The 136,528-nt window shown below is 50.7% G+C and overlaps 8 protein-coding genes and 2 long non-coding RNA genes across 22 annotated transcripts in view; 5 read left to right on the forward strand and 5 right to left on the reverse strand.

Moving 5' to 3' along the window:
- Positions 1-18,506: 18,506 nt before the first annotated feature.
- On the reverse strand, positions 18,507-30,099 carry TAFA3 (TAFA chemokine like family member 3). 2 transcript variants are annotated; one of them, XM_090124592.1, is made up of 6 exons: positions 29,971-30,099; positions 26,708-26,784; positions 26,401-26,516; positions 22,415-22,564; positions 21,690-21,814; positions 18,507-21,089 (listed from the first exon to the last, which is right to left on the reverse strand). In XM_090124592.1, the coding sequence occupies exons 3-6, from the start codon at positions 26,513-26,515 to the stop codon at positions 21,078-21,080; spliced, it is 402 nt and encodes a 133-aa protein (XP_089980718.1). In that variant the 5' UTR covers position 26,516; positions 26,708-26,784; positions 29,971-30,099; the 3' UTR covers positions 18,507-21,077. The 2 variants fall into 2 exon arrangements, with proteins under 2 accessions (XP_089980718.1, XP_031461813.1); XM_031605953.2 differs by having other exon boundaries at positions 18,508-21,089; positions 26,701-26,784.
- A 3,867-nt stretch (positions 30,100-33,966) lies between these two features.
- On the forward strand, positions 33,967-41,638 carry PPM1J (protein phosphatase, Mg2+/Mn2+ dependent 1J). Its single transcript, XM_031605701.2, has 10 exons — positions 33,967-34,264; positions 35,545-35,671; positions 35,783-36,082; positions 36,463-36,575; positions 37,743-37,827; positions 39,068-39,186; positions 39,304-39,367; positions 39,614-39,721; positions 39,852-40,003; positions 40,234-41,638. Exons 1-10 carry the CDS (start codon positions 33,993-33,995, stop codon positions 40,379-40,381), a joined length of 1,488 nt encoding a protein of 495 aa, XP_031461561.1. The 5' UTR covers positions 33,967-33,992; the 3' UTR covers positions 40,382-41,638.
- A 554-nt stretch (positions 41,639-42,192) lies between these two features.
- Positions 42,193-47,733, forward strand: RHOC (ras homolog family member C). Of its 2 annotated transcripts, none has more exons than XM_031605704.2 (5): positions 42,193-42,346; positions 45,967-46,124; positions 46,340-46,460; positions 46,798-46,928; positions 47,117-47,733. In XM_031605704.2, the coding sequence occupies exons 2-5, from the start codon at positions 45,969-45,971 to the stop codon at positions 47,288-47,290; spliced, it is 582 nt and encodes a 193-aa protein (XP_031461564.1). In that variant the 5' UTR covers positions 42,193-42,346; positions 45,967-45,968; the 3' UTR covers positions 47,291-47,733. The 2 variants fall into 2 exon arrangements, with proteins under 2 accessions (XP_031461564.1, XP_031461565.1); XM_031605705.2 differs by lacking the exon at positions 42,193-42,346 and adding an exon at positions 42,706-42,859.
- Positions 47,734-47,821: 88 nt separating this feature from the next.
- On the reverse strand, positions 47,822-53,720 carry MOV10 (Mov10 RNA helicase). The gene is made up of 22 exons (XM_031605700.2): positions 53,515-53,720; positions 52,678-52,774; positions 52,444-52,571; positions 52,125-52,363; positions 51,808-52,048; positions 51,527-51,649; positions 51,263-51,416; positions 51,035-51,189; positions 50,788-50,964; positions 50,561-50,708; positions 50,325-50,486; positions 50,145-50,248; positions 49,882-49,979; positions 49,682-49,801; positions 49,504-49,606; positions 49,222-49,345; positions 48,955-49,146; positions 48,792-48,866; positions 48,588-48,713; positions 48,400-48,488; positions 48,214-48,329; positions 47,822-48,141 (listed from the first exon to the last, which is right to left on the reverse strand). Exons 1-21 carry the CDS (start codon positions 53,646-53,648, stop codon positions 48,221-48,223), a joined length of 2,898 nt encoding a protein of 965 aa, XP_031461560.2. The 5' UTR covers positions 53,649-53,720; the 3' UTR covers positions 47,822-48,141; positions 48,214-48,220.
- A 13-nt stretch (positions 53,721-53,733) lies between these two features.
- LOC116236885 (uncharacterized) lies at positions 53,734-63,817 on the forward strand. Of its 4 annotated transcripts, none has more exons than XR_016459887.1 (5): positions 53,734-54,105; positions 54,534-54,644; positions 58,671-58,798; positions 61,080-61,226; positions 62,888-63,817. It is a non-coding gene; the product is annotated as an uncharacterized LOC116236885 (long non-coding RNA). The 4 variants fall into 4 exon arrangements; XR_016459886.1 differs by lacking the exon at positions 54,534-54,644 and adding an exon at positions 57,653-57,729; XR_004168638.2 differs by lacking the exon at positions 54,534-54,644.
- On the reverse strand, positions 55,908-65,377 carry CAPZA1 (capping actin protein of muscle Z-line subunit alpha 1). 2 transcript variants are annotated; one of them, XM_031605703.2, is made up of 10 exons: positions 65,273-65,376; positions 61,443-61,506; positions 61,155-61,206; positions 60,314-60,377; positions 59,675-59,881; positions 59,194-59,273; positions 58,685-58,763; positions 58,109-58,180; positions 57,434-57,496; positions 55,908-56,922 (listed from the first exon to the last, which is right to left on the reverse strand). In XM_031605703.2, the coding sequence occupies exons 1-10, from the start codon at positions 65,309-65,311 to the stop codon at positions 56,782-56,784; spliced, it is 861 nt and encodes a 286-aa protein (XP_031461563.1). In that variant the 5' UTR covers positions 65,312-65,376; the 3' UTR covers positions 55,908-56,781. The 2 variants fall into 2 exon arrangements, with proteins under 2 accessions (XP_031461563.1, XP_089980770.1); XM_090124644.1 differs by lacking the exon at positions 57,434-57,496 and having other exon boundaries at positions 65,273-65,377.
- A 50-nt stretch (positions 65,378-65,427) lies between these two features.
- On the forward strand, positions 65,428-86,668 carry ST7L (suppression of tumorigenicity 7 like). Of its 2 annotated transcripts, XR_016459884.1 has the most exons (17): positions 65,553-65,850; positions 66,335-66,417; positions 67,134-67,293; positions 68,041-68,095; positions 68,688-68,803; positions 70,444-70,522; positions 70,815-70,969; positions 71,368-71,465; positions 71,905-72,019; positions 73,638-73,710; positions 74,368-74,470; positions 77,127-77,277; positions 77,424-77,516; positions 79,617-79,756; positions 84,628-84,696; positions 84,985-85,916; positions 86,432-86,643. XR_016459884.1 is itself a non-coding variant. In XM_031605702.2 (16 exons), exons 1-15 carry the CDS (start codon positions 65,658-65,660, stop codon positions 84,679-84,681), a joined length of 1,668 nt encoding a protein of 555 aa, XP_031461562.2. In that variant the 5' UTR covers positions 65,428-65,657; the 3' UTR covers positions 84,682-84,696; positions 84,985-86,668. The 2 variants fall into 2 exon arrangements, 1 of the variants encoding a protein (XP_031461562.2); XM_031605702.2 differs by having other exon boundaries at positions 65,428-65,850; positions 84,985-86,668.
- Positions 86,669-90,022: 3,354 nt separating this feature from the next.
- On the forward strand, positions 90,023-94,304 carry LOC149915037 (uncharacterized). The gene is made up of 3 exons (XR_016459888.1): positions 90,023-90,522; positions 92,391-92,528; positions 93,829-94,304. It is a non-coding gene; the product is annotated as an uncharacterized LOC149915037 (long non-coding RNA).
- WNT2B (Wnt family member 2B) lies at positions 92,950-103,462 on the reverse strand. Of its 2 annotated transcripts, none has more exons than XM_090124643.1 (5): positions 103,299-103,462; positions 95,889-96,109; positions 94,249-94,526; positions 93,675-93,939; positions 92,950-93,211 (listed from the first exon to the last, which is right to left on the reverse strand). In XM_090124643.1, exons 1-5 carry the CDS (start codon positions 103,460-103,462, stop codon positions 92,982-92,984), a joined length of 1,158 nt encoding a protein of 385 aa, XP_089980769.1. In that variant the 3' UTR covers positions 92,950-92,981. The 2 variants fall into 2 exon arrangements, with proteins under 2 accessions (XP_089980769.1, XP_031461566.1); XM_031605706.2 differs by lacking the exon at positions 103,299-103,462 and adding an exon at positions 96,435-96,551.
- Positions 103,463-124,655: 21,193 nt separating this feature from the next.
- Positions 124,656-136,528, reverse strand: part of CTTNBP2NL (CTTNBP2 N-terminal like) — a 17,348-nt gene continuing 5,475 nt past the window's right edge. For 4 of the 5 annotated variants that reach the window (XM_031605854.2, XM_031605855.2, XM_090124533.1 and 1 more), the window contains exons 3-5: positions 131,565-131,795; positions 129,326-129,433; positions 124,656-128,612 (exon numbers count right to left, since the gene is read on the reverse strand). In XM_031605854.2, coding sequence (XP_031461714.2) covers positions 127,131-128,612; positions 129,326-129,433; positions 131,565-131,795 — 1,821 coding nt within the window. In that variant the 3' untranslated portion in view covers positions 124,656-127,130. Of the gene's footprint in view, positions 128,613-129,325; positions 129,434-131,564; positions 131,796-133,322; positions 134,332-136,528 lie in introns of those variants that run through there. The other variant, XM_090124532.1, reaches the window with a different exon arrangement.

A 136,528-nucleotide genomic window follows, 5' to 3' on the forward strand; every position in this document is an offset into this window, starting at 1 on the left:
AGGCCGCTGCCTGGCAAGGCAGCCCTCCAACCGGCCGCTTTGTTTCTGTCAGAGCAGTTTAGAAAACAGCAGTGGGAAATTATTTCGCAATAAATAGAAGCCTACAAGCACAGATGGCTCTGCAGCCTTGAGTTCTCTTTCAAGATATTCCCCTAAGCAGGAGCTGGGAATTTCAATCGGCCGGGCCAGGCTTGGAGCTGAGCAAAGGGCCATTTCACGTAGAGAACTCTCAAAAGATGACTTCTACAAATACCTCCCGTGGAGCAAACACTGTCCACCTACTTCACAGCAGTTTGGGGCTCGTGCTGCACATCCCCTTTGCATAGGGATGCAGCGCAACCCATCGTGGCTGGGGCCGAGCAGAAGCATTCATCACACTGCTCTCATTTCCAAGGAGGATATTACAGCTCCTTTCCCGCTGCAGCTGGAGCCGGGGGAATTTACAAACACATTAATCCTCCATTCGGGAGGAAATAAAGCACTGTAAAAGTCCCTCAAAATGCACTTCAAATTTTCACACCATTCAGCATTTGCCGGAGTAGCAATTAGCTGAGCTTCCCCAAATATCCGCCTCTTTCCGTTTGGAGGCTGGCAGACATTACCTCACTGTAGGATGGGTCGGATTCAGGTTTGTATACCGAAAGAATTTAAAGACAGGTTCTTTTTAATCCTCATCCTACAAAACTGCTCTGTTCCTCTGCGTGGCTCAGAGCAGCCGCTGCTCAGCGCTGCAGCTCCGCTTTGTGTGCCTACAAGTGCAAGAAGTGCACGGGAAGTCCTCAGTTATGGATGTGTCTGTATGCACGCTCTATCTCGCACCCTATATTTTCTATTTCATACGTTGGCAACTTTATACGGGAAAATATTGCACGTATAAAGAATCATTACTCCGAGTGTAAAAATGCAGGTTTCCCCGGGTGAAAAACATTATCTGCTTAACTGTGCATAGCAGCACTACAAATCCGTGCAGAACGTGAGGAGATTTGGATGCACTGCCATTTCCAGGGCAGCAGCACCCTGCATGGCAGCAGATCTGGATCCATCCCCCACCTGCAGTGCACTGCACAGCAGCATCGCCGGCTGCCAAGGGAGAGTGGCAGCACTCTGAGCAAAAAAAACGGCACACTGCAACTTTAAGGTCTTTGTAATTAATAGACACGAGTGATTGATTGGCCTCAAAACTCGGTGGCAGGAAATCTATCCCCTTGTCAATCAATCCTGAAGAGCTGCCATTTACGGAGGACTAAGACAGATGGCACCAATGAATGGCGCTGCAGTAAAACGAAGCCAGGGACATGTCAATTTTTCACTTTAATCTGCACCAAAACATCGCTGTGTTCATTATGGTGCCTGTATGCATCACCACGTACTGTATGCACGGCGGCTGCCTGTGGCAGAGGGGTGTGTGAGAGGTGGGGAACCACATTGGGCAGGGGGTGTGAAGGCAGCGTGTGGCTGCCAAGCCCTGTGCAGTGCAGAGCTGCTGGGGTGCAGAGAGCTGCACCAGTGTGCCAAGCCCAGGTTGGGTTTCCCAGTGCCACGTGGATGGGTGGTGGGAGCCTGAGCCGGATTTGCTGCTTGCCATCAACCTGCTGCCATCCAGCAGCCACCCAGCCTCAAGGACCAAAAGCGAGACTGGATACCACTGCTTTCTCTTGCATTTTCCACCCCCCACTGAAGTACTTTTGCCCATTTGTGATGTTTGCTGCCATCTGCACGGTGGTTTGGAAGCAGCTGTGCAGCTCTGTGGTGCTGTGCTAAACAACCTCACACCCCTGCACAAGAGCAGGTGATGCTGCTTCAGGTTCTCAACGCTTCCACCAAGCAAAGTCCCACTGTGCGACTCCATCCTCACCCAGCATCTGTGATACACATGGATGCTTTTTGATTAACAGCACTTTATCCCATGGAAGCAAGAAGTGCTTTGGACACACGGACAACATAATAGGAGGGGTGTGGATCAGCAATATGCTTTGCTGTGTTTCAAAGGTTTGCATTGCTGAGGATGGCTGCTTTGTAAAGAAATCTCTTCCTTCTCATTGAAGAATCTTTCTTTCGAAATGAAAGTGAGCTGCTTTAATTTATCTTGATTCAATGGAACCTCTGCTCTGTTTACACTGACTCAACATTTCCTCATTTAAACCCAAGGCATTTGTAATTTCAGGTTTATCTGCCGCTGTTAAGATCTTAATATGTTGGCCTGAATACTTTTGCAGAATTATGCTGAGCGTTATCCTCATCATAATTAGCGCTGCAAAACAATTTTTGTTCCCATCAGCTTCACCTTGAATATTTTATAACCAGCTGCGACGTAAAGCTGCAGGGCTCTGCTCTGCCATCTCAGTGCTTTGTGGATAACGGGTGCTGGGCAGTGTGGGCATCCTGAGCCCAGCCCAGTGCTGCAGTGGCACAGCAGTGATGTGCTGGGCTGTAGAATGCCCCAGTTACCGCCTGCGGTGAGGGAGCGAGATGGGATCATCAGTGCTATAAAGCTGTCATCATTACATGGCCTCGCTGAGTAAATAAAGGCATTAAGCAGGCAGGATGTTACCACGACATGTTAAGGAAGCAGAGGAGCATGGTTCAGAAAACAAAACGGGATTCTTGCAGGAGTGGGTACCTGGGATGCGCCATGCCCAGCAGCAGCCATGAGGCTTTCCAGGCTCCCTCAGCATTAGGTTCATGTTTCAGTGGAGGAATGTCAATATTTACTGCCAAAGAGAAAGCTTCATTTACAAACAGACTTCTGTTTAGCAAAACAGAACCAAACCAACCCTTCAAACACTGACAAGTGCACCATAAAGCAGCACGTGCTCGGGGAGGCTGGGTGCTGCCAGTGGCCTGAATGCCTGGTTCTGTGGGAAGGATGCTAAGGAGCTGCAGGAAGGATGTCCCACACCTATGGGAAGGAAGGATTCCCCACAACTATGGGAAGGAAGGATGCCCCACACCTATGGGAAGGATGCTCCAGCCCTACAGGGCAGGCATAGCAGTCCCCAGGGCAGCAGAGCTGTGTGCCCCAGCAAAGCCTGTTGCTTTGCCCTGTCCCTTTATGGGGAGCCCTCTGCAGGGCAGTTTCTCCTCCCTCGGAGCCAGTGTGCATTAAAGCAGATGCAAACATTTTAGGGAGAGAGGTTCTGGGTGATGGGTAATGGGAGAAACAGGAGATGAAGAGATGCAGCAGCATGCGGTGGGCACTGAATTCAATGGAACTGCTGCAATTTACAGCAGCTGAGGTCCCCCGTTGAGTCATAAACCATGACTCTGCAACAGCACGTATAATTAAAATACTCATCTCTACAGAAAGTGAGTGTGTTTAGGAAGTCCATAATTGTGGCTGAACAGAAATTCAGCAGTTCCCAGGGACAGCAGCTTCCTGCAGGTCATGGCTGCTGTGCAGTGATGCTCTCCTCCTCCCACTCCCCATAGCCCAGGCTGCCCCTGGCTGGTTGGAATTAAGCAGACAGCTGCACGTGGAGATAAATGCATTCATTAGCAGTGGGATCTGATACTGATGATCTTCATTCATTCATGGCATTTAAAACCCAAATGTAGAGTTATTGTCTGTCCTGGTAGGATCTGACTCCCATTGCTGTGATTCATACCCTTTGGAAGTAGATGTGCCCCAAAGCCCCCGGTCAGTGCCATAGCTCAGATGTCTGTGCGTGTCCCACAGCCACAGCAATCTCTGAGACTTTTTCAACATTAAAGAAGATGCTGTATGAAAATCCACGAGAATTTGCTGGGCTCTGTCCTCACGGCACCAACTCCAATATTCAGCATGAGAAATGGAATAAGCAACTCTGCTCATGGAGCAGCATCCAGGAAGGAAATCCTCAGCACCGAGAGGATGCAAAGCTGTGCACCAAGAGCTGAGCACCACCGACACAATATTCACAATACAACTGCTCTGTGGGTTGCTGTACTCCAGAATAAGAAGCGTGGCTATTTGTGCTCTTCATCAGATGCCCTCGAGAAGCAGGGGGATAAAAACCAAAGGGAGGTGAAAGGAGAAAAAGTAAGTGAAAAATGAGAGAGGTAATGGAAGAAAAGCAGAGATAAAGTGCTGTCTGGAGAAAAGTGTGCGGAAATGTGTCCCACAAAATAAATTGAGAAACACGAGGAGACGATGAGATCTCATTTATCTCCCCTGTGCTGCTCCTTCAGTGATTGAGTAATAACAGAGCAATAAAAGGGCTCTCTGCAACCCGCTCTTGTTTGGGATCCATGGGAAGAACATCCAGAGAGCTTTCGGCACAGCTGTGAATATTTTTAAAGATTTTCCTCAATAAGAAAGAAAGATAATCGGTGTCATCCGTTCTGCATTCTCTCTCATCGCTGTGCAGGGAAATGTGCTGCAGAGGGGAAGTCCTGCTGCCCTGGGACATGGGTACCACATTGCCCTGGGTCATGGGTACCAAATTGCCCTGGCACATGGGTACCAAATTGCCCTGGGACATGGGTACCACATTGCCCTGGCACATGGGTACCACATTGCCCTGGGTCATGGGTACCACATTGCCCTGGGTCGTGGGTACCACATTGCCCTGGGTCATGGGTGCTTTTCTGCCCCAGCACATGGGTGCCATGCAGGTTGCATGCAGGCATGCACAGCAGAACAGACCCAGCTGGCTGCAGGCTCAACGCACAGCCTAACTGCGCTGTATGGACAGGCAGACTCTGCAGACTCAGGTCTGAGGGCACAGTGAAGCTTGTTGGCCCCCGGCACTTTGCCCTGTGAGGCTCTGGGATGGCCATTGCCAGCTGCACTGTGAACATCTACACAGGGAACGTGCAGCACAGGGTGTCGAGGGAGCACAGAGGGGGCAGTGAGGTCAGCAGCACCTTTAAGGGGCTAACACTGAGATTGGAGAAGCAATTTGCTGCATGACTGCAGGGCAAAATGTAACAGACAGTGCCAACACAGCACAGCCTCTGCAGGTGGGGGTGAATCCCCAGCACGGGCCCTTTAGAAGCCATGGGGTGTGCAATGCTGGAGCACCTTGCTACCTGCTGTTCAGGAATTCCATGCCCATCCCCACGTCGCTGTAGTGCAGCTCCCACACTTTGCAGTTTTGCTACATTTACATGTTGTTCCCCAGGGCTGTTTGCTGAGTTTGGCAGGAAAAATCCCAGCCAAACGCCCTCACCTCCTGCTCCTCGTTAGCAGTCAGGGATGCGTCTGCAGGGTGATGTCTTCAAGGTTAAAAAATTCCGATGGCAAGGAAGATTTTGGTCTGAAGTTTTCCTTTGAAGCCTCTTTACGCTCCGCCCGGGGGGGTTCAGGAGTCACTGAGCTGAATACTGACACTGAGCTCAGCTCCTGAACCCGAGCCCAGAGATGGTGTGTGGGGAGTCCTGCTGGGGGTGGGCAGGGCTGCCATGCTAATGGGGAACAAAAGCAGAACCGTGGAGCAAAAGGAAAATGAATCATTAAGACTCATGTTTTCAAAACTGTCGTGGCTTGTCCCGTTAATATTCATGGAAGGTGACTTAATCCATAAGGTACAATAAATTAAAGCCATTATTTCAGCATCCTTCTGCTCTTCCAGGAGACTGCATGACACACATTGTGAAACCGTATGAATTGTTAGAATTCATTTCTGGGAAGGAAAGCCAGGTCACCACCCTTAACAAACCCTCCTCCCATTCCCTATTAAGCAAGCAATTCAGGAGAGGTACCAGCAATAAACAACAGCTACATCCTTTAGTGACCAGTGCTGGGAAATCAGCCCTATGCACATGAAGGACTCACTTAAGGCTGTGCCCATCTTTCTTTGGTGGGCTGGGATGACTGCATGGTGCTGCTCCCACCAGCACAGCCAAAAGAATAAGGAGAAGAATGCATCACTGCACCTCCTGCTGCTGTTTGTGAGCATCCTGGGCTGGGGAGGTCGGTGCCTGGCAAGGATTCTGATCAATTCTTTTTTCAACTGTTATTTGCTGGAATTAAGTGAGTTTTGATTGGAAAATGAGCCTAACCAACTGCTTTATTAGTCAGCGGAAATTGCTTTGGCTAATTGACAGGAAACATCAGGAGGGAAATCATGGCCTGGAAAATGTTAGTTAATAGAGATGTTCAGCTCCTCTAAATCATGGTGGTGATGGAGAACACTGGACGGTGTGAGCTCTTCTTCAAGGAGAAGCAGTAGAAAAGTTTCACAGAATCATAGAATCACTCAGGTTGGAAAAGACCTTAAAGATCATCGGGTCCAACCACAAAGCAGTGGTTTGATTTCCAAGCAGCGGCTGCTAATTGCAATAGATTAATTGAAATGAAGGTGATTTAGCCAACTCTGTGATTGGGAATGAGCTGTGGAGGGGAGAGCCAGCCCTGCCCAGCAGTGCTCAGCTCAGTGCCTGCAGATGCTGGGAAGGAAGCTGAACTCATGCTCCAGATTATTTATCCAGTAGGAGAAATGAAGTGTTAGAAATCCGTGTTTGTGCCCAATCTTGAGTTTAATCGTATTTTTCCCCTCGGAACTAATGAAGATGTTCTCCATCACGATGCAAGCTGCTAGCTTTTTGCAGCGTGCACCAATCTGTGCAGGCACAGTGTTACACCCCTGCTGCAGCTCAGGCACTGAACCCCTGGGTGGTGGGAAGCAGAGCTCAGCCCTGAGCTCCTGTTTCTATGCAGCAGTCACCTGTAACTCAGAGGGAGTTCTCTGCAGCCCTGGGTTAACATCAGCACAGCACACAGAGCTCCGAGAGGCTGATGGCCAATGTCTGTTCCTAATGAGAGAGGCATTACCACTGAGTAGCTTTGTCTAATTAGCACACTGCCTAACGCCACGAAGCTCTGTGAGTCGTGTTGAGCATCATTTCAATTCACATTGCGTGGCTTGGCCTTAAGATTCCTCTGCAGTGAGTTATTAGCTTGGTGATAAACACCTTTTGTCATTCCTTACATCATAAACATTTATTTCTAGTGCTAATTAGCACAGATTCATTGTTGCAGGAGTGATCCAGATCTCCAGGACTTGCCGCTGCTGCAGAACAGTGTGCAGCTGTGCCCCCACAAATCTGGAATCCCACAGCAGATGGAAGGTATTACTGTGCCATTAGATGGGCTTACCTGCATCATTACTGAGCTTGGAGAGATGCATTCATCCAGGGAAGAAGTGCTGGCATTGTACTGTGCTGCCTCCTGTCTCACTGTAGGGCAACCAGGGTTCTGCTGCTGGAATGAGGGAATGTCCTGAGCTGGAAGGGGGGAGAGGCTGTGATATTCCTGGCAGAGTGATGAACTCGGAGCAGTAATGGGGCCATTTCTTCTTGGGATCTCATTTGGGCCCAACATGACAAATGCCACTGCTAATTTAATTGTCTATTGAATTGCCTTTCTCAGAGCTGGCCTAAAAATCAATGCATGGGAATGTGTCAGCTGCACGTCCCTGGCATTATATATAACCCAAAATAAACCCAGGTCTGCTTTTAGTCAATCCCAAAACAGCATAAGATAATAATAAAGACTGAACACAAATGGACCAGTGGGCCGAGAGAGCTTCAATTTAAATTGTGAATGTTCCTGCTCTGCCAGAGCTGCAATGAAAGGTCGCACCTCAACTGCTATAATGCCCACCCCAAATACTGTAATGTCCACCCCAAATACTGTAATGCCCACCCCAAATACTGTAATGCCCACCCCAACTGCTGTAATGGGGGTGGGAGGTGAGGAATCCCCTCCAGGTTGTGGTGCTGGGAGTGGGAATGCCCCAATCTCATCCCAGCTCAGCAGCAGAGAGGTGGGGACTGAGGGCAGCATTGGACATCAGATGTCATTTCCCTCTGGATCATCACCTGTGTTTTTTTCTGGACTAATTATTACTTCGTTATGGTGATATGTCTACTGAGAGCACGATTTCAAAGAGTTTTCAGGAGCCCTCAAGGGCCAGATTCCTGCTTAGTTTTGCTTTGGAATTCATGCAAACCACTTCAGCATCACGGCCCCCTCTGAAAGCACAACTGCATTTCTCCCTGAGCACCACTGGCATCCCTTCAGCACTCAGCACAACAACACTGCAAGATCAGAATCATTCCCACCTCTTCTGTAAGGTGCTCTCCCATCCTCAGCTAAGCGTTGGCTCACACTGGGTGCCCCATCACAGCCAGAGAATTTTGGATCCCATTGCACACAAGCACAGGGAAGAACCCTGAGTTTGTATTGCTTTCCTATTGGGATGGATCCCCCAGGACTGAGCAGGGATGCATCCAGCCACAGAGAAGTGATGCCCAGGGATCCGTGTGGGCTCTGTGCCTCAGCCTGCCCCTATGAGCATTGGGTGGCACTCATTGCCTCCCTTATGCACTGTGTTCCGCTGAATTAGGCTTTAAGATTAAAGCAATAAGAAAATAAAATTGAGTCACGCTGATAAGAAGGCAAATAATGTCATTTGTAATTAGATCTTTTGTCTTCCCATTTCATTCTCCGCTCTTTTATTGTCTCTCCCAGCTTTTATGTCATCTCTCTTCTGAATTCTCCCAGCCCTGCTGAGCTCTGGGTTGCAGTGGCTGCTCTCATCCCCCCCTTCCAGCCCTGCAGACCCAGCAGTGGTAAGCACTGATTTCCCATTTATTCTCCATAAAGAAACAAAACCTTCTTAAAACTCCTAATAGCTTTCCTAAAGCCGTAACCCGCTTTGTCTGTTGTTTAATAGGAAATCAATACTGTTGTAATACAATGAAATTAGCATTGATTTATCTCATCTCACTGGCAGCTGAACCAGTGCAGTATCAGTCTGTGGGACGGAGGGGGTGCTGCTCTGAGATGGGAATGCCCGTGGCTGTGGCTTCCACTGGGTCTACAGCAATTCTGTTGTATTCATATCAGTACCAGGCAATCAATGTCAGTCACACGCTCACGACCCACATTTCACTCCTCAGTTGCTGTTCTGATTGGAACAGTTTCTGAGCCACAACCTCCTCACAAATCCAATGCTGTGGTGGTTTGGAGGACAATCCAATGATGACTCTCAACATATTAAGCCAATCATAGAATCACAGAATCACCAGGACAGGTGATTGGAAGGGTTGGAATGGCCAGGGTTGGAAGGGACCTCAAGGATCATGAAGCTCCAACCCCCCACCACATGCAGGGCCACCAACCTCCACATTTCATACCAGCCCAGGCTGCGCAGAGCTCCATCCAACCTGGCCTTGAACATCTCCAGGGATGGACGGGGCATCCACAGCCTCTCTGGGCAGCTGTTCCAGCACCTCACCACTCTCTTGGTAAAGAACTTCCCCCTCATATCCAACCTCAATCTTCCCTCCTTAAATTAGCCCTATGGAAATGAATCACAAGAGTACGTTTCTCACTTGGACATATCAGCAGCAGAAAAAATTTCCAGCAGCACGAGTCCCTCTGAAGAGACCTTTATAAACCCTCCAAACAGTGACTTGCAGGGGGGAAGCCCTTCTCAGCACCTGAGCTACAGCTGGAGCGCGACTGCTCACTGCAAGGAAGCAGTTCCAAATGCTGTGTATGGCCACGCAGTCATGTTATACACTTCAGTTTTGCTCCGCACTCCTTTGAGGCTGTAGTGAATAAAATCCTGACAGCGTTCTCTCCTGCATTAATCATTTGAAGCCGATCTTACAGGATACAAGGGCAAATTAAATTCTATTTGCAATTTCATGCATGGCGCGCGGCGCAAGCAAGCCCTGAGCCAGCAGTTTTTCAGTAAGACAAGCGTGTAAGTTGCAATTATGCAGCTACTTTCCCCCATGAGCCAACACTTTTATTACTGACAAATTTATAAATGAAAATGTATGAATGGTATTAAATTCACCTTCAAGGATGTCTCGAATTAAAATGAATAACCCGTAAGACCGTATTCGAAGAAAAGCACTACTTTAAGTGTTCCAGGTGATAAATGGGAGCCCTGTGCCATTCCGGGGCTGCTGCACAGACTGAGCAGCCTCAGCCCCAGCCTGAAGGCACCTCTTGTGTTTCTCATAGCAAGAGAACACTGATGCTCAGCCCCAGCCCACCTTCCCTCATCAAGTGTAGCCACGTTCTGAGCACAGCTGGCTGCAGAGGGGGAGTTCTGAGTGCTCCATCCCCCTCTGTTATGCAGTGCACGCTGATTGTGCTCCGTGCAGAAGTTCAAAGCCCTTTGCAGATGCGTTTGCAAGGAGTCCTGTGCTAATCAGGTTATCACATCACGTGCTGCTCAGTCCTCTGGAGGGAAGCTCAGGCTGATCTTCAAAGCAGAGCTCAGTGCTAACTCATAGCCCTCTGCCCCCTCAGCCATTCTCTTTCAGCCCTACCTCTCCAACTTTTGTGAAGTTACCATGTGAAGTTACCACCCACCTGACACTGTGCTTCGGTTTCTCCCAGTGCACGTGCTGCAGAAGAGCCCTGAGAGCAACAGGGAACAGAGCAGTGCAGTCACTCTGCTCAGGTCCCCCCCCCAGACATCCACTGCCTGCACCAAGAAGCCCTGGCAGATGTCACCAAGCTCTCACAGCCTGCACAGTGAGTCCCAGTACCACTGGGAATGGCACTGCAGGAGCACAGCACCGTGCAGGGGCTGCCAGAGACCAACATCAACACCTGCATCTCATCCCTCTGGGTATTCACTGCACCTCCTGCCCATTGACCTGTCTGGGAGTTGGAGCACCACAGCCCAAAATGCAGACACAACAGTGCAGCCCTTGCTTAGCCCTGGGCCCTTGAACACCTGGCCCAGGTGTGCACACAGATATGTCCCTTATGGTCACAGCTGCTTCTACAGAGTCCTGAGTGCTGGGGCTCACCTGAAGCACAGCCCTAATGACAATATTGGCATGAGGATTGGAAGCAGTAAGCTGGCACATCAGGGCACTCTCTGAGCTACGTAGCACACAGCAGACCTGCTGCCAGCAGTGAACTCCTTGGCCAGCACAGCAGTGCAGCAGTGCCATGGGGAGCTCACGGGTGCCACCTCCCCATCACTGCACCAAAGCTGCAGCTGTCGGAGTGATGCTCCAGAAAACATCAAAGCACTGTGAACCCACAGCAGAGATGGAGGCCTGGGCAGGCAGCCTGGCAGGGGTAACGCAAATCACTTCAGGGAGATCAAAAGGAAAGAAATAAGGAGATGTGCAGTACGGCTCTGCCAGCCTGAGAGATAGCAGCTAAGGGAGCTTCAAAGGCAGCGCTGCGCCTGAGACGGACGGATAAATAAGTGAAGGAGGCAGCAGCTCCAACCCCAGCTCAGAACCTGGCAGCTGGGGGGCAGGGAATGAACGGCCCCAGCAGGCAGAAGAGGCACCCAGAGCTCAGGGCATCCCTACCACCAAAATGTGAAACTCCTTGTCTGCATGCAGCCTGTCTTCCTCCCAGTGCGTGTCCCTAAGTGCGTCAAGCAATTTCTTCCATCCCACGAGCTGTGCTCCATCAGCTGTGCATTTTGGCAGAGCACCATTGATTCGATTCCTTGGGGAATGCTTTATTTGCTCTTAGCAGGTGCAGGGGGCTCAACTATGGGGTGCTTGCTCCCTTTGCTCCTGGTTGTGCAGCAGCAGTGCCATGGGCACACAGCACGGCGTTGTGCAGCGCTGGCAGCTCTGCATACCAGCTGGTGCTGCTGCAGTTCACCTTGGTTGAAGGGCCCCATTTTGGATCATTTTCTGTTTTTTGGTCTCCCTGTCAAGAGCTGAGGCAGGAAGCCCACAGTCACTGCTGAACAAAGCAGGCAGCTCTTGAATCCGAGTGGCAGATTCAGATAATAAGCAGGGAAACAGCTTGGCTTAAAAACTCCAAAGAAACTGCAAATTATTCTGTTTGAAAGGAATGAGCTCGCTCTAAAGCTTCAGTTGGACTGGAACAGACAGTGGCTGCTTCAACTCCTTCCATCTGCTTAACCATGCACCGTGCAAAGGCCATCACGTCCTGACCACAGAGCTGGAGCTGAGGGTGAGGGGGAATGCCAAGGGTGAATTTCCATTTCCACTGCTGGGTGGAAGCACTCAGCCTGGTGTGAGAGCCAGCTGGTTTGCGAGGCGTGCATTCACGTGGCAAAGGATCAGATCCAGGTGTAAATGACACACCTTGTTACAATCCCATCTCCAAAAACGAGGGGAAATTGCCACTTGGAGAAGGGATCTGTGTGATGGAGGGCTGCAGAGGGAGCAGGGCTGTGGGGCAGAGCTGAGCAGCACAGAGCAGGGAGCATCACCTGAGCTGTGCCCACCATGCCCAGCTCCAGCTGCAGGAGCAGAGCGATTCTTTGTGCCAGCACTAAAGGCAGCTTTTCTCTGTCTGTGAGCTTGAGAAGATGAAGAGTTGTTTTGCATCCTGGGAAGCCATAATCCGCAGTGTGACTTACATATTTTTGTTGTCTTCTCCAAATGTATTTAGAGGATTAGGGAAAGCCCGCATCGTACAAGGGATACAGATGTTATTAAGGGAGAAATGTGTTTTTCAGCACAGGCTCCTGAAAAGCATGCAGCCAATTGTGCTCTGAATACCCCAGTGCTGTTATTCATAGAAAACAGTTCTCTCTTCTTTTTTCCTCCCAGATATAACCGTAGTCATTATTCAGCTTTATAACTCTAATAGATGGTTGTTAGACGCCTTCCAAACAAGCCAGCACAATAAGATACAGACGGTTAACCCACATCAGCTCTCCAAGGAAATCTCATGTTGGGCACTTTAATACGTTCCTTTTGAAATTATTCAGATAAATTAGTGCATGGGGCACTGCTGCAGGGGAAAGACTGAACCTGGAACAAAGTGGAATGAGATGTGAAATAATAAAAATAAAGAAAAAACACAGGCACCAGCTTCAGGTACACCTCCAAAATTCAAATGAGCTCATTTGCAGAGCTAAAAATTTCCCAGGGACTCGAGTTGATTCAAAGAGAAATGTATTTAATTTAAAACAACTCACTTCAGGGAGCTCTGAGCTGGGATGAAACGTGTTAAATAATTGATCAGCCAGGGAGAGAGGAAGAGAGAAAGGGAAAGGGAGAGGGGAAGGGAAAGGGAAAGGAGAAAGGGAAGAGGAAGGAGAAGGGGAAAGCGGGAGGAAGGGGAAAGGGAAGGGTAACAGGAAGGAAAAGGGAAGTGGAAGAGGAAGGGAAGGGGAAGGAATAATGGAAAGGTAAGGGGAAGTGGAAGAAGAAGGAAAATAGAAGGAAAAAGCAAAAGGAAGGGGAAGAGAAAGAGGAAGAGAAAAGGAAAGGGAATAGGAAGGGGAAGTGGAAAGGGAAGGAGAGTGAGAAGGAAAAGGAAAAGGGAACGGGAAAAGAATGGGGAAGGGGAAGAAGAAAGGGAAAGGGAAAAGGGAAAGGGGAAAGGGAAGGGGAAGGGAAGAGGAAATGGAAAAGGAATGGGAAGGAAATGGAAAAGGGAAAGGGAGAAGAAGGGAAAGGGAAAGGGAAGAGAAAAGAGAAGGAGAGTGAGAAGGAAAAAGAAAAGGAAAAGAAAAAGGAAAAAGGAAAAGGGGAAGAGAAAGAAGAAGGGTAAAGGAAAGGGAATGGGAAGGGGAAGAGGAAAGGGAAAGGGGAAGGGGAAGAAAGGCAGTGAGGCACCTCAAATATACGCAGTCCTCTCCCCTCAGCCGCTCTAAGGGCAGATCAAAATGGAGCTGGAACCGAACCACACATCCTGACCATTTTTCTGCTGTGGTTCAGATTAGCATGCAATAAGAAATACATTTTTAGTCCTTGGATGTAACACTGCTGTGTGTGTAAAGGGCAATCAAAACCTGCAGCCCAGCTGCATAAGTTCACCAGCAACACAATGACTGCAGCTGAAGGAGAAAACGAAAAGAAACTGCAGCTCATTTGCATTCTCTCAGTGTAATTTTGCTCAGGCTACAGTTGTTCTGAATGCAATGTAACTCCCAGGCAGTGCTGTGCCATCCCAGGGCTGTGCTGTGCTGCTCGGGATGGAGATGGGCACAGCGCAGTGCTGGCAGTGCTCGTGGCAGCAGTGCTCCTATGGCTTCCAATAAATGAATTTAATTACCAGCATTAACATAATTGCTACCCAGCTCATGCAGCCCTGCCTGCAGCGTTCTCCTGCCTGTGACCCCGTGATGTTAATCCTGGAAATTCCCAGCAACATTCGTGGTGGTTTTATTCTGACACAAACTGCCTGCTCTGGAACACGAGCTGCACTCCATAAGAACATAAAGGCATTTTAGATTAAAGTCACAAGTACTTTGTTCTGCTTGTTTTTCTTTCCCGATCTCAAATCACCAGAACCATCCTTTCTTCTCCCTGCTGCCCCCCAGCTCTGCTCCCCACAGCCATTGGGCAGAGCACAGTGTTTGGAGATCATCCTGACAGAGCCCCTCTGCCCCAGGGACCCAGCAAATCCCTTTTAATCCTTTTCTTAAACTCTTTCTTACAAGTGCTTACAGCAGAGTTTATCTTTCAGCTTCGGGTCTAATTTTGGTTTCCAGATGAGTTTTTGTTTCACAATGACACCACAGCTGTGCTTGTTATTTCCAAACAGGGGAGGGGAGCTCAGAGCCCACACCTGCAGCAGCCTCTCCTGTGTGCTTTGTTCAGAGCCCACAGCCTGGGGCATGGGGATGGGAGAAGAGAAGGCAGTGGGGATGGGAACAGGGCTGGGAGCTGAGATGGCAGCAAGTTTGGGGACAGGGCTGGGAGCTGGGAGCTGGGATGGCAATGGGGATGGCAGCTGGGATGGGAACAGGGCTGGGAGTTGGGATGGCAGCAAGTCTGGGAACAGGGCTGGGAGCTGGGATGGCAATAGGGATGGCAGCTGGGATGGGAACAGGGCTGAGAGCTGGGATGGTAATGGGGATGGCAGCTGGGATGGCATCAGGGATGGCAGTGGGGATGGGGATGGGGCTGGGAGCTGGGCTGGCAGCTCCATGGCACTGCCAAGGCACTGATACAGAGACCAACAGACACAAATAAATCACTCACTCCTTTCTTTTAAGGCAGGGGCTCAATTGCTGCTACAAGTGATTAGATTGTTCTGCTGCCAACGTCTCCTTACATCCATACATGAGGTGGCTTTGGGGCGGCTGCAGGTTACATAAAGGCACAGCCTGACTCACACCAATTAATCCCCACATCAGCAGCACCGTTCGGGTTCTTTTCCTGCCTCTTCCACACGAGGTTCTCTCATCAGCTCAGCCTGTTCCCATAGAAACTGAGCAGCATCACCACCGAGTCGCAGCACCTCTGTTTTTAGGAGTTATCACCCAGGCTCATTTCTGCCCTAGGTGAGCATCCTTAGCTGAAGCCCTGCAGCTACCAGTGCTTGGGCTCACGGAGCAGTGCCCAGAGCAGCAGCAGCAGCATGGAGACGTGCATTGTGTTGAGCATCCTCATGTCCCCATGGCAGCCCTGGCACACTGCTGGGTTCAGGTGGCAGCATCATTTCCCCCTCTGCTGCTCCTTCATGGCTGCAAAGAGCTCCAGCAGCAACAGACCACCAACTCAAAGCCTTTTTCCCTCTTATTTCCCCCCTTGTTTTTCCATCAAGCCTCTAATGTCAATATTTGCTGGCACCTCTCCCACTCTGCTGGTGGTGCAGCTCTGTGCAGGCTGCGCTCTTGGAAAAGTTCTTTTAAAGTCTCCTTGATGTATTCAAATCATCTCCCGTGTATTCATTGGATTTGCTGGGTTTTGCAGGAGTGAAACTCCTGCACATATGGCTCTGCTGGTGCAACCAGTTGATTAGATTTTACATTTCCATGTGTGATTTATGGTAAATTGCCCACAGACTCATTAAAACTCCCCATCCTTTAAAAATGTCCCCAGTACTCTTCCATGCATTTTATACAGGACAAAAACAGGGCGGTTCTGTATTCCAGAGGGAGTCCTGCTGATAAGAACACACTGCAGTTGCAGCAGTTTAGATGTGAGATACGGAAAACGTCTCCCTCACCATGACTTCAAAATCCCCCTAAAATGCATCGCAAGGAATCAATCAGCGCCGACTCAACGCACGAGAACTGCTTTAATAAATCTGAATAGATGCGTCAGGCTCTAAGCGAACTGCACATGAAATAAAACCCAATTCTCCATTGGATGCACTGATTGTTATCAGTAAGGGTGTACTTGTTGCTGTTTCAGAGCAGGGGCCGACCAGCCCAGCATGCTCAGCACTGCCCCTCACCCATCTCATGTTTTCTTTAGCCCCACTAAGCAGCTTGAGACGGATATCCCGTAAGTAAATCTTCTCCCCAAAAGCTGTTTTCCAAGCACGGGTTCTGATGTGCGATGAGCTGTTCAGATATCTGATTTATAGGGCATATGAAGTTTCTGAGCGAAAGAAATATGACGGATCTCTCAGGTGTCTCTCTGATTTATTGGCCGTAGGGCAATTTATAAGTCATGTCAGTAACTTCATCAGTAACACAATTAATTCTGAAGTTACCCCTGAGTTCTCCCAGCTCGGTGTCACTGACGAAGACGTGATGTGCTGAGTTATGGGTTGGCTCTGAACTATGACTGACTTTGGAATAAGTCACAGAGCTGAGCCATCAGTCAGGTGATGGATGGATGTGGGCGCACAGCGGCACGTTGCCACATCAGATGCCCCGTGCTGTGCTCTGACTGCTGGGATGTCCACCTGGTGTGCTCTTTTGGGAGAGCAGGCACTGATTCACCCAGCTGGACACACAGATCACAGTCTCAGTGCTGATTTAAGGCTGCATTGGGGAGCAGAGTGCAGCCAACACCGCTGCGAGGCTGCTGGGCACTGGCATGTATCAGGGCCATTAATTAAGATGTCATTTACAGCCCTGCTGAGTGACCCTGGTTAAACTGTGTGATGGCAAACACGAATAAGAGAGATTATACCCCTGCGGGTGGGGAGTGCAGTGCATTGACCTCCTGGTGAGGAGCTTCCCTGGGTCGCAGGGGCAGCAGCATCCCTACCTGCTGCCTGCAGCCCTGCTGTCACTGCTGCTGTCAGTGCCATTGCAGAGGGGCATGGAGCAGTGCTGTGTGTTTTCTCACTGTGCACAACTCACAGCTCTTGCTGTGTATTCCTGGGAGGTGAGGAAGACGTCATGGGAGATGTGTTTACATCTGTAAACTGCAATCCAAACTCATTAAAACCAGCACAAATACTGATTAATGGAGGAGGAAAGCTGACTCCAAGTCCCACGGCTCCTCCCCACATCACGGCAGGAAGGTTGCTGCTCCCCTTTCTCTCCTGCACTCCTGCTGCTGCCAGGACATGGTAGGGCTGGGTGAGCTCCAGTGAATCCTGCTCTGGAATCAACCACTGCTTTCAGTTTGTTTCCTTACAGTGAATCCATTACCAGCCTCGCCAAATCTCTCCTTACCTGCACACGGCCAACAGCTGCATGCTGCAGACAGGGGATCCAATGCTCAACCCAGAGCTCTTTTGAAGAAAATGTAGAACTGCTGAACGAATCCCGGGCCAATCCCGTGCAAATGCCATCAGCATTTGCCTTCAGCAGCACCACTGCTGCTCACAGCTCAGCACCTCACAGCCCCACCTGACAGCAGCCCCGGGGCACCGCTCCAACCGCACATCCGTCACAGAAATTGAGCAGCAATTCATCAAAGCCAGGGCTGTGCTCAATAACCACCAGGAGATGAGTAAGTAATTACTCAATAATGGATCCCCACCTTCCCACTTCTCAGGCTGGCCGACCTCGGCTGCACAGCCCCAATGCAATGGGTCACTGTGAGCTCAGCCTCCCCCTGGGTCAGAACACAGCACTCACAGAATCACAGAATGACCAGGGTTGGAAGAGACCTGAAGGATGATGAATCTCCTGCCACATGCAGGGCCACCAACCTCCCCATTTCATACCAGCCCAGGCTGCCCAGTTTGCACACCCCATCCCATCAGAGCTTCTCATCAGTGACGCTGCCAATGCGCTCCAACTTCTCCCTTCGTGTTCTTGACACAGTGCTCCCTCCTGCAATCTGAGAATAGCCATCAGTGTAATGAAAAAAATCTCCCTGCAAGACTGCGCCGCTACTCCTCGAAAGGCCTAAAAGTGATAATTTGATTAATTAAACGGTCGGATCTACAGCCTCAAGGGGCCTTTCAACTCAGAATCAATCACTTTATGTCTATTACTCAACACCGAATTCACTGAACTGTTGAAGTCACTGCAAACTGCGTTAGCGATATTAAATAATTAGTAAGATTAATGCTATATAGCCTGGGCAGAATCCAGATTGATTAGTGCTAATTATCTTCTGCCTATTTAAATAATTTATCCCTGTTTTCCCACTTTGGAAGAGCAGGCAGTGCCCCATCCCTGCGCTCAGAGCTGGAGGGGACAGTGCCTATTTGACCCACTAACTAACTACAGAATTTCTCAGTAATCCCCAACAGATGAGCATCAAAGAGGAGACCTATGGTCCGAGCTAATCCCTTTATCATGAAGTAATGCTACAGAAATCAAATACCGGCGGTAAGTCGGGAGATTAACGACAAGCTGGGAAAGGCACAAATTAAATTGCAATCTCCCTCATTGCTTTGCACAATGCCAACGGTGCCAGCAGGAAAACAAGGTTAGGAATCACTTTATAAAAATGAAAATCTCTTTTAATCCCTGATTTGGTCAGTAAATAGTGCTTGCAGAGCGGGCTGTGCCCCATCCCTACTGCCTTCACCTGGGGAGGGCACTGTGAGATGGGCAGAGAGGAGAGCAAAGGAAAAGGCCAGTAGTGTTGCAGCAGTGGGCTGCACCCCACTTCTGCTTATATAGCTCAGAAACACCCAAATGAATAATTCATTCCCTTCCTTAGATATCCCCACAAATGCATGCTTTAATAAAACACGAGGCTGTGTGATCCTGCAGCTCTGCTTTGCTGCCCGGAGCAAACATGGGGCAGCAGCTTTGGCCACGACCCCCAGCTCAGCACCCCATACATGGCCCAGCCATCCCACTGCTCCCACCCCAGTGGTGCTCTGCGTTCCTAAATGAGGCACTGCAGCACGGTGCACCTTCCCCTTGTGGCTTCTGGAAGAGACAAACCTTTTCTTTGCTCATTGTCAAACAGCACTAAACCAAACGGGCTGACAGGAGCAAACCGAGTGACAGCAGCAGGGCGAAGGTGGCAGGGGTTACTTCTCTTATCCTGCTACAGGGGAAAGAAATCCAATTAAGCCTGAAAGGCAAAAATTTAAAGCCACTAAACCAAAAATGTCCCTCCTGCTTTAAGCCGGGCTGCGGCGCTCATCACCGTGAGGGATCACAGCAGGAGGGCATGCAGCAAAACTCAGGGATCAGAGCCAGGCTGGGGCAGTGCAGTGCCCACTGAGATGGGTTTCCCCCCGATCAGGGCTGCAGGTGATGCCCAGGGGGGCAGCCCACCCTGCAGTGCCACCCAGCTGTGCTCTGTGCCAGCAGCATCGCCCCGAGCATCTCAGCACTGCTGACAGGTAATGCTGATTTATACCGCGGAAATAAATGAGTCTGCTCTGCAATTTCACCTAATTTTGTCTCCCATTTCAATTTTCCATCTCTCAGCGTAACGCCGGATGGTTAATTATGTTTCCATCTTACTTCTCAGATAATACACCCCCTCGTACCGCACGTCGTCGCTTCTCAAAGGGTCTCATTTTACCTTTCATTTCACCACCTAGCACAGCTCTAAATTTAATCAGCTTGTAATTTTTGGATATTTTATCCATTAGGCCTTTGTTATTGTGAAGTAAAATGGAATCCTTGTCTTTTAATTCGCTCTCTAATAATTCTCCACCAAACCTTAATACAAAGGGTTTTTTTTTTTTTCTTTCTCTCTCCCTCCCCACCTCCCCAAAGACTAATTGAACGAGGTGTAATTACAATACCCAGGAGATGATATGGAAGCACCTGAACTGCAACAGCCTCCAGGGGCTGTGCCTTTTGAAGGGACCACGCTCAGTAGGGATGGGGCCACACTGCAGCTCCTGGACCCCCCTGAGAGCAGGAGGTGCAGCATCACTGCCAGGAGGAGCCAACTGCCCCTATATGTATCCTCCCATGGAGGAGGCACGCAATGGAGGGGATCAGTGCTCAGCACACACCAAGGGGATATTTGCTCCCCCAAACCATGATGTGTCCTGTATACAAACCTCTGCTGGACAATGGGATGCAGCCCACAACTTGAGGGATCCTCCGCTCGCCTTTGAGGTGTAAATCAGCCTTCCCTGAATTAAAACCCCTGCTCTGGTTCAGAACACCTCCCATTAAAGGAACTGATGGAAAGCCCAAATCCTGCGTGCTTAAAACCACAAAGGACTCGACAAATCAGCAAAGCAATTTCATGTGTAGGGGAACCAATGCACGAATGTCTCTCTCTGTAGTCCGCTGGCACTAAAAATCAGTTGTGAGCATCAGAGCCTGTGAGGGTCCCTCAGCCCCCATCACCAGCACTGCCCCTCAGCTTTGCAATGAAGAGATCTTCTGCAGAGATTAAATTGGATTTAATATTTCACAGTCTGCTATGTACATCAGTCTGCAGCAGCATTATGTACCCCAGGATGGGAGCACCTCCATGCCGGGTCCGTGGGCCCCCAATTCCCCTCCAGCTGCAGAGAGGGGACAGAGCACATTTGGGGGGGCACAGTGCCTGTTTCCTTAATGCCACATTCAGCCCAGGGCTGCAGAGCCTGCACGTGTCCAGTGCATCTTTATTCTGAAATTCGATGCAAACACGAGCAGCAATTTGGTGCCCGAGACTGGCTCTGCATTAAACTTGCTGCCTCGTTAACGTAATTACAGAGGAAGGAAGAACCAACAGTGTGCTCTGTGGAAATGTTTTGCCATCTCCGGAGCCTGAGGAGGTGTTGGACCGCCCTGGTACCACAAAGTGGGCAGCGCTGAGCTGAGTCTGCTTCCAGGTCAGGGAGAGGGAGGCAGCAAGGCTATCTGTGTGACTCCCACATCACTGACCTTCGCTGTTTTAGCTGGGAATAAAGCCCTGCTGTCTGTCTGTCTCCATCACTGTCAACAATCGGAGGATTTTATTTCAGAGGATGGGAAAACGAGCCCATTTCTTGGCTGCAGGGTGCATCACGGGGCTGTGGAGCTGTGAGGCATTGCAGCAGTGCTGGCACCATCCCATGCCATGCCATCCAGCATTGCGATGTCATCAGGGCTGACTCCAGGCTGCAGAAGCTACCGGGTGACCTGCAGGAGAGGAGATGATGAGCACCCAGCAGATGCAAACATAACCTGCTCCTTGCATCCCACAGGGAGGCTGTTTCAGGGTTATTTGTGACCTCCCTCTGTGACTGTTCCCACTTTGGGGTCTGTCTGCACTGGGAGGCTGAGGGTTCAGCTGGTGGTGGGGGGGAGAAACCAAGTAATGCACACCAAGAGCCAAAGGCAGCAATGGGTGCCCAGGGCAAAGAGACCTTCTCAGACATCCACACACACACTTGAGCAGGAAAGTCCTTTGGGTGATCCGAAATAATGGCAATAATGAAAAAAAAAAAGAAAAAAAAAAATCCCCCCAACGCTTTTTTAATACGATAATTTTACGGCAGGGGATGCGGGGTGAGAAGAGCTCCAGCACAAGGAATAATTACCCTCGACTGCATGAACAATGATTACAAAATTATGCAACTGATTAACCGTGACATATATGTAATTACTAATGTGTTTGATAAAATTTTAATTACACCTTGTTCTTCGGGGCGTTCAGCAAGCCATGAAAATAACAATCATGTGGTGCTCTGCCTCTCGTGGCCCCGGGTGGGGGGTGGGGGGGGCTTGGGGCTGACGTACCTTGGTGGTCTTCACTTTGTTGCCGCTGCTGCAACTCCAGCCTGAGAGGTCAGGCAGCACCTTGCACTCCTCCCCAGCGAGGCAGGGCTCCATCTGGCACCACCACTTCTGCAGCACGATGGAGGCTGGGGGAGAGCAGCCATCAGTGGGGGAAAGGTGCCCGCTGCTCCCAGTGCCCCCAAAGCATCCCGTCGCCTATCATTTCCCCCAGTACAAAGCACAGCATCACCCCCGTAGGGCAGGGGAGGTATCTCTGCTCTAGGCCTCACTGTTGATGCAGAGCGACTATTCTTTGCTGCCCAGCTTTGTGAGACTTGTGTAACCCATGCCAACAGGGTGGATACGTAGAGGGGGCTTCCCTATCCTTGGGAAGGACGGCACAAAAGCTGTGTGGGTCAACGAAAGCCTTTCTTGAGAATTAACCTGGGTATTTCCTGGCACTGTGCACAAATGCACTGCAGGATGAGAATCAATAATGCACCGGCAGAGGCTCCCAGCTGCTCCTGGTGGCCCTATGGTAATGGCATCTGACGTCAATCGATGAAATATATATAGGCTGAGCTGTGCTTTGTGCTCCTAAGTGCACCAGTGATGGCACTGCGTGGCCGGAGTCACGTCCCTGCCCCGGCTGCAGGCACACAGGGACCAATGCTGGGGAGCTGTGGGGTGGGTGCAGTGACCACAGGGCGTCCCCAGCACAGCTCTCCTGCCCCGCAGATACTCACCATCCACACAGGAGGGGGCTGCCCGTGTGGTGCCTGCCACCTGCCCTGGGAAGCAGGAGCACTTCACGGTCTGGGAGCGCTCCTCTATCTTGTTCTTATTGCAGCACCTGTGTGCTGCGATGACCTCGCAGGTGCCGGGCTCCACGTGTGCTGCAGGAGAGAAGGAGCTGTGTGATGTGGGGACAAAAGGAAGCTCAGCATGGGCTCCATCCAACCTGGCCTTGAACACCTCCAGGGATGGACGGGGCATCCACAGCCTCTCTGGGCAGCTGTTCCAGCACCTCACCACTCTCTCTGTAAAGAACTTCCCCCTCACATCCAACCTCAATCTTCCCTCCCTCAACTTCAAACCATTTCCCCTTGTCCTGCTGTTATCTCCCCTTTCAAAGAGTTGATTCCCCCCGTTTGCAGGCTCCCCTTAGGTACTGAAGGCTGCAATGATTCACCCCACAGCCTTCTTTTCTCCAGGCTGAACAAGCCCAGCTCCCTTAGCCTGTCTTTGTAGGGAGGTGCTGCAACCCCTGATCATCTTTGTGGCTCCTCTGGCCCCTCTCCAACAGCTCTGCCTTTCTTGTATGGGGGGCTCCAGACCTGGACGCAGTGCTGCAGATGGGGCCTCCCAAGAGCAGAGCAGAGGGGGACAATCACCTCCCTGTCCCTGCTGGCCACCCCTCTTCTGATGGGAAGCACTGGTCCTGCTCCAGACCCCCCAGCATTCAGCCCTGAAAGCTCTCACATCCATCACCGAGCACAACGAACAGCTTTTGCCACAGCAAAGCCAAGAGCCTTGCAGAAACAAATGAGCACAATGGCTAACCAGAGCTGATAGTGAGAGGTGTGCTTTGCTGCAGGAGGGGATGTTGCATCGCTCTGCCTTCAGTCCCACCACAGCAGCACCATCCCGGCCCTCAGCACTGCAGTGCAATGCAGTGCTTCCACTTCCCCTTCCTCAGGATGGAGGTTGGAAAGCTAGGAGAGTGCTCCCAGCCTGCAGAAACATCATAGGGAGCAACAGGAGCCCTGGCTGCTCTGCTGCTCCCTCTCCCAGTGCCATTAAAATATTAAGGCAGAAAGAAAACTGATGTGCTGGCTTATCACCGCTGGGATCTGGGTTCAGAAGCTGGTTAGCATCGCAAATCAATGCATTTCGCTGGGTAATGGCCCACGCAGGCACAATACAAATTAGCCAAACAGGGCTGGATAGACTTGATTCCCATGACCTGAGCACCACTGATCCCTGCAGGTCCCCTTTAATGAGCACCAGAGGAACGGGCATGGAGCTGTGTGCTGGCATCACTGCCTCGCTGGGTATGGGCTGTAGTCATGCAGCTGCTGGGCAGAGAGGGGAAGAAGGGAGCTGCGTTCCTGCAATGTGCACACAGATCCGTGCATGGGAAAGGCAGCCTGTGCCATTACTTGCTGTTATTTATTGTTATTTCATGGTCATTTTCTTTTAATGAACCATCGCTTTCATTTCTGCCCATAATAATTACACAATTACCTATCCTGGAAGTATTTTGTAATAGCATCTCTGGCCATAAATTTAATCCTTCCTTTTAAACGCCATCATAATTCAGTTTTAATGACAATCTCCACTGTTTCTGTATGCAGAAATTAAACACTTTGGTGAAAGAGAAAAAGAAAGCATCATTACAGGACAAACGTGACCACGACTCGCTTTGCTTTTATGGGATTTTCACAGGACAAGCAAGGATCCCAGGGTTTGGTTGGCTGTAAGAGGGCACCTGGGGGGCACACAGAGCCCCAGCTGCAGTGAGCAGCCTATGGAGGAGAGCAGAAAGTGAGCACAGCAAACCCTGCAAGCCTGGGGCAGCTCCAGCACTGCTGGCACACAGCTGCCTCCAGCAGAGCCCTTTTAAGAAACTCTTATCTGACGGAACCATAAAGGCACCGTGAAAGCACGAGGCTTTTGAATCCCGTGGGTAAAAAAATAAAACAAAAATACCATCCTACTCTGGCTGACCTTTAAGCGAGTGGCAGAACGGGGCTGCTGATGGCACAACCTGAAATGACAGCTTCATCTTGAGGAGGGGCAGGCAATGCCCTGCGTGCTCAGTCTAAGATCTCCGTGCACTGAAGTGCAGTGTAACCACAGGGCAATGCCAACCCCTGCAGCACCAAGCAGGGCAGGAGAACGGGGGGACCACGCTGCCCACCCAACAACAGCCATGGCTTAAATAATTCACGTCTTAAAATCACTACTGCCTCAGGTGCATGCATTATTTAAAAGGGGTTTGGAGAGAAGTGCTTCTGTTTTTATTGCTCGTTATCACCGTGCGCCGGCTGGAGCTTTTTAGTAGCTTGTCATATCAGAGCTCAGCTCATCCCGTTCCCCTCTGCAGCACGTCCACACAACTGCTCACCCAGCTCCCAGCACCTGATGCTCACGAGCAGGAAAACGAATCCAGGGATTGCATTGAGAACTGCTGATAAGGTGCTGCTGTGGAAACCCCCACTGCTGGCAGCGTGTCCCACTCAGCTGGCCAGCTCTTCCTCCTGTGCCCACTCAGCTGAGCTGTGGGTGATGGCAGAGATGGCACTGTGGCTCTCACATTTATCAGAAGGTTCTGGGGCTCCACCCAGAGCTGCTGCTCACACAGTGGGTCATTCTGCACTGAGGAGTCTCCTTCTCCATCCACGGATGACTCCATCTCTGCACAGGGTCCATGTGGCTGCTTAAATTCAATTGCACGCACCAGGATGCACTGCTCTGCTTTGACATCAGCGTTCTCCAGGTGCGAAGTGAACATGAGCAATTAGACTTTACTCCAAAGCCAGATGTTCAAATGCATTGTGTTCCTGGAAGGCCAACAGAGGATTTGCACGTTCCTTCCTTTCAAGAAATTCCTGAGTTTGCAGGCTGTGAAATCCTGTGGCTGTGTTGTCACAATTGCATCCTTCCTCCTGCAGTTTTTCATTGGTAGGTGACTAAATGCAAAAGCACTGCATGTGTCTGTCCCTCTGTGTATAAGCCATCTGTCAGCAGCAGAGGTGCAGCAATCCCAGCCCACACCTCCCGCTCAGCTCGGTGTGCAGCAGCATAACTGCAGGCTTTCCAGGGGAAAATGTCATCGCCACTGAGAACACAACCTTATAAAAGGGCATTCCCAGCATAACCTTTACTAAAAGATGCCCTAAATGAAGCAAAAGCACGGGGCAGACAAGTGGAAAATGAATGCTACGAACCACCACAAAACCGGGAAAGCAAGAAACAGTGCAAGCAGCAAAATTCCTACAGCAACCATAAAGGATGTGCTGCAAGAAACCTCGACAACACAGAGACACAGAGCAGGGTTGGACTTCTCAACTTGTGCTCCCATTATTCCCTCTTTGCAGTGGATCAGCATTTGCCTGAATAAGAAGCACAGCTCTGGTCCTCTGTGGGTAAATCCTTGCAAGTGAGAACCCCCAGCTCTGCCTGTGAGCGTAGGAACATAGCAGTGCTTCTTGCATACAGAGTGAGAGTTATGCATAACTCCCAACCCCACACACCTGCATGGGGCACCTTCCACAACTCACCGAGTCACAGCTGTGTCACCTCAGGGTCTGGCCATGCTTCAGGGCAGTGATTTTGGCTTTGCTTGGAGCCAGACCAGATCCCAGCAGCCAGGGCCAGGAGGCCATCCTTGAGGTGGTGGAGGAGGAGTGCCTTCCCCTGCACCCTCCAGGTTGGAAGGGGAAGCAGGTAGCCCTGACTAGCTGGCTGATAGAGCCCCTGGGGAAGATACGCTTCAGTTTTAAGCAATGAGGATGGGGATTATAGGATTAGAAGTGCTTTAACAGTCAGGGAAAAACGACAGAAATAGGACGGGGTTAGGTGTAGGGTCAGGCTGTTGCACTGTATTTTCAGATTAACCCTTGGCTGCCTGCTGTCCTAGAGACAGCCCCGAGGCACAGAGTGCATCCAGGTCACACCATGCCATGAGCCCCTGGTGGCACAGGGACATGAAGCATCGCTTCCCTACCTGAATGGCTTCTGTGGTGGGTGGAGGCCAGCGTCAGTCTTCCCCATAGTGTGGTAAGGCAGAGAGTGAGCACTAAAACCCATCTGCTCAAGCTCTGTACGTCCCTTTCACTCATTCTGCCAACAACGAGAAGAGAGAAGCACAGATGGAGAGGGGCTGGGGGTGTCCCAAGCATGCAGCCATGGGGTCAAGCCTTCCCCCAGGGCAGTGGGGACACGGTGGGGATGCACCCGCCTCCCCTGGGCTTCATCTGCAGCAGGACAGCAAGAAACCACAGCAGCAAAGAGGAGCACAGTTTACCTCTTACCGGGGCTTCCCGCTAACAGCCGTGCATCCACCAAGCACAGGTGTTGGGAGCTTCACAGACAGCAGACATCAGAGCATCTGAAAGGGGAGACACAGACAGCCCCATGGGCACGCTGCCGGCAGAGCAAAGCACGAGCAATCCATTCCCAGGTGTTTCCATGTGCAGTTATGTGCTCCCATCACCTCCTCAGGGGTGAGGCCATCCCCGTGCCACTGGGGTCTGGTGAGCACATCCACATAACGCCTCAGTACCAGCCCATAAGTTACTGATGGAGGTCAGGGATGAGCAGGAACAACACCAGCGCTCTCACCTGCACCCCACAGTGCTGCCCAGCACAGTGCTGGGAGGAGAGAGCTCCAATGTCCAACAGTCCTCTAAATGATGATCCTGCTCTGGGCCAGGCTGGGGCAGTGAAAGGTGCTCATCTCACGATGTGCCAGCACAGAAAACACTGACATTTTTAACAAAAACAAGGTGATGTGAGGTGGTAAAGGGCACTACTTGTTCTGAAACATTCCGAAATGAATCGGGCTGTTTTAAATTGACATTTCAGAACAGAAAGCGTTGCGTTCCAAAATGTTGATGTAAAGTGATACTTTCCGTTTTGATTTTCTGAGCTGGGGGGAAAAAAAAACAACAGAAAATGTCACCAAAAATGTTGATATTCTCCCAGAGGAAAGTGATCTCGACACAAACGTGGTTTATGCTAGAAAACAATTCAGAGGCACAAAAATATTCCTTATGAGTACGGCAAGACAGCGATGCATGCAGTGGGACAGAGTGGATGTGCAGGTGATACGGTCCCAGTGCTGGTCTGTCCCTGCAGTTCCCATGCCCACAGCCCAGCCCTGTGCCTGGAACCGCTCTGCAAGGGGACTGCACAGGCTGGGAGATGTGCACGATGCTCACACACAAAGTCCCCTTAGGATAGAAAAACACAGCTTTGCAGAAATTGCTATTTTGACAGTTGCCAGCCTCCAACACCATGAGACACCAACTGCAGATGTTCAGTCTGACAAAGTTTCTCAGCCTGGGATGTCATTGTGAAATGAAGAGTGATGTGACGGCACATCAAAGCACTTCATTTTGATGGAAAATATCGGTGTTTTCTATTCTGTTCTGTTTCGAACTTGGTTATATTTTCTGTTAAAGTTCTGTAAGCTGCTTTCTGCCCACCCAGGACCTGCAGGGCCCGACCCTCTTTGCAGGCAGCTCTCAGGCACAGCCATGGTGCCAGAAGTGAGCGTGGCTCTCCTGCACACCACGTTGCTGCTCTCCCAGCCCTTTGCACAATGATTTTAATTTTTTAGCACATTTGTTAACCCCAGCATGGAGATGTGCAGGACAAAGCGCAGGTGGACTTTGCAGCAATCCCTCACATGCAGCCTCGGGGACCTCAGCACTGATGCAGAGGGTAAGAAGTCGCAGATGTGAACCTGGAGGTTCCTCCTGCACTTGCAGAGGTGGACCTGCAGCCAGGGATGCTCCGGTGCTAGAGCACAGCCCAGTGCTTACAGTGCTAATGAGTTGTGCCAAATGATGTGCCAAGCTCTGGAAGTTGGGAGTGCTCCTTGCAAAGGTCCTCATGAGCTGAATAATTACAGCCAGCAAAATTCTACCCAGAAAAAGAAACAAAGAGACAGGGGAGGCTGGATGTGAACCAGCTGTCTGTGCTAATGAACGCTCCAACGCAGCTCCAGCATCACCAACCTTTGTGCACACCTGGCCCAAGAGATGTGCCATTTGTTTGAAAGCTATTTTAGCACTCCTGCTATTTCAGCACAGCCTGGAACTGTGCCGTTTTTGCTGGATGTAAGAAGAGAGTGCTCTGGTTCCCCAGGGCTCTGCAGTGGTGGGCAGCCCCATGCCCAGCCCCAGAGTAGGGAGGAGACCCCAGGAGAGCCCAGCAGGCACAGAAACCTCTCTGTGATCACTGCAGATGTTACACTGCCTATTGGAGGGGCAATTTGATTTTAAAGCTTCCCTGAAGCACCGAGTCAGGCATCTCAGCACACAGCACAACGGCCGCACTCTTTGTATGCACAATTTTGGGTTAATGCTGGCCAGCACCTGGCTACACCCCAGCTCCCTGAACAGCACTAATGACACTTAATTAAAGGTGAGGGTGGGGAGTCATAGCTATGAGGCTGCAGCTGCAGAGCTAGGGATGCACACAGGGAGCTCCTGTGCACACCATCAGGAGCTCTGTGCAGCAACTCCCACCCTGCATGTGGCCCCTGAGCTGCACCACTGCTCTCCAGAGCCAAACAGCAGAGCTCTGAGCTGAGCTGAGCCCTCTCATACCCTGCAGTTCAGCTCCAGCTCTGAGTGCACTTGCAGCACTGCAGCTCACAACATCCCACAACCCCAGCACGGAGGGCAGCACGAGGCATGAGCTCGGCAACCTGGCAGGGGGCATAGGAACACAGAGTGCTGCTTCCCATACAAGTGCTCTCTCCTCTGTGCTGGTTGGTTTTCAGCTCCTTCCTCACTCCTTCTGTGTCTGCAGCGTTCTCTTCCCAGCTCAACTGAGCAGGAGAGTTTTTAACTTGAATTCAGCCTGAGCACGGCCCTGATTGCTGCCCCCTCACCTCGGTGAATCCCACCTTCCTGCTGCTGCTGGCATCCTGAAGGTCAGCATTGACCTCACCCTCCCCATGTGCCAGGAGCACAGCCACACACCAGGGGTGTGAGACCCAACCACGTTCAGCAGCAGCCAAGGGAGCCTCGGCAACAGTGGGGGGGCAGCTCGAGGTCCCCCAGGAGGTGCCACATTCCCCCGCGTGGGCTCTTTATAGGATCGTGGGTCCCCTAGTGCAGATGGCATCTCGCAGAGCACGGGCACTCTGCGTTCCCACGGGCTCTCCCAGCCCCGGCGGCCCCAAGCCCCGCACCGCACGGACGGGAAGTGACTAACAGCAGCAGGGCACTGCCACTGCCTTCGGAGCCGCTTGGCTCGAGCGGATGGCAGCGCATCACCGTACGCGCTGCGCACCGGGCCCCGTTGGGACCGGCACCGACCCGGGACACCGCGGACCGAGACCCACTGCCCGCAAAGGAGGCGCTTCTCGCGCCCCGCCGGAGCGCCCCGGTTTCCCCGCAGCGCTCCCCGCACGGACAAGCCGGGCACAGAGGCTCCGCCACCGGCCCCCGCGACGGCCCCGACCCCGACGGCACCGCAACTCCGCCGCGCTCGGCTCCGGCCCGAGGTCCGCTCCCGTCCCGCCCCAACTTCGCAGCCGGCCGGGCCGGACCGCAGGTACCTGCCGGTGCCGTCCGTGCGGGCCGGGGCCGCCGCTGCCCATGGCCGCCGTCCGTGCGCTCCGCAGGGTCAGCGCCTGCTCCGCGGCCCCCTGCGGCCGTGGGCCGGCTGGCATCGCCGGGCGGCGGCGCCGGCAGCGCTGGGCTCGGTCCGCTCCGCTCGGCGGGGCTGGGCGGCGGCGGGGGCGGCGGGGCGCGGAGCCGGGCGGCCCCGGTGCCCGCGCCGGCGCGAAGGGGCGCAGCGCCGCCTGCCGCCGCCTCCCCGGTACCGGCGGAGCGCTCCCGGTCGCCCCCCGGGCTCAGCCCCGGCTCCGCGCCCCGATGGCCCCGCGCGGCTCTGCGGGAACGGCGCGGCCCCGTCCCGGTTATCCCCGCTGCTCATCACCGGGGCTGTTAGGAGTGGTCAGTCGGAGAGCGAATTGTTCTCCCCAACATATCCCCCTCCCTCCCCCCCAAAAAAAAGAACGAAGCCAAACCCGTGGGACGGCCCCGGGATTGCCCTACAGAGCGCTGGGCTGCGCTGTGCAGCCGCTCGGAACAAAATCGCAGCCCCTCAGTGCCTCCGCAGCACCGCACCTGGTCCAACACCGCAAGCTTTTTTTTTTTTTCCTAGGAAAGGCTGCAGGACGGCATCCTCACCGGGGAGCGTTTCTTTCTTCTGCATGGACCCACAGCACGAGCTCAGGCGCATCCTTCTATAATCTCGGTTTGATTTATAGCATCTCCAGTTCAGATCAGTGACAGCCCAACACAGAGGCACTGCCCAGCCCCACTGCGTCCCATCAGCTCCAGGGGCAGTGGGGATCCGGGCCTCTTCCCTGGGCCGAGAGGAATCCTGAAACCAGGGGATGACTCTCGACCTTAAACCCTTCATAAGAATAGATTCCCTCTGCTATTTCACTAAACCGAACTTTCTTGTCCCCTTTTTGAATGGGAAAAAATCACAACACCACGTTAAATTGTTAGATGTGGCTGCTCAAAAGAAAAGGGAAAAAAAAGCCCTACAAGATTAACCCAAACTCCAGTAATAAGATATTAAGGAAAATACGAGCATCGTACTCCTCAGATCAGAGAGTAATGGGGAAATTAATGGGAAAAACATTAATACAACATGAAATTAAGTCTCCTCTTTGTATTCATTAGACAGTTTGTCAGAGTCCACAAATTGCTGTGATAAGTAAATACAAACATATTACTTTCCAGATCGCAAAATTTTAATGGAAATCATCAAGCACAAATGCAATCAAAACCACCTTTCACATCAGCCAAACTCCAATTAAATTAGGCCAGATTATTCAATAAGGAAGCCTACAAAATCAAGCTCTTTATTGATGCAATGGCATAGAAATACAAACTCGCTGCTTTCCAGATCACAGCATTTCAATGCAAGGGGAGAATTAACACTTCAGCAGAACCGATTTCATTGGAATTCCGGTGAAGAGAGCAATAATTTCCTTTCTCTCCACTCCTTGGTATATTCAGTAGACTCTCTGCATTGTCCTCATTCTTGGCTCTGACTCTTCCAGGAGTCCCTTACATTGCTGTAGAGGAAGAGAAGGGGAGGAACAAAGCTGAGTGCCCGTAACAAGAAGGCAAGGAAAGGAACTGCACAAGAAAACCTTGCAGACATTACATGGAAAAAATCATTTCCCCTTCAGCTGGAGGGCTGTATTCATGTGAAGGTCCCCTGGGCAATGTGAGGAGGGGAGATGGGTTTGTAGCAGCAGAACCCAGCAGCAGACCTCCATTCACCCACAGCAGAGGAGATGGGGACAGCCCACAGCACTGCACACTGTCAAGGTGTGGGCAGAGTCACAGCTGAGCTCTGGGTGCATCTCCCTGCATAACAGCAGAGCAGAGACACAACGAAGATGTGTGGCTGCAATCAAATCACCCTTTAAAAGAAATAACAGTAAATTCTGAACTTCCCAATTACGGCGGACAGGCAAACCTTGGAAACCATTAAGAGCTGCTTCTTCTGTTGATGAATTATCCGGAGCGCACAGAGCTATTTGTGGGGCTTCACTGTATTACACTAATTATAAATTAATATATTGCTCATTACACAGTAAAGCCGTGCAGCCAACTAATGCACTGCTGCAAAGGGCTTATTTTAAAACATCCTTCAGTACTTTTATGATCTAGATGTTTAATTTGCTTACATACTGGCTTAAATGCCACCAACATGTTCTTTCACATTTTCTTAGCAGAAAGTGCATTACAGCTCATGGCAATTTCCCTGCTGTGCCCTAAGCAATCACCCTCTTGGGGGGAGCAGCAGCAATTTTGTTGTGCTGAAAGGAGTTCATTACAGCTGGGGGTTGGAGAGACCTCCAGAACAGGGAGAAGGGAGCTGGGATCATGGCAGGGATTACACAGACAGCGCTACCAAAGGGACACCCAAACTGGTTCCATGCAGGGTGAGCAAACAGTGCAGCACCCAGGCATGGCAGCCCCGGCAGGAACCCGAAGGGTGGGAAGGAAACATGAGGACGGAGTAGGTGACGTCCAGAGTGGACTCAGGGGACACAGCTGGGCTTCCCTGCGTCACTCAGCGGCATGCCCGGCACACGCACCAGCAGTGCCAGGAAAGGAGCACAGGGACAGCACGCAGGGAGGAAGCTTGCATTGAGCTTGCAGGGAGGATGAATGGGAGGAAATGTCGCTCTCTTTCTTGGAAAACGGCTATTAGCATTGCATTGTTTCGGGGAACGTTTTGCTGCGTGTTTTTATGTCAGGCTATTCTTTCTGCGCGGCGCGTAGCAGAACGGAAACACGAAGAGCACAAAACGAGGTCGGATTTGCACAGAAGTCACTCCGGACGCTGCAATTTCCCTCTTTCCAAGGAAAGCACCCTGGTGACTCAGCCGTGCTGGGCAGTGAGGGATGCCCCTAAGGACCCCCGGAGGAAACTGCGCTGGTGGGGTGGGGTCGGGGAGGGGGGCGAGGGGAGGAAAGGGGCCGCGTTTCCCAGCGCTGCGCGCAGTCTGTGCCGCCCTCTGGTGCCCGCTCCGCCTCGCTGAGAAGATCGAGATGAGCTCTAAGCGGGGAACGAAGGAATTGGAGCCGGGCAGCGGCGGGCAGAGGGCAGGAGGAGGCAGCAGCGGCCGGCAGGGACGTGAAGGCAGCTCCAAAAAACAGCCTGGAAAGGGTGCATGCGTTCAGATCTCACCGAGACGCGCTGCTGAGCGGTTTGCAACTCGGGAGAAAAAGAGAGTAATACAATATCCATAGGATGGCCTCAATAGTCTGCTTAGGGGACAAGGTTTAGCCAAGGACGTGATGAATGCACTCGGAGCTGTGCAGGGCAAGGAATGAGGGTTGTGCTTCTGCCTGACGTACAGATCTGTGCGGGAAGGATGAAAGCAGCTCCCTGGGGAGCAGAGTGCACCGGGACACGGAGATCCCAGCAGATGGACTCAGTTCTACTTTACACAGACAAATACTGTATTTTTTCAGCAGAATTTTTGTTGCCATAGGAATCCAGAGGCAGGAGGTGCTGAGCTCAGGCCCTGTGAGCTGTTCTCTCCTAACTGTCAGCTCTCCCAGCCAGCAGCGGCGCATCGCCCTGGGGCGGCTGAATCTGCATCCCGAGCAGCGCTGCCGCAGCTCCGGAGGAAGGAGGAGGTTCTCCTCCCAGTCCCGTCAGCTCCTCGTTCCTCTGCAGCACGGCTGCTTATTAATAGCTCGGCGTGACCGCGGGGGCTGGGTCTCACCGCTGAGCGTGACGAAGCACTGCCACGGGCGGCGGATGCTGGGTCGGAGCAGGAGGCTTTGCGGGAGCTGGGGAGCATCCCGCAGCCGGAGAGGATCAGGGCCGACTGAGCTTCAGATGACCGCTGCCAGGACCTCGGCTGCCATCCCTCACAGCCGAGAGGCTCAGAGTTCCATCACCGGAGCGGTCCCATCTCGCACTCGAGGACCGCCGCCGCTTTCTGTCCCGGTGCGCGTCTCACCCGGGGGGGCGGCCCCGGGGCGGGGCCGGGGGCGGGGTTCGGCGCAGCTCGGCCCGGCTCGGCCCGGCATGCTGCTGCGGGTGCGTTCGGCGGTCTCGCACCTGGTGGCGGGGCTGGGCCCCGGGCCGGGCGCGCAACCCCCGGCCGAGCCCCGGCACGGCGGTGGCGGCGGTAGCGGGACCGGGGGCGAGGAGGGGTCGCGGGCGGCGGCGTTCTGCCGGCCGGCCTTCCTGCAGCTGACGCCCGAGGAACTGCGCCGTGCCGACGACCACACGGGGCGGGCGGTGCAAAGCCCCCGCGACGGCCGCCGCCGCCTGCCCTGGAGCACGGGCTACGCCGAGTGAGCGGGGCCGGGCGGGGCGGGGGGAAGCGCCGTGCCCGTTGGGGGGGCTGCGGGGCGGGCGTTCGGGACACGCGGCTCCGTTCTGCCGCTCCCGAAAGCGGCCGCGTCCCTCCGTGCTGCTCCGCGGTTGTCACCGCACGGCGGTTTCGGCGCAGCGCTGCGGTGCGGGGCGGTGAGCGCTGCGGGGGCTCCCGGCCACGGAGAACGCGCTGCGGCCTCACCGAGCCGGGAGAAGCGGGCGGAGCGGGGCCACGAGAAACGAAAGTGGGTCGAGGCGGTGCTGAGCTGTGCGTTCCTACACGAGAGCATTGCCTACCGGCTCTCTGCCCGTCTGCCGGTGGCTCAGCTGTTTCTGCTCCGCATCCCCTCGGAGCTCTTCCATTTTCTGCACTTATTTGCCCGATGCCCGGTGCTGTACAGGGAACTGATACTGAGGGGTGAGAGGGAACCGTTCCAGTTCTCGCAGGACATGGGAGAAGGGAATTGAAGCTGCGTTGAGAACAGGACCTGACCCTGATTTCCCCTTTGGGAGCTCATTCTCTTCTTCTTTCGCTGGTTTTGAGTTCCACCCGTAGCTGAATGCAGGTGGGGAAGGTCAGGAGCTGAAGGCCACCTCTGCTGCTCTGTGCTCTGCTCCTGCAGCTTTGCACGAGCTGAGCTTCCCTGGAACCTCCTGAGCTGTGTTTCCCTCCGGAGCTGCTGAGGTAGGGGCACCCTGCACTCATTCTTGCAGGAGCAGAAACCCTGCAGATGCTGTGGGGAAAGGAAAGAAAACCACCCTGTGCTCATCAGTGGGACTTCTCCTCTCTGTCCCAGGACTTCTTTCTGCAAACCACTTGGAAAGTCCATGCCCAAATAGCTCACTCAGATGTGCACATTTATAGCTTCCCTTTGTGAGCAGGTTTTGCAGTCCAGACCTGACATCTGCTTTGTAAGCACAAGCTGCAAAAAGTTCATGTGAAACTTCTTGCAAAAGTCCTGCTGGTTCCATTTTTCATCTCCTTCTGTGAGCTGCTTACTCCCTCTGCAAGGTGCTGGTTTGGGATGGAGGCTGTCCATCCTGTGCAGTGTCCGTGTGCCCAGGCTGGGTGCCTCGAGGCTGGGGTGGGTTTGGGGCAGTGGTGGGGATGGAATTTGGTGCTGCTGGGGTCACCTCTGCCACATCGCTTCCAGCACATCTCTATGAGCTGGAGCTGGTGTTCTGCAGTGTCTCTGGGCAAGCCCTGATATTTCAAGTGCAAAATGGAGAACCCTAATGTTTTTTTCCCTCCCGACAGGGTGATAAATGCAGGGAAGAGCCAGCACAACGAGGACCAGGCGTGCTGTGAGGTGGTGTTTGTGGAGAGGAGGCCCAGCCCCAGGGGCCACCTGCCCTGCAGGGATGGCAGCGGGGAACCTGACAGGGTGAGGGCATGGTGGGAGGCTGCTCCCTTAACAGCTGTAACCCTCCCTTAACAGCTGTATGCCCACCTGCTCCCTTGCAGGCATTGCTGAGTCTCCCATTTCTCCCCACAGAGCAGGAAGGGGTTTTATTTCCACTACTGGGCCCTGTTTGATGGACACGCGGGCAGCGGTGCTGCTGTCATGGCATCCAAGAGGCTGCACCTGCACATCTGCGAGCAGCTGCGGGACCTGGTGGACATCCTACAGGACCCCTCCCCACCTCCCATCTGCCTGCAGCACGATGCCGAGCTGAGCCAGGCAGAGGAGAGTGGGGAGGTCCCCAGTGATGCTCTGCCACGCTTTCACCTGGAGAAGGCAGTTTCCCATGAGAGCCTGGTGATCGGTGCCATTGAGAACGCCTTCAAACGCATGGTGAGCTGCAGCTGCTGACTGGCAGTGTTTGCTTTGCTCCTGTCTCCTTTGGCAGCACAGAAGTCTGCAGTGACAGCTGCTGGGCAGCTCCTGCCCTATTGCTCTGCTTCATTTTGGGGGCACAAAACACACAGGCTTTGGGCTCTGTGGGTGAAGAGGTTTTTATTGGGCGTTGTTCCAGCTGCTGCCTGCTCCGCAGCTCTGGGGAGGCTGTGTCCTGTGCTGCACACAGGACCTTGGGGTGAGCAGGGCGATGTGCCCAGCCTCAGCTGGCAGCTAGGGTGCTGACGGGGCAGCTCAGAGCTATTTTGGACTGCTTGGAGCTCTGCTTGCTGGCAAGGGCTGCTTCCTGCTCTGCCCACAGCTCTCCATCTCTCCAGGATGAGCAGATCGAGCAGGAGCGGGCGTCCCAGCACATCTCTGGGGGCTGCTGTGCCCTGGCTGCTGTCTACCTCATGGGCAAGTTCTATGTAGCCAACGCTGGTGACAGCAGGTATGTATGGCCCCAGCCAGGCTGGGGTGCACCACCACTGTGCTGTCTGTGTGTGCCTGCAGCACTGAGGGAGCTGCAGAATTCCTTCCCCACCTCTGGCACTTGATCCCTGCCTTCCCAGCTGTGTCTGTGCTTTGCAGGTGGTCCTGAACTGCACGTTAGTGCTGGCTTGGGCTACATGCTGAGGAATGAAAATTGTCCCCAGCAAAACTGCTGAAAATGTGCAAGCATCAATTTGGGGGCACATTTTGTACCAGGAAACATTTCCATCAGAAGGATGTGCAAATCTTTGTGCAGACAGGGCCCGAGGGAGCTCAGAACCCAAGGACTTTGCCTGACATACATTTCCTTAGCTGTATTACTGTAGTTATGTGTAGGTGTGCTCATAGCCCACAGTGTCTGATGCTGAGGGTGAAGCAGCTCTGAATGTGCTTCCAGACCTGGTGTGGAAGAAGTCCTGGCCCCTTTCTGCTGGGGGTTTGCAGAGTGGCATGGCAGGGACCATGAACAGAGGTTGGGGTGATGGGCAGGGACTGCTGGGTGTTGTGGATCTCCTGGGGTGTCACAGGGTTGCAGGTGCTGTGAAATTGAGTGCTGTGACACGGTGAGAGCAGCAGCTGGTGGCCTGGGGTGAGAGGGACAGACTGGGGCAAAGGGTGCTGCTCATCCAGGCAGTTCCTGGCTGGAACCAAGTGAGGGTCTGCACTCCCTCCCTGCCATCAGTCCCATCAGAGCTGGGCACACCTGGGCCCTGCATCACTGCAGGGGATTTGTAGCCCTCAGTGGGACAGGTGGGTCAGAAGTGCCAGAGATCCCCGATCCCCTGGGACTTCCAGGAACATCTCATAAGCAGCCATTTTTTTTAACCCATCACAAAACTCAGCCCTCCTGCAGGGAGCTCACCCCCAATCCTGGCCACTTGCACATGTGTCCTGCTGCTGGCGACTTCTGCCTGTGCTGCATGAGATGGAGGCTTAATAACCTTTGTGCTGCTTCTCTTCTAATCATAGTTTGCTCTCCACCTGTCCCATGCTTCTCTTCCATTTCCCTGTCCTCCCTCCCCTGCCCTGGGTGCTGGGCTGCAGGGCTTGGCTGATGTCCCTGCAGCTGATGGGCAGCCGAGAGAGGACCTCTCCTCTAACCTCATCCTTCCATGTTTCATTGCAGGGCCATTATCATCCGTAACGGGGAAATCATTCCAATGTCCAGGGAGTTTACTCCAGAGACAGAGAGGCAGAGGCTGCAATTCTTAGTAAGGAAGACCTTTCTTCTAACCCCATTCCTGCTCACCCACCTCCTGAGCCCTGCCTGGGGCTGCCCCTCTTGCTGCTGGGCAGCACAGAGCACCAGGCAATGCTGGGGAGCAATTCTGTGCCCTTCACCCTCAGCGTCCCATCGTGCATTCAGGGGTCCCTGTGCTCAGTGCTGGTTTCTTGCCCAGTGCTCCCAGGGGGAGCTGCAGAGTGCTGGCAGATTGCTGGCTTTCTTCCCGAGAGCTCCCTGTCCTGGGCAGACCTCTCTGTGCTGTGCAATGAGAGTTGTTAAGGTTATAAAGACCTCTCTGACGGCAGCGCGGAGGAGGAGGTGTTTGTGTTAGAGGAGGTCTTGCTGGATGGGATTTTCTGCCTCGCAGAATATCTGAGAGAGCACTGTGGTACTTTTTTCTCATGTTTGTGTTTGAATGACCGAGGAGAAGAAGTTGCTGTAAGCAAGATCCTCCCCAGCTGTGATGCATGTATGGGCAGAGGGCCAGGCGTGTGCTTGCTCCACTGCACAGCAGCTGGGCTGTGGCCAGGGGCCTCCATGCCTCGGCACCAACTCTGCCATAATTCAAAGGCCCCTCTCAGTCCTCTCAGCTGCTCTCCACCTGCACTTTGCAGCACTGTCTCAATCTCAGCTGCACTTGGGGAAGCACTGGGGCTGCTGGAGGGGATGTGGGGCATCGGGTGTGGGCAAGGTCCCTGGGGTTTCAGCTCCAGGAGCAGCGTGCTGGCAGCTCTGCATGAGGAGGTGGTGCCTGTGGGGATGCTGGCAACCACCCAGCCATGACCTGGAGCCTTGTGCTCTGTGCTGCTGCTTGCCCCTGGTCACAGACAGGATGCGTGCTTGGGAAGGAGGCAGCAAATGGTGTCCCTGGGTGCTCTGTGCTGAGCTGCAGCCCTGGAGCTCTTTGGCTCTGACTCCTCCTGTGCCAGTTCTTCTGGAATTTGCCCTTTTTATGATCCCTTTTGGGCTTGTTATGTGCCCAAACTCCTTCTGGCTCTGTGTCCCAAACTGCTCCTTTCTGTGAGCACTGTGCTGGAGGGCAACTTTGAAGCTGCATTGTTACCACTACCAGCTGAGCTTCAGCTGATGCTGTCCCCACCCTGAGGTCCCAAAGCTGATGTCCCACGGGTGCACCTGGCTGCCATGTTGGGGTGCTCTATGGGTGGTGCTGGGCAGGACCCTGCTCTCATGGCACTGCAGCTGAGCCCTCTGCCCCTTTCCTGCAGGCCTTCTTGAGACCTGAGTTGCTGGGAAAGGAGTTCACACATCTCGAGTTCCCCCGCAGGATCCAGCCTAAGGAACTGGGGAAGAAGATGCTGTACAGAGACCAGAGCATGAACGGCTGGTACTGCGCTGTCTGGGGCTGCTGCTGCATGTGGCCACAGCTCCAGCCTCCTCCCTGTGTACCAAAGGGGCCTCATCCCAGGGCACTGGCCAACAGGTCTCTGCTTTTTTCCATCAGGGCTTACAAAAAGATCGAAGAAGATGACCTGAAGTTTCCACTAATCTATGGAGAAGGCAAAAAGGTACAATGCTGGGGTGTGAGGGGAGGGGTCCGTGTTGCCCTGGGAGATGAGGGTCTGGTGGCATCACAGCAAGGGCCCTGGCACTGTGCAGGGGTTGTTCCCTGTCTGCCCTTGCTAAACTGGGGGTCCCAGCCCATTTTTTCCAGTGCTGTCATGGTGCCAATGCCATGTGTATCATCTCTCTTAGGAAAAGAGGTGGAGGTGTGAGGTAGCTTAAAGCTTGCTTTTGTTTTTGCCTCTCTCCAGGCTCGGGTGATGGCCACTATTGGGGTGACACGGGGCCTGGGAGACCACGACCTCAAGGTGTTCAGCTCCAACATCCACATTAAACCTTTCTTGTCCTGCTTCCCAGAGGTGAGCCCAAGGGCTCCTGCAACAGCTGGAGCTGGTTGGGGTGATCTCAGAGAGTGCTTAGAGCACCTGATGGTGTTGAGGTGTCCATGAGCCCTCTATCACCCTTGCATCCTGCCCCACTGTTTCCCAGGTCAGGGTGTATGACCTCACACAGTATGAGCACTGCCCTGATGATGTCCTGGTCCTGGGCACCGATGGGCTCTGGGATGTCACCAACGACAAGGAGGTGGCCAGCGTGGTGATGGAGGTGCTGACAAGTTATGAACCCAATGACCCGTGCAGGTGAGGAGGAGACAGACGGGTGTGTCCTGCACCATAACATCTTGCTTGAAGCAGCACTGTGGCCACGTATCCCTCTGTGCACAGTACTCCTCTGTATGCATGTATCTGAGCTTTCTTAGAGCTCCTTCCCTGTCCCTTTGGCTCCATCAGCTTCTCCCTCCTCCTGGGGACAGCAGTGTGGTGTAGCACGATGCCTGCTGGGCTTGGGCTGACTGCTGTGCTCTGCCCAGGTACACCATGGTGGCCCAGGAGCTGGTGGTGCGCTCCAGGGGCGTCCTGAAGGAGCGAGGCTGGCGGCTGCCCAACGACAAGCTGGGCTCTGGTGATGACATCTCCGTGTTTGTGATCCCCTTGGGTGGCCCTGGCAACTACATGTGATAATCTGAGAGCACTGGGCAGAGGAGTCACGTTGCCTGGATGGCCGTGAGCAGGATGCTGGCACTGCCCAGGGCACTGCTCACTCCAGCACTCATTTCCTGAGCCGACCACAAGAAGAATGAGGATCTCAGAGCCTCCTGCCCGAAGCACCCCCTCACCTACTGCATCCCTGCCCTCTGGAGAGATGGAAGGACAGAGCAGAGACTGGGCTCAAGGGCTGGTTTTCTTGGTTGCTGTGAAAAGCCTCAGTGCTCTCTGGCTTCTAGGTGCACGCTCAGCATCTTGCCCTGGCCCAGGTGTGCTGGTTATGGCCCTGTGACTGGGCTCTGAGTGCCTGTACCGGTGAAGCCTGTGCTTGCCTCTGCAATCACCTCCCTTTCCTGCCCTGTGACATTTGCACCACGGATGCTGAAGCTTCTGCATTGGGATGGGTGTGGAGTGGGGTCCTGCTGGCAGCGGGGCAGCGCCCATCCCAGCTGCAGGTGCTGTGAGCCCTAAGGATGTCCCAGTCTCATGCTTGCCCTCTTTGGCTCCTGGGTCCCATCCCCAGCCGGGCACACTGCCTTGGTCTCAGGTTTCAGTGGACGTGACAGGGCTCAGTCACAGAGCACCTGGGAGGAAATGAGCTGTTGCACTCACATGGTGTTTGCCAGCTCCAGGCTGTGCCATAGGCTCTGCCCACCATCTCTCTTCATGCCTTGGATCACTGCTGTGTTTCTAGAGCCAATTATTTATTATTAACTGGAGAACTGAGCTGGAAAGTGTCTAAATTCCTTCTTGGTGTGAGGTGGCAGTCGGTATGAATATAGGTCTGTTATTTCTGAGCCGTTCTAATTTGGCAACTGCTGAGCAGCAGTTACAGAGCAGCCCTGTTCAGCCAAGCTTAACAGCTTAAAGTGCTGCATGGATCTGCTTAGCTGGGGGCTGGAAGCCCACAATAAAAGCAGCTTGGTCGTGGCTGGGAAATGGAGTGGGCTGGCTTCTCCCCAGACTCGGAGCTGGTTCTGAGCAGGGCTGTAGCTGCAGTATTGCATTCTGCATCTGACATACCTCTGACCTGGGGGATGATGAGTTTCCTGCACCTCTGCAGCGTTGCACCCTGCCAAAGCACAAAGGCAGGGTGGCCGTGAGGACAGCTGATCCCTGTGCTGTGCTTTGGTGATGCACGGTAGCACCTGCCCCTCGTCACTGGGTGTCACCTCTGGGGCGTGTTCCTCTCTGTAATCAGCGAGATGTAAATAAACTGGGTGCACTTAATGGAGAGTGAAAGTTATCCAGTGAGATTTGCACCTGTGTGCATCTCTGTGCCGCAGGGAGCAGGGGATGATGATGCTGGGCTTAGAGGAGCTGCCCTGGCGTGGTTAAATAAAGGTCGTGCCACTCGCAGTCCCACCTCAGCGCCTTTCTTGCGGAGCTCCTCCAAAGACGACTAACTTAAAAGCTAATTAGTGCTGATTAATTCGTGGAGGCAGATTGGGCGCCATGTGAGCCGCTGTCCTTCCGCCCTTGCGTTGCTCCCACTGCGCTGAGCCGCCCGATGCCTCCGCTGCTGCGGACCGAGGCGGGGCGGCGCGGGCAGAGGCTGCATTTAGAGCTTCCTCTGCGGCTCCCTTCTTTACTAAAGAAACGTTTCCTTTGGAGCCAGCTGCTGGCCCGGGGAGGGATAAATTAAGGAGAAGTTGTCTCCGAAATCTTAAAATAGAAACGACTCACAGGGCACGGCCCGGGTTCCGACAGAGCTCTGTTGCCAGGGCGGGGCAGGAGCGGGGCTGGCAGCGGAGCCCCCGTCGGGGCACGGCCCGGCCCGGCTCGGTTCGGCACAGCTCCGCCCTTCCGAGGGCGGCCCCACAACGGGGCGGTGCCGTCCGATCCGCGCTGCGGAGTTGGGGTTGGAGCCGGCACCGGGACCGGGAAAGGGAGCCGTGCCGTGCCGTGCCGTGCCGTGCCGTGCCGTGCCGGAGGGAGGTACGGGCTGTGCTCGGGATGCGGGCGCTGCGGGGAGCTCAGCGGTGCGGGGATCGCTGGTGGGGGCGGGCGGGGCCGGGGATGCGGGGTTAGCGGTGGGACCGAGCGCATAGCGGTGCGCCTTGGGGCGGTGTTGAGTGCGGTACCGCGTGCGGTACCGGCCGGGCCGGGTCCTGGGAGCGAAGGGGGATTTGGAGCCATCCCGAATGGAGCCGCCCCGGCACAGTAGCGCTGTATTTTTTTCGGGAAAAAAAAAAAAGGACAAAAGTTTGCTTTGCTTAGCACTGAGCTCATTTGTAAACATTTATACAAGAGGGGCAGGCGGCGGAGTAGAAACAATTGTGCAATGTCTCAGAGCAGAGAAGCATTCCAGAACCATGACCAACTCCGGCGCTCCAGCACCAAATCGGGCAGCGGCCGCCCGATCCCCCCCGGCACCACGAGGCCGTCTGCGCTCCGTTTTCCTCCTTCCCAGTGCCGTTCCGTGAATCTTTGCTCCTCTCTTCCTTCCAGGTAGCATGGTTATAGCTGCGTGCGATTTTACGTGCCTTAAATTGACTAATGACAGCTTCAGCTTTTCCTGGAAAACGTTTTATAGGTGGATATTGGGATATACCAGTGGATATTGGGAGTGCTTAACCCGGTTTCTTGGTAACTTGGTGTGTGTGCCAGGATGGGGATGTGATGGACATGGGAAATCTGAAATGTGTTTGCAAATAGCAATCAGCTGTGAGGCACTGCACAAACACAGCCACCTGCCTGGGCTGGGAGTGTCATCTGAGGCATTCAGGAGATACTGGTGCTGCTGCTGTTGGGGAAGGTGCTTCTGTGGGATGTAAGATAAGAAAGTGGTGGATGCCCTTTGGGGGAGGAGGTGAGGGCAGCACGGGGCTCCTGAGGCTGCAGCAGGCTGAGTTTTCAGTGTGTCCAAGTGAAATACAGCACTTGAGGAGCCTTGCTGGTTTGGTGACTGTGTACAAAATGTTGGCTTCTCTTCTTTAGCCCCGTGATGCGTAAAAGGGGGAGGTTGTGGCTGTAGTCCCAAAGCCAGAGCTGGGAGTTTCAGTTTAAAAGGTTTTGTGCACATGTGATGTTTTTGCTTCCTTGGATGTCATCCTGAAACAGAAGACATTTAAATGGGTTACAGTAAGACTCCAAGCTCAGGTCAGGGTTGGTATCATGTGTTGGTTTCATAGTATCTGCCCAGAGAGCACCGACCCTGCAGGCTGTGCAGTGCTGGGTTTGCTGGGCAGCAATCCCACATGTTTTCCCACAAAGTGCTCAGAGCTCAAGCCCAGTTTGGGTTTTAACATTCTTCTGCTCCAGATCCCTTTCTTTGCTTTGCTTGTGGATGTTTTTGTGGGATTTGGCAATGAAAACTGCCTGCTCTGCCCCTTGTCTGCAGGGCAGCCCTGCGCTGCTGCTGTGCTGGAGCCTGGCGTAACACAGTGTGTCTGATCAGACCTTAGGAGCAGCTCCAAACTTTTGCAAACAGGACCCCAGAGCCCGAGCTTCATTGCTGCTGTGCTGTGCTGTGGTGTCACTCCTCCCTCCCAGCTGTTTTTGGAATCTTGTTCTGCTTCTGTATGAGACTCCCTCCATTACTGAGCCTTGCCAGAAAGTCATCCCATGCCGTGGGACTTTCTGCTGGAGTCGTGATGGCTGCAGTGTACCTCTGTCACTGTCCCCAAATCATTTCCCCATAACTCTGGGCTCAGCTGCAGCCCTGAAGCACTCCAGGGATGCTCCGTGCCCACCCTGGGCTTGTGCTTCCCGTGCTGCACCTCCCCCAGAGCCTGTCCTGATGTGCCTCTGCCTGGCGTGCGTCGGGGTGCGGCTGCAGCCTTTTGAACACACAAAGCCATGTTTAGAAGTGGAGACTGCTGTCCTTGGCTGCACTGGTTGGGAAGTGATGGTTTTGTTCCCCGCTGGGGTTTCGTGCTCTTCAGGTGCTGCAGGCTTTCTTAGGTCTCCTCTGTGTCACAGGTTGTGCTGCCTGAGCACCTGGGGGAGTGAAACCCAGCTAACTGCATGGTGATGTTCTAACCTTGAACCTGGTTTGTGTTGCGATTAGCCCAGCTCCTTCCAAACAGAAGTAAATCCAAACAGTCCAAGTGCTCAGGACGCTTGTTTGTTAAACACTGAGGTTCAGCAGAGGCTGCAGACACAGCAGTGAGGGACAGACGGAGACGGCTGCTGTCCTTGGAGATCTGTTCCCCCCACCCCGCATGGCTGCACAGTGCTGTGGGGTCAGGGCTGGGTCTGGTGGGGTTTGGGAATGGGATCTCAGGATGAGAGGCCAGTGGGAAGGTTTCTGTTTCTGTTGCAATCCCTTCTTCAAAGTGGTGACATCTTTCTGTGCTGTTTCCCGAGGTTCAGAAACAGAAACTGGGTGAAAGATATATCCTACCAGGAATTCCCCATTTCCTGCTAGGCAGGAATTTCAGTTTTTGAGGCACGGAGCTCAGCAGAGGCTCGCCTTGAAGCAGCTGTACCAGAGACCTTGCTGTGTTAGTGGGGATGACCTTAGAACAGCTGCTTGGTGCCATGCTAGGTGCCCACAGGGAGGGGGCAGCTCGAGGGGCGCCGTGGCTGCACTGCTCCCTGCCTCCTCCCGTGCTGCTCACTGGAGGCTGGCTGTGTGTTAGCAATGGGCTATTTCTGGGCTGCTGGGTGAGTAATGGAATGAATTGTGCTGAGATTTTGGGCGGGGACAGGGCCTCTGCCCTGTGAGTCACCGCAGCCTTGGGTAGGGCTCGGGTGCTGGTGACCCCTCCATGGGTCAGGATGGATGCAGCCCCACGGATCTGGGGCTCCACCAGTGGTTTGCAGTGAGTTACAGCCTCCTCTGCACAGAGCAGTGTGCTTGCATGGGGACTGAAGCACAAGCTGTCATCACGTGCCTTGCCTGGGGTTTCTGCATGGATGGGGAACCGATGGGATCATCTGTGGGGCTGACGAAATGGGTCAGGCTCTGCATTGAGGTTTCTAAGGAGCTGCAGATGCCAAAGAACTGTTGGACCCCAGTGTGATCCCACCCAGCTGCCTTCCTCCCTCGGACCCCAGGGTAGGCAGTGCTGGGCCATTCCCAGTATTCCCAGACTGTGGTGGGATGCGAGGTGTGGTTTGACTTGCAGCAATGTGTCTGTTGTGCAAGGGGCAGAATGCAGCCCGTTTGGCCCTGGCTGTGCTCACTGAGCAGTGCCTGGCAGCAGTCCTGGTGCAGCTGCAGCAGTGGCACGGGCTCCTTGGGACAGGGCTGGGATGGGGCCAGCCCCAGCACCGGGTGCCAGGCGCAGGTTGGGGTTGCTCACAAGTGTGGTGTGTTGCTGCCACTGAGCTGATTACAGAGGAGCTAACGAGTGCAACCCAGGGTGCAGTTTCTGCCCAAAGAATGCATAATCTGAACATAAAACCCAAAGGAGGGTGTGTGGCTGAGGTTGCTGTGTGTTCTGTGGTGATAGCAGAGAGAGGAAACCCTGCAGGGTCTGGTGGGCAGGGCTGGGTGCTCTGCAGCATTACAGGTGACAGATGCCTGTCAGGTGGAGGAGTCGGTGGCATTGCACAGGGTCCCTGCGAGCAGCCTGCAGCCCCACTCACCCTCATTCTCGTTCCTGCAGTGATGGCAGCCATCAGGAAGAAGCTGGTGATTGTGGGGGATGGTGCCTGCGGGAAGACGTGCCTGCTGATCGTCTTTAGCAAGGACCAGTTCCCTGAGGTCTATGTGCCAACCGTGTTTGAGAACTACATCGCCGACATCGAGGTGGATGGGAAGCAGGTAAGGACCCCGCACTGTGCAGGTGGTGATGGGATGCTGCAGTCGAGAGTGAGCCCTGCAGCACCGCTGATTTTGGGTTACCCTAACCATGCCTCAGTTTGCAAAGGACTCTCCTCTCCTCTTCCTCACTGCAGCTGAGGAAGACCAAGTATTTCTCCTGGCCCCACGAGCTGCCTGTAGGGTCTGTGAGGTGCTGAGTGTCGATCTGCCCACAGGTGGAGCTGGCGCTGTGGGACACGGCTGGGCAGGAAGATTACGACCGGCTGCGGCCCCTCTCATACCCGGACACGGATGTCATCCTCATGTGCTTTTCTATCGACAGCCCAGACAGCCTCGGTAGGGAGCAGGGGGTGCATCATGGGGTCCTGCTGGCTGAGACCCTGCTGGCATACTCGGTTCTGGGAAGTCCCTGTGCCACTTTGGGGGTGTTATGGCTCCCTGCTCCACTCTCAGCTTTTTGCACACTCCAGGAAGATGCTGGGAGCTGGTGCGTGGTGGGAAAGGCTGTTATGCCCAGCTGGGTGGCCCTGGGGCTCTGTGGGGCATTTCCATGTTCCCCTGCACAGTGCAGGGCTGCAGCTCGTCGTGCCCTCCTCCTGCCCTGCACGGAGCAGCAGCACTGCTGTGTGTCCCAATGCCCCATAGCTCAACAGCTGCACTCTGCTCCTCGCAGAGAACATCCCCGAGAAGTGGACTCCAGAGGTGAAGCACTTCTGCCCCAACGTGCCCATCATCCTGGTGGGGAACAAGAAGGATCTGCGCAATGATGAGCACACACGGCGGGAACTGGCAAAGATGAAGCAGGTGGGGACATGCTGGGGTTGGGTGTGCGCTCAGTGGAGTGCCACTGCTGGGATCCCCTCACTGTGGGCTATTTTGCTGGGACTTCCTTCTTGCAGCCTTGATCTGGGCATGGGGGGATGACCTGCAAGCAGCTGCTGTGCTTTTTGCTTTTGGCGGTATTCCCAACCCTCCTTTTTAATGCTGCCCAGGAGCCTGTGAAGCCAGAGGAGGGGAGAGACATGGCCAACCGGATCAACGCCTTTGGCTACCTCGAGTGCTCGGCCAAGACCAAGGAGGGCGTGCGGGAGGTCTTTGAGATGGCCACACGTGCAGGCCTGCAGGTCCGCAAGAACAAGAAGCGCCGGGGCTGCCCGCTGCTGTGAGCAGGAAGGGCTCTGCTCCATGCCTGTCCCCGACCCTCTGCCCCAGAGCTGTCCCCAGGCACTGGGGCATCCCTGTGCCACGCTGTGGGGCGATGCCTTCATTCCCCATCGCCCTCTATGGGCTGTGTGGTCTCTCTGCCTTGAGCAGGGCTGGCAGAAGCGGGGGCTGCTGGCTGTTCCCCGCAGTGTGCTGGCCCCACAACTGCCCTCTTGGCCTTTTATGGACCCACCAGGGCTGTGCTCAGCCCTGTCCTGCAGAGCCATGCTCTGAGGAGTGCCAGCAGTGCCCTGCACCCTGGGACTGCCCTGGGGCAGTGCCTTGCCCCCACATCCAGCGTTAGAATGACGGTGCCTTCTTCGAGTCCAGGTTCCTCATAGACTCTTAGCACCAGTATGTTCAGCTGAGTAACTGGGAGAATAAATGCTAACTGGTATTTGAATAATTGTAATGCTGCATGTGTGGCATCCCTTTGGCTGCCCCTGCAGACCCTCACCCCCCACCCAGGACTCAACACAAAGCGTTTTTTTCTGAACGTTTATTCCAAGGGCACAAAGGTAGGTGTGCTGCACGTGGCTCAGCATGCGGGCTGGGGCCAGCAGTCACAATTGGTTTTCCACAGTTGTATCAAAAAAATTGCTTAAGATTTAAAAAAAAATATATAAGACGGTGGTGGTCCCGGGGCTCAGCCCCACGGTCTGGGTTGGGCTCTCAGCCGCAGCTGCAGCCCTCTACGGGACAGCCGGTGGGTTCCATCCAGCTCACAGCCCGGCTCCAGGGGGCAGAGCAGGAGGCGGCTGCGGGATGGGGCCGGGTCGGGGATGCCGGAGCTCCGCGGGGCTGTGCTGGGCTCCTGCGGGGACAGCAGAGGGCTCGGGAGCAGCACAGAGAGAGCAGCTCCTGCCCGTGCTGAGCCGTGCGTTACCTGGCCGTTAATTGCCGAGGTGCAGGGAGTCGAGGTGGTTGGCAAGGCTGTCCTCCTCGGGGGGCTCCTCGTCGTATCCTCTGTAGGCTCCTTCATCCCGGCAGTATCTGAGGAACCTGGGGACGCAGTGGGGTGTGGGCAGTGGGTGTGGGGCTGCGGGGGGGCCCGGGGAATCTGCAGGCTCACCTGTGCCAGTGTGGGTCCTTGCTGAGCACGGCTGGGTTACCCACCACGATCAGCAGCGCCTTTGCCCGGGTGAGTGCCACGTTGAGCCTCTGAGCAAAGGAGCAGAGTTGGGGTTTCCCTTGTATTCACCTCCTGGCTGTGGGGTACCTGTGCCCATAGCAGCTCTGCCAGAGGGCTGGGGGCCATACCTTGGGGTTCTTGAGGAAGCCAAGGCGGAAGGTCTGGTCCAGCTGCAGGTATTCACTGCAGCTGCGCACGGTGGAGATGAGGATGACGCGGCGCTCCTGACCCTGGAACTCCTCCACAGATCCCACCTGGGGTGTGGGAGTTGTTCTGGTGAGAGGGGCTGGGGCTCCATCACCTCCCTCAGTGATGTGTGGGGCCCTGGGTACCTTCAGCTGCTCAATCTTTGGCAGTGCCTTCAGCATGGGGTCCTTAGAGGTGATGGCCAGGCGGATCTTCTCCACCTGGGGAAGACAAGGGATGTGCTGCAGCGGAGCTGCTGGGGAGGCTGAGCCACCCCAACTCCCCCATCCTGCTTCCCTCAGCCTGCACCTGCTTCCTGTAGGGAGAGATGATGCCGATCTCCTTGGGTGAGATGGTGGGGCAGCCGCGCCGGCCCTGACTCTGCAGCAGCTTCTGCAGGTACTGAACCACCACCTCAATCTCGGCCGTGTTGAAGAAGGAGGGGCTCTTGGCCTCCCGCTCGTCCTCCCCACACACCCCATGGAAAATGATGGGGAAGCCCTGGGGCAAAGAATTGGGATCAGCTCAGCTGCAGTGCAGGGTCTCCTCCCACCCCTCTCCCCGGTGCCCCCCTACTCTTCTGGGGAGCTCCTCCCAGGTGCAGTAGAAGTTGCGCACGTCAAGCTCGCTGCCCTCATACGCCTTCAGCTCACTGTCATAGAAGAGCTCGTTGGGCACCTTGAGGATGGCCTCGTGGGACCTGGAGGAGGCATGACAGTGTGCAGGAGAGGCCTGATGCTCTCCTTGGGCACCAGGCACCCGGGGCTGCAGGTCTGCCCCATCCCCAGGGCCATGGCACCCATCAGGAGTGGGATGACACCAGGTGCCCTGCACTGAGCTGCGTAGCCCTGTCCCTACCTGTAGTTCCAGAGCAGCTTGGTGACGAACTGCGGGTTGTAGCCCTCATCTGACTTGGCATACAGTGCATTGTGCAGCATCAGGCGCTCCAGCAGTGAGGTGCCTGCATGCAGTCAGACCCATGGTTCCCGCGATGTTATTCAGGCATTGTGCCACCCCCAGCCCTGCCCTCACTCACCCAAGCCATGCTGTGCAGCCAGTGGTGACCTCAGGACAGGGCCCAGCTGCTGGGGATCCCCTGCCAGCACCAGCTGTCCCCCATTGGGGTTGGTGTTCGGGTCCATGGCGGTCAGCAGCCCTGGGCAGAGGGAGCTCAGCAGGGAGCAGGGAGTGCTGGGCAGCAATGCTGACCCAGGGAGGCAGCCAGGGGCCACTCACCAGCGATTGCCACAACGCTCTCTGGCTCTACTGCTTGGCCACACTCATCAATGAAGACGTGGGAGAAATATCCTGGGAGAAAGTTGGCTGACACCAACCTGAAGAGAGGTGGAGTGAGGTGGCATGAGCAGCTCTGCCTGCACAACCTTCCCTCGTCATCACCCTCCTCATGTGCTCCCTACATCCCCTCTTATTGCATTCCATTGAGGCTGTCCCTGCAGCCAGGCACAAGGCAACCCCAGGGGCCATGGGGATGCCCTGACCTTCCTGCTGTCACCAGTGTGGTGATGAGGATCCGGTAGGGCTGCAGCAGCTCCTTGCTGGGATACACGTAGCGCTTCTCACTGTCGTCCCAATTGCAGCAGGGCTGGAGCAGAACATTAGGTGGGAGCCCTTCTCCTCAGGGTTGTTCTGCAGGGGTGGGGAGGGGGGCACAGACCTACCCTGACGTCTACAGGCACCTCCTTGTAGTTGGCAGAGCTGGCCATGATCCTGTAGATGTAACGGGGCGGGATGTTGGTGAGGAGGCGCTGGCACAGCAGGTCAGCAGCACTGTTGGATGGGGCACAGGCCAGGATCCGGGCACCCTCGCAGCATGACCACACCTGAGGGGAGGGAAGGCTGAGCCCCATGGGCTGGGCAGCGATGCCCTGTGCTGGCCCTGAGCCCCACTACCCACCTGCTTGATGGCCTCCACCAGAGTGACAGTTTTGCCTGTTCCAGGAGGTCCAAAGATGAGGTACGGTGCAGGTCGGGACATCCCGGTGACGATGTGCTTCACAGCCTGGCACTGCTCCTCGTTCGCCTCCAGCTTGCGGTCGAACCACCTGCAGATGCAGAGGATGAGCTGAGCACCCCCCACTCGATTCCACCCGATGCACAGAGCTGCTATTCACCCCGACTCACCGGGGCTGGAAGGTGCCCTTGAAGAGCGAGCGCTGACAGGAGGCTGAGGGGAAGAGCACGCTGTCCAGGCCCCTCTGCATGGCCATGGCGGCGGCGCGATGCTGCACCTGCAGCGGCAGGCGGCTGAAGGTGAAGGTCACGTCGAACTTCAGATCGTTCACAAACTTCTTCATGAGCCTGGAAGGAGTGGGGTGAGAGGGGATGCTGCCCCATAGCCGCCCCCAGCCCAGGGGAAGGGCTCACTCACTTGGGGGAGAAGCCAAGCTGGACCTTCTCCAGCTCCACGCCGTGCACGTAGCCCTTGTACAGGACGCGTGGGGAGCTGTCCCGCTCGCTGCTCAGGCTGGCAAAGAGGTGGTCGCCCCGCAGCACCGACGGGCGATTCTCAGCCACACCAGGCACCTGCAGTGAGGTGTCACATCGGCTCCTCGGAGCTGCCCCCACCCCACTGTGCCCCACAGCAGTCCTCACTCACGTTGAGGAGCAGCAGCGTGCCGTTCTGCACCATGGGCACCTCCTGCAGGTCGTAGCGGCGGATGTCCACCTCCAGCTGGATCTCCTCCAGGTGCAGCAGCAGCTGAAACTTCTGCTTGTAGTTCTCAGGCTGCAACGGAGCCTCCAGCAGTGACCTGGAGATGTGAGGCTAGATGTCACCATGCCCAGCACAGTCCTTGGGACATGGGGCAGCAATGGGGTGTGCATGGTGCAAGGAGGCATTCCCCTCCCTATCAGCACTCACTTCATCTTCATCCAGCTGGAGTCAGGGTTGGTCTTGGGCCCGAGCATGATGGTCTCCTTGAGGCTCTTGGGGTACGGGTAGGTGCCCAGGGGGATCTCCTTCTCCAGCTCATTCTTCAGGGAGCTGGGTGGGGGAACAGCGATGCTGCAGGGGTTGTGTCCCAAAGCCCGCTGCCACTGACCCCCCCAAGATGAAGCAGCCATACAGCCAGCACAAGTCCCTTTAGCAGAGCCATGCCCAGGGCTCTCCACATAGGACAGCAGTGGGTGATGGCCCTGTACCTGGCAGGGGGCACTCCGTCCTCGGTGATGACAGTGATGGGGCGCTGCAGACTGGCTTGGTAGGGCCTGTAGGGCGCCGAGGGTCCCAGCTCCCTGGCCAGCTGGCTCTGAGCAACGGCAGCAATGGAGCGCCCGATGCTGAAGGGCCCATCCAGCTCCTTGCTGAACTCAAACACCACCACGGCACGGAAGAACCCATTTTGTCTGGTCTGACAGCGTACCTGGATGGGGTACGCACCGCCTGCAAGAGGGGAGGGGGGAGAGCTGGGTCTGCATCCTGCATCCCTGAGGCAGCAGGGAGTGGGGCCAGGCAGTACCTGGGTGCAGCAGCAGCGCCTGGCCTTGTGTCACCCCTTGCTCATCCAGGAAGGAGAGCTCCCGCACGCAGTAGAGGGGACGGCAGCGGTGCAGCGTCACGGCTTCAGCGCCGTGGTTCTGCACCTGCACAGTGAATGTCTTCGTCTCGCCGAGAGCCACAGGGAAGCGGATCTGCCCATTTGCCTGGTCGTACTCTGAGATGATCTCTACCCCATGCTTCCCACGGATGAACTCGGCCCTGCAGGAAAGGGGCACTGAGGTCTCCCCAGCTGTAGTGGGGGGTACCAGGAGCTCCTGTGCAGGATTTGGGAGTATTACCACTTCTTGGCACGGCTCTGTGGCACCGGTGGTCCGGAGCTGGGCTGCTGGCCTGCAGTGGGTGCAGACACCTCAACGTCTGTCCTGGGCCTGCGGTACTGATCTGCCACCACAACCCGCCTCCTCTCCTGCCGGGAGCAGCCAGCATCAGTGTGGGCACAGCCCCTCAGTGTGTGTCGGGGTCTTGTTGGGAGCTGGAACCCCACCAGAGCCCCAGCTCAGGGCCTCCATTACCTTCTTGAAGCGCACGGTCTGCCCGTGTACCTGCGCCCGCTGGGATGCTCTCAGGGCATACAGGATGGAGGAGAAACTGGGCGTTCTCGTGTCAGTCCTACATATAGAGATGATCTGGGTGTGGAGGAGAATGCTGGGCAGGGGTAAAGCAGGGCCCCTTACACCAGCCATTCCCTCTACTTTAGGGAAGGGAAAAGGACGGGGGCTTTCTTGCTCCACTCAGACCTTACAGCCCTGCAGGCTGTTCCAGCACTGTTGTGCTGTGCCACGGCCTCTCCAGCTGTGCCCTGCCAGCTCTGCAATCCTGCCCCTGCCAGCACTTGGGTGGTAGGGTGGAGGCTGCACAGAGGTGCACAGTGCCCTGCACCCAAAGGCTGACCCTGTGCAGATGGGGCCCACCTCCTTCTGTGCTGGGGCACGTCCCGTGGTGGATGAACTCTGCCTTTGCCAATGATTAACAGCGGTGACGCCGCACAGGGGCCAGCGTGACCAGTGTCAGCAGGGTGAGGTGGGGAGCGGGTGGACAATGATGCCCAAGGCTGCACCCAGTCTCCTGCCGGGGGTCTCTGCAGCCAGGAATGCCCCCGTGAAGTGGGTGGCACAGAGCGCACAGAGCAACGTCTGAAGAAGTCGCTGTGCCCTCCGTGCTGCAGGAGTCAAGCTGCCCAGCAGCACCGCTTTATATTCCCCAGGAGCAGGGCCCTGAGCATGGAGTTCCACGGGTCCGGGCGTCTCCTCGGAAGCGCTCAGCCCTCATCCCATCCCAGCGGGTGACAGAGGAGAGCCCCGAGGGCCACCGCTGCCCGGCACCCGGCTCCGCAGCGATGCAGTTCTCACCTGGCCCGGAACTCCTGGCTGTAGATGTCCCGCAGCACGTCCCTCCGGCTTTCCTGCTCCCGGTCCGTATCCCGTAAGAACTGCACGAACTGATCCCCGTAACGCCTCGCCTCCGCCACGCTGAACCGCGGCATGGCTGTGCCGAGCAGCGCCGTGCCGAGCCGGTCTGCCTCCGCGAGAGAAACGAAAGCGAAAGGGGCCGAACGCCCCACGGAACCGCCCGCCCGGGGATGGGGCCGCCCCTACCGCGCTCCGCCGCCCCCCGAGCGCCACCAGCCCCCAGCCCAAAGCCCGCATCCGGTAGGGGGGTCAGGGCCGGGCAGTGGAGCTGCGGGGGGCCGGGCTCAGTCCTGTGCTGTCAAGGCTCCACGAGGAGCACCCAGGTGTGCTGTAGGCAGTGATGAGGGGTGTGGGTTCACAGCTCGCACTGCTGCTCCATAAGTAGGGCGGCGACAGCGCTGGGTGTTTGTCTCTACTGCTAGTTTTCTAGGCTTTGATTCTACAGCCTGCCTAGGAGGGATGGGGGATTCTCAACTTGCTCCTGTGAAGCAGCTTGAGGCCCTGGGACTGCCTGCAGCACGAGGAGCTGGGGTAAGGCTGCTGTCAGTGCAGCTGGGTGACTCCTGGCTATGCTTTGGGGTCCTGGGCAGGTTGTGGGAGGGCTCTGAGGCTTGGAAAATGCAGATGTTGCTCTTGGAAAAAGTCGTTTCTGAGCATTTTTGTCATGTTCTACTTCTAGGATGTTGGGAATTTAAAGTCTGATGTTGTAAATAAGTAGGAAAACTGTCAGCTTCACTAGCTTAGTCAAGCTGCGTTGCCCCCTTGCTGTGAGTGGCTGGGCTCGGTGTTTGGTGGCTGCACACCAATGTACCAGTTTCAAGCTGGCCTCAGTTTCATCTGAAACCTCTGGCTGGGAACAGCTGACAGCTTTTCAGATAGAGCAGCTTTCAGGATGTGTCATCACCAGCACTTCAGTGCCTCAGCTGCAGTGTTATGCTGAATCTTGTTTCCTTTCTAAGGAGCTGGGCAAAGGGTAAGGATAGGTGAGTGCTGCAGAGGAAGCTGATGGAGCAAGAAGGTGAGGAGGTCAGCGAGGGAGTGAACTGGCCCTAAAAGAAGGTTCTCTGAAGGTAAAACACTCTGTCCTCTCAATCGTTAAGCTAGGACAAGCAGTGAACTACTTGCAAAGTAACCCAGGGCAGGAAGAGACTGGCCTTGAGGCTGAGGCTGTGCTGGTAGATAAAAGTTCTGTTGTGTGCAGCGTTATCTCCGGCCTCTGTTTCAGCTTCACATTCTTGAAATTGCTGCAGTGCCTGTCTGGATAGGCCCACAGCCACAGCATCTCCTCTGCACTGTGCTTCACCTCCTCCAGCAGCACAGGCAGGAAACCTTTCTGCAAACACTGCCAGCAGAAGGTATGGTCTGTCCTTCAGCAGCACTGAGCACAGCTGTGTGCAAACAGGGCAGAGCACAAACACTGCTAGCATTAAGGCAGTCTTGCTTTGTCTAATGTGCCTGACCTAGGATTTATGTTGATTTAGAAAGTCCCCTCCAAAGGAGCTACTCTGGGCATGGTATGCATGTATCCAGTGCTGTTACACAAGCTGAGCAGGAGGTTAGGAGATGTTGCAACAATACTGGTGATTAGCAGAAACCCCCTAATCTGTTGTTTTACCATGGTGAAGTGCTTTGTTAAAATGTGGTGCTTTTTTTCTTTGAACCTGACAGACTTCAACTCCAGTTCCCTGGTCCCCATGTCGGGGTGGGAGGGCTGGTGGATGTTTGCAAGCAGTAACAGGGCAGCTTTCAGTTTGTCATCTGCAGTTCTGTTTGCAGTCATCAGGAAAGAACAGACATGAATGGCTTTAAAACAGACTGGTGTATTTCTACTAGACTATACAGAGGGTGCCTGTACTACGAACGGTCAGTTTCAACAGCAAATACAAATATATTTTATTTTGACAAAATATCTCACAAAGGGTACATGATATTACTGTGCAAAACCTGAATTGCAATGCACAGGCAGTCCTGTCCTGTCCCTATCTTCTCGAGCTCTTTGTGTAATTAAAAAAATAGGAAGACACTAGCCAGTTTAAAAAACAGAACCTGCAAAAAAAGGCCCATTGATAACCAAGTGTAAACAAGGCAAAGTGGGTGAACCAAAGGGGTTTTATGTTGTGATGAAACTAGTTGCAAGTTTTGACTGAGGAGAAAGCATGCACGTCTCTTCACTATCCCAGGCAGAGAAACTGATAGGACTGCTATTCTTGATTTTTTACAGAAGGACAAATTAACATGGAGCAAGCAGTTAAGAGCAATGAAGATATTAATTCCAGAATTCCCCTTAGGTATGACAAGAAACTGGCCACAAGAGAGACAAAATGGAAAAGCTGTTCCTCCCACTTTGGTTCAAGTTTATTTATTTTGTATGCTATCCATCCATACACCTGTGATACAAATTTTATGAACCTGCCACAAAGCATTAAAGCACAACATACCTATTTTGCAGACATTTGCATTTTTAATCTAATCCAGTCTCCACAGATCAGCAGCGATCCAGCTCGGAGTTCCATAAAAATGCAGATGTCTGATAACTGTACATACGTAAGGGAGAGCAAAAACCTTCACTTCTAAGGGAACATGGCTCAAATCTTCAGATTGGAGGAAAAAAAAGTCCCTGGAAGAGCTAGCTGTGTAGGAATTTCTGTAATGGTTATTGTAAACTCATTATGTATAGTAAAATCCAAGCCTACAGGCTTTTGCTTTGTGGAGGTCTGTAGTAAGGATGCTTGGGAGCACTTACTGTGTCTTGCATTATTACAACTTGCAGCATAGTGCCTTGAGCTGTTGGCAGATTTGACAAACTTACTGGAGTACCTGGAGTGCTGTATACAGGTGAAGGAAATGCCCTGCACCCTCAGATGTATTTATAATAGGGCTTTTGCAGCTAGGCAGTTTTCCAACCAGTACAATTAGTGATTGAAAACAGCGATACTTCTGAACCATGAATGTGGTTTAATTAAAATGACCTATCAGTATATGCAATCACAAGAGGAAGCTTACGTGGCAGGAAACACAAAACACAAAGACAATGCTATTTGTTCCACAGTTCTCTCTGAGGCTAGAAAACCTGTCAACTTTGAAAGCCCTAGAAATATGCTGCACTGGTTTAGAAACCATCTACTTGGCATAGGACCACATTTGTTTTTTGTTTTTGTTTTTTTTTTTTTTGCACACAAACATTTCATACAGCTCCTTATTTCCGTATTAAGCATTCTGCATTTCTTTGCCAATCTTGTAGCTGAGGATTTTGTTCCAGTCAATCTTGGTGCGGGTGACGGGCAGCTGCCGGCGTAAGGCTTTGAAAGTGGTGTCTGACATAGTCTGGTAGTTCTCACTGATTGCTGTCTGCAATAGCAAGGAGATTCAGTTAGAGCAGTGCTAAGATGCTCTGAAAAAGCACGACTGTTAAAGCCCTGAAGCCTTTTTCTATGAGAGGAATGCACGCTACAACCAAATCAATAATGCAGTTACAAGGCTGTGTGTAAGTAAATGGTTTCTACTGAACCCTCACATACATAGCAGTGTCCACTTTAGGTGCCTCACTGACTTATCTGCATCAAGTCTCCTTCTAGCATGGCTGGGACAATATAAAAAGCTCTCACACAGAGGAAAACATTTACACCCACCCACTCCCTTTCCATGCTTGTTCCAGGCATCATTTGTAACCCTTTAAAATTACTATACAGCAAACTTAATAATTACACATAACTTTACAATTAGATTCTGGCAACTAATGCCCTTTTCTAACTAATTCTTAAAGTCAGTGCTAGATTAAGTCAGGAGCACAATTTGAGGTCAATTTTCATAAATGAAGATTGATATGATTCCAACATGATTAACAACCACTGATTTTTACCTGGTACTCATTTTCTGCATTTTCTATTATCTTAATAAATTCCTTAGCTGTCTGAACATCGCTCTGCAAAGAGGGGAAAAAAAAAAAACAACAATTTTCATGTTTAAAAATAACATTTTTAATGGATGTCTTCTCAAATGAGAGGCTGAGTACAGACACAGTGGATAACATGAGATGAAAGCTGCTGGTATTTGTAGTGGTTTCTTCTGCTCACTACAGATATCTCAGTGGAGTTCAAGATACCAGGTTGAGCTTGTGCTTCAAACTGAAACAGGACTCACCCTTGTGAGCAAAAGGCAAGTAAACCTTAATGGTATAAACTAGGGATTTTGACTACTGCTCCCCCTAGTGTGCTGCAGGGCTACTTATTTTTCCCTGAGAATACTGACTTGGTTTCCATAGCCTGTATATAGAAAGGTGTACTCTGTGCTCTTTAAATGACACTCTTAAGGTAAGCTGTCCAATGGAGACTGTACTTTCTAATACTGTCTTATTTTAAACAATTAAGAGTCTGTGTATTTCATACAACCAAGAAAAAAACCCTAAGGGTGACTACTCAGTGTAGTTTTAAATTAAAACTCAGTGGAATGTAGTCATACAAGCATATCCCTCATGAGACGTTTAAGAAATAAAATAGCTGCTTTATCTTTGAAAAAAGTGTTTTGGCATACTTACTGAAACCTGTACAGAGTCCTGGATATCTTTGTGACTAACCAGCTGAACGTTACCATCTTCATAATAATGAACCTAAACAAAGACAAAACACAGGTTATCATTAATACTCATTTTATAATCCCTAGAGCCCCCAAATGCTACCAGAATGGCACAACAGCTTTGTTGTGCCAGTCTTCTCTGCTTACGTGGAGACTAAAAGCAGGATGGATTTTCTAAAAGGTTTCATTCTTTGTCAAGACTGTTCAAGATTATGTTAATGCAGTAAACGCCTAGAGTTGAAATAAGAGCAATTACATATATATAAGTATATAGAATCAGAATAGGCTTTAGCCTGATAAAGTCAAACACTTGGAGGCATATAGGATGATACTATACAATAAATCACAGGCCAGGCTGTAGACAATGTCCAAAAATATGAAGCTTTAAGAATTAATTTCTTGAATTGTATAGAATTGTATAGCTTAGTAATATCTTGACTCCAGAAGGACACTTGCTGAGTTTCAGCATCTCATTTTGAGCAAATGCAATAGTGTATGACAAGCAGTTTTTCCTGTTATTGCAGACAATGCAGCTCACCTGGATCTTGAGCACTGCAGCCACCTGAGCTGTTGGTGGTGTGATGGTAAACTTCCATTCTGATCTCCAGCGACCATTCCTAAAAACAGATGAAGCATGAAAACTGTATTTGCAGTAAGTGCTAAGAAAAAAAAAAAAAAAAGCTAAATTAATGTGAACAACTAGGTCCTGCTGCTCTGACATTGTTACTGAAGTGCTTTATATGCCAATGAACTCAATTTCTGAAGCATAGTTCCAACACCATGCATCTGTTACAGGCTGGCTCCAATATACTTATGCTCTGGGATATGTAAGGGGGTATCTATTTAGCCCTGCTAGCTGCTTTTTCTCTGGGTAAGTCATTGAGCTATGACTTAGGGAAGCATCAGGGGCTGGCAAGGAAAAATAGACTAAAGAACGAGAAACAGAACCCCTTGAGAAGCCAAAGGCATCTTAACTTTCAAGGCAAGTAGAGGAAGGGTTTATTTGAAGTGTAGTAAAGGAAGAAAATACTGTGTAAGTAGTCTTACCAGAAATTTTTGGGCTGGAACTGATGGCTCTCAATACAAGCAATAATTGTCTGCTGTCCATCTATAGATTTACCATAAACCTGTATTCAGGAAAAAAAGAGTTAAATCAGCACAAGTGCTGAGGAAAACCACTTGCAACTTCAGTGCTGTGGAGGCTTCCTATTGTGGAATCTCACTGGGAATGTGTACCACTAGTTAAGTTGTCCAGCACTTCCACCTGTAGTTATGTGCAAATAATGCCTCCTATTCTTTAATTGCAGGTGTTAAAGTACTTGGCAGTCATGAATATGAACAATAGTCTAATAAATCTTTACCACTATGTGCATACCAAAATTATTTACACCCTTCTTGAATTTATTCCAAAATCAGCCAAAACACCAGTGAAGACAAAACTCAAAAAGCACTGCCCAGCACAGAATCCACTCAAAGTACTGAATGACACAGAGCAAAGATTTTCCATCAAACAAGGTGAATACTCAACAGTGCAGAAGCCATTGGGGTAATGATCTTTCACATAAGCTCTCAGTGCACTGTCACAGGCATCTCTCCATTGTTTTAAAGCTGATTCTGTGTCCTCAGGCTGGGGGTCGCTAGCTTCCTTCCTTAAGTGATCAAACTTGAAAGAGATTTTGTTTCTTGGGTCTAAAAATCTGCCATTGCCCAGATCACCGTGTTCTGTGATTAAGACCTGAAAAATAAGAAACAGTAATCAAAATGCTCTTATGCTGCTATAAATGTGAGACCACAGGAAAAAATAACACTAAGAATTCACTCCTATCAGTAGGAACTGTGAGCATGCAGTAAAGTGTTTAAATAATCTTTAAATAAACAGCAATCTTTAATCATTCATACTTGAACTGGAATTCCAATGACTTCAGTGTGGAGCTTTACCTAACAATGAATTAGTCACCAGGTAGTAACAGACAATGCTCTAAGAAGATCTCACCTCTGCCTCTTATACAAGAACAACAATTTGGTAATGCAAGGATGGTGTGGGGAAAGAAGGAAAGATGATAACTTGCAGGTAGGAAGAAGATCATAAAGATCCTGATAAAACAAAATACTTACTGCTTCCGTGCAGGGCAGTAACACAAACCTTGAGTGTAAAGTTTTTCCTTACCTGATCATCATACCCTTCTATCTTCACCGGAGTGAACTGATCCATGTTGTACTGTGCAAATGCACTGTTAAGAATTAAGAGCATGGAATTTAGCTGTACATACACATTTATATTCTCTTAGTAATAAGTACATGGTGTGACTCATACTACAGGGAAAATTGCCACTTGCAAATAATCCACACATTGATAGCTGTAATAATCTGGGTCTAAAGCCAGGCTTATTTAATGATCATTAAAGTACAGAGTTCAAAAGTAGAACAGAAGGCAGCCTGAGGGAAAATGAGCAAGCTGATGCAAAACAGGCAGCAAGGTAAACAAATATGAGTAGACTAATGTTTATAACAATTTTCTTCTGTCAAGACCTGCTGACAGATGTGTCACACAGACCTAAATAAAACATCAGAAGCCCTGTATGCATAACATGTAGGCACCTTCTGATGAGACTGCACAAGTAAACAAGATGCTCTGACAGCATTTTTTGAAGGCAGCTTTTTTTTTTTTTAAGCATTGGCTGAGGACTACTCAGAATTTCAGGCTTCACTTGCTCACCAAATCACATTTCAACAAGATCAGCCATTCTTGCTGCTGCAGAATTACCCTTTTTGGCAGACTGCCTTCCTGTCAGTTATATAGGGCCTCTACATCACAAATTCCAATTTAAGCCTTTTAAAAAGAACCAGCCATGCCTTTCATTATATATTTCAGTGGGGGATAAGGAACTACAGCAGACTGCTCTCAATAGAACAAATGGCTTCCTTTGTTCCAGCATGATGGGTGTAAGTCAAACTACCACCACAGAGAGGCATACTCTTTTTGGTATGCTTGAAACATGAATACTTACTGTGCTGCTCCTTCCCTGAGAAGATTGTCGTTGTTAAGCAATAACCGGACATCTGGAGAAGGGAGTGTTCAAGTAAGTTATTGGTTTTTTGATCAAATGTTTCTCTAATTTTCAACTGTACAAACATAAACCTTGTTGATTAAATCATTTTATTAAGGGTAAGTAGTCACAGAATGGCAGCATGCTTTTCCCCACTTCTGCTTGACCTTAAAGCAATGTATCACGACACAGTCTCTCATAGTGAATGAGATGTGAATAAAATGCTACTGATGGCTTTTCTTTACTTACCATTGAATACTTCATTAAATTCTCCAGGAGGGGCATGAGTGATGAATTTTGCAGCTATACGCACCTGTTAAGACAAAAACCACTTACTGAATTCATACATACTGCAACCTACTCCAAAGCAATTAAACAAAAACACTAAATATCAGATTCAGGGAGAAACCCAGGTGTGTGTTTTCAAAGTGGAAACCATCAGTCTCATAAGACTAGGTATTTTTTTCAGATGCTCAGCAAGAAGAGCCAACTCCACATGGGTAACTAAAAAAAATGGGAACTGTTCAACCTTCACAGTACTGTTTAACTCTCTGTAAGAGTTGCAATATTGTATGCAAATGTGTATCTGTGTATCCATTACACAAACATTTAGCTTTTCATCCATGCAGCATGATGACCTGTGCAGGAACACTGAGTGTATGTACTCAAAGTCTTAGACCCTAAACCTATCTGGAAACAGTGTAGGAAACCTGTTTAACCTCACCCTGACTTATGGATTTGTTGCTGACTTTGTCAGGAGCTGAATAGGGCTTCGTTACAGGACGTCCTGGTTTCTTGTTATCGATGTCATGCTATGCTTTCAAGAGTTATTGTCTCTTTGAAGTCTGTAGTTAACAAAAAGAACTGGAACTACTCCATGCAGTGTACCAGCTTTTCTGGCACATGTTTTCTCAAGGATTACTTGCCACCCTGCTCTGGCATGTTACTCCTTCCCTTATCCTGCAGCAGTCTTTTACTGCAAACTGCAGCACAGTCCAGCCATGAGCTGTCACTGTAGGGAAAGAATTAAGGCATCTGGAACTGTGATACAATAAATAAGAGAAAAGGCCAACTGGAAGGAAAATACCCAAATATCTGTAAACTGAGGCTGTAAAAACAAAAGCAGTTCCCTTCTGAAAAATAAAATTGCACTGTAACCAAAAATCCCATATACAAGTCTGGGATTATTTTGGAGTATTCACCTATTTCAACTGAATTACTGACACAGCTGGAAAAACACTCTGCTTCTCTCCTGTCTGCCATGTTTTAAATAAAGTTGTTTGTATCAATTGTCTCATAATGATTAAAAGCAAGCCATGAAAGAAAACACACACCTTTCCAAACAAAGGGTAAATTGCCTTATTCCAACAGTATCAAGTAACAACTCTGCATTAATTGGGCGGAGCTTCAGATAAAAATAGATTGCTTTCCAAATTAGAGTCTATTTTGAAAAAATGTGCATTCTTCATGCATGAAATAATTATGCAGTATGAGTGGAAAACTTAGACTGAAGTTTGTTGACTTAAGTTGGTAACTTGTATAGTTCATATTAGTAAAAATGTAAAACCATTTTCTCATCATTTCCTGCTTTTAAAGAAGGCTGATAAGTATGTCAGGATTGTAGTAATGTCGTTCTTATTGTGTGAAACTTTTCACTGTCCAAAGAACTGTAATTAGGATGTACTGCTTCACAGTCTTGTTAAGACTTCGCTGTTGGAAGCTCGGATGGTGACGAAGATAACCCAGCAGTAATTAAGAGGGATGCTTCTGTTTTGTATCCTCTGTGGATTTCTCTGACAGACAGCCCTGAAGGGCTGAAACACTCTGGAAATTATACCATGTGCTTTTCTAAGAAAGTGCAAGTGTTAGCATCAGTACAGCTGTATCAGACTGCACCAAAGCATTTGCAGATACAGTACTTGGAGCTCATGTACCACTTCATGCCAAGATTCATTTCAGTGGGAGGACTGCACTAGAATGTGCACTGCAAATTAATTCTCCAGATGAACAGATTACTTTTTACAAGGTGCTCAACATATGGAAAAAAACCCTCTAAAAGCCATAAAAATTACTCTGCGTACACAATGCTGTGGCTGCAGAACTGTGCTCTGTATGGTAGAAAGGGAGCATGGTTATAGGAGGTGGACTTCTAGGTCTATAGTTTCTGATAAAACATATGGGGGGGGGGGAAATAAATATTGCAGGAGGGATTTTTAGTCTTCCACATTCCTCTGCCTTGGAAGGATGTGTAAAATTCAATCAACACAGGAAGGATGTATAAAATTAAGTCAACACAGAAAGGACTTCATTTCCATTATGTGTCCTCACAAAACCAGACACAAAGCAAGCCCTGCCACAGAAAACCACTCACTGTTTTAAAGCAGCCCTTGCATTGATTCTGTTGAAGAGCAATAAAATAAAAAGCATTTAAATCAAACCATTGAAATCAGGAGCGGAGTGCAAGAAGTAGACAATAGAGAACTTAATCCTAAATGCCAAGCATTTGAATCACTATTACTTGTCGTTTTTAGGTCTGGTTTGTTTCGGAGCAGTGTCAGCACAGTGGCAGGAAGTTCTTTTGCAGAAGCATGAAAATAAGGCTTTCTGCAAGCTGCCCCACTTCCTGCCCATCGCTGCCATTTCAGGTAGCTCTGCAGCAAGCTAACTACACTGACTTCCTTTTTCCAAAATGGGGAGAGCTGCTGATAGAGAAGCTGCCCAGCTCTTTGGTAAAGCTGGCAAAACAGCAGCAGAATAGAAGTTAGAAAACACATTGCAGCAGGCCTGGTTCCCAAGCCCTGGCTTTCCTCAAGTGAGGCTTATAAGGATGGGAGGTGTGAGGGAATAAATGAATTTTACCATTTGTTTGATTGTTGGTTTCTTTGTTTATTAAATGGATGCTGTAATAAAGCTCTGCTGCATGTTTCTTAGAATTCATTACCATCTTCTACCAGTGCTAGGCATGGAGCTACTTAGACTGATTCAAACCTGCTTGTGCTGGGACACAAAGTTGAACAAGGGTTCCTGTTTCAAGTGAAATCCTATCTGCCTGGACAAATGAAACGCTGGGGCACATGCAGTGCAGGATGCATCCTTCTGAAAGTGCTGTGAAGGAACTGCAGACTTCAGGGAATGCAGTGGAAAAAGAGCCCAGCTGACTCTAAATCCTGATTCTCGCTCCCAGACTGAGAGATAAGTTCAGTTATAGCCTAAAACAGGGATCTGGTTCTACTTTCCAGCTCTGTTCATGACCTGCGAGGTTACCAAAGGCAATTCACTTCACTTCCTTTGCTCTCAAACTTGCTAAAGCTTTGTTCTTCATTTTCATTTCAAACGCAATGCTTTCTGTTGCAGCAGCCAAGCAGGTCACAGATTTGATACAGCACTGGAGAGATTTCAGTTCCACACCAATTCTGCTCTGAAATATTCGTTTTGATGCTGCTGTGATCTAAAACCACATCGATCAGAAGGCCCTGCCAGCCTCCTTCACCATGCAGCCACTGTCAATAAGCACGAGCAGGCAGCTGGAGAGGAAAATAAAACTGTGTGCTCACAGAATCCCTGAGGATCTACGAATGTTGACATCCCAAAGCAATAAGCAAAGCAAAAAAAAACCCAAAAAACCCACATGCAATAGTTTTACGATGCAAGGAAGAGTAGCTGTGGGTGCTGTTTTTAGCTGTGGGTGCTGTTTTTAGCTGTGCTGTGTGGGAAAGAAATGGCCATAGGCTGCCAGCTTTTCCTTTGTAGCAACTCAGCGCTGTTTTTAAGACAGCAATTTTTCCACATCCCCGCGTCAAAGGAACGATCTATTCTTTCTCCACTTTTCAATACGAGCCTTTCTCTCCACGCCCCGTCCCCTCAGCTCCTCGCTCCGCACCGAAGCGATGCGGGCGGGCGGAGAGCTGGGGCTGCGCGCGTGGGAACGGAACGGGGCTGCGAACTGAATGGGCCCGAGGAAAGGGAGGAGCCACGGGCAGCTCTTGCCCGCTGTAGGGCTCCCGGCGCCCCGCAGCGCTAGGCTGGGCCGGTCCGTGAGGCAGCAGGGGGCCCGCGGGGCGGGGGCGGCCGCTCCCTACCTTCTCCTCGTCCGACACCCGGTCCTCGAAGTCGGCCATTTTGGCAGCTCTGGGCCCGGCCCGGCCCCGCGCGGAGCATGCCGGGAGTCCCGCACTGGGCGCCGTAGCCGGGGCTGGACCGGAAGCGCGTTCCGCGCCATCTTGGCTGCGGGCAGACGCCGCTCGGCCGCCACCTTAGAGATGGGCGCGCTTGCGAGAGCCGAGCCCGCTGACCCGCGAGGCTGGAGCCGGAGCGGGAGCTTGGGGCTGCAGTCTGGTGGACGAGCTCGGTGGAAGGGGAAACTTAGCCGGAGTGAGGCTGCTTCTGAGCGTCGAGCTCCGCGGGGAGACCGCGCCCGGCTCCGCCCGTCCGCCCCGCCCCTTCCCGGCATCCTCCGCGTCGGCCATGGCGGATGGCTGCGGGACCGGCAGGGAGCCGCCGTGCCTCGGGGCGGCCGCGGCGCTGCGGCGCTGGGAGCAGCTGAGGCGGCGGGCGGCGGCACCGTGGGCCCGCGGGCTGCTGGCCGTGGCCGCCGGGCTCGGGCTCTTCTACGCTGCGCTGCGGGTGCCGCTACGGCTCCGGGACGGCCTGGCCGCCGGTGAGGCGGGCGGGGAGCGGGGCGGTGGAGCCCGGCGGGGCCTTGGGGCTTCCAGGCCGGGTTTTGTGCCCCACAGGCGCTGCGCTGACCGCAGGCTGTGCTCAACCCTCGGTCTGTGTAAGAGAGAGAGAACCGCGTTTCCTCTCCTGTGCCGTGAGGGCTTTGAGGGAGATGAGGGCAGCATCGTGCATAACGCAGCGTTTCGGGTTTAGGTGAAGATGGAATAATGCCCTCACAGGACCGGTGCCACGAGGCTGTCGTTAAGTGACGTTTGTATTTTGGGACGGTGGTGTGAGTAGCGAGCTGTCGCAGATACGTTCAGACAAAAAGAGCTGTAATAAAGTGGCTTCAGCCACGAAGTCCCACGGGTGATCTTATACCAGGAGTGTGTGTAATTTTTCGTGCTGTGTTGTTCAATAAAAAAACCCCTCTGTGTGTGTTTCAGTTCTGCTCGTTAAGTCTTGGTTTTTCTGTCTCCCAACAGTGACTGTGTTCTTAAGCACTTTGACTCCAAAATTCTACTTTGCCCTCACAGTGACCTCATCCTTTATATCCGGACTGATATTTGTAAGTAGGCAGCTCTTCTTTTTTCCTTTTCTTTCCCTGCATTTTCAGCACCTCTGAGATAGTTTCGTTGAAGGTGAATGCCATAGACTTCTGTGGTCAGACTCTAGAGGGTGCCTTTGCACTAGGAAGGAGCTTGTTACTTGTATCCTTCCACACATATTCTAAATACTTTTTAATTATGTGTCTTGTGTGTTGCTTGAGCCTAGGGAAGGTAGATTGCATCTGTTTTAAGGGACTCAGGCTTGTTTTGAGGAGGTGTGTGTCTATTTGTATACGCAGATATATATATATAAACATTTCAAAATATACATGCAAAGACTGTGGACATCTGTGGAAATAAACTTCTGAGATGTTTATCTCTTGGAAGGTCAGGAGTTTAGCTTCCAACAGTAGTATTTTGGTGTTTTGTGCATGTATTAAGGTATAAATATCTTATTGTCCATAGTGTAACAATAAGACCTGGGGAGAGAGGAACATAATGAGAGTAAAACTTTCCTTTTTTCCATCTTTCCCATGTTGTGTGGGTAATCCTGTGGGACAAGACAAGCCTGAAATAGGTAATTACCATTAATTTGTAGGTAAATATATTCTGTCTGTAATCATTTACAAGGGGATGTCTTAGCTCTGTGCAACTTTCTCTTCATCCCTGGTGTTTATGTCTGAAGGGTGTTGCCTAAGGAAATGTTGGTGCTTTTTTTTCTTTCCTCCCATAACAGGTATTTGAGTGGTGGCATTTCCGAAAATATGGCACGTCCTTCATTGAGCAGGTATCTGTGAGTCACCTGAGGCCGCTCATCGGCGGCGTGGAAAACAGCCCTCCAGCACCAGCAGCATTCTCAGCTGGGGAGAATGAGGCAAACAGACAGAACATGCCAGGTGATTGCTAACACATCCCAACAGTTTTCATTCAGCTTGAAGGTGACATTTTCAAATGAGTTGACTTTTAAAGGGAATTTACTCTGCATTGTTGCTTGTATTAATTGGAGAAAACTGAGACAGGGGAGGTTTAGGTTGGATATTAGAAGGGAGTTTTTCACCCAGAGGGTGGTGATGCACTGGAACAGGTTGCCCAAGGAGGTTGTGGATGCCCCATCCCTGGAGGCATTCAAGGTCAGGCTGGATGTGGCTCTGGTCTGCTGGTTGGTGACCTGCACATAGCAGGGGGTTGAAACGAGTTGAGCACTGTGGTCCTTTTTCAATCCAGGCCATTCTGTGATTCTGTCATTCTATGAAAGGCTTACATCCTATGGTGTGTTCTGTTAATAATGATACAATGAGTTAATTGATCTAAAACATTAATTATTTATTCCCTTAGTAGAGAGATGACACGTTCAGCCAAGACTGTTCCAGTAACTTTAGATATTTGCTATTCTAAATACGTGCAAGGTACAAATTGCTTGGATATAAATGGCACTTTTTAATATCCAACAATGGTGAGCAGCCAAAACATGTATGTGACGGCAGAAGTTTATGGAGATGGGAAAGACTGTATGATTGTCATCAAGTTGAATAAATCTAAAATTAAATGAGCTTCTAAAATTAAAATTGCATTTTCATAACTTCATTTCAAACTCAAAGTAGTATTGTTTGTGCTCTTAATTCAAGAAGTACTTTTTTTTTCAGAATGCAAGATGTGGCGAAATCCTCTTAATCTTTTCAGAGGAGCAGAATACAGCAGGTATTAACCATCTTATTTTCCATTGCTTGTTTTTAAAATTAATTGGGAGCCTATGCGTGACTTCACTGCAGAGCTTGTACTGGTTGTACTGGGAAATGGCCGAGCAAGGCTGCAGGGGTGATTGATGCCAGTCCTGTGTTTAAAAGGCACCTATCCAAGCTTTGACAGTTTCAATGTTAAGAATGCAAATATTATTGTAAATATCATTTTTTTGAGAGTAAAGTAGGAGAAAAATATTCCCGGAATTATTTTCCTCTTCTCCAAAATGAAAGTGCTGGTCTTACAGCTGTTACTGTTTTATTCAGAGATTGAGACAGTGATTCTGAATCTTAAGTCTCTCTTCTGAAAAGATGCAGCTGTATTGTAAACCTCTGTTATTTTTGTTTCTTGAGAAGGAAGTTGATTAAGACTGCAGGATCAAAAAGATTTTTTTTTGTTGTGCAACCTTAAGATTATGGAACAGTAATACTAGAAAACTCTTGATTAGTAGCTCCTGACTTTATTAATAACAAATTTTCTGCACTACTTGTTAAACACATCAGATATTTTTGGCATCAGCATGACCATTTTACTGACATTTCTCCTATTTAAGATACATGTGGGTGACTGGGAAAGAGCCTCTTACCTACTATGACATGAATTTGTCTGCTCAAGATCACCAGAACTTTTTCACATGTGATACAGATGCCCTTCGGCCTTCAGATACAGGTACCTGTACTGTATGCATAAGATGCATAACAATTGGGGTGTGTAAAGTGGATATTTAATGTACTTCCAGGTGGCACAAGCTGTCATGCCAAATATTTTGTGAATTAGCCTTTCTGTACTACTTCAGAGGTTTAACTTGTGGATTTGGGAAGATTTTTTTCACCTTGTGCTTTAATAAAGGCTCTCAGGATCTTGGCATAATAACTCACTTAAAAAATAATGAACAACACAGTGTTGAAAACATGGACTGTTTCCTCAACAACTAGTGAAGTTATCTCATTTAAACTTTATGAACAGACAGTGCCATCTCCATTATTTTGCCATTGTGTTCCAAATGTTTAGTGAAGAAACTGTTCTCTACCTGGCTATTGTCAGACTGGCTCCTAGCTGTTACCAATTTGTTACATTCCGGAAGCATTGCTTGTCAGCTCGTTGTGACATTTTTGATATGAATTACGTATTTCTGTTTCACAAGTGGAGTGTATTGTCTCTCTTGCTAAGCCAAGACTAATATTTTGTTTCCAAAAGAAAACTCAAACATTTTTCCACGTTATTCTTGCTGGACAGCAGAAAGTTTTGTTCCAAAAGAAACATGTATAGATTCTTCAGTTCTCTTATCGTGCTTTGAGATAGGCCAGATATGTGATTCCATGAACGTAAAGTTTTGGAGTTATTTCAGAACTGTTATTTAGTGTGAAAGCTGTTACTTCAGCACAGATAATGGCAGCTTTTAGTATGGTGTCTGTCTTCTGCTAGAAGCTGACTTCCAGTTTGGGATTCTGGGATTCCCATTTTTCCCTGAGGGAAGCATTCCATCAGAATTTCACTTCTATTTCCAACTAAGGGAAAGGCTTAGAGATGCTGCATTCCATTTGTTTGCTCTTCATCTGACTGTAATTTTGAATTCAAATTGTGATTCAGATTACCCTTCTGAGTGGAAAGAAATCACCATTTTTGTTTCCTACAACACTTTCTAATAAGGTGATAACTATAGTATATACTGAATTGGCTTTGTTGTGTGGCTTTGCCACTGAAATATACTTTGTAAATTTAAAAGGACATTGCTTAACCCCTTATGATCTGGTAGTTATCCAAACACTGAAGTATTTCGTAGGTCACAGATGATCTATGATCTGAACACAGATCTTAACTCTATCGCTGTTTTCTTGGAGGTTCTGTTTGAAAGCATAAATTAAAATTCTGTGCAGGTCTGTGCAAGAGCCTGTGTTTAACAATTACTCCTGCCAAGCTTTCAAGAAGTCTTGGGAAATGTATCCAAAAGCTGTAGTAATTTAGAAATTGTACATCTGTCTGGTTATGTAAGCTGTCTTTGCTTCTTAGTGTAGGAGTTTTTAAATGGTCAGTGAATAATCTTCCTGATGGCGTTGCTATCTTAAATCAAATCTGTGACACAGTGAGAAGTTGCAAGATTCTGCTGCTTTCAATAGAAACTCTTGCTGACACAAAAACATTTATTTCCTTGGAACAGTTACACAGCAAAGAGGCATTTGCAAACGCAAGTGGATGTTAACACAGAACTGAGGCATGGGCAGCCTCTGTTGCCTCACTTTTTCTGGTTTGCTAGCAGGTGTTTGCCAGCTTCTCTGTATCTCACCAGCCTTTCCATGTTTTTACAACAGTTATGCAGAAAGCATGGCGAGAGAGAAACCCTCAAGCCCGGATTAAAGCAGCATATCAAGCCTTAGAGTTGAACAATGAGTAAGTGTAGACTATGGACTTCTTTGCCTTAGTTCTAGTCTGAAAGATTAAATGAAGTGAAGGCTGAGTGTGCTGTTTGTTTCTTATTCCAGTAACAATTAGCAAATTTTCTCAAAGTTTGCATTTTTCTCTGCAAAACTGCAAAGTTTTGTTTTCCTGATGCTATTTTAGCATTACTCAGTCAATATTATTGTAGGTTCACATAACTCCTTGTTTCTGGTTCTTCTGTACTTATTCAAAAATAGGGTCCTTTGTCCCTCAGAATGATTTGTGGCTTTTTGCCTTGTTACAGTTGTGCCACTGCATATGTTCTTCTCGCAGAGGAAGAAGCAACAACTATTGCAGATGCTGAGAGGTATTTTAAGCAGGCTTTGAAAGCAGGGGAGATGATTTACAGGAAGTCTCAGAACTGCCATTCCCAAAGTCCCCAGCATGAAGCACAGCTAAGTAAGCACTTTTCAATCAAAGAAACACTTATTTTTATGTGAGCAGAAGTGTAAAATCAAAGTTAGAATTAGTGATTCTAGTTTGATTTACAGTGTACTGAGGCACTTCTTACTTATGCATGGTGTGCTGTATGATCTGTTGTAGTACCTGAATGAATCTAGGAAGTGGCAGCTGTGCTGTGTATTCACTATAGGTTGTGAAAAGAGGGTTTTTTTGTAATTTAACCTGTTTAAAAGTTGCTGGCATTGGGCTAGATGGGCTTTTGTTGGGTTAGCAGTAGTAACTATTTTATGCTTTTACGTGTGGCTAGGATAAAGGCTGTAGGAGTTTTGGTGTGTTTTTAAGGGAGAGAAAGAATTGAAACTGATTAGTCTACTGTTTTTGTTTCTTTTAATCAGGAAGAGACACTAATGTACTGGTCTATGTGAAAAGAAGACTGGCTATGTGTGCAAGAAAACTTGGAAGAATTCGAGAATCAGTAAAAATGATGAGAGATGTAAGTAATCAGAAAAAAATTGAGTCTCTTGTCCAGTTTGCTTTGTGCCTGGCTTATCAACTACTCTGTGAAAAAGGCTGGCCTTTATGCCTCATCCTAATTTTTCTCTCCCTTGCCCAACATGTATAATAGGCTGTTTTTGTACAGGAAAATATTACTAAGTAAATCAGTTCACTATGGGAGATGTGCAGATCTGGGCTGAGAGCGTGACTGAGCCTCAGTGTACTTATTTTCTAGTAGATGTATTAAGGAAAAAAGTGATGACATTAAGGTAGGAATGGTACAGTTCTTTCTGTGCTGCTTCTTGTCAGTTTCTAACACTGGGAAAGAAAAGAACATTAAAAAAGCTTAAATTATCATGCTGCCTATTATTAAATATTCAGGGATTCAAGTGAATTTCTGTATATGCTCAATTTATTTCTCTTTACTGATTTTTCAGTTAATGAAAGAGTTTCCACTTCTCAGCATGCTGAATATTCATGAAAATCTCCTGGAGGCATTACTGGAGTTACAGGCTTATGCAGATGTCCAGGCAGTTTTAGCAAAGTATGATGGTAAGTAACACCTGTTGGGAAATATTGGTGGGTTTGTATAAGCATATAGGTGAACTGGACAAGGTGTGCCTGTCTGAAAGCAGATATCTGCCCAGTATCTCATCTCTTTGACTAGATTCTTATAATCACCAATGAATAGGTTCTTCCATATTCTGGGCTGTATTTTTTTTTTTTTGAATGGTGAGCTCTAATTTAGTCAAGCTGTAAGCCAGTACACACTTCCTAAGTTAACTCTAATTCATAAAGAGATCTTGGAGCTCACTTTGCCTCAACTCAGGGATTATTTTAATTTTTTAATCTTTTCTGCATCCTTGGCTATGCCTAATTTCATCAGCCTTTCTCAGTTAGTGCATGGCCCCCTATGTAATTGATGTAAATGGCTGAACAAGATAGTCTTCCCTTCTGCTATGCTGCAGGCTTGGCTTCATAACTCTGTAATGCTGAGGTTGCTTGTCAGAGATTATTAGTGACATACAAGCATACTTCTTGCCAGAGATTAGTGGTATACAAGCTTTTGTCCATTAATTGGCAGCAGTTTGCTTTCACTTTCCATCTGAACTAATACATTTCAGGTGTTGTACAAGTCTAGATAAAAGCTAATAAAATGTAAACTTCCTTCACAGCTTCAGGGAATTAAAAATATCATGTTCTTGCCAAAATCCTGTGCCTGTTGTATGTGGCCGCCCCAAATGCGAGCTCCTTTTATTTGATCATCTGTGTTCTTCTGCATGGATTCTTATTAATTTCACAAAATCATTTGCTTTTTTTCCTGGTGCTTCATTGTTAACATCAGAGTTTGTGACACTTCCTTAAGAAAAGGTTTCTGATTTTTTTTTTCCCAAGCATCTGGAAAAATGAGCATGAGCTTCAAACTCTCTGTAGCCTCCCTGTGTTTTGCTTGGTACGACAGCCAGACTTCTAGTAAGTGATGGACAAGCCTAGGATGGGATTTACAAAAAAAAAGCAAGAGCCATCTGACTATACACAACATGGTATTTGGGAATTAGACCCCAGACTTTGTCTGCTTTTAAAGTAAACTTGTACTGTGGAGTGCTATCCTTCCAATCTATAATTGTCAGCTCAAACTTAGCCTTGCATGTTCTACAAAACCTATAACTAATAGATTTTTTTTTCCTGTGTAACTGGAAAAGGATGGAAGTTGCATTTTCTATAAAATTTGTCTACCTGTCTGGAATTGTAATTTTTTGGTCAGCTTTTAGATTGTCTGTCCATTTTTTGTAAAACTGTGTTAATGTTACAAAATTAGGCAAAGATTAGAAGCTTGTTTTAAATCTTCCTGAGTTAATACAGGAAAAGCACACTGTTCCTAAGTGTACATTTATATATGCACTTCTCTTTGAGTTCAGTTTCAGCGTTTTGTTATGTTTTAGTCACTTTACTGCCTAACTGCAGCTCTGAGGTTTTTAATCTGATACTGATGAGTAATCAGAAAGACAACTGTGTAAAGGGAATCAACATTTCTAAACAGAGGTGGAATGTTCTGGATGTTATGTTTATTGTATGGTGTACCAAAATCAAAAATCTTTAAGCTCAAAGGAAGTTGATTGAAAAGGTTTGTCTTCCCTTAAAATCTTACAGCTTGATTATTTTATCACAGATATCAGTCTTCCAAAATCAGCAGCAATATGTTACACAGCAGCCCTGTTAAAAGCCAGAGCTGTTTCAGAAAGGTAAGCAAGCACATCTGTGAAAGCAATGGTTGGTTGCTAGTCTCGAGTTAAGCTTTAAAAGATGAATTAAAAAGGTCAAGACCCAATATGTAATATATTTCTAAGAGCAAGTTATGCATATTTATGTATATGTTTAGTTATGTATAATTAACTATATAGTTAGGTATAGAGAAACATAATTTAAAGTTTCTTTTAAGAATCCATAGAGTTAACACAGGTGAAGATGTTTCTGGAAAGCCCACGCACACATGTAACTCTGTATAATCTTGTTTCAATCTTGCCTGTGGCGTTCAGCAGCTCTTTGCTTTGTGGGTTGGGTGCTAGGTGATAGTGGTGGTTTGTTGGTGTTGTGCTTGGATTCTGGTCTGTTTCTGTGGCTGATTCCAACTTTACCTCCCCCTAGCTGGTGTCCTATCAATCTCATGAAAGATACGGGTGCTCAATCACCCTGGGAGGTCGACATGAAGTTTTCAAAAAGTTTAACATATCTTTGCCCTGTGGGCTTGGATGACAGTCAAGATACTTAAACTAGCATGAACATTTGCCTCCGTGAAACAAATCAGTCAATTTTAATGAACTTCAAGCTTAAAAGCCAATAAACACCTGGTTAGTGTTTATTATTTATTAGTTCTGTTCAGCATGAATTTTCCCCTTCAGGTTCTCCCCAGAAACTGCCTTCAAAAGAGGGCTTAGTACAGCAGAAATAAATGCTGTGGAAGCAATTCACAGAGCTGTGGAATTTAACCCTCATGTTCCAAAGGTAAGAGGGTTTTATTTTCTATTGGACCACTTTATTATTTTCATAAAGTAGTTATTTTATATTATCATATTGTTTGAGCCCCAGATTTTCTTGAAGTTGATGTTAACTGTGGCCCTTGACTTATTAAACAGTCGAGTATTTATATTGTAAAGGGTTTTTTTTTGTAATAGGTTATGTTTGAATGGTTTTGATTTAAAAGAAAACAAAAAAACCCCTCAAAATTATCTAACTTGTTGGAAACTCCACTAATGTATTTCCACAGGCCCTTCTTGGATGAGGATAGGTATTAGCAAATGTAAAATTAGACACTTAAAATTCCTGTAGCCAAATTAAATTTCCAAACCATAACTACTCACAGAATTTCACAGTGCTTCTTCATGTTATGCTTAGAAGCCAGGCTCTGGAGCTCTGGTTAGTGGCAGATGTGCCACCATTGATTTTCTTTTTTTAAGTGAGAGCAAGAATCAATACTACCATATGATGTAATTTAATATCTCATTGCTTGAAGTGTCCAAAGTAAAGATTCCACTGCGTGTGGAAATAAATTTCTATACTGCATTTTACTGTCCTAGTATTGGTGATGCATTCAGTTTGAAACCTTGAATGCAAAAGGTTTGCTTAGGTCTGGACCTAATCCTCTGCAAATGATCATGGAGTCCGAGTGACTATTGCTATGAAGGCTCAAATTATCCAACCCCTCTATTCTGTCTGCCTGTCCAATCTAATAGAATGTGCACTGGGGAAGCTAATTGCTGGGAGAAATTGCTGCTTGTTTGCATGACTGATCAAGAGCGTAGCAAGTTCATTTCAGACAGTCTCAGACAGATTTTTCTTTTGCCTCTGCCTTTAGGGGAAGAAGATTATAACGCATTATCGTTATCTAGAAGTTTGTTTAATTTTGTTTGTCCTTCAGTTGTTTCAGGAGTCCCATATACCTTAGTGAGACAGCACGTCAAAAATCTGTTTGCAGACAGTAGTTCTGCAGACATTCATGGAAACTGAGGCCAGGTTTCAGTAATTTGATCATCTCTTCCAACTGTATGCTTATCCATTATTTTTGTCGTGACTTTTTAAAATTTAAATGTTGCCTTCAAGCACTGCTTTATTGGACTGCATGGCAGAATTTTATGGGTTGCAGTGGTCTAATGGGAGAGAAAATCTGTCTTTTGAATTTGCAGTTTGTTCTGTCCCGTAGAGTAACAATAAATAAATGTCTAACATAGAAATCTCTTCTGGTGTCCAGTGAAAGTGGGTTTTTTTTACACGTAACATCATTTTGTGTAAGGAAAACTGTCTGTTTCTCTCTGCTCTGAGCTTTACTTTTATTTTTTTTGTTGTTTGGAAAGTAAGGAGATGGTTTTACAGTGCTAGGAAAAGGCTGCTGTGGGGTATTGTGGCAGTGCTTGTAGCAGGGCTCCATCACAACTGCTGTGTTTGCACTCGAAGCAGTTCCTACAGCTTGAAAACTGGGCACGGGAGAGAGCATGAGGAGTCAGGTCAGAGGTCAGATATCTGAGACCATTTTCCCACAGCAGCCCTGTGTGAGTGATCCTTTACTGTGTTAAAAAAAAAAAAATAAAAAAATTGAAGAGGATTAGAGAGGATTAGCAAGAATATTACCCTCCAGAGTGCGGGCCCAAGGCACTAAGAGAAGAACCTAGCCAGGCAGTAAATGTGCTTTATTTGGCCGGGGCACAACCCCTACTACATTCCTTCAAGAATCTGAATGGGAAAAGTTAAGTCCTCAAACTAGATTAGTAAATAATCTCATAGTTTGTGGCATCTGCTGAAATAAATCGGTGAGCAAGCTGCATTCTTACACTTTGGGAGACAGTCAAAGGAATCGCTAGCTACAGTGATCAAAGGTATGGATTAGCTTTGGCTGTTATTGAATGAGATGCTATATGCTGGGGGAGAACAACTCACAAGTAAATAATAGAGCTGGAACCATCACTTAATTCTTTTAAAAAGACTCATCTGTTTTTAAAAGCAAAATTCCAAAGGAATACCTCTCTTTTGGTTTTTAGTATACAGTGAAGAAGCAAAACTGTGTGTCCCATGTGTCAAGGAAAGTCTTAAGTTATTCAGTCTTGCGTTATTTGAGTCTTCTGCACATCACACATTCTGCTGATGTATGGGGAAAGTTCAAATTGGAGATACTTGATGCTAGCTCCACAAAACCAGATGAAATTAAGGTTTTCCAGGGTTTGGTGGATTATTCTTCATTTGATTAGCATACCGATGCTTCCTGACTTATTCCTCATACTTGGGAGTTATTACACATTTAGTGTTCTACACTGAAACTTGCAGGGATGAAATGATGAGCAAAAATACTAATTTTTTTAAATTAGCCTAAACTTTATACCACAAGAATTTTTTTTAAAGTTTGTTTTGCTGAAGGTGCTTTCTTTTTTTTCTTTCTGTCCTGGTATTTTGTGTGGGAGAACCCCAATCTGAGTCTTGTACACTGCTGGGTGATTCAGTGCTTTTCACTTCCCCTGCCAGTGGATGCCACCTGCACTGTGTGAGGACTGGGCTGTTTTATCAACACATGGAGGGTGGTGCTCAGCTGCCCCTCAAGTGATCCTCTTCACTGTTAGTAAAGATTTTGGAATATTCTGTTTAACAAGGCATGCTTTCCCTTTTTTACTTTCAGTATTTACTAGAGATGAAAAGCTTAGTCCTACCTCCAGAGCATATCCTGAAACGAGGGGACAGCGAGGCAGTAGCATATGCTTTTTTCCATCTCCAGCACTGGAAGAGAATAGAAGGGGCTCTACATCTGCTGCACTGTACATGGGAAGGCAGTAAGTATCTCTTTTCATTTTCTTTCCTGTGCAGTAGACTGACCTTTTTGCCTTTATTAACTCAAGTCTTTTTATTCACCTGTTCTCTGAGAAAACCAACTGCTTGGTTTAGGTTCAGATCTAATGTCACTTCCTCTTTTTTTCAGCATTTAGGATGATCCCATACCCATTAGAGAAAGGTCACCTTTTCTATCCCTATCCAAGTTGCACGGAAACAGCAGACAGAGAACTGTTGCCAAGTAAGTGGTTTGCAAGCAGTAATAATAAAACATAACCTAAGGACATGTTCAATTTGTGGTGTTCTGTATTTATCTTACTATGTTTTTGAGTTAGAGCTTCTCATGAAGGGGTTTCAGCTATTTGTTGATGTCCGTCCCCAAACGATCCTAAAATATCTCACAGGTGCATAGGATAAACATTAGCTTGATTCTTTAAATTACATTTTTAAAGGAGCAATGGATTTGATAACTGTTGTAGAAGAGTTGTTTTCTTTTTGCAAAGAAGTCTTCCCCAAATGTTCAGTACTTTGAGTTTAATTATGGAAGTTTGAGCCTGCAAGCTTTATTCTCTTGGTGAGGCGACCTGAAAATAAACCATTAATGCCTGTGCTCATCATTCTTAGGAAAATAACATCAATTTAGATTAGAATTGTGCTCTTAATTGTACGTTTAATAGAATTCCTCTGAGGATAAGCTTCTATGTTGTGGATAAACACAAGTCCCACAGAAAGAGGAAAGAGCTACTGCAAAAGCAGCAGCAGACCCACTGAGACCACAGCTGTGGAAAGCAAATCTACACATACGTGTTTCTATTTAAAAACCTGAAGTTATATTTAAAATGTGTAATTTAAATTTGCCCCCAGACTGCTTTAAATTACTCATTTCTCACTTATGCAGGATATTGCAGAAGGAATTCCTCAGTTAGTGACTAACCCTAAATTGTAGACTTCCCAGCATAATTAAACACCAACACATGCAGATATTTCAACACAATCATTCACGCATTCCTGTTATGTTTAAAGTATAAAACTACCCATAAATAAAACCATCTTAACACTTTTATTGCAGTACTTCCTCAAGAAACCTTGATACTTCATTTTAAATAGATAAATTTTAAAAAATTATGTTGACCAAATTAATGATTCAAAACTCCTGGATTGAGCTCTGACTGTTAACAGTCCCCAAATGGCTGTGAACATACAGAAGTGTCTTTCATTGTCCTTATATATTCTGGATTTGATTCCAGTGTATCAATGAAGGAAAAAAATACTGCAAAAAGGATTCTTTCCATTTTTTTACCCTTTCCTAAGTTAGACTCTGGCTTTTCTACCTTATGTATCTCCATGTTTTAAAATGCAGCTGAGTTTCTGCACTGTATGAGAATGTAATAGTTTTCCATAGTAGACAAATGATTTCTTTGATTTCTCAGCAGATTGAGTAAATTTTGAAGCTTTTTTTTTTTTTTTTAAGATTTTAAAAAATCAACTGTTGAAGAAATATGCAACCATTTCATAATTACTTACGTCTATAGAAACTGCTTTTCCTTATTTAAAGAACCTTTTAGAATCACTGGATAAAAGTCAGAGCTGCAGGTATTCTTGGCCAGAAGTAATTGCACATTCACCAAACAGATCCTCAGCTAGTAACCAGTTGTAGTGTCTTGAGTGCTGAAAGCCCCATATGCCAGCCCCTCAGCCTTGCTAATCACCTTCTTTTGATTTTGTTACCATAGATTGGAAATTGCAAGGAACTGCTATGTGGAGAATTTATAACCTCGTCCTGCTGCTGTTTTCTTTGAGGTCTACTCTGTCAGCTGCTCTGAAAAATTTACTGTAGTCTGCCAACCTGAAATCTTTGAAAACTATTGAGGAGCTACTTTGCATGTGTATATGACATGGTGTTGTTTTGTGCACACCGAGCTGCTTAATCTTACAGGAAGGGAGATCTGCCCCACTCTCCAGATAACAGAATTAGGTTGAGAACACCTGGATGGTTGAAATAGACCTAATAGTCAAAATTACAGCTTGTGAGTTGTGTAACTCTTCCCTCTGTATGATTAAAAGTATCAAAAGTTAAGCCTGATGAAATGTTTCAGAAGCAAGTCTCATGCAAGTGAAAAAGAAGGTTGGGAAGGGAAAGCTATAATAGCTGGCAGTAGTTAAGATGAGCTTTTAATGTGAGGGGAACATTTTTGAGAAGTTTGGATAAAATATTTAATACGTTGTGCTGCACAATAGTCTTGAGACTGAATTTATGCTTTCTGTAAGTCTGGATTGGAGCGTAAGGCTATGCAAATAATTGCCCTTCATTATCAAGTGCCAATATTCTTTTTCTTTTCAGCATTTCATGAAGTCTCCGTTTACCCACAGAAGGAGCTTCCCTTTTTCATTCATTTCACAGCAGGCCTGTGTTCCTTTTCGGCAATGCTTGCACTCCTCACACACCAGTTCCCTGAGCTGATGGTCGTTTTTGCTAAAGCTGTAAGTATGGGCTCTGTCATTTCTATTTTAACGTTTCCCACACCTTCATCTTTTAAAAATCAGAGACACTGCTTTCCATACAGCGGATGTTTGCTGTGTATAAGGCTCAGTACAGGAGGTTTTAAAGCTTTCTGAGAAATGAATAGAAGGTAGGTTGGGCTCCACAAAAAAAAAACAACCTCTTGCTGAGCACTGGAAGCTAGTAGCATTATGTGAATGGAACTGATGAAAAGATGGGTGGATTGCTTCTGTTCTTTGCTACTTTAAATCTGTCTGCTGTCGAGCTGCTTGTTCCTATGGATGGCTTCTGTGTCCCTCTCTTCTCTCCCTCTTTCTGCCCTATTCTTTCTGAATTTTCGTTGCTTATACGTTAATATTGCTACTGCTGGTAACCTTATGATCTTCTCCTGTGCTCTGAAAGCAGCGGTGTTTCACTTCAGCAGAGAGGAACAAACTGGATAGGCAGCTTCTGTTATGCACAGACTCAACCTTAGTATATATTATTAAGCCTTTATTGAACTATGAAACTCGTGTATATATGTATATGGATGTGTACAACAAGTGATGCACAAGTAATTGTTCACCACCTCCTGTCTGATGCCCAGTTAGCCCCCATGAGCAGTGGAAAAGAGAAATGAATTCCCACCCCCTTCAAAACTCCTCCTGCACAATGTCATATGATACAGAATGTCCCTTTGGCCAGTTTAAATCAACTGTCCTAATTCTGTTCCCTCCCAGCTCCTTGGGTTCTTCTCTGGTAATGGCCTCAGCTCTGAACAGCACTGCTTAGCAGCAACTATAAACGTCGGGGTGTTATCAACACTGTTTTTCTCCTAGAACCAAAACATAGCATCATGCCACTCTAAAGAAAATAATTCCAGCCCAGCTGAAACTAAGACACACTGAACTCTCAATTAATTGTTTTTTTCAATGTTTGCTAGTCAAAATAGAGGGTGAAAGAGGTTCTGCTTTCTTGCTGTTTTAATCCAGCAGGTAATGGGGGGCTAGGAGATAAGCCCCTTCTCCTAAGAATACATTGCTCCTAAAAATGTTGGATTTACATTATTTATTCCAGTCCACAATGCCCAAATCATGCAGGTCTGAGAATGGGGCCTCATTTCCACACAGTTCTGTTGATCTTTTTGTTGGAAAATGTAGTTGGACATGCCAGTGACAAATTTCAGTGCTGTTCATAATTGGCTGGGTTCATATTAACCAGGGTCTAACTATCTGCTTGATTAATTCTGTAAGGACTGCATTAGCAAAGTTGTATGATTTCCAAAGAGATACGAGGTCAAATGTTATGCTAACAAAGATTTGCTTGGTGAAGTTCTCTCTGTTGGGTTTCTTGAACCAAAAAAAAGACTTTGTACAAGTTAGTTGGCTTTGTGTAATGGCATTCTGAATGTCAAGTCACACGTCCAAGTGTGGGGGAAAAAAATCAGTGTTTGGCCATTTGGCAGTGTGTTTATTTCACTGTCTTTAGGAAAGGGTAGATAGTGTCTGCTCAGCAGAAAAGATGATCAAGGAGCTTGCATATCACCACATAATTCCTCCCACCAATTGACAGTGATCGCTGGCACTGACGAAGGGCTTCTTGCCACTCACTCTTCTAGTTGAATACTGCATAAAGTGGAAATTACCATTGTAAGATAAACAGGCAAGAAGTGAATTCTGTATTAATCTCTTGAGTTTGACAACTAAGAAGGAAATTCTGTCTTCCAGAACAATTCTGTTGTCTTCGACAGAATTAATGTTCAATTCCATTCAGACTCCAATATTCTTATGTTATTAGATTATTGTACTCTTGATCCTATTCCTGATGTTTTCAGGAAAGCCTGTAAGAAACGATGATATTTCAACATCAAACTCAAACTTCCAGTTGTATTCCTGGATTGCTTCAGATCCTTTGTAAGTTATCTCTGTATTTAATGGAAGTAATGCTGTGATGAATGCCATGATATCATGAAATGTTACCATAGAATCATCTCTCCTGTGCTTTGGAGGAATGTGGCATTAGCATGTAGATGAATTTTTATAGCTTGGTGGTACCATTTAGGTTGAAAAAGACCTTCAGGATCATGGAGTCCAATCATCAGCCTGATCCCATCACTAAACCATGTCCCATAGTGCCACGTCCACACATCTCTTAAATACCACCTCCCTGGCAGCCCTTGGCAATGCTTGAGCACCCTCTCTGTGAAGAAATTCTTTGTAAAAAGAAGAATTTTATACTGAAAATGGAAGCTTACCTTCTATTTAATTACCTGCAGGTAATTCCAGGGCTTTTAAGTTTTCTAAGTGAAACGAAAAATCTTGTATGTTTCATGATTTCAAGTATTATTTCATGATAGTATGTTTTAACTTATTAAATATTATAATTGGAGATAATGAAGTTCCAGATGGTAGACACTTGGAGTGCCTCAGCCTTAGTGAAGAAGTGGCCCCAAACAGATTTCCAGCAAAGTGGCAGAATTGTTGAATTTCCAGCAAATCTAAAGCGCAGATTTGGGAATGGCAATTGAAAAAGAATTGTGTGCATGGATTTTTTTCTACTTACTGTAATTCTCTAAGTGACTTATAAATATGACTACTTAAATTGCATTTCTGTTACTTCTTGTACTGTTGTTTCCTGCAGTTGAACCTAATACGCCTCTGTATGAACTGTTTGCTTCTAAACAGCATTAAGGAGTCGAATACCTTTCTATTGACTTTAAAAGTTGGAGTTTACATATTTTCATTTGTTAGTGCTTGAGTTTGTTTCCTCCATAATAAATCACAGGGTAAACCTTGGCAAATTGCTAAAAATGTTCCAAGTGGCCAAAAATCACAGTGAAGCATTTACTAGTTCCAATGTATACAGTCTAATACACCATCAACAAAAGGCTTTAGCTCTGGCACCTACTCTGGTTCAGCTCCCTTTGAAACTGATGGCAGTCTTTCCATTGTATTCCCTGGCCCTGGATCAGGCACCCAAGGGAACTTGGTTGTGTTTTATACAGGTGGAAGTGCTTGCAGAAGTGCTTAGCATTTACTAATCTAGTTAGAGGCAAGCCTGGCTTCATTTGTTCTCTAGTTTTTAATATCCTTCAACTGGAGGGAGAGGATAAGATGCACTGTGTGAGTCACTGTGGGTGATGCCAGCAAAACATGCAGGGGCAGGGAACTCTTAGGTGTGCAGAAAGAGTGCAGGGGCTTTGGGTGGTGCTGTGGGTTAGGGATCAGTGAGCCTTGCTCTTTGTTTCTGTGAGATACCTGATCTCTTGGAGAATTGCTCTCTTGGTGACAGTCTGAGACAGCCCTGTGTCGTAAGTAGTTGGTGTTCAAATTGGGTTGGTAAGTGACAGAAAGAGGGAGGTACAGAAAATGGAGGACAGTGGTAAATACAGCTGAGCGGGCTGAAGAATATTTTCTACCAAAACAGCTGACAGAAGGATCTGATTATTTTTCCATTCGGTATGAATTTTTAATTTTTATTAATTACATAGGTGGAGGATTGACTAATTGTGTATCATTTTGCAAAAGTGATGCCACACAACAGTCTGTACAAAGTCTTAAAAGATGCTGAGAAATCTGCTTTCAGGAAAACTGCAGATGCAGTGGCAGCAGATGCTGCAGACTCTCATGTCAGAAGTTCCTTGCCATGTCTGACGTGTTACCTTCAAAACAGATCAGTCCCAGGCTTTAAATCCTAACCGTTTTTCCCAGTATATGCTACTGGAATAGACCAGTGTTACTTAAAGTACTGAAAAAATACTGCAGCAGCGTTCCAGAATCCTACTGAAAGCACGTTTTTGCTCAGGGAGTTGGACAAAATCCGAAGACAATCCATGTTCCAAAGTATTTTGATATGGTTTGCTTGATATTTTCGCAACAAAGAAAGAATTCATGGGGCTTAAATTAAAAAATTGGCTAATTTTTATGATAGCAAGATAAGGAGAAAACATTTTTCATTCTGCATGGCTCCCCTTTAGAGGATTCCTTTCTGTTCTGCTGATAGCAGCCATCTCGAGGCAGAACACAGGACTAAGCAGAGCCCAGTCTGGCAAGTCCTGCTTTCTGTGACACTCTGCTTTACTTTCTGAACAAATCCCCCTACCACTTTCCCCAAAGCTCATTAAGTGAGACTGGAGAATTAACTTTTTAGCCAGCTGCTGAACTTTTCATATTTATAAACACTTGAGTCTTTTGCTTATCTAAGAGAAAATGTGTATAGTTTGGAGATGTGCACTTCCCTGCCAATGTGCAATGAGTGGTTCTACACTTCATAGAAAAAAAAAAAGCCTGAAGTTTCCTGTCACAGCCGAGTGTCGATGCCAAGGGCAAAGGTTCCTTGCCTCACTAATCTACATCTTAACTCATGCACTTAATGTGAAGGTGCCACACGCACACAGGCACTGAAGAAGCTAGCTGCAATGAAAAGCTCCTGCGCCGTTGTCAATGTTATGTTTTAAAAGCCTTTTTAATGTAATATTTGAGGTTATGATAGAAGCCAGGAGGGCCGAAGTAAAAGTCTCAAAGTAAATGAGTCCTGTCACTGCTGCCTCACGGAAAGAGGGTTTGTGTGAGGATAACGCAGGTCCTGGTTAGGAGGGGGGTGGGTGTGGGGATGTTGAGAAGGTGCAGGGGGGTTTGCATCATTTGTTTTAACTTAATCTCTGTTTCTGGAACTGTTTAGATGGCATCTGTGGATCCTGTCTGAAGAATGGGCTGCTCTTGCCGGGTTGTCTGTTTTTTACACATTTGAATCAGTGACCTATAAATAATCCGTGTCTGAACCCCCAACAAAATGCACCACCCCCCTCCCCAATGTGCTTCACACTGGTGTAGCGTGGAGAAAGGCTGTTCTAACACGTGCTGCTTCTATCTAGGTGCTGCGAGTTCTGTGGCCCGTGAGTGCCCCCAGTGTGCTGGCATCTGGCTGAGCCCCTCACACCCTGGTGAGTCGCACTGTGCACTGCTCACACAGCACAAGTTTGAGGCTCTGTATGCTGTATTTTTGTCCCCCATCCCTGTTACTGCCTCATCAGCTTTCAGAAGGCTCAGCCTTTCTCCCTCCGTTTACTGATGTCCGTAATTAAAGTGCCGCAGTGTCACAGAGGTTGAGTGCTCAAATGTGGTTTGATTCTCTGATTTCCTTGTTCGTATCTTAAACCTATGGAATGAAGTTGATTTTTAAACTCGAGCTCGCTTGTTGTCATTGCTGTGTTGTGTTTTCTTTTTTCCAGTTCTTTGGGACTCTCCTTTTATCCTTTGCTGTGGAAACATTAAGATCCTCACGTTTTCCAGCCTTTGGCACCAGCTGAGTGCAGCATGCCTCCCAGAGGCTTCGATTGCATTGTTCTGAGTGTGTCCTGGCAGCACCCTGGGCATGGTTTGCTTGCACCTGACTGTGGGAAGCAGAGAAGAAAGCTATGCTGCTCAGCCAGCTGCCCTTTGTAGGCTGCTGTGTTGGTAATGGTGCTTCATGTTTGAGTTCCTTCTTTGGCCATAGAGTCTGTAATCATCTAAGAAAATAGTTTTATTGAGTGGTAACCCTATTGCTTTCTTAATCACAACTGGAAGGTAATACTTCTGTAAGAAATGTGAGAATGTAAGTTGGCCGGATGTTTTGAGTCTTGACACTTCCTTCTCAGCTGCAGATGCACAGGATTACTGGCTTTGGCTTTAATTTTGTAAGTCTTTTTCAAAATATTTGTTAAGAGCAAAGTATGGTTTTGCTTTCTTTATTAAAAGGTTGCTTCTCAACGTGTGGAGTTTGTTGAATTCTTAAGCGCCTGTTTTAATGTAGATGATAGTGTGCAGAGATTTATTTCCTCTGTACCCTGTAAGTTTGCATTACACAAGGAAATTGTAGTGTAAACTCCTCTACTTCATGTTTTTATTTCTTTAGAGTGAACTGTACGTATTTTGTCTATCAGATCCCTTTGCCTTGAAGAATGGGCTAAAAGTGACTGTGGTATCTGCATGGGAGTCTCCTTGGGAGACCTGAACTTTCAAGTGTTAGTCCAAAGAAAAGTGCTATCATTGTTGATATCAAGATCTGAAGAGACCTGAGGTGTGAGCACTCTTAAAAGGAATTACTTCAGATAGGGACCAGCCACGAGGGTCTGTTTATTGGAAAGGTGAACAGATAGCTGTGGCAGCCAAGTGCTGGGAGGTAATTGGTGTGACCTCCATTTCCACCCTTCTCCCATTAGAGAATATGTCAACTTCTCAACACTCAAGTCTGCTGCTCAGTACTGAGGAAGCAGGCTCATGTTAGACAAAAAGCTTCTTAAAATGTGGAAATTACAAAAATAGCACAGGCTTGCAGATAAACATTAATTCTGTGCATATTAAAAGTCGTCCATCTTCCTATGTTTCTGAGATACGTGTAGTTATCCGTAATAACTAGGGAGATTTTGCATGCTTCCTCTTCACTGATCTTTGTGAAAGATTGATGTGAGCTGTGACCTTGACAGCTTCAGTGAAAGGTGTCATAAATTACTCTGGTTTTTGAATCCTGAATGGAAGAAGCTTGCTGTAGCCTGTACTATTCTCTGAAGCAGTACCTACATCAATCAGCAAGAATGTTTTTTATTTGATTCTTTATTGTAGGCAGGACTCTTATGATATTTTAATTAGTACAGATGAAGTATTCCATATAATTCTGTTTCTCTAAAGGTCTTTCAGTGCAGGTGCAGCTTCTGGTACTTCTGCAGAGCTTCCAGCCTAAGGACCAGTGGGCAGATGTGAGTAGTGGAATGGCTGTTCCAGCTTTTGGCAGAATGTAAAGTGAAAACATGCAACGTAAAAACAGAAGGAGTTTTTCAAATCTAGTTTAAAAAAAAAAAATAAAAGACTATGAAGCAGACAATCACCTGTGCACCTCCTGATTGTGAATGGCTGAGATGGAGCACCCATGTTTAGGTAGGAATGCCATTGTTACTCTCTTTTGTATGTTGGTTGGGCTTTAGTCCAGGTTAAATACTTGAATTCATCAGGGAATCAAGAGGGGAGCCCTACAGAAAGGCAATACTTTTTTTTTTTTAGTTGCCTACCCGCTTGTAGGTGACTTTCTCAACTTCCCTTCCAGTTGAATTGCAGCCATTGGTGGTGTTTCTCACTGTGGAATCAATGTGGTGATTAATAGGTATGTTGTGTTCGTGTAATTTCACATCTTGGTCCACAGGGGCCCATAAGGTAACCAACCTAATGCTTTTTAAAGTTGAACATTTTCCAGCATTTGTGTGAGGTTATAAATGAAGCAGTGCCTCCCATGTATCATCCCAAGAGCTGCTTTCTTTCACTGTCCTCCCCTGACATAACAGTAACAGAAAGGGGATGGGCTTGTGCTGAAAGTATAGCTGGCAGCAGCCTATGTAATGAAAATGTTCCTGTCTACCTTGAAGTGCCAGTAATTCTTGAGGAAGGAGGAGCTCTCTGCATGATTTCCTAGCAGGATTGTTCATGCTTTATAGCAACATTCCTTTGCCACCTTGGAGCAGGGGCTTAGCACCTGATGCATACCACAGTGCTACCATATCAGTCTACATGCAATTAAGTTGTATAATGTATATGTAACAAGACAATTATGACTGGGGACAGATAAGCATTGATTGTTGCCATTTCCCTGAAACATGCACTTTACAATATGTGCCTCATAGCCACTGGAATAGCAGAAGCCTTTTTAAGGCTTAATGTCATGTAGTAGGCTTCCCAAGTCTTCATTTTATTTGGAGGAGTCAATGAAAGGCAAAGAACTTGAAAATCAACATTTATTTATACACATGCTGCTAATATGTGAATAATTACAGTCTCTTTGATTCACGCTGGCAGGATTTGAATTTTTTGTTGATGTTGTTGCTCATGGTGTCGTAAAGCACCTCAGAACCACTCAGTTTTTGCTCAGCTCTCTCCAGATGTTTGTGTTGCCAGTTGTCTCCTGCAGAGGTAGTGACTGTGCTGAGCAGCTTCCCAGGGGCAAAACTTTCCTCTGGCTTGTAATTAACTCTTAAAGCAGCTGTGTGACAGCGTAGGCTTATAAGCTCTTCTGGTTGGCAGAGGCAGCATGAGGCACCTCTAGTTTCTTTGGGCTCATAAGCCACGTCAGAATTAGCCTGTAGGTAACTAGCTCCCTTGTAACTAGCTGTGTATCATGGTGTTAGCCTCTGTTCTTGAAATATGCATCACTGCTGCTTATGCACACATGCACTCGTGGCTGCAGGACTTTTCACCCTGTCACAGACCACGGTCACCATTTGTCACTATGCTGACAAGCTCGTGCTGGAGGTGCTCACCTCTTAGCTCAGGCTGCTGCATTGGAGCAGCTGATGGCTGAGGCTCGGGGCACTCCAGCCATCCCATGCCACGTCTCTGGTGTGAGCCAGGCCAGGTTATTTCCTGCCTCCTTGTCCTGGAATTGTTGTGAAGGTGCCAAGGTGTAGATCCATGACTCTGAGCAAGGCAGTGTTTAAAGGTCATAGTCAAGATCATTAATAACAAGGTGCAAACGGCTGGTTTATATGTAACATGAAGCTTTTTACTTATTTCATTTTTGCACTTTGGGGGCTCTGTTTGCTTATGGAGCACTTGGTGTCTGGTACCTATTTAGGCTGAGAGCAGGCAATTGGGTTCCTTCAGGCCTTCAGAGGAATGCAGAAAATTGTTCTCTGGTGTTGTAATTCTGCTGGGATAACTGGAGCTTATTTGTCTCACTGCTTATTAAATGCATACTTGTCTTGAGGTCCTCTTTTTTTCTTTTTCTTTTTTTTTCTAAAAAGCATTGGGTGAATCCCAAGGACCACAAGTGAGAGGAAGATTCCAGGGGGAGGGGGAGAGCGAAGAGCCTGCACCTCTCTTTGAACTGCATCATTGGCCTCCTTGTGCCAGCAGGCTGAGGAGGTTAAACACGAGAGCAAACTCCCAGAGAGAAAAGGAGATGTACATATGGGGGTCTTATGGACATAAATTAATCTGCCCTTCCCCCCTGCCCGGAGATGACAGGCTGAGGGGAGATGCACCTCCCAAACTACTAATATATGGGGTGTGTGGTTGGGAGCCACATGGAACTGCATTGAGATTTCAGAACAGGAACAGCTGTGGAAGCAGAGAGCAGATGTGTGCTGGTGCTGTGTTCTGAGCAGAAGATGGTATTGGTAGCAAGGACAGCGAGCACAGATGGGATTCAGATTCTGCCAGCCTCCCAGCAATACCCACATTCCCATGCTTTGCTGTTAACAAGAACAAGCAGACTCCTTGCTTTCCTTTCTGCAGTTAAAGGATGTGAGGCTGTGTAAGTGCTGGGCTGTCTGTTCTGATCTTCTACTTACGGTTCAGAAATGTCCCCTAACCATCAGGTCACACTGGCAGCAGTAGTAATGGTGGGCTTCTGTGTTCAGCCTGCTGTGATCTGAACTCACCCACATGTCAATAAAGACAGGGAGAAAGTCAGTTTTTGAACTCTGGCTCCCTCCTCCCTTCCTTGCACCTCCCAGCTGAGGCGTGCTCTGCATGCCCCAGCCCTAAGCACTGCAGGAAGAGGATGGTGATCAGGGATGCTGGTCATCAGCTTGGAATTTTCCTCTTTATTTCCAGCTTCGATTGTTGTGTCTTGCTTTTTGGTGGGCCCTTAGGTGAGTCTAATCACTGGGGAATGCTGGATAACACACCCGTGTTCATTGCATCAGTAAGGGTGCTTCCATTACAATGAATACATCTCTCCATTGGGGATCTTCTTGCTTTGGTTATTTCTGGTCAATGACATTTTCTTCTACTCTGGATGCCTTGAATTGTGCAATCACACCATAGCCTCATCAGTTTGGATCCTTCTCTTAACAAACTCTTGATTTCTTTTCTAATCTGGCTATAGGCTATCATCAGTTATAAAACAGTGTGACAGAGTATGTGACTATTGCATTCTCCCATTCTGACTCATCAGCTGTGATTTCAGAGCAGTAATTCCCTGCTGCTAGTTGGAGCAGCCCTTCGTAACTCGTGTTCAGTAAGAAGGGATAGGAAGGTTCCAACACAGACCTTGACAGGTTGTGCAAATGTTAGTCAGAAGACCCTGATACATCTGTCCCTGAAACTTGGACCTGTCACAGGAGTGTGGCTGCTGGGATAGCCCTCATTCAGCATACTGGCACAGGTGCAGGAGCACTGCCTTCTGCAGAGGCATGAGTGTGATGGTGAACAGAGGCATCTACAGCTGTGACAAGGGTTTTTAAGCCTGGGGTGTAACCGAGTGTTGTATGCATTCTGGATTGTTGTAGGTCAACATCTGATCCATCTGTTCAGTACAAGTACACCCATCCAGAAATATTGTGGTGTTGCCTGGTCTAAAGCCCTCTCTCACTTGCATGTAGCTTGGTGGAGAGAATGCCCTGTGTTTGTACAGGTCCAATGTTTTGGATGTCTCCTCCTCCTGTGCATCCTGCCCAGCTTCTTCAGAGAAGGTAATTTATTCAGAAGCTCATCTAGCAATTAATTCTGCTCCTTGTTTGTGAGTTCAGCCATGCTTTTGACTGGAGGATAATTAGAACATGATCTTCCATAAAAGGCTCTCCGTACACTTTAGATTACTTAAGAGGGGCTTGTGAGTGGAACCGAGTATTCCCTGACAAGACTGCAGCCTTCATAAACTTTTATAGATGGAAAACATCTGCTTTCTGAAGATGAGTGCACTGAAGGGGAGTTTCGGGAGGCCTCATCTGTGAGAAGACACACAGCACTCTGATTTCCATTCAGCCTGCAGTGGGACGTCCTCCTGTGCAAGCACTGGGGTTAGTTCTGTTAACCAGCACTGCTGGCTCCCGGGCATCGTGCTTTTCATGCTTCTGCTAATCACTTGTTAATAAACAAGAGGAAAGCACAGCCTCACATAGCCCTCTGCAGAAGGACCTCCTGCCTCGTGGGCTCGAGCTGTTGGGCTGCCTCCACACCCGCTGCTCCCCATCCTTCTGCAGTGCTGAGGACAGGCAGTGGGGCCCTCGTGTGCTGTCGGTGTGGGATTGCAAAGGGAGGTGGTGCTGGGTGGGTTGGTGCTGCAGGAAGCACAGCTGGGCAGGGGGATCCTCACAGTGCTTTAATGGGTCACTTCGGGGCTCGTCCTGCAGGACCTCTGCCCCTCACAGCCTGCCTGGGGTGAGGTACCCCCAGCTGCCCCTCTGTGTGAAATCTTTGAGCCCTTCCTATCAAAGCAGTCCTCCAAGGGACTTTCTCTTCCTGTTCACAACAGCATTTCCTAGGGCCTTGGGTAGAACCCTCGTTCAGAGGTGATTCTTCGTGCGATGGCCAGTGAATGGCTCAGAAACAGAACAGTCTTTGTTCTCATCCCATCCTGCTGCTGTGACCCTTTGCACATTGCAATTGCATAGAGGGAACCAGGAATGCTGACAGGAGGAACCTGTCGGTGCTGGGAGAGGTCGGACACCTTGCTGGGACAGCAGTGGTGTGAAACAGACTTGAGTTAAACATGTTTACAACTGGATATTGCTGCAGGCTCCTCCTTCCTGTTGTTGGAAGTGTGTGCATAAAAGCACACATTGTGCATTTCCCAACAGGCACAGAATTTCATTACGTGGCCTTCAGCACAGTGATGATTGATATGAGGAAAACAGGTAACGTTTCACTTGCTCACAGTGCCTGGCAGTGGGCAGCTGAGCTATGGTCACTTTGCTGTGGTCAGGCTGTGCCACCAGCCCTGGCTGTGCAGTCATTCTGGGGCTGCTGCAGTCCCAAACCTTGCCACCATGTGAGCTCCTTGCAGCTTTGGTTCAGGATGTTGAGCTTCTGAAGCTTCAGTACATGTTCAGGAATTGCAGTGGTTTAGGTAATTCTTTTTTTTTCTTTTTCTGGGGGGGGGTCAGTTTAGATAATGGGTTCAGTGCCCTTACTTGTGCATTAAGACTGCCTGTGTGGGTTGGTCAGACTGGGTACTTCTTTGATTAGTATCTGTGTACTGAATAAAGCATCTATCTGTGCTTGTGCAAGTTTGGGGGGGAAAAAATAGAATTTCTGGAGATGAGAGGGGTTAATCCCCATAACATATCCACTTACTGCCTGGCTGCTCCCTGCCCTGCTCTCACCAGCTGCAATTGTAGCTGATAGCCAGAGTTTGGGTGTTGTAAGGGAAAGATGTGGGAGCAGATCCAATACCTCCTGCCTGACCCAGCGTTCTGCCAGTGGGTGTCCTGGAGCACAATGCTGCTGGGAGGATTCCCCATGGGATTTGGATACCAAGGCACTGCTGTGAGGGACAAGGGGTGAGCACAGGGGGTGGCCGTGCCCTGGGATGGGGGACCTGGGGCAGGAGGGACTGCTGCAGTCACGTCCCACGGGGTTGGAAGCCCAAAGCTGGGCATGCAGAAATTCAAAAAGCAAAGAACATCATTTTCTGATATAGGTTTATAATGAATTTTGACTTAAAATAATAAGCAGTATACACAACATACAAGTGAGTTTTACAGAGAGATGCTCTTGTATCCGTCAACTTCCAAACCTACCAGTAAGTTCACAGATCTCGTTTGCTTTCTCTAACGCTTTGTCTGCAAACTTCTACGGCCTTCTTCTGTAGCCTTTGTCTTTTTGCAGTCGTTCAGGCTTCAGCTGACAGTTCACAACTCCGCTTGTCATCTTCTCTGGGACACAGGGAGAAGACTCTGCAGAAGTTGCTCAGCGAGTGTCAGTAGTGCAGTGGGGACAGCGTGCCAGGGCTGCTCGAGGGAAGCATGGAGATATGGAGCTTTCTGAAGACTTTGCAACACCCTTCCTCTGGCCTTGCAGAAAGGTAAAAGCAAGAATGCTGTCTGCGAGAGTTTATTATTCAGAAACAGTCGGGGTTTTTTTTTGTTTTGTTTTGTTTTTTTGCTGGTGAAACTTCAATGTAAAGTTGGGAAGAGGCAGCACTGCTCCATCATTGCATCCCGATGGTCAGTCCTCTCAGTCTGAGTCAGTTGCACTGCCCCTCTGCGAAGGGAACAACGGCAGCAGAAGTTTCACAGTTGAAGCGAGGTTGGCTGCCTCCTGGAAACGGGGTTCTGTTTTGCTGAGCAAATTGAAGAGTCCACAGCACCTCCTGGGAAATGTAGTCCTTTCGTAGTGCTTTGCAGAGTTAATTAATTAAATAAAAGCCATGCAGTCAAACTACAGCTCCCAGAAAGCGGCGGCCCACAGGGCACAGGTGTTTAAAAAATGGAAAAGGTCGGGGGGTTTTTACAGCCAGGTTCTGCCACTCGTCTCCTCAGGTCTGGTCCAACCACTCGGCCCTTTTGGGCGCTTTACACGTGTGCACATCCACAGTGTCCTCGCACTCCTTGCAGCGCACAGCGCAGCACCAGTGGAACTTGCACTCACACTTGGTGACGCGGGTGACACGGGTGGTGTCGTAGCCCCTCCCACAGCACATCACTTCGCAGCCATCGGTGCCACGGGAGATTTTGTTGCACACGCGCCCTGCGGTGCCCAGTGAGCCTGGAGGGGAGGAAACAACTGGGTCAGGATGATCCCCCCTACACCGTGCTGAGAGCTCCCTGCAGCCCCCCACCCGTGTGTCCACCACCTGGAGCCTCAGGCAGGGTTGTTTTATCATTGTTTTTGATATGGTGTGCCCAGATGTGTTGTTACAGCATGAGGGCTGTGAGCAGGCTGCTCTGCACGTGCTTACTCTGCTTTGTTGCAGGTGAGCCTTGCAGCAGCAGGAGTCTCCGTGCTGCCCTCAGTGCCTGGCCTCAATTGAGGAAGCAGTGATCCCCCTGGACTGAGGCTGCTGGGGGCTCCTTCCCCACCCACAGAGCATCCTGGCCCCAGGGATGCTCCAAGAGTCATAGAGCTGCACCCCAATAGGTCCGTGCTGTGCTGCACCCCTGGGGGTTGCAGGCCATCGGGGGGGGCAGGGAGAGCTGCTATAGGTGCTTATGGGAGATTTTGACTGTACCTGCTGACTTGTCCATCACGCAGTAGTCGGGTGAGTTCTCAAAATACACTAGGTCTGTCTTTGTGGGCTTCCTGAAGTTCTTGTTGGCCACGGTGAAGCCGGTACCGTCCTGGTTCATGATCACCTGGATGGCCCCGTTGTATTTCTTCCGCAGGTAATCCCCTGTTTTCCGGAAATCCGACATCGCCAGCCAACAAGTCCTTAGCGTGCAGGAGCCACTGACCCCATGGCATTTGCATTCCAGCTTCAGGAAACGCTTCACAGCCTGCAGGAGGGGGAGCACATCAGGACTGGGAAATGGTGGGTGGCCACGACCAGCGGGGCCATCCTAGATGTATTCAAGGCCAGGCTGGATGTGGCTCTGGGCAGCCTGGTCTAGCGGTTGGCAACCCTGCACGTAGCAGGGGAGTTGAAACGAGATGATCTTTGAGATCCTTTTCAACCCAGGCCATGCTATGATTCTACAAAACGAGCCCCAGGGATGTGCTCTCCTTGGGTTTGTGGAGCTCTGGACCCTGCCCTGACCCCACAAACGCACCCCCAACAGCCCTGGGAGGTGTCCAGCCACACTCACCATCCTGCCGCAGCGGTTGTTGTGCAGGTTCATCAGCGCCCGTGCATCCTTCACTTTCTTCTCCTTGGCATCCACGAAGGCTTTGGCAAAACGGATGCCATAGTTGATGTTGTCACTGCAGCCACCCCAGTCGAACTCCCCGCGCTCATCCTTGGCACGTCCACGCTTCAGCGGGTCACAGCCACAGGCCTTCAGCTCCCCTTGGCTGCAGGCACGTGTGATGGCATAAACCACCCCGGCCGAGGAGATGGCGTAGACAAAGGCGGCCTCCCTGCTGCCTGCGGGCACAGAGCATGGGGTGAGGAATGGGCTGGGATGAGGTTGCAGCTCCACATGGGGAGGGGGTGCAGAGCTGCAGCTCAGCCTAGGGGTGTGGGATGGGGGGAGCCGGGTTTTGGGAGCTGTGCTGGCCCCCAGGCTCCCCATGCAGCCCAGCGTGCCCCCCAGCGCTCTGTCTCTCTGGTTTGAGTTCGCAGCTGGTTTTATAACGCTGTAAAAGATGCTGCAAATCAAAACCATGTTCGTCTTCTTTTGGAGAGCCTTTGAAAGCAACTTCAAAGGGAAATGAGCTCTCTCTAGGCCTGGCAGGATGGGGTATGGCGAGGAGCTTTCATCAACCCCTGTGCTCATTGACTGGGACAGGACGTGGGGCTGCAGTGATGCTGGGGCTGAGCGCTGTGCCCCAGTGCTTGCAGCCTCCTGGGCTGCCCTGAATCTGCCCAGCATCCACAAACCCCATCCCACGCGTGCCCACGTGCCCTGCAGATGGGCTGCTGCTCCTCTCCCAGTGGGTCTCATCATAGCTGACGTGCCCTGAGCTCCTTGCAGTGCCAGGAAGGACCCCCCCACGGTGCAGCCCCAGCTTGGAGCCTGCAGCAGCGATGCCACCCGAGCCCAGCCTTGCCTCCCTTGCCATGCGAGGAACAGGGAGTTCCCACGTGAACTGCTGATTCCTGGCCAACCCTGCTCTCCAAATATTTATATATCCCATTACTGTTTACATACGAGCCTGTTCTCTGGAGGTGTCTCCTCCTTCTCCCTTCTCCCCCAGTGCTCCCCCCGCTCCATCTCCTCTGGTGCAGCTATTACAAAAGCAGTGGTGTGCGCCCATTACTGCTTGATTAATTTACAGGGAAGGCAAATCTCTCCCAAGCAGTAACCTAAGGCAGGGGGCACAGCAGCAGGGATGCTCCCAGCAGAGTAGTGGGGCAAAGTGGGAGCTGGGACTCCCCCAGGGACACTGTGAGCTGGGTGCAGATCCCTCTTGGGTCCCTTTTCTCACCGCACTCAATGTGAAGGTTTTCTTCTGCCACAGTATCCAGAGCACAGCCAATTAGTTTTTTTGTTGGTTTTTTTTTCCCCCATCAAAACATAATTTTAAGGGGGAAAAGGTTGTTTTTCTCCATTTTATATTTTTCCACAAAGAATGCATGCACCTCGCCCGCAGCTCCTTCTGCAAGCAAAAGCCACACACTCTAATTACAACAATTTCTCAGGACTCGAGGCATCTTCCCAGCTCTTTTTTTTGTTATTGTTTTCTTGTACATGCAGGGGAAGGATGTGAAGAACCGTTCTCTTCCTCCCCCATCCCAACTCACACCCTGCAATGGGGCATGGCATGGGCACACAGCAGCACGTACTTCGCAGCATCACCCTCCCAAAGACGGTGTGGTCCCGGTCCAGGGTGCTGCAGTTCCAGCGGTGGTGACGGAATTGATACTGGCACTCACGGATCCATTCCTTGGCTCCCTCCCCGACGGACTGCATGATGTCTGGGTACCTCTGGCACAGCTGCCTCTGCTTGTTCACCAGCCCTGGGATGTTGTCGCAGATCACCCTCGCCCCCAGCGCCCCGATGTACCTGCAGGGAGAAAGGAAAGGTGTGGAGGTGCCTGGAGTTTCAGGCTCTGTGCCCCATCCCTGCTGCTGTGTGGCACGGGCACCAATGCAGCGCTCAGGTGGAAGAAGAGGAGATGTGAGCTTCACTTTTTGCTGCAGGCCTTGCTCATGCTGCTAGCACCAAGCCATGTTTAAGATCATGTCCTGAAGATGGACAGCTGGGGCTGTGCTGTGCTGTGTGCACGCTGCCTGCATCTCCATGCACTGCTGGGAGCGGGCAGCAGCTCCATGCAGCAGCACAACGCACAACTGTGTTTGGTGTGCAGTGGGCAGCTTTCCCCACTCACCAGGGGGATCCTGGCTCTTCCTGCACCCAGCAGCCCTCAGGCCTTCATGGACAATGGAGACATGGTGGAATTTTCCATCCCCATCCCATGCATGCTCTGCCAGCAGCTGGCTGCTCTGTGCCGGGGAGTGATTTTTGCCACATACCACGGAGCTGTGATTCTGGCTGCAAGGGAAGAGGTTTGGGTGGGATTCAAATGTTTCAAACCCCCAGACTGGAAATAAGACCCTCCCTTTAATCACACTAAAAAGCAATAAACTTGGGCAATATGTCATTGTCTTTCTCTCTCTCTCTGGCCATGCTCTATCACTTCCATCAGCCTCAGAGATAGCTCCCAGGCTCAGGAAAGCCCAGCGAGCAAAGAAAGCAATGGGATCTTTCCCTCCCCTCTCCCCCCCCCCCCTTTTTTTTTTTTAATACAATATTTTGTTTAAATGCTGGCAGAAGCACGAGGTCATCTCAGGCTGGAGCTGAGGACAACAGATGTGGCTCCCCCACGGCTCTGCTGCTGCACTGGGACCCACGGGCACTGTATCCTTGTGGTGGCACAGGGCAGGAGGGCAGCAACACCCCCAGATCCCAGCAAAGAAAATCTCTGGGCAGGATGAACGCTGCGTGCTCTCATTGTCACATGGAGCTAATTACTTCTCCTTAATGCTCCTGCTAAATGTCAGAGAAAAATGGAGAAGATGGGAGCAGAGCAGGATGCCTGCCTGCAGGAACACTGTGCTGCTGTGCCTGGTGAGAGCATTTCCAGTGCTGCTGCTGAGCTCTGGTACTCACAGCCCTACGCTGTGATGATGCTCTGACACTGCACCTGGAACTGCCATGGCACAATGGAACAAAATCTACTCTGTGCATGGGAAAACCTCAGCAGCAGCCTGTGCCTCTGCTGCCTGAGAGCAGCTCCAGCGGGGTCTGGTTCTATGAAATGGGGCGAGATGGAGAACACTGGGAAATCTCCTGCCAAGCAGAATTTTGGGAGGGGAAAAAAACAAACATTTGTTTTGGATTGGTGAAAGCATCCCTTCTGATCTTACTGCTAAAAGGCTGTGATGTTTTGAAAGCATTGAAATAGGAAATAGAAGGGTGCTCTGAGAAGCTCCCAGTTGCTTTAGCAGAACAAGCTGCTCCATTTTTTAGAAATGAAGTCATGCCAGTCATGGCAAATTCTGCAAAGCGCTTTGCTTCTGGGGCACCTGCATTTATACAGCAGGAAAAAACACCACAATGTCAGAAACTCCCATGAGAGTGCAGTGCCCATCCATCCCTGGGGACAATGCAGTCCTGGACCCCCAGTGCCATGGACACTGGTGATGGAGGGGCTGGGCGAGGTACCTGCAGCCAGGAGGGTAAGACTGCTAATTGCATGCAGGTAGAGCCTCTCAGCCTGCCTGCTGAGAGCTGCAGGTTTGCCTCTGGGTCTTCTGAGCAATGTCTGCGGAGCTCTGTGCTGCTGTGGATCCCTCTGGTTCTGTTTCCTCTTGGGGTTCAGATTGTGGCACTGCTGGGAGACAGCTGAGCCACACCTCCACCTTCTCATCTCTTCCCATGAGGAACACCTCACGCAGCACTAGCACAGACCAGGGCCTTCGTGTTCTGCAGGTAAGTGCTTCCAGAGACTGGGTGTAAGGGAGGGGAAGCAGTCCTAGCTTGCTGCTGTCTGCTCTCTGCTGCTTGGGGCCGTGTGGCCGATGCTCTTTCCCAACAAGCTGCGCGCGCCGGCTGCGCCATGCGTGGGGAACAGGAGACAACTGTCACATGTTGGCTCCCAGTTGTTTTTCTTGCTCTAAGAGTCTGCTGACTTCTCCTCTTGTAAACAAGGAGAAACCTAAATTGCTTCTAAGATAAACATGCAAATCAGAGGCAGACGCATCTATGTACTTGGCAGCATGCAGTTGTGCTAACCCCCTCCCCACGCACGCCCTGTGCTGAGCTGCGCTCCTGGGGCTGCACGCCCAGCTGCCCCATTGCTCCCAGCTCTTGCAGAGCTGTGTGGCCCACGTTGCATCTCTGCCCCCAGTCGAGGCTGCTCAGCAGCTCGGGGTTCTGCCCACTTCTTCTCTCCCCTTGGGTTCAGGGGGTGTCTGTGCTGCCCCGCGTTGTGCCACGCAGTGTCCCCAGGAGCAGCTCTTGCTCTCGTGGTGTTCCAGAGTCCCTTTCCTGATTGCTAACTGTGCTTTTGGCAGCAGCCCCCTGCTGCTGAACTATTTAGCAAGAAATGTAAGCTCCCACTGTGGGGAAAGCAGGGTTGCACCAATACCATTGAAGACGCAATTCTAAATCAGATTGATAGCAGCTGAGTTCGGCACCAGAGGTTAAAGTGGGGTGCCTGTGCTTGGGGCTGCAGTAGAACAGAGCCGATCCCACCTGGAGCTGGGGGCAGCTCTGAGCACATCCCTGCAGCTTCTGTTCTCTTCCTTCCCACTGACAGGATACGGAATCTGCATTTTGGTGGGAGGCCGAGAGCCCCCGGCGGCTTTTGGAGACACCTCTTCCCGATAGGATCGGATCCAGCATCCCTGCCTCTTTATCTGATAAAGAGCAAATTCCACAGGGCCTGGCAGCATCTCGCTCCTCGAGTGCTTTGCATAGTTCCTGCAGAGGCTGCTCTCCTTCCTCAGCTCTGCATGGTGTTGGGGGGACAATTTATAGCCAACGGCACCGCGCTTTGGGTTGCAAGTTGCTATCGACATTTGAGATATTATTTTATTATTATAAACCCTGAGTATTTTATTAAGCCCCACTGGGAACGGGGCCATCCTGGCCTGCTGGAATTGTTAGCGCCTCGGAGTGATTAATAGTCCTAATTTCCTCACTTAGAGCCACTGCTCTGTGTGCTGAGAGCGTTAGTCTCACTTGAATAATTTCTAATATCATAATGCCGGGTGAGGCTGCTCCGAGCGACCCGGCCAATGAGCTTGGGAGAGCAGAAGGATTTTTTCTGTTGTCTCTCTTTTTTAAGAGACACTTCCTATAGGTGAAAGTGACCCTAATGAAAAATGAACTACAAAACACAATTAGGGTTATTATAACTAAGCGGAGCGACTGAGAGAACCCATCTGTTCCCAAACGCTCCCAGCACAGCGCCAGGACTGCCTCGAGGGCGCAGTTTGTTCTCCATCTCTCTGATGCTACTCTAGGACTGATGTTTCAAGGAAAGGGCTCTGTGGACGGCCAGGGCTGGAGCACGTGGGGACAGGGATGTCCTGATCACTGCCCTGTTGCTGCTGTGACCATGCAGAGCGCATCGTGGGGAGCAGCATGGGGTCCCTGAGCCCCCAGCACTGCCCTGCCTGCAGTGCACTGGGCTGCTGGGATCTGACTTGGGGCACCAGCACGCACACCTCGATGGGTTATGCACCACGGAGGCTCATGCAGCTGTCCTTCCCTTGGCTTAATTTCAGACATTCCTATTGATGCTATTTCCCCTCCCACACACCTCAATGCGATGCCTGCTCAAGTGAGCCCCTATCTGATATCCCAGAACCACGTGTGCAAGTAGCTCAACTTCTCCACCACTCCCTGTGCACATCCACTGCACCCAAACCAGGACTCAGCACTGGTGTGGGATGGAAGCAGCAGCAACTGCTGTGGTGTCCCTGTCCCCCTGAACAACGCCCCAAAAGGTTGAGCAGGTGCTCAGGCATGCTCCTGCTCCATGATTTACCCTCATGCTGTGTTTCCCTACTCATGAGCCCTTCCCAGTGTGTGCGCAGAGCTGAAGGGTGGCAGTGGCCACCCAATGGGATGGAGCATCTCAGTGTGCCACAGGTCCCAGCCTAGGGACGCTGCACGCAGTCAGACCCTGCACACTGCTTGACCCCAGCACGAGCCCACGCTGCTCTGCTTTCCCCAGATTTGCTTTATCTCGTTGGGAGCCTGATGCCTCCCATCTGTTCCAGTGCCAGATGAAATCGAATATTTGTCGTTTCCAAGGGCTGTGGTTAGCAATAAACAAGTTAGCTGACGAGGACTTGGCGCGTCGCGGCAGCGGGGGATGCGCGTGGGGCTGCGGGTACGTGTGAGGGTGGGGTGTGCACGAGGTCTGTGTACATTTGCCTTTAACCAAACCTTCAATCCACAATGGCTTTCCACACCAGCGCGCTCGGCGGAGCTCTCAGTCGCGAACGAACCCGACTTGGTTATTTACACGGCGTTTGTTTACTGCACTGCTCATGTTTATAAGCAACGTTGGCCTAATCTTCCCAATCTTTACAAGGAATTTTGGAGGCCGTTCTTGGGGCTTTGCAGCACTGCTGGGCCCATGGCACGGTCCCTCCTGCGCCGCGGGCGCTGCGCTCTCCCTGCCCGGGTGCACTTGAGTGTAAACGGGATTTAGGGATTTTCCCATCGCATTCCTTTTTAATTTCTGTCTGTGTTTCAGGCAGTATTTTGTTGCTAAGTGATGTGTCATAGTTTGGGAGCTTTATAGTTTGGGTGCTGCTGCCCAGCCTGCACCATCCCACACCCGCTGGTGGTGGTCCTGGCAGCACCCACTGTTCCTCCCCAGCACCCACACCCCATCACCACCCACCCCCAGACCCTGCACCCCGAGTTTCCTGGTTCCTGGAGCTCTGTGCGGCAGTGGGATCGTGCCTGACGTCACCCAAAATTAATAATTTGCAGTTGTTTAGAAGAAACATTTGGTTGATATTTCCTTTCCATGTACTCCGATCAGAAGCGGTCCAGTTTTTTCTATTAATCTACTTTAAAAGTTGACTCCGAAAATGAGAAGCATTTCCTCTATTTCCACAAGTTTATTGTGTGTGAATCCCTAGAAGAATTTGGCAATAATAATAAAAATAAGGAACGATGATGCACCACCAAATGTATTTACTGTAATATCAGTAGTGCTAAAGATGTGCTTGGAAACCCATGGAAATCACTGCATAACTTTTTCCCAAACCACAGCTGTTTGAACCCGCTTTCAGTAAAGCACAATCTCAGCTAAAGGCGCTGCTTTATCAGAGCTGACACGAAGAGCAGAGCAGCATTTGTGCTGCTGAAGGTTTTCCTTAGGAATGTTCGGCTCGATGGAAGAGAAAGTGCAATCAGCAGCCTGAACTTCTGAGTTTAACGTATTTGGTGTAGGTTTCCTTTTATTCTTTTAAGGCAAGTTATGGACCCTGGGGCCAATTCTGCTTTATGAGAGAGGCTGAAAGCGCCGTGCTCAGCCCCACCGTGGCACAATGTGTGGGGGGCACTGCCTGCTCAGCTCTGCCCATTTCCCAGCACTCATCCCATTCCTATCTGCCTCGGAGCTGAGGGCACAAAATGCTGTGAGATCAGACCCAGTGCCATCCAGAGAACGCAGCCACCGAGGCTCAGAGCATGGCTGGTTTTGCTCCCGTTTGTTGGGAAAAGCATTTGGAATTAGGGCCACCACTGTGGTGCAGTCACTTTGGGGAGAAGCTGGGTGTGAAAGTAAGGAAAACTGATGTTTTTCACATTGTTCCTAAGGATTCTGAGTCATCATAGATATGAGTGCGTTAACAGAACGGCTCAGCTCTGGGAGATGCTGTGAGCCATAGCCTGTCCCCTTCCAGCAGCATTACCCCGTGTACCCACCCCCGGCTCCAGCAAACCTCCCCCTTCCCTTGCCTCCTTGGTAAGGACATGGAATTCTCCAACTTCTCTGCGATCCTGAGGCTGCTTCGGCTTTTAGCATAGCAGCACCATCACCTTCTGCACAGATGTTGTCCCGTCTTCGCCTGCTGCGATGGGTGGGGGCCGATCAGGCGGCTGGGAGCCAGGCTGTGCGTGCATCGACCTGAGCCTCACCACTGCTGGCTCACTTCCTCACCCGGGGCTTTCAGACCCCTGTGGGCTCCTCGAGCTGCGGGTCTCCTCTGGGCACTGCAGGCATTGTGTCCCCTGGGATCCTGTACCCAGGATCACCGCTCCCTTCCCTTTCCCCCTCCTGTCCCGGAGCGCTCAGAGCTGCCGCTGTGACACACAATGCTGTGCCGGAGGACCGGAGCTCTCAGTGGAGCTGCGCGGTGCTCCCAGCGCTGCACGACCTCAGGAGTGCCACCCATCCCCATCAATGTCAGATGGATTAAGTTAGATTAAATTCAGCTTCGGTTTGCTAATGGTGATGGTGCGTAAATTGGGGTTCTCCGTAAGGTTAGTGAGCACTGTTACAGGACGGGACGCTGAGAACTCATGTGCGGCAATCAGTTTTCCTCGGACGTTTCTGAGCTACTGAAGCTGTGTGGGCTCACTTGAAAACTTCACTTTCCCTGTTTTCTTACCGACTCTCGTGTTGTATGCACGAATTTTAATTGTTACGAGGACAGGAGATTAATTTTGGAGAGGCCGGCTGGCTCTGCCGCGGCTCTGTGCGTTTTCTATGGCACCATCTCTGGCTGTGGCAGCGCCGTATCTTACTCAAACGAGGGAGAGCGGTAATTTGGGAGCGGTTGAGAAGTGATCGCGGAGCATGGGGGATAACAGAGCAGTCCAGAGGCGTTTGGAGGATGGATCGCGATCCCAGAATTGCAGAGGGTTAATAGCGGGGCTCCGGCTCTGCCTGCCGCTCAGCCCCAGCCCATACTGAGGGCTCATCCCGCTCCTTCCCCGCAGAAGGCCGGGCTCGGAGCTCAGCTCCCGGCGGGTCCCGGCTCGAGCGGCCCCGGTTGTGCCCGGTCCCGATCCGCGGGAGGTGCAGAGCGGCTCTGCGAGGGGCTCCGCTCGGCGCCGGTGCGCGCCCGCAGGAACCGGGACCGGCGGGGCCGCTCTGCCCGGCGCCGCACGTCGGACGTCCGATCCCCGACCGTTCCGCAACCCCGACGCGTTTCCCCCCCCCGCGTTCCCCGGCCGGGAATCGCCGCCGCGGAGCCGTCGAGGCGCGGGCACTCACCACCACGAGGAGTCGGCGCGGGGCGTCAGGGCGAGCAGGATGAGCACGAAGGGAAGACAAATCCGCGGGGCCGCACCCGCCGTCCGAGGGAACGCTCCGCACTCCGCACGCCCGGGGGCCACGGCAATCCCAGGAGACGCTTCCAGGCGGTTTGGACTGAGCATATCTCTCCGGGGCGCGGTCCAGACGGAGAAATGAGCGGGGCCGGGGTCCTGCCCGCGCTTCCCTCGGGCGAGGGCGGTGCGGGCGCCGAGCCGTGCCCGTCACTGCCCTCCTTCGCGGCTCCCGGCTCGGCGCGGCTGAGCGAGCCCCGGCTGGGCCCCCGCTCCCAGGCGCATGCTGCCGCGCGGGGGGCGGCGGAGGGGTTCCGGGGGTCCCGGGCGCTCAGCGTGGCCGGCGCCCCCCGAGCGGAGCACGGCGTGCGCCGGGGCCGGGCCGGGCCATAGAGGTCCTTGTGCGGAGGGCGAGGACACACTGGGGATAGCGGCGCGGGGGCTGTGGCCAAATATTGACAGCTCCCTCCGTGCTCCGGGCTCTCATTGGGCAGAGTCAGAAGCGCGGAGCCGCGGCTCTGACCGGACCGACCCCCATTTCCCCAAGGGCACGTCAGACGGCCCCCTCCGGGCTCCTGCCCGCCGCCCCGCGGGGCAGCTCCGGCCGCCTCGCCCTCCGCCGCGGTCCCGCAGCGGTGGATCCGCCGTTCCGCGGCCGCCCCGTCGGGGTCCGCCGGCGAAGGGGCGCAGCTCGGGACGCTCGGGGCCGCTGCCGGCTCCTCCGCGCTCGCCCCCGCCAGGTGTCACTGCAGGGTGCCAAACCGCCGCGCTCCGCCCGCGCCTTTCCGCGGTTCGGGATGCGGGCTGCGATCCTCCGGGCCGGGTCGGGCCCTGCGGGCGCCCAGCGGAGCTCTGCTCCGCACCCACCGCGCGGGGGAGGTGTGCGGTGCGGCTGCCTCACCTTGGAGCTCCCCTTTCCCTGTGAGCCCTGCCCGCCAGCCCTCCCACGCCCTGACGGTGAAGGCATCGGCCTTAAGTGGGTCGCCTCTCTCTCATTGTTGGCTCTTCACAATACGCCTAATTATTATTTGCTGGGACCGCAAATCTCGGTATCTGCCGACGGGCTTTCAGCGGTGCGAGAGCCCTCAGCCTCCCCTCCCCTCTGCCCAGCGAGCTTTCTGCTCCTTCCTTCCGACTCCCGTTGTTAGAGATCAGACAGCGACTTCGCTGGCCTGGGAGAAACTGGGGCTAGAGCCTCGCGCTTGGTTATAATCCAATTATACTTCTGAAAACTGCAGCAGCAGAAAGCGAGTGCCGGTGGGGTGCCGTCCTTTTGTCTGAGAGCCTCAGTGAAATATTGCATTACAGCTTGTTCACGAAGCTATTGCGCTGAAAAGGCCGATATTTATAGGCTATTGTGGGAGGTTGGGCGTTCGTGCGGGAGCCCCATCAGCAGGCAGCACGCTGGGGCTCGGAGCCGGGACGGGGCTGCTACAGGACCGTGTCTGCCCCTGTCCTGCAGAGCCAGGCTGAGCTGTCGGTGTTGTTGCCGTTCAGTGGATTGTTCTCATTCAAAGAGAAGAGATGGAGCTCTCTGCATCCTGCTGCTGTGGGAAGGGCGGAGCAGGGTGCAGCCCTGGGGTTGGTTTGGCTGCGCTTTGGCACTGGGCAGAGCTCAGGGTTGGGCAGGAGACGCAGGCAAGGGGGGGTGCTGGGTGTCTGCTGGTGGCTCGGGGCTGAATGTAGGTGCTGGGCAGTGGCTTTGGGTCCTGATTCACAGTGCTTAACATCTGACGTGCAAAACATCTCCATCAGCCTGATTCCTTCTGCTGATGCTTTCCTTGGCAGGATCTGGTTGGCAGCCCTGGGTGTCACTTTGGCTGCCCCGGCTCTGTGTTGGGCTCTCTCCTATCAGTGGCCCATGGAGGGGCCAGGGCTGCTCTCGCTGTCCCAGTGGCTGCAGGAGCCTCACATTTGATCTTTCACTCAAATTAGCAGAGCGCTTGGGATGTGTGTGCGCCTCACCGGCATGAGATGCCGGGAGTAAATAAACAAAGCTCTGCTTTCAAAGGCTTTCACGATTCATTAACTTCAAAGGAGCGGGTGCTCAGTTTCCCTAGCAGGTTGCTGTATTTCCCTAGCGGGTCGTTGTATTTATTTCCCTAGCAGGTCGCTCGCTGCAGCTCATTCTGGCTGCTGGAGGTGCCAGGCTGCTCTCTGGCCTGGTGCAATCACTTTGCATTGGCCACGAGCTTTGCAGAAGCCTCCAAACCCCTTCCCAAGGCACAGCCCTGCTGGTGAGCATGGCTGTGCTCTGTCCCGTGCTCAGGGCTCAGACTTGCTGCCCAGCTGTCCCTCCTTGGCACTGGTTCCTGCCTTCACTGTGGAGGCACAGGTGCTGGGGCAATGCCAGGCACTGGGGCTTTGCAGAGGGATGGCTGCACCTCCACCCACCCATGCTGGGCGCAGCTCGCAGCTCGCCTTACATGCGGCCACCCCAGGAATAACTCTCAGCCTTGCATAATCTGCCACCTGGAACCTCAGTGGGGAAAATCACTGTCCCAGGGTAACCCTGAGTGCCAGGAGTGCTGACCTTGGGTGAAAGCTATTTTCTGATGCAACAAAGCTCTCTGTAGGTGCACACATGGAACACAGCAGTTCCAGGCTGGGCTGGGGGCAGTTGGGGCACTTGGACCATGAGAGCTGTGGGTGAGCTCTGCAGACAGCATTGCTTTGGTGCAATGATGGAGGCAGTGCTGTCAGTGCTGAGCTGGAGCCCCATGTGGGGTTGGTTGTGAAAGGATGTTCTGCTCCCCCAAATAATGGCCATCCTTGAACCCCCAGCCCCAGGCTGTCTCTCTGATGCCCAGGATGCTAAGAATACATATTGGAGAGCTACAAATACCCAAAGCGATGAATAGACCCTAACAGCCTCCACCACCATAGAAACAGGAGTCAAACAAACAGGCACAGCCAGCCCTCGGAGGAGAGCAATGGTTGGTGCTGGTGGTGTGTCCTTCTCTTCCATAGCTAATTGCTTTGCCATCTCAGGCTAATTGAGGAGCAGCTCTGTGGACACGCAGTGCCTGGCTTCGTGGTCAGCCCTTGGTGACGCCTGGGCTCTGTTCCTCACTCCATACCCACCCTTCACCCTGCTGAGCCTGAGCTCCACGTGCACAAGCGAACAGGTTCTGATGGATGGCTGCAAACCCGGCTGCGTTCATCATAAAGCCACCAAAGGCCAGAAATGGTGCAATATGCCTAAAAATACCCCGACCGCGCCGCGCAGCCCCGGTTTTCCGTCATCTCGCAGAGGCATCTGTGTATTGTGTGCAGAGTGAAGCAGAGCGTGCGGGAGGAAGGCAGCCATAAATCCTCCCCCCTCCCGCGTCCCGGGGCTGTCTGGCAGGCTCGAGCCCCGTCTGTCATCGGCGGATCAGACGGGCTGAAATTCGACAGGCCTGTGGAAAAACGCGGGGTGACATCACGCAGAGACACCAAGCCACTGATTAATCTCCAGGGTCAGTGGCTGCTTTATTTATAACCAGGCGAGTGGTGGAGGTGGGTTTTTTTTTTTTGGGTTTTTTTTTTTTTGGCAGGGAGGAGCGCTGGAGGTGAGCGGTGCATGGGCACATCTGCACCATTGGGTGCTGCCATGTTCCCAATGGCTGAGGACAGCCCCAGAGAGGACATCCCCGGCGTGGCCAAGAAGTTGCCTTGGCATTGCTGTACCCCAGCCTGGTTTTGTGGCCCCCAGTGGCTTTTTTCCCAGATAAGCCAGGCAGCTTTGGGGTGGGTGACTGAATTGGAACAGACACACGTTTGGAAATGTTTTGCAAAGCCAGGACTGCACCTCTGCTGCCAAGTGGGAAGTGGCCAAGGGAAAGAAAAAAAAAAAAAAAAAAGCCTATCAGATGTGCTCCAGCATTGTTTCTAAATGGAGAAAGTAAAAGAAGTTTGTAAGTATAAAGTATAACCATTTCATTAGCACCAGGTGAATGTCTTATCCTGATTGCAGAGGTGATGCTGCAGAGCTGTGGGTTTGCATGTGTCAGTGAAGACATTTACTGGCTTTTGTCCTTAACCTGTGCTCAGTGCTGGCTCATGCTGATGCTGGTGCAGGTGGGAACCATCAGGTTTCACCTCACCCACAGGGGTGCAGCACATACAGCCTGAGCTTTGGTTTGGGCATGATGTGAGCTGGTGCTGAGCCCCCATAGCTCAGAGGAGAGCTGGGATGGGGTGGGAAGGTGGAATAAGTGAGGAAGTGTGGATGGCACGAGCGTAGGGCAGGACACATCCTGCATATAGTTTTAACCTTATCATCAAGGATGGATTTTAAGTGCTTCTTCAGTGACTCATAGATCCTGGATGGGCTCAGAGGACCGTCCTCCAAAATGGAAGGACGGGAACCAGGATCAGATAACAGCAGTGCCCGAGTTCTGTGCCTGCTGTGCAGTGCCCTGCCAGGTGGTGGGGGCAGTCCTGGAGCTGAGCCCAGCCTGTCCTGCACTGCAGCAATCCCCAAGGCTCAGGGCATGGCTGCTCCTCACCCACTGTGTGTGCCATAGGCAGTGCCTCCCTCGTGCCCCAGCTGGCTGGGATGAGAGCAATGAGAAGCCATCCAGGATGCTCGTTAGGGATCCAGGCTCGTGCTAAGAAGCCCTCTCTGTATGGTGCCACACATGAAAGATGCTGCATGGTTCAGAGGTTAACTTTTATCTCAAGCTCAGCACGGAGCTGAAGAGTTTCAGCACTTTTTAAAATACCAGAAATATATAAAAAAAAAAAGAGAAGAGAAATTCCGATCTCTGTCACATCGGTCTTAATGGAGAGAAATTGAATGGAGGTGTGTAGAAGCTTCTGATTTCCCCCTGTGTGTGATTGGACAGAAATAGCCCAGAGCATCTCAGTGCTGCTGCCCAGCAGGAGCTATTAGTGTTTCCTTCCCTTTGGTCGGTGCCTGTAGCACAGCAGGAGGAAGACAGGTTATGTCTGTGAGTGTCCCCATGGTGTGCTGTGCTGGATAACGAACTGTGGCTAAATTGGGGGAGCCTTTCAGGTGCCAGCCCCTCTGAGGAGGCAGGCAGCAAAGCTGTGCTGGCAGCCCTGGTGCCAGGAGCAGAGACACTGCTGTGATAACCGTGTGCTGATCTGCTGGGAGCACCAGCCCTTCTCATTCCTGGGTCTTCACAGTGTGAAAGCAAAGACACTGACACTGCCATACAGGGGAGCTGTGAGTGAGAACATGTGGTCTTGTTGCTGATTTTATTTGGTGAACGCAAGGCTTAAGGATAGCAGCAGCCAGCTCACAGCTGGGCTTTATTTTAGACGAGCAATGTGTGAGCAAGGTGAGGAAGCAATGCTGTGGTGTTGCAATGTCGAGACCGTGCCGAGCCAGGAGCAGTATGACAGCAGTGCTGTGGGCAGAGGGAGTGAGGAGAGGATGCTGCCCATGGGAAGCTGCTCCTTCTGCCCGGCAGATGAGGTCCGGCCGTGCTGCAGGAGCGGATCGGCGCCGTCAGCCGCTGCTTTGATCCCTGGGCAGCGTGGGGCTGTGCGGGGCCGGGGCTGTGCTCAGCAGATGGAAGAGGCTTTCCGCGTTCTGTCTGTCTTCTGTTTGATGTCTAATCCGCCCTCCAGCGCCAGAATCCTGCCGGCTGGTGCTGGGCTGCTTTGCTGCAGGCGATGCTGGTGCTCACGGGAGCTCAGCCACCGAGGGGCTGTGAGGACAGGGGATGCCCACAGGGCTTCTGCCGGGCTGTGTGTGCATTCAGCACACCCCCTGCACATCCCTGGTGCTGTGCCCTCCACGAGGTGGGTTGTGCAAGGTTGGATGCTGCTGGGCTGAGCTGAGCTCCCGAGCGACCCCAGGGAGTGCATCACTGCTGGGCCCCGGCCCTTGGCTCCCCACCAACACACCTCCGGGGGGATTGTGCCTCAGTGCTTTGCAAATCATCCAGCAACCAATTCATCCCTGAAGTATTTTGGAGATGTCACTCTGAGAATGTTAATGGTGCGTGATCCACGGGGTCCGGCGTGCTGAGAAACGTGCAGCCTGGAGCAGCCCACGTGGGAGGGCTGCAGGGTGGGATTTATTGGCAGTGGGTCACACTGCCTTTCAGACCCCTTTTCTCTCTAGCACAGCACAAAGACCTGAGAGAGATTCAGAGCCATTTAGCTGGCACGGATATCGTGCTGAAACTCGGTATTTTCAGATAGTTTCCAAGCCCCCTCTCCCCCCGCAGTTCTGAACACAGTTGTTTATTGGAGCTGACAGCAGAAACACAAGCAGTTGTCGGTCACTCCTGCAAAAGCAGCATCTATAAGTGATGGAATGGATGTAACCAAGCCAGAGAGTACTGCAGCACTTCATGTGCATGCAGCTAATGGCCCCCAGCTCCATGCAGCCACAGCCTGAGGGCACAGCACCAGGTGCAGAACAACCCAGGACCCCATGGAGCAGCACCTGCAGAGGTGGGAGGGCAGCAGCACCCATGGTGAGCGGGTGCCCAGCTGCATGCAGAACCCGTTGGTGTCTGCAGCCATTTCCCATCTGTTATTGCGCTCACTTGATTTATCTGCTGAAGAAATTCCTGGTATAAACACAGCATTATCAGAATTTTACTCCAGACTTGCCCCCTGGATTCCCTGCCAGCTTTTGCTGGTATTGCACTTCCGCTACAGCAACTCTTCAGTAAAAACAAACCCCGGTGGAAAGTTACTGGGGCCATGGGCCGAACTGGAAGGCAGTGCTTGGAGCCAGCCCGTGGGAAGGCCCTGGTGTGAGAGTACAGGGATCAGCTGGTGCAGCACAGTGGGAGGTGCAGGGACAGCTCGGCGCCTGCAGAACTGCATCCCAATGTCAGCCCTGGGCAGAGTCTGGAGTGCCCAGCAAGGACTGAGCACAGCTTGCAGGCAGACCTGCATCTGCCTGTAGGTGCCAATCACATTCTGGTTTAACAGCTGGTCCAGGGCTGCTCAGCAGCACAGAGCTGCATTCAGTCTCACTCCCTGTGAGCACGAGGGCAGAGGCTCATCCTTGCAGGGCTAAAGGTCACTGGGTTGCCTTCAGCCTTATGGCTGCAGGATGGCCCAGGCCAGGACTGTGCAAATCATAGCTGTGGAAATGCCCCATTCCTGGCTTGGTTTTGGAAGCAGCACCCATTGGTTGTGTCCCCACTGCCTCCTCTGGGGCTGAGGGCTCTGAGCTGGGCAGTGCAGCAGGATGGAGTGGAGCTGCTGATGGGGCCCTGCAGTAAGCAGTGCACACGGGAGCAGTGCTGACAGCGGGCACTGCATGATGGCTGTGGTTTGGTTTTGTTTACCCCTACCCTGCTCCTTTCCTTTGGAACCAATGAAAATCAAAGCCATTCATCAGGAGGAGGAATGTGATCCCACAGTTGAGGAAAGATCTTTTCTTGGGCTGTTCCCGGCGCATGGACTTGTGTCAGAGGCAGATTGTGTTCTTGCAACCCACCTGGCAGCCTGCAGCTCTCCTCAGATTCTGTGCTCCAGTGCTGCAGTGTGAGCCAGCATCCCTGGGATCGCTTCATTCCTTTAAGAGAAGAAGTGAGCAGCGCGCAGCGGAAGGCTTTGCCTTGCGCCTCTCTGTTAATATCACCGATTAATCGTTGTGATGGCACCGCGGTGGCCTGCGAGGGGCCGTGCGGCTCTGCAGCTCAAACACCGCCAGCAGGGAGGAGGACAGGAGCTGCGCGGTGCGGTGACACGCGGGTTGTCCCGTCCCGCAGACGGCCGCGCAGCGCGCTCTGCCGGCGCCTCCGAGCACGGGCGGTGCGGGGTTCTGTGCCCGCTGCCCAGCGCCGTCCCGCATCGCCCCGCACCGCCCGTCAGAGCCCTCCTGCAACCGCGAGGTGCTGCGGGTCCGGCGGGAGCCAATTCCCTGTCCGAACCGTTGTGTTCGGGATGTTTTGGGGAAGAAATGGCATTCGAGGTGCCGGCGGTGCCACCGCATGCGGGCTGGAGAATCCCCTGCAGAGCGGCAGTGCGCGGTGCTTTTCAAAACAGGATTATTATTATTATTTTTTTTTAGCTAAAGCAGCTGTGGGACATTTCATTGCATCAAAGATTCCCCCACCCTTCCCTCCCTTCAGGTATTCTGGCAGAGCAGGGCAGCCTTCCGCACAGCTTCCCTGCAGCCCTTCGCACAGCTCTCCCCTTCTCCCCTCCCCGAGCAGCTCTCCAGCTGGGACGGCTCTCCCGCACCCCGCCCGGCCCGCTGTCAGCGCACTGTCCTCCGCTTGATCTTCCCGGAGCCTCTCGGCCCCGCTCTGTGTTTACTCGGCGATCCGACGGCCGTAGGAGATGGACGCGTGGCACACGTGGGAGCGCCGGGCCCCCGTCTCTTGCAAAGCCCCCGTGGCTCGGGGGGGGTCCCGGGGCGCTGCGGGATGGCGCAGGCGCGGCTGAGTCCCGCAACAGTCCGCAGCCATCAGTCGCGGGCGCGAGGGTTGTGTTTGTTTTTGTAATCCCCCCTTTTTTTTTAATTGTGATTTTAGCGGTGGTGAAAGGTGCTGGATTGACAAGGCACGGAGACGGAAAGGCCTCTGGGATCCGCTGAAGTTTACATTTACAAAGGACACAGAGAATAAATAGAAGACAGTGTTTAGAGTCCTCTGTAGACACTTCAGACTTGCTTATAATTCTGCAGCAATTCCATCACCTCTGAAGTGATTGATGCTCTCTATAAAGTCTTGCCTTAAAACATTTTCCTACGTGTCAGGCAGAGAAGTTTATGATGCTGTACTGAGGGCAGGATGGAGCTGTGTGTCAGGGCTGCCCACCTGGGGCAGCTACAGTGGGGCTGCTTTCACACACCTTCATCCAACTGTTGTGTCTTTTTCTCATTCTTTTTTTCCCCTGAAAGCTTTCATTTGCGTTCAGTGGAACAACAAAATGTGCCTGATTCAACAGAAAGGGAATTATATTTTCCTTTCCATCACTGCATTTATTAAGAGGCTGCTTTGGGGCGGAGCTGCTTGCGTTGGTTTGGGTGTGAGGAATTCTTTTTGTTGATGTGAGTGGATGTGATGGAGACATTCAGCAGTGCTGATGGGGCAGCTGGGCGAGTGGGAGCTCCCAGTCTCTCACTGCAGGGTGAACATGGGACCAACCCACACCTGCTCAGCTCTGTGGGCTCCTGAAGCTCTCAGGAAGGGTGAATCATCTGTGCTGGGTGCAGATTGGATTGCTGTATGCACCATATAGCCTTTCTTCCCCCTCTGCCCAATGGTTTCTCAGCAATGGACATGCCCTCCTCCAAAGCCAGCACCTAAATACACTCCTTGCACTCTGTGTGAATCTTAGCAGTCAGCATTTCTACTTGTGCTCATCCACTGAGCAGCATCACCTCTGCTGTGGGCTGTGTGTCCGGATGGGCAGCAGCAGCAGCAGCAGCAGCAGGGAGGTTCCCTGGGCTGATCCTGCAGGCTGATCTGAGCCATCCCAGCTGTGCTGAGCCATACATCAGCCGTGCTGCTCTGCTCCATCCTCACCACCGAGTGCAGCAGCTCCTGGTGCAGCACCAGTGTGTGCATTCTGCCAGGCAGGCACTGTGCCTGCCTACATCTCATCCCCGTGGTAATGCTGTAGAGAGAACCTGATGTCAGTTCAGCTCCTTGTCTGCTAAAGACCATCCCTTCTCTGTTTTCGTGCTGGCTTCACCTTTTTTCCCCCCTTTCCCTTCCACAGTGCCCTCAGGTAAAAGACAAATTGCAACATATAAAAAATGACCCCCGTCACTTAATTTGAACCAGAGGAGATAATAACAGCCTGAACGCAGTGCTGGATTTATGTGTTTCTCTGCAAAGGACCCCCTCCTCTAATGACGGCCGAGGAGCATCTGAAGCAAATTGAGGGGAACCTTTTGTACGGCACAGATCTTCCAGCAGGGCTTGCTGATCCCAGGGACATCTGCAGGCCGCATGTTGGATTTTGGCAGCTCCTCCACCCATTGTCAGCCAATTCCGTTGCATTAGCTGGTAATGGATAGAAACGTGTCTGCCAAGCTGGCCCATGAGCGTGGGGCTGAGGACAGATGGGAGCATCCTGCCCATGGTCTCCCATTGGTGTGGGGCTGAGCTGGGGCAGCACCCTCAGCAGGTGCCCAGAGGGGGATGTCTGAGGTGCTGGCAAAGAATGGAACCGAAATGGGGCTTGATAAAGGCATGCATAGATGGGAATGGGAAGGAGAGCACTGAACAGTCCAGGGTACTGTAAGTGCTTTGGTATGAAGGGCTGTGAGAAGAGGGCTGCAGCTCACCAAAGCTGTGGGGTGCTCAGTTCTTGCTGGGGCTCAGCTGGGGCTGTGATGGGAGCACGCTGGGCTGCACTCAGGTTTGCACTTTGGTTTGCACTCCACAGCCTCTGCACACACCCCGAGGTGCAGCTCATGCTCTCATCTCCTGGCTGAGCCAGGACCTGACCTGGGAGGGGCTGGGAAGGCAATTAGAGCTCTCTCCCTGCCTGCTAATTCAAAGGAATCTTTTTTTCTTTTTCTTTTCTTTTTCTTTTTTCTTTTTTTTTTTTTTTTTTGATTGTGGCCAACAACATGGAAAAATGTGAATGATGCAGATCAAAAAGAGGAACCAGGAAGCTTAACCTCTGGCTTGCGAGCTGTCGGAGCAGCGGCTCGGGGATGAGAAGCCAAATGTCAGACACATGATGCCTGCACTGCACTTTGGGGCTTAGGGGTTTCTTAATTATTTTTTTCCACTTTTTTTTTTTTTTTTTTTTTCTTTTAATGGACGGGAAATAATACTGGCACTTACATCTCAAGCTCCTGTAAGCCTTCCCTGTGACCTTTCCTGGTGTCAGCGCTGGAGCAGAGTGCCAACAGGAGCCCTGGCACTGCTGGGGCACAAGGAGGGGTCTCTGCCCCACAGCAGCCCCATACCAGCAGAGCAGGGTCTGATTTGACTTCCAGGGATAAGAGGGGTAGCAGCTATCCCAGCTGTGCTGGTACAGTTAGCATGCAGCTTGCATCTCTATTTCTGAATGCCCTTTGCAGCGGGGAGGATGCAGTTCAGACTTCTGCAATTAGCTCTTGGCCAGCTCTGCGTTCCCGGTAAACACCGTCTGTCTGCAGCTCTTCCCAGGGCACGAGGAATCACTCTGCAGCCCTACATCAACCCACAAATCACGCACTGCACTGCAGCTTCTCCTATCCCTACGTTCACCTCTCCTCTCCCCAGCACTGTTTCCCCTCTGCCAGCACAGAGCCTGGGCTGCAGCACGAGCTGAACGCAGTACCCACAGCCCTGCTCCCCTCTCCTCTGCCCTCCCCCGTTTCCTCCCAGTTCTCCCACTGCAGCACATTTTCTGATTTATGATCAGAATTCTACAGTGACCGAGGAGTGAAATCAGGACACTTTATAAAACATTTAATTGCGTTTCATAACCTCTTTCCGTAAACCATCCACGGGGTGTTTATAAACTTCCCATGTCTTGTTTCCTGGCTCTCACGGCGGCTGTGGTGCTGCAGTACCTGGTTGTGCAGGGCAGGAGGGCACGGCGAGCAGTGAGGGCTGTGTTGGGGATGGGCATGGATTGCCATTGGGGAGCTTGGATGACAAGTAACGCATTTTTCTAAGCCTAAATTCCCATTTTCCATCGATTCAGATGGAGGGGAAATAACACACAGTGCCCCATCCTCGTCTCCCTGCTCACTGCCCTCATGTCCCTACTTCATGTCCTGATGTCCCTACTCCACATCCTTGTCTCCCTGTCCTCATCTCTGCACTTTCCATCCTCCTCTCCCCGCTCTCCATCATCTCCCTGCTCCCCACATTCATATTCCTGCTCTCCATCCTCCTCTCTCTGCTCCCCATCTGTCTTCCCTGCTCCTCATTTTCATCTCTCTGCTCCCCATCATCCTCTCCCCGCTCCCCATCCTCCTCCCCTCACTCTCCATCATCTCCCTCCTCCCCATGTTCATGCCCCCACTTCCCATCCTCATGTCCCCGCTCGTTGCTCATGTCCATCCTCCTCTCCTTGCTCCCCATCATCTCCCTGTTCCTCACATTCGTGTCCCTGCTCTCCATCCTCCTCTCCCTGCTCCCCATGTTCACGTCCCTGCTCTTCATCCTCACATCTCTGCTCCCCATCCTCATCTCCCCACTTCATCCTCACATCCCTGCTCCTTATTTACCCTCATCTCTCTGCTCCCCATCCTCTTCTTCCTTCTCCCCATCATCTCCCTGCTCTCCACGTTCACCTCCCAGCTCCCCATCCTCATCTCCCTGCTATTTCTGCAGCTCAGAGGATTGCTGTCGCTGCCCACTTTCCTTGCTTGTTTGTTTTTAGCACAACATAAACAAACTGAGACTGCAGCAAAGTGCCGGGTTCACATGGAGGAGTCTTTCCACACACAAAGCAATGACAAAGTGATGGTTTCATGCCCCAGGATGTGAGATGTGTGCAGATACGTTTTACCCAGAAGGTCAACAACTTCTGACTGTCAGCAGTTCCCACCGCTGCGCTGCGGTTGTAACATTATCGCCAGCAAATGGCCCTCAGTTGTTACTTACAGCAAACAGCAAAAACAAACAAACCCTGAACGAGAGCCAAAACATCTTCTGTGGGACTCACAGCTTTCTAACTTTATTTAAAAAAAGAAAAAAAAAAAAAAAAAAAAAAAGTAAAAAAAAAAAAAAAAAGTAAATTTTCCTCGTCGGAGAACTGCTCTCATCACGCAACAGCACTTAGGAATATTATAAACAGTGGTGTCAGTTTATAGGGCTGCAGACATTTTTCTGGGGCTCGTGCAGTTTTCCCCTCCGGCGCAGAGTGGGGGCTGTGTGCCGTTCCTCTCCCTTGCCCCCTTCCCCCCCCCAGCTGCAGTGCTGCTGTGGGCACTGAGCAGAGCATCCCACCTCGCTCCTGCCTGGTTCACAGCTCTGCAAGGGCCAGCACTGCATAGCCAAGGAGCAGAGGAAGCTCTGCTGGCAGGGATGGGGGTGGGATGATCCCCAAGGCTGAGCAAAGCTCTTTGCACATTGCTTTTGTTGCTCCTGCTTGTGGATCTGCAGCCTCCCAGCAGCCCCAGCACAATGGTCAGTGCAGGGAAAACGCAGGGCATCTTCCTGCTGCAGGACGATGCAAGAAAAAAGCCCCACAGCTATCTGCTTTCCTCTGCTTGTGAAGGGCTGCAAAGCTCTGTTTGGCCAAGGAATGTCCCAGCTCTGCAGCCCTCAGCACACCTTGCAACCCTGTGACCCCACAGCCCCGCACGCTCAAAACCCCTGCAATCACGCAACCCTGCACCTCACAACCCCGCAGCCTTGCAGCCCCACAACCTTTCCCAGCTTCAGCAGACTGCTGGGAGAGCTGCATGCCTGGCAGAGGAGGGACTCCCACAGCGAGGGAACCGCAGCGCCGTGTGCTGGATTCGCTTCAAGGAATTTGCAGCTCCTCTCGTTCAGGCAGGTTCACATCGAAGATGTGCCAAATCAATGCCAGAAAAATGGCTCTCGAGAAAGGGTTGGGGCAGAGATAGGTTTAACCCCCTTCCCCCCAGAGCCTCGCATCTCACCCTTGTATTTATGATACGGTGCTGATAGCAGAGACATTTTTGTAAGTCAATAAAACGGAAAAAGAGATTCCACCCTGGGAAGAGGAGTGGTTACTTTGAACAAACGGAGCGCAATGAAGGAGATCATTCCATTGTTTTAAGATTTCCATAACTCACTGTGCTTAAGCGCATAAAAATGTAGACATTTTGGCAATAAAGTTTGGGTAATTTTTGACAATGAATCAAAAATCTCTCCCTCTCGCTGCCCTCCCCCTTCTCCCTTTTGTTGTTCCTGACGGCAGCCGCCCCCCCACCACGTTCCACCCTCTCCACCCCATGTCCTCATGAACGGAAAAATGTCTTCAGCAGAAACCTCCCAGCTCTTCGTTGTGTTAATCTGCAGCATCTGTGCATCCGTGCCCAACCCACGGCTGCAGGTCACGCACAGCACTGCCTGCGGGTTGCACTGCAATGCATCGGGTATCTCCTGAATTTATAGCCTTCCCATGGGCCGTCCTGTGCTGCATCCACACCTCGGAGTGGCCCTGTGCAGACAGAGGCAGGTGCCTGCGGTGCCCTGCATCCCTCCCACCCCATAAGGGCAGATCTGTGGGGTGCAGCACCTGCACCCCTGCCATGCAGCAGCTCCCAGGGCAGCTCCTTGCAGCTGTCAGTGTGAAGGGCTGCACACTGAGCACAAATAGTTTCCACGAAGAGCAAAATTGTTTGGGTGAAAATAAAGTTGTTTTGTTAACATCTAATTTACTCTGGAAAACAAGTTTACTGCATGGGGTGGGGAACTGCAGTGCATCTCCCTGAGCTGTCCACACACTGTGCCCCTGCTGCACATTGCCCCCAGCCATGGATTGGCAGCCCTGCACTGCACTGCATCACGTCACACTGCACTGCATGGCACCACATCATGCCAAGCTGCATCACATTGCACAGCATCAGACCATACTGCACAGCATCACATCACACTGCACTACATTGCATTGCACCACATCACACTGCACCACACTGCACAGCACCACGCTACGTTGCACCACACTGCACAGCATCAGACCACTGCACTGCATTGCATGGCACTGCACTGCATGGCACTTCATTGCACAGCATGGTACTTCATTGCATAGCATCAGAGCACACTCACTACATTGCAAAGCATCACACCATGCTGCAGCACATTGCATTGCCACAAACCACACCGCACAGCATCACATCACACTGCACTGCATGGCACTGCATTGCACAGCAGCAGAGCACGCTGCATTGCATTGCACCACATCACACCACACTGCATTGCATCACACCAGGTCACGCCACACTGCACTGCACTGCACAGCATCACACTGCACTGCACTGCATTGCATTGCACCACATCACACCATGCTGCATTGCATTGCACCACATCACAACACACTGCACTGCACTGCACCACATCAAGCCACCTGCACCACACTACACAGCATCACACCACACTGCATTGCATTGCACTGCACCACATCATGTCATACACTACACCACACTGCATGGCATCACATCACACTGCACTGCATGGCACCACATTGCAGAGCATCAGATCACCCTGCATTGCATTGCACCACATCACAACACACCGCACTGCACTGCACCATATCAAGCCACCTGCACCACACTGCACAGCATCACACTGCACTGCATTGCGTTGCATTGCACCACATCATGCCACACTGCACCACACTGCACGGCATCACATCACACTGCACTGCATGGCACCACATTGCACAGCATCAGAGCACCCTGTGTTGCATTGCACTACATCACACCACACTGCATTGCATTGCACCACATCACAACACACTGCACTGCACTGCACCATATCAAGCCACCTGCACCACACTGCACAGCATCACACTGCGCTGCACTGCATTGCATTGTACCACATCACACCACACTGCATTGCATTGCATTGCACCACATCATGCCACACTGCACGGCATCACATCACACTGCACTGCATGGCACCGCATTGCACAGCATCAGAGCACCCTGCATTGCATTGCACCACATCACAACACACCGCACTGCACTGCACCACATCAAGCCACCTGCACCACATTGCACAGCATCACACTGCGCTGCACTGCATTGCATTGCACCACATCACACCACACTGCATTGCATCACATCACACTGCATGGCACCACATCACACTGCACTGCATGGCACCGCATTGCACAGCATCAGAGCACCCTGCGTTGCATCGCACCACATCACACCACACTGCATTGCACTGCACAGCACTGCTGGCCATGTGAGCACAGCGGTGCTGCTCCCCCTGCACGATGCAAAGCAGCCAGTCCTCAAAATCCCGCGTGATTGAGAACAAATGCCACCTCCACCTCCACACGGCCGCCTTGCAAAGCAGCCCAAAAGGCTGTTGTATGTTTGTTCGAGCTAATCATGACTGACATTACGAGAACCAGATGATGGTGGAGCCAGGAATGCGCTCGCCCATTAGTCACTTCAGATAAATACAGTCATCTGTTTCAGCAATATGAGGGCTGCAGAGATTAGCCAAGAGGCGCAGGCACACACGCCTGCAGGAACATCACAGTGACCCGGGCCGGCCACGAGGAGGGCAGCACGGGGCTGAGATGCTGTGCTGCAATTTCTTTGTGCCATACTGCACCCTGGGCTGCAGCACTGCCCTGCACAGAGCCGCAGGATGGGCAGCGCATGGCGTGCGGTGCTGTGAGCACACAGCCAGGGCTCAGTGCCTCATGGCTGAAGCACGCGGCGCTCCTGTTTCCACCCACAGCACTCAGCACAAAGCTGGTCCCGTGGGGCTGCGGGCCGGGCTCCTGCTCTGCACTGCCTGCACTTTGTTTTTTCCCTTTTTTAAAATTCTTTTTCTCCTTCTTCCCCTTTTCTTTTTTTCTTTTTTTTTTTTTTTTCAGTGAACAACTTTATTTCCCACTTTGACACTCACCAGAGCCACCTGGGAGCCTGCCTGCCAGAAGGAGAAATGGCACAAGAGGAAATACATCTTCACAACCCTGAGAACAGAGAGCTTTGGAATCCGCGTCCGTAAACACCACCGCTGTGCACTGAGCAAACCCAGAGCAGGTTGTGCTCTGGAGAGTGTAACCCCACCTCCACTGCTGCTTTTCTGAATTAAAACACTGTGAGGGAAGCAGGTCCTGCTTGTCCTTCAATGACTGCGTGCTGCAGGCTGGGGGATGCTGCTGGCTGTGAGCACACGGACCTGAGAGCTGGGAGGGACCGCTGCCCTGCAGCCATCCTTCTCTGAGACGTTTGGGAACCACATACCATCTAATTTAGGTTAGATATTTGGAGGGTGGTGAGGCACTGGAACAGGTTGCCCAAGGAGGTTGTGGATGCCCTGCAGGCATTCAAGGTCAGGCTGGATGTGGTTCTGGGCAGCCTGGTCTGCTGGTTGCTGACTCTGCACATAGCAGGGGGTTGGAACTGGATGAGCACTGTGGTCCTTTTCAATCCACGCCATTCTATGATGCTATGATTCTATGATACAGGTGCACAGAGGTGGCTCTGACCTGGGCATGGGGACAGCAGTCAGACAGGGAGCAAGCCCCAAGGCCAGGGGATGGGCTGCGATATGCAATGACATGCAATGGTGACATGTGGTGACATAAGATGACATGCAGAGGCAGCAGCAGCATGGCCTCTCCTCCCTCGCCATGCACGGGCTACCTGCAGCATGGTGGGTTCCTGCACACCCAAATCCCATTCCTGCATCTCTGACCCCATCAGCCGGGGCTGCATGGAGCTGCTGCCTACACTGTCCTGCTGCCTGGCCTTTCTGATGCTGCTTCTGCCCGTGGCAGCCTGCACACACAGCACTTCCACCACGATGCCTTGCCATGCTTCCTTCCCACAGCCCAGGAGACATAAAAAGAAATCTATAGAAACACTGCTATTTTATTTTACAATGGTCAAAGCCTGATCTTGATTAAAGACCCTCCCCAGCATCGCTAGAGCAAATAGGTGGGAAGCCAGCAGGAAGATACACCGGTACAGAACATGATTTACTCTGCCACCATCACCACACAGCAGCATTTCCCTGCACCCAAAGCCAACACTGCATTTGTCATGACAGCACTGCAGGCAGAGACCCCAACATCACCTGAGGAAGCCCCCCAGGGCCGCAGCTCCCCAGCCCCACTACGGCCATCCCCATACTTCAACACCAGCCCTGTCTGTACTCCTTCCCTCCCCAAAGTCCTGTTCTACCTCAAGGATTAAGCTTTCATCCTTCATTATGAGTTTCTCCCCCCAGGCAACATTTTCCACGAAGAAAAAGGAATTTCTGGGATTTTGCTTTTAAGAGATTATGTTACTAAGCGAGTGTGTGCTTGTGCCCCAGCGAGGAGAGTTCCTCATAGCCCCAGGTGATTCGTCACAACCCGTGTCAGCAGGGCAAGTGCTGCAGCTCTGGTTAGATGGTGATTTGTGGAGAAGCACCCATCACCATCCCCATGTTCCTGGGAGCCCAGTGCTGCTGCACCCACTGCAGGGCAGCCCTAGCTGCAGCACTGTGCTCACAGGCTTGCAGCAGAAGTTTGCACCAGAGGTTTTGTACCAGAAGCTTGCACTGGAGGCTTGCACCAGAGGTTTGCCATGCATGCACCTGGCTGCTCAGTACACATTGAGTGAAATCGTGCTTTCCTTGGCAACACCTCTTGTCATTAAGCCTATTTCTGGCCGCTCAATTAAGACCAACAAATTAACATAAGGAAAACACGACGGCTAATATTAACCTTGCAAAAGAATCCCAACCTGTACTTACAACAAGAAGGCATAAACACAGACTGGAAAGCCACACGTTCAGCTCCAGCACTCAGAGCAGCCAGCAGCACAGGGCCAGGTGCAGCTCAGAACCCCCCACAAAGAAGCCCCCAGCCCCCTCCCAGCCCACAGCCTGCACCCCACCCAGCACTGCAGAGCTGTGAGTCAGCGCTGAGTCAGCCCTGTGCCTTCAGCTGCACTCACTGCACGTGTGCTGGGGGACGACGCAGAGCTGCGTTCCTGGAGAGGCCGGCAGCTTTCCCATTGCTTTGACTGCGGTCATTATGCGTAATAATTAAGCGGTGGTAATTGAGGATTGCTTACTGAGGATGCTTGAGCATGTCCTGCTGCCAGAGCAGCTGGCCATAGCCCTGTGTTGTGGAATTAAACAATCACCAGATTCTCCGCTGCTTTTTGATAAATTGTTGTTGATTCCCCTTTCGAAGTCAAGAAACAAAACCAGCAGACCTCTCCATCCCAGGAGAAGCTCTGTTTGAACACACGGGCAATCGGCTTTTGTTCTGCACAAAGTGGCCACAGCCCTGAGGAGCTCCAGCACACAGAGAGCATCTGAGCAGGGCTCAGGACCCCAGGGCAGCCCGGCACACTGAGCACAGCCCCCCACCCCATGTATCACACACGGACACACACCACCACAGGTATCAAAGGGCCTCAATCTGATTAAAGCTTTTCTACCCCCTACCAATGGTCAATTCCATAAAGTAGCTCACCCAGGAGACTGAACTCATTTCATCCCTGAAGTCTAATTAAAGCCATTAGTGTATTTCTTGTCTTCCCGATAAGATCAAAGCATTCCAAGAGCCGGTCATTATCTTATTTTCAAGACAATTATACATCGTGGAGCACGGATTGATCCTGCCTCCAGCTGGATGCATTTATCTCTGTCTATCATCGTGTAATCTGTACCATCAGACACGGTGTGAGCGCAGCCCATCAGCTGACAGTGCTCTATGCTCACCCCGCTGCATTCCGCTTCACCCTCGGCTGCAATGACCAGCAGAGCTGCACGGGGTGCCCACATCCGTGTCCCCAACCCCACAGCCATCAGCACAGCCCCTCCCAGCAGCCACGCAGGGCTGCGCTCTGCACACCCGACAGCGTTCCTTCCCATCAACCGCAGCCCCCGATGCTTTGCACGGACGCTGGATGCACGGCAGCCAACTGCATTTGTGCTGCAGCGGTGATGCAACGCGCAGCCCCCTCCTCATTCACAGAGCAGAGCTGCTGTTCCCCGGCACTGCCAGGCTCTGCCCTGCCCCGACCCGGCCATGGGGCGCAGCCGCCTGTGCGGTGCCTTCCGCTCACATAAACACATCTCCGGCAGCTCATGGCCCGCAAGAGCGGAGCTGTGAATTTTCATCTCTCAGCTAATCAACTCGCCCTCTAGTCCAAACTTGTCAGGAGTTTTATCCCTGCCCTGCCGGCCCTCCTCCCGGCCCACGGGTGACAGGAGACGTTCCCATCTCTCCCAGACACATCCAGCTGCTACAAAAACAAACAGCCTCCGCGGGCGATGCCTGCTGGCAGACAGCGCTGACCCCAACCCGCTGCCCCCGGCCCCATAACGCAGCACCACGCGGCGCAGCGCCGGCACAGCGTGAACGGACGGCACGGCGGCGTTGCCCCGAGCGGGCATTTATTAATGGCAGCTTCTTGCCGTCCTCCTGTGACAAAACATTAATCAAGCGCTGCCCTGGGAGGCTCCTGCAGATGAGAGGCAGCTGTAGTCACGGACGGCTCCCGGAAGCCCCGTCCGTTTTAGGAGCAGGATGAGACCGTCAGCCCTGCTTCGTGCTGCGTTACCTCCTGCCAGCACCGCCGTACCTGTGGCCCTGCAGGTGCACAGAGAGAGCAACACAGAGCAGCGCTAAACGCACAGCACTGCAGGGAGCTCCGAGGAGGGGCTGCAGCACACAGCCGTCCCCCGGGGCGATCGGCAGCAACGGGGCGAGCAGCTCTCACCCGCCCGGCATCTTTGCTGCAGCTAAACCGATCGCAGGAAGACTTTTCACAGCAGCTCTCGGCGCCCAAAGCGGGTCCGGGTTGTGCAAACAGCGCACGGGTACCGGGCTGGGTCACAGCGAGGCGATGCGGGGCGGCAGAACCGCGTCCTCAGCGGCACCGCAACGGGACGCGCGCTGCCATCCCCGGGCACACAGCGCCCCCTGGCGGCCGGCGGCGGTTCCGCTCGTACGGCACGTCGCCCCGCGCCTGCAGGGAGCGCTGCGGGCACTGCGTTGAGCTCCGATCCGCAGCCGCTGAGGATCATTCATTGGCACCCAGCCTTCTCACCCGGTTGGGGCCGCTGCTGCGCTCCTCATCCCGGCCTGGGCCGGTATCACCGCGTTTTGCTCATCGCCGCCGCCGGAGCAGAGCCGCCCCGCAGCATTGCCCCCAGCGGCACGTACAAAAGCCATGACATAAAAGCAACTGATTCCAGGTGAAACAGGGCCATCCGTGCACCGAACGAAGACGCGTTCTTCTTTTCTCCAAAGCAGAACCCGGCAGCAGCCCGCAGCCCGCAGCCCTCGCTCCAAAGCGAAGCCCGCACTCCCAGCGCAGCCCGGGGCGCAGGCAGACACGGGAACGGGCGCTGCGCTTTGACTGCCTGCTGACATAGAGAAACTGTGAGTCACAGCTCTGCCCGCCGCCCTCGTCGGGAAAACAGAGCCGCTCTGTGCCGGGCTTTGCACGGCTGCGCCCCTGGGTTCACCCCGGGCGGTGAATGGGCGCAGTGTGTGCGGGGATGGTGACTCAGTGCCTCCCGCACCGCGGCACCGCCCGAAAACACGACGGGCGTCGTTGTTTATAGGAAGGTTCGTCGCATTCCAGCAGCTCCAGGCTCGCGTTCCGCCTCTCGCAGCACCGGAGCGCTCGGAGATGAACGACGAACCCGCACAGCAGCACCAAAAACCGCATCCTTCCCACGCCCCGCAGCGGGGGGAGCAACGCCGGACCCCGCACGGCTCACAGCTCCAAAGGGCAGCTCGAGCAATGTTAAAAATAAAATCCTTTATTGATCATACGAATGTTTAACACGTTTAATGCCGTCAGCTATAAAAATGATTAAAGACTTCAGCTCGGTACGTTTGGCTTTACAAATGTACAAGTGTTAATGGATTAATACAAGAGTACACGTCTTTGCACTTCATTATACTCCATTCTCCAGTGATAACTCTTGCTTGTAACAGGTGTGAGTTCTAGGAGTGATATTTAGCTGCTTTCACACAGAGTCTACGTGGACATTCTACCTTGAAGCTCCTCATTGAGTTAAATGGAGCCACTGCCATCTTTGTGCTTAATTCCCACCTCAAAGATCTGCTGCTAGCAAAAATACATTCTTCTGCATACCCCTTCCCATAGTATATTTTAGAAGAAACAGTACTCAGTGCATTTCCTAATAAACTTCATCATAGCCTCTCTCTAGAGCTATAAGGAGGGGGGATAATACAATGTACATCAATGTAAAAGCAAAGGAACGTGTTAAAGCAGTGTGTACAAAGCCTTGCTTTTGAATCAAAAGCCACGTGTGGGCCTGAATCCATCTGCCCATCCATCTCTAGGATTACAATCACCGAGGGGAAAAAACAAATCTGCTATGAGTGTTTAAAAAGAGGAGTAAATGTGCTTCCCAAAGGGCTGCTGCTGCTCCCAGGGGGCAGGAATTACAGCACACAACTTGAAGGCTACTGATGGGTGGGTATGGATCTGGATGTCTGTGCAGGGAGGGCAGCAGGGGCACTGCGGGCAGCAGCCACTTGAAAGCAGCACACAGCTCTGATGTTCCTACAAAGGGAGACCCGAAGCTCAGGGAACTCATTAAGGTACAGCAGTGCATCCTCCCAGCTGCCGCCGGGCTTTTCTCCTATGGCAAAGTGGGATGTGTTTTGTTTAATTAAATATCTCACGAGGCTGAAGGAGAAAGCAGCTCTGGCTGCAGGCAACCTGATGCTTCTGAGTGCAGGATCACAACCAACACCTGAGAAATGAACTCAGGGTTTTGCTCTCTGCCTCCCACAGGCACTGCTGGCTGCATGGAGCCAAGCACTGCATGCAGAATGAGGGCTGCATATCCTGCACAGAAGCAGCTGCTCTGCCCAATTTGGGTCCACATTGATTTTCTTGCCTCAAACTTCATCCATGCCCCTTGCTCTAAATGGTTTTTCATCTCAGAGAATTCCTATGCTCTCTTTTTATTCAGGAAAGGCTCAAGAATAGACTTCGATAACGCATTGTGTACTTAATGTGTGTGTGTGAGACTACCTACACATAGGACAGCAATTATTTGGTTCCCTATTTGCAGCAGCCAATGAAAGCCAAAAAACCCACAGCTAACTCCAGGTCAGCTGGATGCCATGGGTGCAAATGATGAACAAAATTATTGCTTTTGTGTAGAGCAGAAGATCCCACGTTGCAAAAAAAACCCACCTGTATCATATGGACTAGTGTTTTGGTTCTCTTGTTTTCAAGTAATAGCAAGACCTTGATAAAGTAATAGCAAGATCCTTTTCTCAGAAGTTCTACACACAACAGTAGAATGCTTAAAGAAAGTGGAAATTAAAAAGGGACACACCAGAATCTGGAGTCCAGCCATCAAAGCACGCGGGATGTGCTACAGGAAAGCAAATCAACTGCTTGGACAGCGAGTCATAGAACGGCTCAGAGGTTGGAGGGGACCTTAAAGACCACCTGGTGCCAACCCCTACCCTGGGTGCCCCCCCAGCACATCAATAGGGCAGCCAACCCGACCTCCAGGGATGGGGGCACCCACAGTTCTGTGTTCCAGCACCTCACTGCCCTCACATCCAGAAAGGAAAGGTTGTATTGCTCAGTTCTACCCCAGGAAACTCATATTGCTTCCCAAAACCCATCCTGAGGGATGCAGTGTGGCTGTGGCTGCCGTAGCAGCTTGGTGCTCACCTTACAGAATCCCACAAGACATTTGCTCACTTAACTGCAGCAAATGGAAAGAATCAAAAACAGTGTCGTCCTAAACATTCACGACTCACAGAAGGATCTGATCCTGCAGCTAGATGGTCCCCATCCTCACCTTTTCCAAAGGATCACATTCATATTGGAATGCAGGCTTAAGTTCAGGCACTTTTTTTTTTTTTATATATATATATATAAAATGTTCATCTGGAGTAAAAAGTCTGCAGAAGTTATTTCTGCTTAGTTTCTAAGTAGCGTTTCAGTCCCACTTTAGCTTGATAGGTAAGATCCAGTGCAGGGTTCTTGTTATTGATTTGACTGTTGCCATGAGACATTTTGAGGCTGCTGTATATAGCTGTAGTTAAGGTTTCTTCATAAACAAAAATATTTTCCTACCTATTAAAAAAGAAAAAAAAAATAATACTAAATGCTTTATACAGACAGATTCTGCTACTATGGAAATAAATAACACGGAGTGGAAAAAAACAGTGCCTCAGCTCCAGCTAAGCCACGGAATGTCACATTCACATTTGCTGGAGACTAGCTGCTGGTTGGCAGGAGGATCTCAATGTCTTTGCCATTGGACACCACGGCATTGTTGGAGCAACTGCTTGCCACGTCCATGGGGGCACCCAGGGAGGATGACTGAGAAGAGGCTTTGGTGAGCGGAGCTGGAGCAGCAGGAGACTGAGCCAGGCCAGGTTTCTTTGGAGGAATGGGTGGAGGGTTCCCTCTTTCCACTCGAGGGATGGTTGGTGACTTAATCCCAGGAGACAACGGGCTGAGCGGGCTGGAAACCTTGCCAGGGCTCGGAGAATGACCAGATTCACTTTTAGGGCTCACAGCATTTGCCAGATTTCGATAGTCCGTGCCAAAAGGTGAGCTGTTAGGGGAGACGGGCTTAATCGGACCCTGCTGGCTGGTAAATCTGGACAGGACCTGAGTGACCGTGTTGCGTGCTAACTGCTTGGCAGCAGAGTTATCTGCTAGAGTAGGAGACAGATCCCTCGCTGGTGGGCTCTGCAGCCCGCTGCACTGATGGTCCTGTTCAGCTTGAGACTGAAACTTGTGCCGAGCTGCGTGGAAGCGCTGATTGATCCCCACCTGGTAGGAGGATTGGTAACCAGGGCTGCCTGCAGGAGCTCCCACCAAGCGTTTGCTCAGAACGGGTGAGGAGCAGGGAGAAGGTGTGAGGGAGGAGGCAGCCGTGCTGCTGGGAGACAGGGATGCCCCGCTGGAAGGGAGCTGGGACAGCAGGTGCACTGGTGACTCTGTTCTTATGGGAGAACTTCCATTCTCAACTGTGTTTTCTGGTGTTGCATGAGTGAGTTTCTCCTTCTGCACTTGGCTCTCCGCAGCATTTGTCTGCAGCTGCTCACCACCTGCTTGCGTGTCTGTATCACAGTGACCATTGGATTTCGCATAGGAATGAGTAGGTGTAGGAGGGCTGGGAAATGCAGTGTGCACAGCTTTGCTCGCACCAGCAGGATTTGCTCGGTCTGCTTGTGGAAACTCTGTCTGGCATGACACAGACTTGATGGCAGGGCTGTCAGTAGCAATGCCTCTGGACGTCACAGAGAGACTTGGCTGCGAAGGCTCAGTAGGACCGTGCTCCTGGCAAGCAGCCTCCAGCTCTTTCAGGGCTTTCTTCAAAGATTCCACTTCTTCTTTCAGTGCTTTTGTACGGTTCTCCTCTCTGTTCAGCTTGGCTTTCAGCTGTTCTCTTTCAATGTCAAACTCTGAGAGTTGCTTTTCTACTTGTGCTTCCATCTGTAAGCCCCGCTTCCTCTTGGATGCCAGCTCCTCCTCCAGCTTACTCACCTTACTCTTCTCTTTTTCCAATTTCAAGCTCAGTTCTGCCGTCTTCTGACTCTCTTCTGCTGCTTTGGCAGTGGCTTTCTTGCACTCTACAACAAGCATGGAGGACAGCTGCTTGTGGCGTGCCCTCTCCTCCTCCAGCTGACTCGAGAGCTTCTTCTGTTCTTTCTCAAACTTCTTCACCTGGGATTTTTCAAACTCCAGCTGGAAGAGAGAAGCAAAAAGAGGCCGTAAGGGAAACACAACACCTCCTGAAAGTAAACAAAGCATAACAACCCAAAAGCAAAAGGGGTTACTATGCGTGTTGGAAAAAGATGGCCGTGCCTAAGATGAATAAAGCAGTTCTGCAAGGGTGTCTGCAGGACAGCCTTGTACAACAAGGAGCTCTGTTCACGTGTATTAAGGATTATTACTTACTGGTAGTTACACTGCATATGGAATTCAGCTGGCAGTGAGCTGTACACAGCTGCCACGCACTGATGTGAGCAGGTGATCTGAAGCAAATCTTCCTTCCACCCCATTTACTGCTTTGTCAGTTTGCCTTTTAAAAGCATTTAAAGTGCTGATGTGTTATGTGTGTTTATTAAAGCCTGCAGTGCTTCAGTAACAGAAAATAGCAGCTTAAATATTTATTATAATCTCTGAACAATCCCCCTAGGAGACCTTTCATGACTTATTCTCATTTTTGAGTACTAGAAAGCATCATCACTTGTAAGCAGAGCTCTGCTCTTGAGAACCGCACAGATTTCAGGCTGAAATAAGATTGCAAAGCACTCGTCTATGAACAGCTTACCAGAAAACTCAGGCTGTTTTTCCTACTGAAATGATAAAAGCTGGGATAGCCTTACAGAGCAGCAAGACCCTGATATTCTGTTGACACTGAGGTGTGATCTGGCCCCAGTAGTCACAGGCTGTACCTGCTGGGTGAGCCTCTCCCGCTCCTTCTCCAGCATGTAGGTGACATCATCTCCCTCTGCTGTGTCCTGGGCATGCCTCTGCCTCTCCTCCTCCAGGTCCAGGATCACCTGCCAAGCAAACACTGGTCACCACAGTGCCCTGCTGTGCTCACAGGCTGAGCAAAACACAGAGACCTGTGCCCACTCTGCAGCCAGCTCGTATGAAAGAGCCACCACTGTGGCCTCAGGCACCTGAGCACAACTCAAAACACAAACAAGCAGCTTTTGGATAAGTCACACTCTGTCATTATTTCATAGCTGGGCCAGAAAGAAGCAAGAAAAAAATCCCACACTTTGCAAGTCCTCACTTTATTCTCTAAGAGCCACGCTGCACTGCGTGCTCCTCCTCACCACTGCACAGCAGCCCAGAGGCTCCTGTTATCTGTCACTGCTGGCTGTACTGTGCCCTCATCAGCACCTCCTGTCTGCACCTCCAACAAAGCCAGCAGGAGCAGAGCACACGGCACGGCAGGCTGCAATTTGCACACAGATTGCCCCATTTGAGGACTGCAGAGCAAAGTTTATTTTAAAGAACATTCATTTGTTCTTCCACTTCAGAACAAGATGAGCTCTTGAAATGAAACTGCTTGCCATAAGGACCCGGTTAAGGAGCTCCTTCAGTTTTTATGTTGAATTAGATGAACAACTGAAATTCTATTAACTCAACAAGAAGAAAGCCAAATGTGGTGGAGTCTCTTGGGTGAGTTTGCATCAGCCTCCAGACCTCCAGGCTTTCCAAAAACAGTCACCAGGAATTTACAGCAGCTTCTCAGTCTTCCTGCAATTTAGGCTTCCAAACAATGCTTGCATATCTTTCAAGTACACAGGGAACCTTTTTATTAGAGGAAAAGGGGGGGGTGGGGAGAGGAAAATCTGATTTTCCTGTGAATATTTAGCTGGATTCTTGTCTGAAAGGTGACACACATCATGCTTTCCATGACTCCCAGCACCAATGGGCAGCTGAGAGCTCCAGCTACCAGTGCTCAGCACAGCAATGGGAAGCCCAGCTGGCTGCTCACATCACTGTGAAGTTTCTGCATCAGGAATGCTTCATGCTCCTCACAGACTGAAAGAACCTCGCTCTGTCTTATCCCCATCAAAACAGATGCAGTAGCTAAAAATATACTTGAATTTGGCACTGTAAAGCTAGCTGCTAGGTGCCACTCTGATGCAAGCAAAGGCAAAATCCCAGCTACTTTTCAGTATGTGAAGCACTGGAACAAGTTTGCTCAAGCTGGTTGTGGATGCTCCATCCCTGCAGGCATTCAAGGCCAGGCTGGATGTGGCTCTGGGCAGCCTGGACTGCTGGTTGGTGACCTGCACACAGCAGGGGGTTGGAACTGGATGAGCATCGTGGTTCCTTTTCAACCCAGGTCATTCTAGGATTCTGTGTGAAGAGGTTGAAACACAGTGCTGCAATGCAGGTCCTAGAGATGAACCTGAGGGCTCTTCCCAGGTGCAGATTCCAGTGACACACTCCTGGGTATTTCCTCTCAGCCCTGACCAGGCAGCAGAACCAAATATTTGATCATTTGGCTTGTTCAGATTTACTGCAGCACAAGAGGAACCCCATGTAAACACAGATGTATGTTTGTTTTTTTTAAGAGCTAAAAGAGAAGACATTATAGTGGGGCTCTGAGTTCTGTACACTGTGGTTTCATCCTCCTCTAATAAACTAAGGCGTGCCAGATGGGCAAACCTATGGAAAGAGGCCTGATAGAAAATCACTGATGGCACCACATTCAAGGTACACTTCATGTACAAGTGAGTTATTAAAGAGACCAAACAGCATGAAAAGCAGCTTTGGCCATGTCACACTGTGTTAGGAAAGCTCATCCTATAGGAGGTACTCTCCCATCAGTACGTGGTACCAATCCTTGATGATCATGGAGAACAGTGATGTGTCTGCTGAGAATTCAACCAGAATTCTCTTTCATTTGGTGCTACATCTCTTGGTTCTGGGCAAGCTAATTCCTTCTGCATGTCCTGTAATAGAAATCTCTTGAATACATTTCAAATGTTATCATTACAGTTGCTGAGCCTCCCAGTTGCATCACACAGAGTGGCAAAAAGCTCACATGAAGGTGCACAGTCCTTTCAGTCACCAAAATCCAAGGCATTTCAGTGTTTTTATTGAAACCAACGCATTTTCAAAATGCAACTACTAAACTCTGCATAGCTTATTTGAAGCAAAACATACCTTTCTGTGCCTGCTTTCTGCAGCAGCTAGTTGGGATAACATTCTTTCCTGCATATTCTTGCAATGTTTCATCACCACCTTCAGGATGGATAAGGGATTGGTGCATACTGGCTGCTTTTCACCATGATTCGCCTCCTTCAGAGCCTCAAAATCTCTCTGCAAAGCCATTAAAGGATCACTGATGTTGTACTTTCCATAGCGTTCTTCAATGAAGGTGTCTCTGTGCTGGGCCTGCCATATCAAAACAAATTTGCATTTCAATATACTTATAATACAACCCTTGCTAAACAAAAAAAGGGAATTGTTGACAGCTCAGATCCCCCTTCCCTGATTTTCCACTTAAAGGTAAAGAAATCCCAGCAGTCTGACACACGATATCCCATTTATCTGCTGTGTGTCACGTTAAAGGCACTGAGCTCACAGATGAGAACAAGGCAGTAATTCATATGGCAGAAGGCAGTCAGAAGGCAGAGTTCAGACCTCCTGAACAGCAGTGCAGCCCACGTCCATCCGTAGATGGGCCCTGGATGGACATGGCCAGGCTGGATGTGGCTCTGGGCAGCCTGGGCTGCTGGTTGGTGACCCTGCACGTAGCAGGGGGTTGAAACTGGATGATCTTTGAGGTCCTTTTCAACCCAGGCCATTGTATGATTCTGTGACATTGCTGATGAGGGCACTTTGAACACAGAACAACGTCAGCATCGCTGTGCACTTCCTCAGCAGGAACACGAAGGACAAACCATTACCAAGCATCACTCATTTCTAACAGTTTTGCTTAAGGACATCTTTTAGGTAGGAGAGCCCCAGTCTGACTGACAAATGCTTCCTTCTCTGCTCTCTTTTCGTTGGAACGGGTGCTTTCTGACATCTCAATAAACAGCACTGAGAAATAAAATGCTTCCCTCAAGCATACAGCAGTGAGTGGTGCTCCAGACGCCGCAGCTGGAGCAGAAAAGCAAACTGATGTAACAGAATTGTATAGCTCAGAGGACCGACGTGATGCACATTCAATCCTTACTCAAATACCAACAGAGACTTCTCAGTCCTGTTTATACTCCAAGATGCAGCCACGTGATTAGCATGGGAAAAAAAACAGCAATCAAAGGCAACCATTGCTCTCTCTAAGGGAAAAACGTATGGGTTGCCTTGGAAAAAGGAACAACAAAAGCACTTCTCTCTCCACGTCTCCTCCACAATCAAACCCACTCGGAGACATCTGTCCCATTTGGAGCTGAATTCTAACCCTTGCAGCAAACAAACATGCTCCCAAGCACTGCTCATCTCTTCCTGGGAAAGGTGGGTGTGACGGTTCTGCGTGTGTTTGATCAGAGCTTAAGATATCGTTCCAAATTTACATTTGGGAAAAAAAAAAAAAAGAGGAAGGAAAGGCTTAGCCCTGGAAATGGGAGGGCAGCCCTGGATAATGAGCCACCCATGGGTTAGTGAATCACAGGAAAAAACACAGCCTTTTTTTTTAATTTTTTTTTGGTGCTGGGGTGGAGAACTTCAGCTATTCTGAAGGACTCATAAAAATGACTCAAGCAAACTTCTCTCCAAGAGTCCAGGGGATGTGTAAGTGACTCAGGCATGGCGTGCCTGCAGCTGGCAGAGGAGCTGCCCACCAGGTGAGCCCCTGGGGACACCCCAAGCAGTGCTGTGCCTCTGGCTGGGCAGCAGGGCAGCCCTCAAGTTTGCTTCTGGTCCTTTTTCCCAATCAAAGCTGAAGGAGCTGGGATTTACCACCAGTGAGGTTCACACCTGCTGCACGCAGCCTCTGGTTCTCATGCGTTCAGTGCTTGCAGAAATAGCTGCACTCTCACCCAGCTCCTGGTCAGCATTGGGATCTGAGCTCTGCTGCAGGTCAGGCAGTTTATTTCCTGCTGGGAAAGAACAAGAAGTTCCTCCTTGCTGCTTTGAGCAACTCAGTACTTTCCTGAAGGAGCCCGACAGCCAGATGAGCTGCCACAGCACTGATGGCATTGTGAAGTCCAGCAGAGCACCAACACGAATTAAAGCTGTCCAAAAAGCAAAAAATACCTTGTAACCAGCTCACCCCACACCAACTGCTGCTGGTTTACGGTGCTGCTTTGATATCTGGGCCACCACACACCTGAAAATGCAGATCTGCAGGTGAAACTCAGTACTGCAGGACCACCTGGCCATCACAGGATGATGGGGACAGTCCCAGGAATGCCACCCTGTGGCCACCCCAGGGGTGATTCTGCACAGCTTTGGGGCTGTCCCTTCCCCCAGTGCCCTCCCATCACACCAGGGTTGCATGCAAACAGCTCCAGCAGCCTTTGCTCCGTCTGAACTGGAATTCAGTCTTAAATGCACTTTTTGTTCAACTTTCCAAACAGCAGCAGCTCAACGATGGGAGAGAAATACTCCACAAATGAGCTCAGCGTGGAAAAAATCAGCTTAGATCCCACTGACTGTAACAGAAACCCACTGGAAATGAAGCTTCAAAGCAAAGAAATCATTTCACAAAAAGCACTGCTAACCCAGGAATACGAGATTCAATCTGGAAAAACAGAGATGACATTCTATATACATCCCACAACATCAGCTGCTCTTACAGGGAAGGTGCAATCTCCTGCAATTAGATCTCTGTATCACCTCAAATATCTGTGCTTCTGCTGCCAATACATCCAGAGCTGACAGAGCTGGAGGGATGATTCCTCTGCAGATGAGCAAAGCAAAGCCAAGCTGTTCAACAACAGGCTGTTTTCTCCTGGGATTTCTGCGCTGCTTATAGGGGCTGAATTTTTCCCATCTTTTTTCCCATTTAATAAAAGATTTCCTTTTACCAAAGCCTTGTTTATGAGACAGCATTTTCTCTGCCTTCAGTAATTTTTACAACTCATTTTACTGGAACACCAAGAGGGGAATTTCCAAGTGTTTTTCTGGACACGACGTGGTCTGTGATGCCGGAGCGTGGGATTTAACTCAGGGCACGACACAAACATGTGTTAATTAACCACACTTACTGCATAGGCAGTGCAAACACGCACAGGAGTTCCTCCTTCATGCTGCAGAGTGGCATAATCTGTAAATAGCTTCTCCCTGCCTCCAACTTCCTTATTAGCTTTGTTCCATGGAGCCTGGAAGTCGAGCAGGGCTGGGGGCCCAGCAGAGCTCACCGTGCTGATGGAGAAGGGATCTCACTCACACTAAGTGCTCTGAACCACCACCATCGTGCTGCAAACCAACAGGAGCACGTGCCCACGTGAGGGCTGTTATCAGCTCTGAGCAATGTAAGAAATGTTCTCGACAAACAGCACGGAGTGGCACAGAGCCGCAGCTCCCCAACTCAGTGCCAGCCCCCGAGGCTGGAAGAGCAGCAGTCAGAAAAGCTGGCGTTGCAGATCATGCAGAAACCTGAAAAACTTAATATGAGCCAGCAGTGTGCCCTTGTGGCTCAGAAAGCAAATGGGATCCTGGGGTCCATCAGAAGAGGGGTGGCCAGCAGGGTCAGGGAGGTGATTGTCCCTCTCTATTCTGCTCTTGTAAGGCCCCATCTGCAGCACTGTGTCCAGGTCTGGAGCCCCCAGTACAAGAAAGACAGGGAACTGTTGGAGAGGGTTCAGAGGAGCCACAGAGATGATCAGGGGACTGCAGCACCTCCCCTATGAGGACAGGCTGAGGGAGCTGGGCTTGTTCAGCCTGGAGAAAAGAAGGCTGTGGGGTGAATCATTGCAGCCTTTCAGTGCCTAAAGGGAGCCTACAAACAGGAGGGGAATCAACTCTTTGAAAGGGCAGATAACAGCAGGACAAGGGGAAATGGTTTTAAGCTCAGGGAAGGGAGATTTAGGTTGGACATCAGGGGGAAATTCTTTACAGAGAGAGTGGTGAGGTGCTGGAACAGCTGCCCAGAGAGGTTGTGGATGCCCCGTCCATCCCTGGAGGTGTTCAAGGCCAGGTTGGATGGGGCCCTGGGCAGCCTGGGCTGGTATTAAATAGGGAATTTGGTGGCCCTGCGTGTGGCAGGGGGTTGGAGATTCATGATCCTTGAGGTCCCTTCCAACCCTGGCCATTCTGTGATTCTGCTGGATCTCAGCTGCTGTATCAGCCACGTGGGGAGCTCACTCTGCCCCATCTGCGAGAGATTAACAGCACCTGTAGTGGGTTTTTTTTTTTTTTTACATTGCTGAACTTTTTCCTGTCGAAACAATGAGGTAGGTGCTTTTGTTTGTGAAGTGCACTGTAAGTAAATTTCCAAAGCCACCGACAAATGGACATTTAATTGTGCAGTGCATTAATATTGCCAATTACCCGGGTTGGAAGGGAAGCAAGGAACTCCAGCTCACGGTCCTCAGCACAAAACAGTTTCTGCTCCAATGCATATTGCCTCCGACCTTACCACAAAGGAATCTGCCAGAAAGCTGCTTCCTGTTCTCCAAAAATAAACAGAACTTCATTTCCAGCGTGCAGAGAACTCTCATTTGAGGAGCAGGGAACTGAATTACCCACACAGACAGGGAAATACCAAATGGCTCTCAGCAAACCCACCAGCAGTTTGTGCATGCAGAGTGAAAGCCCTGCCCGCAGCATTGTGCAACCCGACAGCATCTGGGCTTTTTGGATGATTTAAATATGATTACAGAGACGGGAAAGGAGATTTAAGGGCTGCTCTGCAGAGAACACTGAGATTCATGCAGTGGACAGGAAACGATTTTTGGTTAAACAGAGAAGACAGCCAGGGCAGGTTGGAATAGGGAGAGGCATTAATTAGAGCTGACCTAACAATTGCTCTTTATAATTTGAGTCCAAGCACCTGAGCAGTGCCTCCATCCCCCCCTAAACCTCCCCAGATGAGCCTTGGAGCTGTGCAGGCAGGACTGAGGTGTGGGGGAGCAAAGTGCCAGGCAGGGGGACCTCATGGAAGGGGAAAGCTATTTTGGGATCTGTCATCTGTGTGCATGGATCCTCTGCTAAATGCCAGATGGTGAATGCTTTCCTTT

The sequence above is a fragment of the Phasianus colchicus genome, chromosome 25 (assembly GCF_987193195.1).
Source record: "Phasianus colchicus chromosome 25, bPhaCol1.hap1.1, whole genome shotgun sequence".
NCBI classification, from domain to species: domain Eukaryota; kingdom Metazoa; phylum Chordata; class Aves; order Galliformes; family Phasianidae; genus Phasianus; species Phasianus colchicus.

What these genes read in the sequence shown, in the direction of transcription:
- RHOC (XM_031605704.2), top strand. Translation starts at nt 45,969, where the DNA reads ATGGCAGCCATCAGGAAGAAGCTGGTGATTGTGGGGGATGGTGCCTGC. An exon ending in TCGAGGTGGATGGGAAGCAG is followed by an intron (nt 46,125 to 46,339) that starts GTAAGGACCCCG and finishes ATCTGCCCACAG; the next exon opens with GTGGAGCTGGCGCTGTGGGA. An exon ending in AACTGGCAAAGATGAAGCAG is followed by an intron (nt 46,929 to 47,116) that starts GTGGGGACATGC and finishes AATGCTGCCCAG; the next exon opens with GAGCCTGTGAAGCCAGAGGA.
- TAFA3 (XM_090124592.1), bottom strand. Translation starts at nt 26,515, where the DNA reads ATGAGTGAAAGGGACGTACAGAGCTTGAGCAGATGGGTTTTAGTGCTC. An exon ending in CCACCACAGAAGCCATTCAG is followed by an intron (nt 22,565 to 26,400) that starts GTAGGGAAGCGA and finishes TCTCTCCTGCAG; the next exon opens with CACACGTGGAGCCCGGCACC. An exon ending in AGCCCCCTCCTGTGTGGATG is followed by an intron (nt 21,815 to 22,414) that starts GTGAGTATCTGC and finishes GCTCTCCCCCAG; the next exon opens with CCTCCATCGTGCTGCAGAAG.
- MOV10 (XM_031605700.2), bottom strand. Translation starts at nt 53,648, where the DNA reads ATGCCGCGGTTCAGCGTGGCGGAGGCGAGGCGTTACGGGGATCAGTTC. An exon ending in CAGCTTGGCTTCTCCCCCAA is followed by an intron (nt 50,965 to 51,034) that starts GTGAGTGAGCCC and finishes CACTCCTTCCAG; the next exon opens with GCTCATGAAGAAGTTTGTGA. An exon ending in GGCTGCACAGCATGGCTTGG is followed by an intron (nt 49,607 to 49,681) that starts GTGAGTGAGGGC and finishes GACTGCATGCAG; the next exon opens with GCACCTCACTGCTGGAGCGC.
- CAPZA1 (XM_031605703.2), bottom strand. Translation starts at nt 65,311, where the DNA reads ATGGCCGACTTCGAGGACCGGGTGTCGGACGAGGAGAAG. An exon ending in TAGAAGGGTATGATGATCAG is followed by an intron (nt 59,882 to 60,313) that starts GTAAGGAAAAAC and finishes CTTATTTTTCAG; the next exon opens with GTCTTAATCACAGAACACGG. An exon ending in TTCCAGCCCAAAAATTTCTG is followed by an intron (nt 58,764 to 59,193) that starts GTAAGACTACTT and finishes ATCTGTTTTTAG; the next exon opens with GAATGGTCGCTGGAGATCAG.
- PPM1J (XM_031605701.2), top strand. Translation starts at nt 33,993, where the DNA reads ATGCTGCTGCGGGTGCGTTCGGCGGTCTCGCACCTGGTGGCGGGGCTG. An exon ending in GCAGCGGGGAACCTGACAGG is followed by an intron (nt 35,672 to 35,782) that starts GTGAGGGCATGG and finishes TTCTCCCCACAG; the next exon opens with AGCAGGAAGGGGTTTTATTT. An exon ending in TCTTGTCCTGCTTCCCAGAG is followed by an intron (nt 39,722 to 39,851) that starts GTGAGCCCAAGG and finishes ACTGTTTCCCAG; the next exon opens with GTCAGGGTGTATGACCTCAC.
- ST7L (XM_031605702.2), top strand. Translation starts at nt 65,658, where the DNA reads ATGGCGGATGGCTGCGGGACCGGCAGGGAGCCGCCGTGCCTCGGGGCG. An exon ending in GCCTTAGAGTTGAACAATGA is followed by an intron (nt 70,523 to 70,814) that starts GTAAGTGTAGAC and finishes GCCTTGTTACAG; the next exon opens with TTGTGCCACTGCATATGTTC. An exon ending in CCAGCATGAAGCACAGCTAA is followed by an intron (nt 70,970 to 71,367) that starts GTAAGCACTTTT and finishes TCTTTTAATCAG; the next exon opens with GAAGAGACACTAATGTACTG.
- WNT2B (XM_090124643.1), bottom strand. Translation starts at nt 103,462, where the DNA reads ATGCTCAGTCCAAACCGCCTGGAAGCGTCTCCTGGGATTGCCGTGGCC. An exon ending in TGGGAGGGTGATGCTGCGAA is followed by an intron (nt 94,527 to 95,888) that starts GTACGTGCTGCT and finishes CTGTGCCCGCAG; the next exon opens with GCAGCAGGGAGGCCGCCTTT. An exon ending in CGTGATGGACAAGTCAGCAG is followed by an intron (nt 93,212 to 93,674) that starts GTACAGTCAAAA and finishes CCTCCCCTCCAG; the next exon opens with GCTCACTGGGCACCGCAGGG.